We start from the raw sequence: 102,334 nt of genomic DNA, 5'->3' as shown, positions 1-102,334 counted from the left end.
ACAGATGCAGAAGATTTCTCTCAAAACAGTGGGGGTGAGGTTCTAAGCCTCACCTCTGTTGATCCCCAATTTCTCACCTAATGGCCCCCCTGTGACTGTGCCTGTCTTAGGTTGTTCCTCCCCTGAGGAATCTTACCCGTCTCTGGCTAACCAGTCATCTTCCAGAGCCATACAGGGAAATGTAAAGTTGGTAAGTGAGAGAAAAGCAATATTCTTTGAAAAGGTTAGCTTTTTACTTCTTTGCAGATTTATGCCCTGTGGCTTCTATGCCCAGCATTTGTCTTGAGGTATCTTTACCAGTTGGAAGAATTATGATACTTGGTAATTTTCGATATGAGGCACGAATTCTACTAAAGGGTTGTAATTAGGAAGGAAGCAAATATAAATGTTTTAAAAACACGTATCTATCAAGCTGCATGTTCAAATTACTCTCTAAGGCAGTGTCCTCTACATGAGGGCCCAGAATTGCATCTTCATTATCAACATATGCTCCCATGATCAATTACCTTGGCAGAACAAGAGAATCATAAAGAATAGCATACAAATCCTTAAATGCTTCCAGCAAGTAATGACACTTGTAATTTCCACTCACATTTCACAGGCCAGAGCAATCACATAGCATTTAAGGGGATGGAAAATGCAATCATACTGAATGCCTAAATAAGGAAAAACCCAAAAATGTTGGTGAGCAGCCTTAGGAACTACCACCTATGGTGTTTAAATTTTTATTGTGAGCTCAATCTTTTTGGAAACTGTTCTTCTGTGGGCACTCTGTGCCATACACTATTTGAGCAGTCCTTACAGAGAAGATTTGCCTTAATTTCTGCCTCATGCCCCAGTGATTTTACAAATATAACCAGTTTTTGTGTTAATTTTCCAGCTTAGGTTTCTTCTTCTCACAAATTATTGGCTCCATGCCCACTGGTTGCTCAAGTTTAGTTCCAGTATTTCACTGGATTTTTCACCTAGAAATTGTAGACCCATTACATGAAAGATGCAGCAATCTCAGAAACAGAATAGAGAGCCCAGAAGTAAACCAAGATCTATATGGTCAATTGATATATGACAAAAGAGGCAAGAATATACAGTGGTGAAAACACAGTCTCTTCAATAAATGGCATTGGGAAAACTTGACAGCTACATGCAAAAGAATGAAATTGGATCACTGTCTTGTGCCATATCCAAAAATAAACTCAAAGAATGGATTAAAGTCCTAAATATAAGACCTGAAACCATAAAACTTCTAGAAGAAAACATAGTAAACTCTTGAATATTGGCTTTAGTAAATTATTTCTAAATATGTCTCCCCAAGCAAGGGAAACAGAAGCAAAATAAAATAAGTGGGACTACATTAAGTTGGAAAGATTCTGCACAGCAAAAGTCCATCAGGAAAATGAAAGGGTAACTGAAAGAATGGGAGGAAATATTTGCAAGTAATTTATTTGATAAGGGACTAATATCCAAAATATATAAAGAACTCATACAATTCAACACCAAAAAAACAAATAATCTGATTAAAAAATGGGCAGAGGACCTCAATAGACCTTTCTCCAAAGAAGACATACAGATGGTCAGCAGATACATGAAAAGATACTCATTAATCAACAGGGAAATGCAAATCAAAACCACAATAAGACAGCACCTCACACCAGTCAGAATGGCACCTCACACCAGTCAAAAGACCAGAAATAACAAGTGTTGGCGAGGATGTGGAGAAAAGAGAACCCTCCCACACTCTTGGTGGGAAAGTCAATTGGTGAAACCACTATGGAAAGCCTTATGGAGGTTTCTCAAAAAACTAAAAATAGAAATACCATGTGACCCAGCAATTCCACTTCTGGGAATTTACCCAAGGAAAACAAAATCGCTAATCCAGAAAGACATACACACTCATATGTTTATGGCAGCATTATTTGCAACAACCAAAACATGGATATCTAAATGTCCATCAATAGATGAATGGACAATGAAGATGTGGCACATTTATACAGTGGACCATTATTCAGCCATAAAAAGAATTAAATCTTGCCATTAGCAACAACATGGATGAACTTAGAGGGTATTATGCTGAGTGAAATGTGAGATGGAGAAAGACAGGTACCATAGGATTTCACATATATGTGGAATCTAAAATACAAAACAAACCAACAAATAGAAACAGACTCATTAATACAGAGAACAGACTGGTGGTTGCCATAGGTGAGGAGGCTGGGGAATGTGTGAAATAAGTGAACAGGATGAAAAGGTACAAGCTTTCAATTATAAAATAAATTAATGACAGTAATGAAAATACAGCAAGGGAAAATGGTCAATAATATCGTAATATCTTTGTAAGTTGACAGATATTATAAGATATCTTGACAGATGGTAACTGCTTATCACGGTGGGCATTTAGTAATGCATGTAATTGTTGAATTACTATGTTGTACACCTAAAACATAATGTTTATATCAACTGTATTTTAATTAAAAAGATGCAGCAATCTCTGTTTCCGCTTTCCAACTTACCTAACACTGTACATATTCAAATCCCTGTTGTTAGCTTTAAAACTTACATCCTTTCTGATGTCTTCATAAACCACTGTACCATCACTTTGCACACTTAATGTGCTTTAAATGACTATCTTCTTCATTTATGTGACTTGGTATTTCCTGGCTATGTACTCAAAAACTTATTAAAATTCTGCAGTTTTATATGTTGTCTACCATGTTGCCAGAAGTGCAAGTACTAGGTATTTGTTTTTCAGTCTTCTCTACAACACTGTAATTATCATGAAGATAGGAACCGTGTCAACTTACAGACTTTACCCACCTCTTGTTTCTCAGGGCTCAATAAGTGCTTGACAAATGAGAAATAAGTATTAGCACTCTAGGATGGTGGATAGTATTTATGAAAGCAACCATCATTCTCTCTGTTCCTGTACATGTATGCCTCTCATTCCATTAGCAGATGCAGTCTGTTTTCCCTCCCTTGAATCTGGGCTGTGACTTGCCTTGTCCAGTAGAAATTGGTGGAAGTGATGGTCTGGGACTTACAAGCCTGTGCCTTAAGAGAACTGCATCTTCTATTATCTTCCTTGGAGCTCAGCCATTTGGATGCAAGAAAGTCCAGACTAAAGTACTAAGTGATTGAGACCACCTGGAGAGAAGCCCTGTAGAATGAGAGGTCACCATGGATGTTCAACCCCACAAGCTGTCACTTGCATGTGAATGCATGAGACATGAAACAAGACAGCGGAACTGCCCACCTGAACCCCAGCCAACCCATGACACTGTGAGAAATAAGAAACTGGCTGTTTAGGCCACTAAATTTTGGGATGGTTAATTACATGACAATAAATTGAGACACTTAGCTAACACAGCTGGAAATGCTACTGAAAGAGACAATAGAAAAAAAAATAGAAAAAAAAGACAATAGAGGAGAATTGGACGCTTACTTAAAAATGACAATTTGTGGGGGAAAAATTCTAGAAGCTAAATTACTGTCTTAAAGGTGACATGACTAAAAGAAAACAAAATTAATTAAACCAAGCAATTTTGAAAGTTTAAAAAACTGGTTCTAAAACTCAGATGCGTTGGCATTTGAAGGCTGACCTCTTCCTGGGTGAAAGGAGCAGTTTCATTTTGACTTTGCCAGCTGGTGTCTTTTAGAAGATTGGCTGAATTTGAAGTTACTTTTATCATTTGTGTACGGCCTCTGCATTTTGTACAGTGGAATTTATTAAGAAGTAGAATATAACCTATAGCTTTCTGGCTGAGAAACTCACCACAGGCTTTCTCTTCACATTCAAGTGAGTTCAGTTCTTTGGGGAAATCTGGCATTTTAAAATAGAACAAATGATGCCACTCCAGAACTGATGCCAAACAAAGGCTTCAGCAGTAGTCACCATAAAGATTGTAACTTTTCATGCTTTTGGCATTTCATAAATTCTGACTGCAAGTTTTAGAAAAAATGGAGCAAATTCTAAATTGTTAACCTGTTTTGTTACAAATTGTAAAATAACATAGTTCATATTATAGCACAATAATTTTTATTTTATGAGTGGCCAGGTTAGGGTAATAAAGCCATTCCATGCATTTCTACAGAACTGTCCAAAATATGAGTCAGGTTGTGTGGATTTGAACCTGGACCTGGGTTCATTCCAAATATGAAGAGTCTCAGTTTTATTTTTGATGATCACTGAATTTCTGCAAAGTTTCTATGAAACAAGGGCCTGAAGCTTTCTCTAGCCTTAACATTCTATATTTGATCTTGTAGAAATAAAGTACATTTATCACCAGTCATGTTGCTGATTGCTTAAGCATGAAATAAGAGGAAAGAGGAGAAAACAGGGCTGCTACTCACTGTTAAGTGCATGTTGATGATATCCCTACCTTTTGTGGGAACTTTGTGAGTAAAACTGTCTTTTAGTTTTAAAACAGCTCTTCCAACACGTTTCTTCAGACTTATTCTTTCATTAAATCATCACCTGGTTAATGGTATCCTATTGATGAAAGAAATCTATTGATACTTGATTTCCCTTTTATCTAGTAAAGGTCACATTAAGTAAACCGGGCAAATGAATTGAATGTGGTAATAAATGGCTTCATCTGCAATATGCTACAGAGAGGAAGAAATGAAACTGTAAATATAGATTTAAAATAAGTTTAAGATAAATGTAAAATATTGTAGTGTCTTTAGAAAACATTCCATAAATGAAATTCAAATGGCACTTGAGTGATAGGTTTCAAAGAATGGACGATTTTTCATTATCAGGAAATTTATACTGTTAGTGCAGTAGAACAGTGACAGTTTTCTGCTGGCTTGAATAATAGGTATGTAAGCTGTAGCTACATAATACTAAGTAACTTTCTCTTCACATTCAAGTGAGTTCAGTTCTTTGGGGAAATCTGGCATTTTAAAATAGAACAAATGATGCCACTCCAGAACTGATGCAAACAAAGGCTTCAGCAGTAGGCCTTTTCCCACAGTCCCACCATTGCTTTCTGAGCCAACTCTAGTCAGGCCTTCACACCCACATTCCACAGTCACTCTTATCAAGGTCACCAATAACTCTCTACAGTGCTAGACTTGTCAAATCTCAATCTTCATTTTACATAACCTCTCAGCAGCATGTGACTCCACCAGCCACCTGCTCCTTGAAGCCCTTTCTTCAATTGGCTTCCGTGCAGAATCTGCAGGTTTCCTTCCTATCCCACCAGTGGCTCTTTCTCTGACTTGATGTTGCCATTTCCCCAGGGCTCTGTCATCGGGCCTCTTTGCTTCTCTTGCTACATCAGTCCTTTGCTGATACAATTCCATCTCCAGGCTTAAAAACATCTCTATCCTGATGATCCCAAAATTTATGTCTAAGCATCTCCAAGAAACACCAGATTAGCGTATCCAACTGCCCACTCAACGACTCTACTTGACTAATAGGCATCTCAAACTGAGAAGCGCAAAACTCCTGATAATCCCCCCAGTCCACTATTATCCTAATCATCCCCATTTTATTAGCTGCAATCTTACCAGGCCTATTATTTGTCTATGAGTGATTTCCCAGGATTTGTATGTTATTTTTCACAAAGGAGAAATATTCTGATTCCTATTTTATTTTCAGGTCCTTTCAGATGGAAGTAGTAAAACAGATTTCCTTTTTAAATTCTCAGGGCATGGTTTTAGTTGGAGTTAACTCCTCATAGAGACAGCAAAGGTTTTCGGTAGATAATACTTTGGTGGTTGCCTTAAAAAATGAATTTGAATTTCAAAGATTTCTATTTCACTTACCTCCCCACCCTCTGTATGAGTACTTGAACTGAGTACTTAGTACTTCAGTATGATAATTGTGCAGTCACAGTCACTTTGGAAGCATCCCAGTTGGATGTGGCTGTTCATGTGACTGAAGTTACGTGAGGGGCATATCTACCCAACCACACGTTTTATCCACTACGTAAGGCATACTACAACAAGCTGGTGACCTCCGGCTGGGAGTTCTGGACTCAGCTGGGAAGATGGGCAGTGTTTCTCAATCATGACAAATGTTAATGCCATCTAAGAATATTGTTAAAAAGTGCAGAAATCCAGGCCAATTCCACAGACTCCAATTTGGTAGATGTAAGGTGAAGCCCCAGGGCTCATATTTTTGACAAATACCCAGATGAGTCTTACGTTTGGGAATGTCTGTAAAGCACTGGTCTGTGAAGTTGAGACTGGTTACTCTTGTAAGAATCCAACATTAATAATAAAAATAAACACAAAAGGTAAAAATATAAAATGAAATTATTGATATACAGTCTTCCCTGCTATCCACAAGTTCACTTTATGCCACTGCGCTTTTACAAAAGACCTAGGTTAGTACCTGTCTTTGCTAACTGAAAGAAATCTGAAGAGAATTTTTACTTTTATGAAATGGTAATTGCTTGTCAGTATCACACATTTTGGCTTACAAAACGTTTCACAGAAATGCTTTACTTCCAGATAGTGGGAGAAACCAGTGTTCAGAGATATTACCATTAAGGAGTCCTTCACTCAAACATAAAATATGTGAAAACACCTTTCACAGACGGAAGATATTCACAACACCAGAGACCATACGTAGCAGGAAAAGTCTGTTGGCAGACTGTGAGGCAGGACCCAGTCACTTCAGAAACCCATGGGCACTACCAAGGTTGAGCGTGGACATATTTTTGGTCCTGTAATTTTACTCTTGAATATGAGACCAAAACAAATGCTTGCACAGGTACATCAGAGGACACTATAGCACTGCACATTCCTAGCAGTGTTATTTGCTCTGGAAAAAATTCACAATGAATGGACCACAGCTACAACAGCTAGGTATGTTTATATGAATGTCAAAAACACTTTTGAGTGAAGAAGGTAAGTCACAGAAGAATATAAACAGCATGGTTCCATTTATATGAAGCTCAAAAATAGGCACACTAAGTAATATATTGCTTATGCACTCATACATATTGTGTACAGTCTAAAGAAAAACAAGAGAAATCTCAGGATAGTTGTAACCTCCGTGTGAGAGAAAAGGATGAAAATACAACTGGGGAGAGCATCGGGTACTTCTGGTGTGACCTGATTCCCATTTCCCCTCTAGTTCACAAACAAGGCAACGACTACACACTTCCTGAGGCCTTCTGGCCACTAAAAGCCAGAGCAGGGATTTGAGCCAGTCTGAGTCTGAAGCCCTCTGGGCTCCCATTCCTCATATGAAAATGCTTTAGTTATACTGTGCCTGGAACTCTTTCGAGCACTTGGCATGTATTAGGCATAACCATCGAATTTTAAACATGAGGGAATTGAGGCACGGGGAGTGTGTGTGGTTATACATGATCACGCAACTGGTAAGTGGAGAGGCTGCCTCCCCCGGGCTCTGCTATCTTCCAGTTCTAACCTCTTCAGTCCCTCTTGGTCCATTTCCTCATCCTCTTCTTTCCCTGTACAAGTGTTCTTGATCCCACGTAATCTCATCACCTCTTAGAGCACCAGACTACAAGTTCTTTCCCTCCCTTCCAGCTTTACTATAATTTCCCCACCACCATGTCCTCTATACACTGCTTCTGCTATGTCAACATAAAATTCAAAACATTCCCAAAAACAGGGGGTATGACCTCATGCAGACACCTCATACTACAGAGAAATACTGGATAACATAGAAAAACATTTAATGTGCACCCCGGATTAAAGAATGGTGCTGGAAATAAACAAGATCCTATTCTCCTTCCTCACTGTAGGTAGAGAACACCACACAGATTACTGTCTATTATCCAGGCAAAATAATAAAAAGACTGGCCCTAGAAAAATATTTCCCATCGGTGCTTAGGAGTGCCCACATATAACAGTCAGCCTTTGCCAATCCTCCTAAACTTTGTTAGTTTACAAGCTCCAAAGATATGTCAGTGAGGGCCCATTCAAGATAAGAGAATACACTCCAAGTAGCACAGAGAAAATTTAATACCAGGAGTTAACCTCAAATGCATTGAACAAGTTAAAAAAGCAAAGGACTGGTGAGAAAATCCCCGACTTACCAATCAGGAAGCCACTACCATCCCTAGGTTGAGAGGAATGACGGGAGGTGTTCCCCTGAGGTCAGGCATGAGCTTGGACCAGGCCAGGGGCCCAGACCAGAAGGGGTGTGCAGCCAGAGTATGCAGTGCTACCTGGGGCTGAGAGAAAAGAACTACTCAAGGTTCTTCCCTCCTCCTTCCAGGGCCTCCCAAGAGCTGAAGGCAATTTCTGAGTTGAGAGATCTAGTTCGCAGGGCTCAGCCTTTAGTACAGAGCGGCAGGAGAAAGAATGAGCCTAAGACCAAACAGGTAGATGACTCACCCAATGAACTCTCAATCATATTTTTGTTTCATTCTTAAATAGGAATAAAAACAACCCAGAAGGAAAGATAATACAAGAACAGGGTGGGGCTCAGGGCCTTCCACATTGATGAGCACATCAGTGTGGTAGAGAGGGGGCACACGCAGAGGGTATGGAAGCTCTTCACCTCCCCCCGACCTATACTGTGCTTCACACATCCCTTCCATTTGGCTGTTTCTCAGTTGTAGGTTTCCTCATAAAGCTGATTGTAAGTACAGCACATTCTTGAGTCATTCTGGTGAGTTACCGTATCATGGCGGGGGTTTCAAGGGAACCCCTGCATTCGTGGGCAGCTGGGCAGAAGCTGGGTTGCTGGGACCCCACTTGTAGTTGGCATCCAAAGTGAGAGGGCTTCAACCTGTGGGGTCTGATGCTAACTTCAGGCAATGTCTGAACTGAATTAAATAGGAATTAGAAACTTGGTGTGGAAAAATGACACCTATTTTTGTCAGAAGGAAAACAATGCAGACTCAAGTGAGTGCTCTTCAGCTGAAGGCCAGCTTGGCTGGGGTGAGGACATTTTCAGATAACCCAGAGTCCTGGCTGATAAGCCTGATCACGGAAAAGCAATGCTAAAAGACACCTTAGACATCACCTCCAATTTCTTCAGACTAAATGGGTGAAGTGCAATTTTAAATGTCTTGAAAGAGCTGCTACAGTGACTACTGCATTTTCTATTACCTACAGTGGTCATGATTCTTTCTGCCCCAGGACGAATAGGGAAGTGGCCAGTCATCACCGATAGGACTTCACACCCTCTTTGTACAGCATTACGAGGTTACATAATTTCTTCTCCTGAAAAAAGCGTATCTTAGTTACCTTCCTATCGCCAGCACCTGCCAAGTTCTTAGCACATGTGAGGGAATCAGTTCATTGAAGTAAACTACAATTTCCCCCAGAACTTTGGTACAGATGAGAAATTCTTTTAACACAACTGGGGGCAAGCTATAGGGACGAGAGAGTGCCGTATGCAGACAGTTAAGAATCCAGCCTGTACCCACTGGAGGAAGGCCAGCTGCATACAGCCTCAGTGAGAGGAAAGATGAGGGAAAAAACAACGTAGCATTAAAATACCTGTGTTCTGGGCATCGTGCCTGCTTCACCACACACACTTTCTGACCTTAGGCAATTCAGCACTGAAAGCTGGGCATTTTAGTATCTCTATTTTGAAAATAAGGTTCAACTGGTTGTTTATTGCGACAAGTAGTCTGACATTTTCACTTGGTTCTGTTGTTACCTTCCCCAAAATACATAGAAATAACACAATTTCTTGCATTTCTAAACAGCTTCAGCTCTCAAAGCCCTTTTGTATCTATGAAGGTAACATTCTTCTTACTATACAGAGGGCCAGGCCTTTTATTCCCAATTGCACTTCAGAGAGAATAATGCCTGAAGTTGAAGGAACTGGCTGGCTTTTCTGGTCCTCCAGCCTAGGTTGTTGTTTTTTAAAGGCCTCAGAAACGTTCTAGGAAAGGGAATGCTACCCTGGCCAGTTTCAGAAACGTCTTCTCCAAGTGCGAATGCTTTCTCCCAAAGCCAGCCAGTCCGGAGCCAGGAACTGCAGTGGCCCCAGCCTCATGTGGCCTTCAAGCAGGGCAGGGAGCCTTATAAATTGTACTGATGCTATGACTAAAAGTAATAACTCAAAAACCGAAATTACGTTCCCAAATGGGAGACACAAGGGGGAATCCTAAATTGCAGGAAGGAGATGGGAATTTTCTCTACAGGCCAATGTAAGGGAGAGGGAAGCATAGCCAAGTTAAAAGCCCAGAACTGTTACTGTCCCAAGTTGAAGTGCTGAGGGAACTTCAACAGTGCAGATCAAGACTGTGATGCAGGCAGGCATGTAAAGCGCACACACACACACACACACACACACAGGTTGAAGTGCTGAGGGAACTTCAACAGTGCAGATCAAGACTGTGATGCAGGCATGTAAAGCACACACACACATGCATTCTGGTATGAGAGAATGCCCACTTACAAATACGCTGTTTTCCAATAGTAGAGTCCTGCGACTGGAGAAGTTGAGGATTTGCTCTGTACACTCTACTAGGTAAGTGGTTGAAATTACATTCCACATTACAAAAATGAGAAATTACTAAACCAGCACGAACACAATAGTTTATTTCATTAACAGAGCAGCTACTACATGCAGACACTGCCCCAGGCAACTTGGGATTTAGCAGTGAATCAGACAGACACCTAGGTGTCTTAAAAGCTTATGAAAACAGGGCCATAAGCCAGGTTGACAAAAAAGGTAAGACTTATGAGGACTTCAAAAATCAGGAGTGAGAGATGCACACACACCTCTGAGTAGTTATGGAGTAAGAGGTTACAGGTAGAGTAAGACTAGGAAAATTATACAATTGTGTCCAAATAAATGTACCCAGACTTTTTGTAGCACATAAAGTCCTAACCAGTGTGTAACTTACTTTTAATCAGTTTTCTGATGTGCCTTACATGAGGCCTCTCACCCTCAGGTTAAATTAAATACCCTTCCTTCCAAGCAGAACCTTTCTAACAAATGGGAGAGCAATGAACACCCCAAGAGGCACAGCTTTGGGAGTAAAGCACTGGTTTCCAGCAGTAACAGAGCAACTGGATAGGAACCAGGCCTTATTCGCTATCCTGTCCCATCAAGGCTCTGCCATTCTGTGGAAACTGTCAGTGCGTCTCCCTCCTTGGACCTGTCTGTTGATTTTTTCTGTGGTGGAAGTAAATTTTAGTCTGGTGAAACTGGTGGCCGAGTCCTTGCTCATACAGTCTAGGGGTTCATGGAGATAGTAAAACTGCCAAAAGAAAGACATTAACATGCTTTGTTAAGCAACATAAAACTAAGAACTTTAAAATCTTGCCCCTGAAAGTGTGGTCCACATAGCAGCCATCAGCAAACAGATAGAAATGCAAATTCTCAGGCCCACCCACACCTGAATCAGAATCTCTGAGGGTAGGACACGAGGATCCATGTTTTAAACAAACTCCCTCAGATATACTTACAGTATATCTTATATACTTATACTTAGTGAAGCTTAAGTCCTGTTGGACAATACAAATATACTAGATCTTAGATATACCAGGAGTATGGTTAATAAGAAAAATCTACTGAATTTTTTCCTATTTAAGAACTCAGCTGTGGAGTGTGAAGTTATTCTGCCCTCTCACTAGTTCCTCAGCCATCATTTTACATGCTTATACACAAAGTATTTATGTAATAACTTACCTACCCATGTTTCTAAGAACTAGTTACTGAAAAATAAAAAATGAGCTGCCCAAATGTATGCTATAAATGGGATTCATAATTCTTACATTGAGAAAATATTAATATTCAGAACCATTTTATCCTACTATATATTTGCCAGAAGCTAGTCTACATTTTAAAATTTCTACTGTACTTAATATGAACATATTGCACGTGTACGTGTGTATATATATATATATAATTTATTCATATGCCTGTATACACACACTATGGCCTTCATAAAGAGCTAAATTATACATAAAACATGCCCCTTAAGATCAGAGATGGCCATGGCTATATTTTCTTTGAAGTCTCCAATTTCATTCAAGACTGAAATACTATCAGCATATCAAAAATAAGCAGAAAATCTGTTACAATCACGGAAAAGACCTTGCTTTCTGGACCAGAGATCCCCAAACTGAGGAATACTGCCCAACTACATCAGTGAGACACCTGCCTACCTTCACTAAGAATCAGAGGATACCTTCCAAGCATGTGCTGCTACCCAATTTTTAAAAAAGTATTAGAAATTGGCAAAGCTCAATAACTAAACACTAAATGAACAGATTAATAAATAATTTTAAGGAGAATATAAACTGTCACTATGACATTACTATTTTCTTAAAGGGGAAAGAAGATAAGGCCCCTTTTCATCTCACGTTCAATGATCAATGCTTTACAAAATTCAGAACCCCAATGTTTATGATATATTACTAATTAGCTTTAATGTTTTAACCATGATTCTCAGGAAGCTATTTCAAGTAGCACCTGAACTTCCATAGGAGCTGTGACAACTACCTGTTTGCATTTGAGTACTAAGCACAAAATTCCTTCCCCATCCTCCACTCTCTCTTTACCATCCTTATTTTCTCAGTTTCTTCCTTCATGACAGGTTTATCTAATAGAGAAATGCTCAGTAAGTGCAATATTTCACCATGCCCTTTAATTTCTCCTATAAACCAAACTAGGAGGGATAGAAGGAAGGGAGGAAAGGAGGGAAAATAACCCATTATTCCTATCATTAAAATGTGATAATTATATGTCATGGAAAAAAGAGAAGTTTATTTTCAAATTCTTTTAATTTAGAAATAGAAAATGTTTTGGAAGAAAAAAAAATGAAAGCAAAACACAAAATATATAGGCAAATTTTTACTCATGAGCTTCTCAAATCCTCACTTGTTCACCAATTCCCAAGATGAAAAACACTCTTCTTAAAAGGTACTCAGCCACCACTGTAAAAGAAAGAAAAATGCTCAATTTTCAGTATTTATAAGACTTTAATAATAATTATTATTTGAAATACATTATATGGTAATATTATGGAACCAAAACCAGTTACTTGAGAACCACACCTGTATTATCCCAAGACAGCATAAAAAAAAGAAACTGAACTTTAAAATCTTAGAACTGAAAAGGTCCTTAGAGATGATGTGGCTTCTGGAACAGGCTCAAAAACTCAGAATTCTCCTTTGGGAAGTATTTTTAACAGTCTAGCATATCTTTCTGAACAAGATGAAAAATATGAAATTACCTATCAGGATGGTTAGTTGGTGAAGTTTTCAATTTGATGTACAATCAGCCAGTTGAAAACAAAGCGTGCAGATGAGCTTTGCACCACTGTCTCACCATCTTCACTCAAAAAGCAGTTTTAATCACAATGAAAACAAAAACCATCTTTTCTAAAGAACTCCTGTGTTGCAAAAGCATCAACATTAAGACTGTACCCTGAATACATTTTAGTACTGTTTAGTGATGTTAAAGAACAAAAAATAGTTATATTACTAGATGAAAATACTCCTGAAATACTCTTGAATATATACTTTAATGCTAAGTATTTTAAGAGCTCACATTATTAAATTTTACTGCTATAACTTAAATACCCACAACTATATAACTTCCTTAAATTGTAAGACTGTGGATATTAATTTTGACAGCTATTAAGTATACAAGAGGAAAAAATTTCATCATAAGGTAAAAATAGAGTAATTCAGCCACTGAAAGGGAAGCTTGTGGTTATATTTTACTTGCTATCATCTCAAAACGATTTAAACAGTGCTTCATTCTCTTTCAAGCAATAAAAAAAGAATTCTTTCAGTTTGAGCTGTCATGGCATATCATGAAAAGATTACATTTTCTGATAGCTTTTCTCTTAAAGCGTTTTCTCAAAATGCTTTCTTTGGTCTTCATTTTAATGTAAAAACTACGTGAAGACAGGTTGCTAGAAGCAAAGTTTTATGAGGTCACAGCTGAATAACCTCTGACTGGTAATGGCAAAAGATATTTTGTGACTGCTGTGGAAAGCAGAGTTAGAAGAAAACAAATTATTTCAAAACCGTGTTATAAACAACTGGACTAATGGATCTCAATCCAAAAAAGTATGTGCTGAGACCACCTTGTCCTGAACAGCACTTCAGGGCACAACTTTGGTAACAAAGTAAGGGATATTCTAACACAAAGCTTGGATAAGTACCTATGTTGGACAAATTAGAAATGCTAAAGTCTTCCATAAGGGAATCTAACAAAAAAAATTTAACAAGGATAATGTTCCACTCTTGGACTAAACACAAACCACCTCAACTGTGTAAACCTAGGCTAAGGAAGACTGAGGCAGGTATTTGTGAGAAACTGAGCACTTCAGCCATCAGCAAGAGCACACCTGCAGCAGGCTTTCAATGATAAATACTGGGTTTGAAAGGGGCTAATGAAATACAAACTGGTGTGTGAAGTAAGGAATGTGAGTGTTCTCAAAATGAGCCAGAACAAGATAGAAGGCATATGCAAAAGACAGAAATATAGGCTCCCAAGCCAGTTGGCCTGTGTTTTATAAGCTGCTCTGTTTTCTAGCCAAGTAATCACTTCCTAGCTTAGTAAGTAATGCAACTTGAGTACTTACTCTCCATGCCTCAGTTTCTTCATGTATAAAATGGAAACAACAACAGGACTAACGTCACAGAACTGCTGTTAGGATTAAATCAGCTGCCTCACACAAGCAGGAACAGTCCCTGGCACACAGCAAGTGCTCAATAAATGCTGGCAATTACTATTACAATCATGACCATTAGAAACAGACAAAGAATCTGAAGCTATTTACTTTGTTCAACAAACATTTCTTCAGTTTTTTTTTTTAATATATATAAACAGGTTGGTCTCGGAACTCATAATCTATTGTGAAAAACAGACCATATTAATAACTCAAGGCAGACAGTAATGTCTGGAGGAGAGAGTAAGAACATAGTGCCAAGTGAAGACTGGGGGGGAAAATGTGAAAAGCACTTATATTCCAAAGTAACAACAGAACCTTGTATGTTGTTCCAAAGGGTAAAGGAACAATGAGGGGTATTTATACGAAACAAGAGAAGCACAGGTTTACATTGAAAAGGAGAGACTTCACAGATTATCCCACTTCTTCTGTCTGTAACCCAGAGATACCAAGTGTCAGGTTCCCTAATTCTACACAGGTTTCTCTCCATGATTCCATGATTCCAGAACTGGTATTTCTCAGTAGTATTATAACAAAGACTTCTGAACTGATGGACATTAGGGAGACTTGGTCCTTTCCTAAAATATCTATGATCGTAAAATATCCCCCTGTGGCACTTTTGCATAGTAAGTATGGACATCATCTGAAAATGCTCAAGTTGCTTGTTTAAAAGACAATCTCCACGAGCACCCATAAGAAAATACCTCGTATTTAAGGGACATAGTTTGCAAAATGTTCCTAAGTAACTGCTTCACCTTCCCAGCCCCAAAAATAAGCCTAGTGTCAATACTTTGAAATGGCAGAGAAGGCTCAGAGTGTAAATTCAAACATCACAGAGCAAGTTAAGTACCACACATTGTACCCAGTCTTCACACCAAATTTAACTGCCTAAAATTGACTACTCTAATTGCTCACTGTCTTAAGGTGTCTCAGTATCTTATAGTGAATCAAAAAAAAAAAAGCATTTGTAAAAGAATAAAGTAATACCAATGTGTCTCAATCTTTATTTCTCTTCTAATACACCTGAAAGGTTAATACCTTATCATGAATAAGAACTACAAGAGTACCGCCTCCCATGTAGTTCTCATCCAAGTTGGTTTTTAGGGTTTACATGATTTAAGTCATTAATCTTTACTATAACCCAATCAGTAACAATTATCCTTATTGAATAACCTGGGCACAGAGAAGGGTAAGCTGCCCAAGGCTCTGACACCATTTAAGTAACAACAAAGAGGATCTGAATCTAAGGGATCTGGTCCAAAGTTTGAACTTTTATCACTGCAGTAATTTTCAGATGGGGACCATTTGCTCTGTACCTTAAAAATCAGTAATAAACTGCATAAAGAGGATTTGAATTTGAACATTTGTTCCATCATGGGTCAGTCACTGAGTACTTTCTTTGTCATACAGTCAGTGTTTTTACTCTCTTCTTCACCTTTAAAATTTTTTATTAGAGAAAAGAGTGCCTATTTCAGACTTGCTAAAAAGTTTGTATAGATAAAATATCAGCTTAATTACCAGGTACTCAAATATCAGTAGATTGGCAGCACTAAAAAGTCAAGAGACAGTTGTGTATTAACACAACAGCAAGCTGTCAACTCAAATGGTTTCAGTTTTCAGCCCATCCCCAATACTTGTTCAGAAAGTTTACTTACACAATTATGTTATTAATAGGGATATGGATCAGTTTCACAAAAAAGCCAATGAATCCCATTATAGCAAATCCTATTGCTGTTGCCATGGCAATCTTCTGGAATTCTAGATTTAAAAATACAAAATTTATATTAATTTTTCACTGTCACTGCAAACGTAAAAGAAAACACTGGAACAACAAAAATAAACTTACTGGCATACACTTCTCCTGACAGTAAATATATCATTTCAAATAAAACATGACACTATTAATATAAGTTGACAGATTTTTAATTTTCATATTTTATTGAAATGTAGGGAAACACAGAAATCAAGTGCATAACCATTCCAGTCAATCCATCAAGCAACAAAACATTTTATCTTCTTAGCAAACCAGAATACCAAAAAGAAATAAAACAAGGATAGAAAAAATACAGTATTTGTTTTAAAATTTTATAACACTGCTAAAAATATGGACTATAACAGCACAGAACAAAACTTTTTATAAACTATAAGGTCCATTGTCCCTGGTATTATAATGAAGCCAAAAATAAGGCTTGAAAAATCAAATTGGATTAAGCACAATTTTACATAAAGGTTTCAGAACTGGTAATGTTTCCATTTAAAGTTATTTCCTCAAAGAAGCTCTTCCTGTTCTCTCAACAGGGTTAGTCCTCCAAATGTGCTATCAAACCTTCATCTATTTCTTTAGTACTTACCACAGCCTTAATTACAAATTATAATTCCCATTATTTGTTTATGACTGTCTTCCATAAGAGCAAAAATCGGATCAAAAACAGGTATGTTATATATTTTTATATGTTACACTATACACATGTCATCCTCTAATCCCTGTATACCATACTCTATCATATTATATACTTTTAGATATTTACTGTATACACAATATACTATATTATATTCTGTGCTATATTCCCAGCTGCTAACTCAGGCAAGAGTCAATAAATGAACAAAAGCACGCAAAATTTGGTGCACCTTTTATCACATGAATCACGATAAATAAGAAATTAAATTTTTTAGGTTAGCAACAAATATGTTGTTGATTTCATCTTAAGGTTTTGGCAAAAGGGGAGAAGAAGGGACACACTGCCAGAGCATGGGGGGTTCCAAACAAAAGATTTTCCAGAGTAGAATTATGGAAGATAGCAAAAACTCTATAGAGTGATGAGATATGACCAGGGCAAACATAACATGGAGAATAAGACTGTAATAAAGAATCTTACACTCTGAAAATCAATAAAACAAATATTTATGAAGTGTACAGAAAGTGTACAGAATGTAGGACAAAGTGACATTTAAAAATCAATAAAACAAAATTATTTTTATTGTTGAACAGGAAGTTATTAAACAGGAAGGTATTGATTAAATAAAAGGCTTAGAAAATGCAAAATTTTCATCTGTTTTCTCTTTTAATTTACCTTTTCTATCAGGTTTGGTACATCTTTTAACCAGCCGAATTGAGTCCTTCACAAACTGCCGACTTGGCTCAACGAACTGCATTACCTGATCCATGATGCCTATTTAAAAAAATAAGAAAAAGACATTTGCTGGTATTACCAAACATACAGTAAGAGCTTGCTCAGTTCTAGCAAAATGTAAATTAAACCAGCCATGAATTAATAGCTGATGTGGGTCAGTTCGATCTCACACACACACACAAAAAATTCAAACTCTGAGCCTAAACTGACGTTACTTTTTAAACTCCATCCAAGCACTGGAGCAAACACAGTAAGAAAAGCAGAGGTCTTACCCATGTTGTTAGCCCTGACAAAGGATGCATGCTTTCAGTGTAAAAGGGAAAGCGACTGACAACATACCTATTCGTTATTCACTCCTCAGTAACTCTCATTACTATTCCTACTAAGAAGCCAATGATGCTAGAATCCAACATTTTCTCTTTTATTTTAAACCCCCAGAAAACAGAGTCTAGTGCGGTGAACTATGGTGCTGCAAGAGACTAGAGGCTGAAGCAAATGTGGACTTCAATCTGATTGTTCTATACCACTGACCACAAAAGTTTTAGAAAGGAGCATACTTACACAGGACAGATCAAATTTTCAAAACTGCAGAGATTGACAAAACCAAGACCCAGATTCTGAGAAGTTATCAGCTCAATTCCAAGGTTTGGACACATCTTCTAAGGAAACATACATCTTTTATTGTACAAGTTATTACCTAACAGAAAAGTCATCCAAACTTAGCTTTGGGACCCACTGGTCTGAGGGCGACTGAGGCCTGTTTATTACTTGTATTTTACTACATCTATAGTTCCTTAAACAGTGGTCAGGCACATAAATACTTAATAAAATTTGCTGAATCAATGAATGAATACCATTGTTAAGAGCAGGTGGTGGTTCAAATTCCTAAGAAATGTAACCTCTCTAAGCCCCAGTTTCCACACCCAGGGTGGGCAGTCAGAATAATGTATATTAAACACTTAAAGTGCACTAAGAATTATATAAACATTCTGGGCCAGGTGTGTTGGGTCCCTCCAAACACATAGCAATGTCTGTTTCCTCAGTAGTTCACGTAACTCTTAATCGTCAAATCCAATGGGCTTAAATAAGCTTTATAAGAAGTGGTAATGTAAGATTTATATCCAAAACAAAAACAAAGCCACACACACACACACAATACACAAAACACTTCAGTGTCGGGGGACGGGATCCAATAACCCTCCGGACCTGCTGATCTGGAACACAGACCCGTGCTCTCGTGCCACACCACGGAGCGGCGGGTCGGGGGGGGGGCCTCGGCTCCGACTCTGCCAAGGCCGGGCTCTCACCGCCGCCCCAAGGCCTGCCTCCCGGTCAGCGCGACAGGCGCCCGGATGCCCCGGGAGAGCGCACACAGGGGCGGCCGCAGAGCCGAACCCCGCCCCGGGGCTGGACACGCCCGAGGGCCATGGGCTGTCGAACCTGTCCCGGGTCGTCGGAGGCCGCGGCCCCGCCGTCCGCTTCCACCGGGCGGAGCGGGCGGGTGCTGGCGGCCAGAGAGGCCTCAGCGCGCTCCCGGACCCGAGCGAGGCCGCCCCAGGGGGCCCGACGCCTGGCCGAGTCACACAGAGGATGCCCCCGTCCCAAGTCTCTCGGGAGACAGACGCTCACCTGCCCAGCGCCTCCTCAGACAACAGGGACACGTAGCACAGGCACGGACAAACCACAGCCACCGGAACTGGAAACCGAGTCTCTGCCCTTCAGCCCGACCTCTCCTACGCTCATTGGTCCTTGGCGCGGAGGTCTCAGGGCGCAGGCGCAGCTAAGCACAGTCTCGGCCCTGCCTTCCGGAAGAGGTGGGCTCCGCACCTGCGGTTTGGTGTCCCTTTAGTAAGGGACGCGCTCCGCTGTGTGTCCCCCAGGCTAAGCGCCCCTCTCCCGCCCTCGCCCTAGGCGCGTTCGCCGCAGGAAGCCCGGGGCCTTGCACGACGCCACTCTGCCAGAGCGCATAGGTGAAGCTCTAAATGAATTCCGTGCGATGGGGTGATTTTACATACAAGTTTCTGTTTCCTGCGGTTCATCTTGCTTCGTGCACCTCCCGACTGCCCATATTTTTTGTATTATGTAATTTGGGGGTCATAATGCATCTTATAAACAATGCAAGATTATTATGACCGACCTAACCCGACATAGGCTCCCCACCCGCAAAACTTGGCCTTTCTGCAGTGTCAGGCTTGGAAACACTGCGAAACAGGCCATCGTTTGGTGTACTTCAGATTTGGTTTGGGGCGGCGGTTAGGATGTATATGGGTTGTCTGTGTGTTTTGCTGAATTATAAATGCAGACATTTGGTATTAGCGGTGAACTTGTCAATCTTCGTTTTCATGTTTTTTAGAATGAATTATTCTTTTGACAGTTGTTCAGCACCTGCTATGTATAACACTTTACTAGGTGCTATGATATGAATAAGGCATAGCTCTTACCTTGGAGCTTTATGGTCTAGTGAGGGAACTAACAGTGCAGGGAGCGGTACAGACACGTAAACAAAGTAATTGTAAGTCAATATAAATGCTAGATAGTCAATAAAGGGAGTGTTGTGAAGAGAGAACAAACAAAGATTGTGGGATAAAGACAGGATTCCCTTATTGATCGCTATAGGACCCAAAGTAGATGACACATCCGCTGAAATCCTAGGCAGAGAAAGTATTCAATCACACCCCCGGTCTATCCACAATTAAAAGTTGCTCTTTGAACTAAGGCAAGGTATATATATGAATGTTGCCTTATGTATGGACCGTCTGCAGTACAGTCTGGAAAACATGTTAAAAACGTTGGTTCCTGACCTCCAGTCTACTGAATCAGAATATCTGGAGGTTTAGGGATTAGAAATCCACATTTTAAAAAAATTTACAAGACGTTTTAGGTACTTTACAGCACTGAGAGTTCTAACACCCCTCTGAACTCAATACTCTCAGCTTCTCTTAAGAATATTACCATTTTGTAACAAATTGTTGAACCTAGGCTACAAGTCAGGTGAATAAATATTTCCAGTAAAGAGTCAATAATAAATATTTTAGGGTTGGAGCCTTCAGGTCTCTGCGGTTGTAGCTCTGCTATTGTAGTGCAAAAGCAGCCATACAAACTATGTAAATAAATGGATGAGACTATTCCAATAAAACTTTATTTACAATAACAGAAGATCAGATTTGGCCCACATCAGATTTGGCCCATTTTACCAACTCATGATCCAGGCAGTGCTTGTATTATCATCACACGGGGATAAGATCAAACAGGTGCTTCTGATGTGAGAACAGTACACCAAGTGCCTGTGAAGTGGCCTTGATAAGCCTTGAAGTAGTCCTTCATCAAAATTCTAGATCTAATGGTCAGTTTAAGGGAAATACAGGGGCAGGACATATTAAACCCCACCACCAGTATGCAGTTGTCATTTATGATTTTACTTTACAAATAATATTTTCAGCAAATATAATACATGGTAATTGTTTTACAAATTTAGACAATGCAGATCAAAAAAAAGTTACAAAGTGACCCCATTCTTCAACCTAGTGAGGTGCTTATTAGTAAACCATCCCAGACAGTAAAATAATTAGATAATGATAGTAAAATGATTTGATAGATAGTAAAGTGCATCATTAACAGGTGAACTTCCTCCAGTTTTCTCTGTGCGTATACAAATACATATCTAGGTAAATACCTAGAAAAATAGATATAAAATAAAAATGTCATCATAATAAAATTGTAAAATATTATGTTTATATTACTTAAGTAATAGAAATTCAAAGAACTTCTAAATTTCTGAATACAAGATAAAAATTTCTTTGTCACATGTAATATTGTTCCTTAATTATAACTCTAAGTTTAAGAAAAACTGAAAAACATTAAGGTTGGAGTTAATAAGATTTTATTCTAAGTTATGTTTTAACTTTAGACAATAAAATCGGAGCCCTGCTATGATGAGAAAATTAACACACTTTTTCTCTACTTACTCCCATCCCCTCCAATTTCTGTGTTTTGCAATATTCCGTAAAAGAGGGATGGCTCTCTTGGTAAAATCCACTTTAATTCTTTTAAAACAACAAGGTAATAATTCTAAGGCTCACATGCTCCTATTTACTGTCATACTAGAAGTCCTTGCTGATGCCATAAAATAAGAAAAGGGTGGGGGGAAATCTTACAGATTGAGGAAAAAAAGAAAGAAAATTGTCTTTCTTCACTGATGACATGAATGACTGTGTAGAAAATCCAAAAGAACAAAAATATCTCCTGGAACTAGTAAGCAATTATAGCAAGATTGGAGGATATGGAATTAATATACAAAAGTCAATTCCTTTCCTAGATAACAGCAATGAATAATTGTAACTTGAAATAAAAAATGCAACACTATTTTGATTAGCACCAGAGAGAGAGGTGGGGAAGAAGAGAAGAAGGCAGACTTAGACATAAATATACCAAAATGTGTATATTAGGAAAGCTACAAATTTTTTTTTGGTATCATTAATCTACAATTACATGAAGGACATTATGCTTACTAGGCTCCCCCCTTCACCAAGTCCCCCCCACATACCCCTTCACAGTCACTGTCCATTGAAAGCTACAAATTTGATGAAAGAAAACAAGATCTAAATAAGTAGAGAGATAGTCCATGTTCATGGATAGGAAAAAGTACTGTCAGGATGCCACTTCTTTCCAACTTGGTAATAATCACAATTCCTATCAAAATCCCAGCAAATGATTTTGTATATCAATAAACTTTTCCAAAATTTGTGGAAAGACAAAAGACAAGCTAACACAATATGGAAGAACAAAGTTGGGGAACTGGCACTACTAGGCTCCAAGACTTACTGTAAACCTGAAGGACAATGTGGTATTGGTGAGAGAATAGACACATAGGCCAACTGAAAATAATGGAGAACCCAGATGTAGACCCACTCAAATATAGTCAGTTGATCTTTGACAGAGGAACAAAGGCAATTCAGTGGAGTGCAGATAGTCTTTTCAACAAACAGTACTGAACAACTGGACTTCTACATGCAAGAAAATCTAGACACAGACTGTACACTTTTCATAATAATTAACTCAAACTGGTTCATAGACAAATGTAAAATGCAAAACTATAAAACTTATGGAAGATAAGAGGAAAAAGGGTGACCTTGGATATGGTTATGAGTTTTTAGATATAACACCAAAAGCATGATCCATGGAAGAGAAAGGTAATAAGTATGACTTGATTAGAATAAAAACTGCTCTACAAAAGACACTGTTAAAAGAATGAAAAGACACGTGACAAACTGGGAGAAAATACTTGCAAAATGATCTACAAAAAAAACTTGTATCCAAAATATACAAAGAACTCATAAAACTGAGCTATAAAAAAAACCCTAAGAATAGGCAAAAGGTCTGAACAGATGCCTCACCAAAGAACATGTACAGCTGGCAGATAAACATGAAACAAGGCTCAAGATCACATGTCATCAACGAATTGCAGATTACCACTACACACCTATTAGAATGGCTAAAATCCAAAACACTGACACCACCGAGTGCCGACATGATGTGGGGCAACAGGAACTTTCATTCATTGCTAGTAGGAATGCAAACTGGTACAATCAGTTGGGAAGACAGTTTGGCAGCTTATTACAAACCTAACATTATCCTACTATACTATCCAGCAATCATGTCCCTTGACATTTACCCAAATAAGTTGAAGACATATCCACACAAAAACCTACCCACAGATGTTTATAGAAGTTTTATTTGTAACTGTCAACATGTAGAGGTAACCAAGATATCTTTCAGTGGATGAATGGATAAACTTGATACATCCATACAATAAAGTATTATATTTATGAATTAAAAAATGAGCTATCAAGGCATGAAAGACAAAGAAGAAAGGTAAATGCATATTGCTAAGTGAAAGAAGCCATATGAAAAGGCTGCATACTCTATGATTCCAACTCTGACATTCTAAAAGGGAAAACTGTAAAGGCTGAAAAGATCAGTCATTTGCTAGGAGCTTGGGAAGAGAGAGGACAAGAAGAGCAGGTGGAACCCAAGGAGGGATTTTTAGTGCAGTGAAACTAATCTGTATGGTACTACAGTAGCTGGTGGATACATGACAGTATACATTGGTCTAAACCACTGAACTGTACACCACCAAGAGTGAGCCCTAATGTATGTTATATACTTTAGTTAACGTATTAATATTGGTTTATCATTCATAACAAATGTACACTAGTACACGATGTTAATGATGGGGGAAATTGTGCAGAAAGAGTGGGGGAATTATGGTAGTTTTCTGTACTTTCTATTCAGTTTTTCTGTAAAACTAGAACTACTCTAAATAGTCCATTAGTAAAAATAAAAACTAAATTATAAGGCTCTAGGAGATGGAAAGTAACTAATGAAAGAGTCATTCTACCATTTTCTTTATGCTGTGTCTAAAGCAACCCTGAGACGTTGGGTCTCCTCCACTCTCTGCTACCCATAATGTCTGAGATTCTGAGAAGTCCGGCAGCTCTCCCAAGACAAAACCGACAGACATGAGTTTGGCCACAAACCTAGTCATAACCAGTTGATTTACCTACAGTAGGCAGAAGTTCTGACCCCTTCACTGCAGTCCCTGGGACTTGATGACACCCAATCTCATGCTTTGTTTACGCTGAGGCATGGAGAATGTTCTGGGCTGAATTGTGTCTCCCCAGCATTCACATGTTGAAGCCCTAACTCCCAGGACCTCAGAATGTGGTTGTATTTAGACATAGGGTTTTTAAAAAGGTAATTTAGTTAAAATGAGGTCATTAAAGTAGGCCCTATTCTAAAGTGACTGGTATTCTTATAAAAGGAAACTTGGACACACACAAGTACAAGAAGACTGCCATTTACAAGTAAAGGAAGAGCCTCGGAGGAAACCACCCTTGCTGATACCTCGCTCTCAGACTTCGGGGCTCCAGAACTGGAAGACAGTGGTTTTCTATGTAAGCCAACCAGTCTGTGGCGCTTTGTTATGACAGACCTAGCAAACTAATACAAATGTCAAGGTTTTATTGCCTTTTTTTCTTTTCTGTTTCCTCAAAGAAAGAAAAGTTCAACAAGTATAATTTTTGAATACACAGTAATCTCATAGGAATATAAAAATCATGAAATGCTGATTTCCACTTTTGCAATGTAGAATTAACTTTTTAGGGAGACATATATAGAACTTTGTGAAAGTTTATATTAGAAAAAGGGACCACAGTTTTTAAACTTGTAAAATTACTTCTTGATCAGTTAAATTTTACTGTCAAGTAGTTTTATTTTTTTTTAAGGTTCTTATGGACACTGTATTTCCTGAGTTCATGCATGCTTGAATATATTCTAGTGACTTGGTGGGTATAAAATTGGTTGTCATTTTCTTTTCTTTAAAATTTGGCTGAAATTAATTACTCCATTCTATTCTAGTACTAATTGTTACTAAGGAGAAATTTGACAGTAGCTTGAAAATTTTCTGTCGTATTTCATCCCCTCTATGTGATTAAAGAATTCTTTCTCTAACGCTGAAATTCAATAGCAAACTAGATCTGCCTCAGTGAAAGCTTTTCTTTGTCCTTTGTGTACTTTCTTAATAGTTTTACCTGCTTATTCCTCTATTCACTGTAAGTAACTCAAGCCTTCTTATACTTTAACACAGTTGCTAATTCTATTCTATTTCTTGGTGTTTCTAATTCATACTCATATTATTTTGGATCTTAATTTTTCTTCAGAGTACAGTGTTCTTTTTATGTCATTCTGTTTTTTTAAATTATTTCACTGATGAGAATCATTTTCTGTTCGTGTTCTTTTTAAGTTTCTTTTGTCACAGAAAATAATTGGAGAGAGTTTCCCTTCTGTTTCTTTGAGATTTGTATTCTTAGGTCCTTCATCTGTTTTCTGCATCCAGTTGTCATTGTTCTATGTATTATTTTTCAGGAGTATGTTTGTATAATTTAAATTTAAACAATCTCTTTAAAAAAGATTTATTATAAGAAGTGTAAAACAAAAGCAGAGAACAGTGTGATGTTGCTCCCTTTGTCTTGCACGTGGGCTTGGCTTTCCCTTCGCTCTCTTTAGAGCTGGCAAGTTCTCCTCAGGTTTCAGAGTCCTGTTTGTCTCCTTAGAGCTGTAGCTTCGAAGCTGTGTTGTGCTTCTGTTCCCTTCTCTGTAGCTTGAGGACACAGGGAAATGGCAGCCTAGCTCTGGCTGTGTTCCTTTGCTTAGGAATGTGGATTAATGTGGATTCTGTTTTCTCTTCTGAAATATGGCCCAATTCTCTATCTTATTATTCATTTGGTCCAAAGTTTCTGTGAGGGGAAAAGTTCTGGCCTCAGACTTTTCAGTTCCATGCAGGTTTTATATCTTTCCTGCCTCTGCTCAGCTATCTTGCTGTAGAGGCTTCTACTCTTGAAGATTTCTTTTTGAATTTTGCCTGAGGTTCCTGTCAATCCCTCAAGACTACTCTTATCCAAAGTACATATTTATGGAAATAAACAATATTTTATTTTTTCCCTTCTTTTCTTGTAATTCAGGGTTAAGCTTAGGGAGCTGTGCCAAGCCATGCCAGAATATTTTATTTTATCAACTACTTACTGGACTTTATGGCATGACATTGTACACTTTTCCTTATTTGGTTCTTGCTGTTGAAATTTTGCTGCTGCTAATAATTATTGTTCATTACATTAGATGCTGGAGAAGGTGAATTTTGGGCTTCTGTTTTACTTCACAGTCATTGCTATTTTAGTAAGAAGATGGGAGATTAAAACATCAGGCCCTGCTATCTTATAATCCTTTTTAACTGGGAGAACTTTTCTCGTTAACTGGAAGTACAGAGATCTCTACACTACAACAAGAAACTATTTGATGTGTCCTAATTTTATTTTCTCACTTTCCTTGAACTGCTCTTATTAGCACCTACCCTCTGCTAAGAGATGCAAGGGGTAATTTAATCCTCAAGAAGGTAACTGTTCTAGCCTACTGATATTACAGAAATTAACATGGGATAATGCTAAGAATAATGAAGGAAAAAACCAAACAGTAGTAAAAATAAATGAACTGACTGATACAGTAACATAAATAGATGTCAGATATGTTGAACAAAACACCTAGTTAATACTAGGTGACATAAATAAATGTCAGATATGTTGAACAAAACACCTAGTTAATACATACTATATAATTGCATTTCTATGAAATTTTAAGAAGTCAAAACTAATGTATGGTGAGAGAGCAGATCATTGGTCCCTTGGGCAAGGGCTGGGGTGGGGTTGTCTGTAAGTGCACAAACGTACATTCCGGGAGGTAATGGAAACGCTCTGCATGTTGATGGTGCTCGTGGCTGGGTCTGTACATGTGTCGAAACCCATTGAACTGACACACTTTAAAAGAATGCATTTTATTGAGTGTAAAATGTACCTCAATAGAGAGAACCAAGATGGTGGCATGAGCAGAGCAGCGGAAATCTCCTCCCAAAACCATATATATTTTTGAAAATACAACAAATACAACTATTCCTAAAAGAGAGACCAGAAGACACAGGACAACAGCCAGACCACATCCACACCTGTGAGAACCCAGCGCCTGGTGAAGGGGGTAAGATACAAGCCGCAGCCCAGCGGGACCCGAGCACCCCTCACCCCAGCTCCCAGCGGGAGGAGAGGAGTCGGAGCAGGAGGGAGAGGGAGCCCAGGACTGCTGAACACCCAGCCCTAGCCATCCGGAACAGAGCACAGACACAGTGCATGTGTGGGGTGCTGGATACTAGTGAAACAGGACAGTAAGACTTGTGAGCGGGTCCCTGAAGCCGGCACACCCGGGACAAAGAAAAGCGAGTGCTTTTTGAAAGTCTTAAAGGGACAGGGACTCCACAACTGGATGGAAGTGCCCTGGGACACTTAGCCCAGCAGCTGGGAATCCTGGGGAACCCTGGGTGCCCAAACCCCCACAGCGCAGCTTGGAGGCTCCTCACCATGATAAACAGCCTCCCGCCTGTTCCCCCTCCGACGTGGCTCCGCCATATTGGAGCAGCAGCCTGAGGCAGGCCACGCCCACAGCAAATGCAGAGCTAAATAAACTCCATAGCGGCCGGGCAAGATCAGAAGCCCCGTCTGCACGCAGCTGACCAGCACAAGCCACTAGAGGCCGCTGTTCTCCCAGGAGAGGAAGGCCATAAACTGGCAAGAAGGGACTTTCTCTTACCCAACACACGTGCCAGCTCCCCACAAATATATCCATCACCATGAAAAGGCAGAAGAAATTGATACAGACAAAGATCACAGAGGCAAACAAACCCTGAGAAGGAGATAGACTTAACCAGTCTTCCTAAAAAAGAATTAAAAATAAAGCTCATAACCATGCTGAAGGAGCTGCAGAGAAATATGCAAGAGCTAGTGGATGAAGTCCAGAGGGAGATTACAGACGTCCAGAGGGAGATTACAGAAATGAAACAATCTCTGGAAGGATTTATAAACAGAATGGATAAGATGCAAGAGGCCATTGATGGAACAGAAACCAGAGAACACGAATGCATAGAAACTGATGCAGAGAGAGATAAAAGGATCTCCAGGAATGAAACAATATTAAGAGAACTGTGTGACCAATCCAAAAGGAACAATATCCGCATAATAGGGGTACCAGAAGAAGAAGAGAGAGAAAAAGGAATAAAAAGAGTATTTGAAGAAATAATTGCTGAAAATTTCCCCAAACTGGGGGAGGAAATAATCGATCAGAGTATGGAAGTGTACAGAACTCCCAGCAGAAAGGACTCAAGGAGGACAACACCAAGACACATACTAATTAAAATGGCAAAGATCAAGGACAAGGACAGAGTTTTAAAGGCAGCTAGAGAGAGGAAAAAGGTCACCTACAAAGGAAAACCCATCAGGCTATCATCAGACTTCTCAACAGAAACCTTACAGGCCAGAAGAGAATGGCATGATATATTTAATGCAATGAAACAGAAGGGCCTTGAACGAAGAAGACTGTATCCAGCACAACTATCATTTAAATATGAAGGAGGGATTAAACAATTCCCAGACAAGCAAAAGTTGAGGGAATTTGCCTCCCACAAACCACCCCTACAGGTATTTTAGAGGGACTGCTCTAGATGGGAGCACTTCTAAGACTAAATAGATGTCACCAGAGAAAATAAAATCACAGCAAAGAAAGCAGACCAACCAAATACTAACTAAAGGCAAAAAATAAAATCAACAATCAGCAGTTAAAGGAAACACAAAAGAGCACAGAATAAAACAACCAACATATAAAGAACGGAGGAGGAGGAATAAGAAGGGAGAAAAATAAAGAATGACCAGACAATGTTTAAAATAGCTCAATAAGTGAGTTAAGTTAGACAGTAAGATACTAAAGAAGCTAACCTTGAACCTTTGGCAACCACGAATCTAAAGCCTGCAATGGCAATAAGTACATATCTTTCAATAATCACCCTAAATGTAAATGGACTGAATGCACCAATCAAAAGACACAGAATAAAAGAATGGATAAAAAAGCAAGACCCATCTCTATGCTGCTTACAAGAGACTCACCTCAAACCCAAAGACTATAGGAACAAAGAAAGACTGAAGGAACAAAACAGCAGCAGAATCATAGAACCTAAGAATGAACTAACAGTTACCAAAGGGAAAGGGACTGGGGAGAAAGGGAGGGAAGGGAGGGATAAGGGTGGGGAAAAAGAAAGGGGACATTACGATTAGCACGTATAATGTGGGGGGAGGCACGGGGAGGGCTGTGCAACACAGAGAAGACAAGTAGTGATTCTACAGCATCTTACTACGCTGATGGACAGTGACTGTAATGGGGTTTGTGGGGGGGATTTGGTGAAGGGGGGACCCTAGTAAACATAATATTCTTCATGTAATTGTAGATTAATGACAACAAAATTTAAAAAATGTACCTCGATATTGTTTTTCTTAAAAAAGTGCTCCTGTTCTCTTGTCGGAACCTCGAAACACGTTTTCAAATTTCTTTTTAATTAGAGAGCATTCTTTTTTAAACAAGAGTTTGCATATTTTTATCAGAAGTATCTAAGCAAGACACAAGATGGCGATGTTACTCCAAGAAAGCATATGTATTTGGCCTCCTCCCTCCAGGTCAAGTGTTTCACTTGACAGTCTTCCCACCCTTAAGGATAAGTTATTGTCCTCGGTACTTTCTTTTCTAGATGTTTTCAGGAGTCTTATAACTATTGTCTGCATTCAGCAGCTATGCCACAGATCTTTAAACATGTCGAGCTCTTTAAGAACTTTTCTTGTCTTTCTGTTGTTATTCAAAGTCAAAGTGGCAAACAGTTCACAATAAGTAAGATATGTTCTTGTTGGGGAGACACGTCTACTACAGTCAGTTACTCACCAAGTGAACTGTGTGAGCAGTTCTCCTTACCTGTCCGAAGGGCCTTCCGTTTCCCGACCAGCACTTTGGTCTGCACTTGAGGCGTGCGGCCGTCAGAGGGCAGTGCAGAAGCAGAAATGCTGACTGCTGAGGGAGCCGCCAGAGGAACTGCTTGGGGCTTGGTCTGCAAGCACTGTGTTCAGTTTAAGAAGCAGCCGCATCTTCTGTGAAAGGAGACTGTAACCAGAGGAATGAGCACCGAGAAACACTCTGTTCAAAGTAAAGGTGAAAAGGAAATGAATACGTTTCCAGAAACCATCTATTTGATTCAGGATTTTTTCTTTAAAACATTATTTCTCAAGTAATAAAATAGTTCCTGTCAACGAGCTCTCCTGCAGATAACTATAAACTCTGGACTCCATATATCAAACAAGTACATGAAGACACAGGGAAGAGAAGAAAGCAGGCAGATTCGGGAGGAGAGTCGCTGCTTAGGAGAAAGGCGGCAGGCGGTGAATCTCCCATTTCTTGGCTTTGCCCTGAGGGCAGGCCCCCGTCTGTGCCACATGGAGGGCGAAAGCTCAGATGGTAAACCTCTTTTTTGCCTGAAAGGAGATGACAGAAGTCAGGGCAGTTGTGTAACTGGAAAGTGAGGGAGAGGTGGTAAGGGAAAGGGAGGTGCGGAGTGCTCTGAGGTCCGCCTTCAGCTGGGCCCTGGACCCCGCCTCCCCGAGGTGGCCTCAGGCAGTGAGGCCCAGCACCGAATGTCCCCGAGACCCCCGCTGCATCAGGGAGCCTCCCAAGCTGCGGGAGGTGAGTGACCCGGGCTCGCCTGATCCTAATCCTTGAGCGTTGTGTATAAACCTCTCTGAGCTTTGGTTTGTTCTTGCAGATACTGAAGGAAACCACGCCTTTCTGACAGGGTTATTTTTGAGGATTCACAGAGATAATGTGTGTAAAGTGCCTGGCACCCAGGAGTTGAATAAGAGATGAGTTTGCTTCACTCTTCTCTTTTGCGGTTTGCATGGAATCTTTTGACTAATTCTCAATTTCTGAAGTAAATTGTGGTGGCAAACATCCAGGTCAGTTTGAGATTCTGGTACTGAAGACCTGAGTAGGTGTTCATCCTTCCTAGGAAGAGTAACCACTTCATAAAGTGGGAGCTTGCTTCCCACGAGCTTTGACTCTCTGTGCCCCTATTTTGAACCCAGGTTGGAAGAAGAATCTGCCACATTTGTCCAGTGAGGACTACATTCTACACTCCCTGAATAAAGCCCCAGATGGCTGCAGCCTGTAGCAAATGAGCCATTGACTTCCCAAGATCATTCAGAATCACTTGCCTTTCTCAAACATTGGCCTTTCTGACTTCCTATTTACACTGAGCCTTTCATCTTTTTAACCTTCATATCCTATTGCCTCCTACTTTTTCTCGGAGGTTACTTTTCCATGACTTTGAGTGATCATGTGCACCAGTTATGAAAGGACCACAGTCTCTCTCCTGGAATCACCAAAGATTCCTCTTCCCCTACCTCTCCCATCCAACCGGCATTTACCCACATGTCCTGTAGAGGAGCCGGTCTTTCCCCTCGCTCCCCCTGGGTCATAGTGGAAGCCTCCGGACTGCTTTCCCTGCTGCCATTCATGGCCACTGTGTTTCATGCTCCTCCAAAACCAAGAGCTAGACTTTTAAATACATTTATCATCTTATATCATTAACCCTTCACTCTTCTTCCAGAGCTTCTTATTGAAGCTAGAAGACTGAGCCTCCTTATGAGCCCCCGATCACTTCTCCAAAGTCACTCATACTTGTCCCCTCAACCATGGTGTCCCGGCTTGCTTTCTGTCCCATAGACATTTCAAACTCGCTCTTTCATCCAAGCCACTACACTTGCTGTTCCCTGTGCTTGAATGTTCTTTCCTTCTTTGTCTGCCTGCTTTCCTCATTCCTGCTTTCCTCCTATCTCCACAAAAGGCCTTTCTGGCTGCCTGACTAGCCCCTCTGTCCCATTGCACTGTTTTGTTTCCTTTGTAGCACTTCCCACTATCAGAAATGGTCTTTATCTATTTGGTGTGACATGCAGTTAAGATGGGAAGTTCACTGGAGACAACTTCTGGAGAAGTAGTAGAGCATATACAGTTCCCCAGACTCTTGTTACCAGCTAAGGCCGAGGCAGTAATCTGCAGGTCCCATGGCCAAAGTGCCAATAAAGGTCACTTCCCTGGGATGTTTGAGATATTTATGGTGTATATTTTGCGGAAGGGGACAGGGTCAAGAAATATCCCCAGGACTATATAAGTTCCCTGGTTGAGGAAGTGGCCTTGTTGGGAAGGAGGATTCTCTAGAGCATGGCAACTAGTAATTAGCCTGTCCTTCTGTTAGACAAACTTGCGTCTTCCCTCCCAAGCTCTCTGCTAAGCTACCAAAAGCAGGGAGGACATGAGTGTCCAGGGCCATGAGGTTTTGTCTCCTCACTAAAATGTAAGCACCATAGAGACAGGATGTCATCTGTCTTATTTGCTACCAGAATAGTACCTGGCACATAGAAATTTAATAAAAACATATTTGTTCAATGAATGAAAGAATAATAGCATGAGCAACAGTGAAGTAAATGACTAAAAAGAAACTGAAATTTACAAGGAAAGGTCATACTTACCAGAAACTGTGTCTTGGTAGTGGATGAGAGCCTCCTGGGGAGATGGGTGTCTAAATTTTTTGCGGCGCTGTAAAGGAGAGTAGGATCTACATACAGGTGAAGGTAGGCACTAATGTGACTCCAACTACTAGGGGCTCTTTGGTTGCTTTTAAACATACCATGCTAACTTTATGCTATCCGAGACTTCATCTGCAGGATTCTGCCCATCATGACATGCGCCAGTTCTTAAATCAGAGGAGCAATCTGGTGTTGCAACCAAAGTTTCATGATCAGTTTTGTGAGAGGAACGGAGCACAATTCTTTGGGAGGCATGTTCCAAATTCTCTTTTTCATTCCCAGACTGTTTTGTTCATCTCACACTGAGATTAAATGATCTGTCCTGGATTGCTTTTGGCAGCAAGAGTGATAATGAGGTCATTTCCACTATGATCAGTCTTTGGAATACTTCTCAATTATTAAGTGAAGGAAAAGTATATGGCGAGCTAAATCCCGAGGGGTCTGACTGCCACTACAATGTAAAATACTTATCAAGCACTCAGTGAAATCCATCTCCTGGGCAATTCTCATTGTAAGAAACTTCTTTGCAACTTAAGTCAGTGTTATAGTTACAAATATAAATCCTTGGGATAGATATTATTGATTTATTAAATTTTCATTGTTTTCATAATGTCAATTAAAAACTATAAAATAGGCAGCACAAATCTTTAGCAGCTCCACCATGACCCATTAGTGTAGCTATTTTTCTCTCCTCGTGATACCCGTTCTTAGAGCTGAGGGACTAACGAATGACACAAGATGGAGAAGCTACACTACGTAGTTCACTATGTTTTCCTGCAAATCAAGTAATCTGTTTTAATGATTCCAAAGCAGTTTTCTTAAAGTAATGATTAGCTTAAGACAATCTGAGACTTTCCGAGATCTTACACTTTTTCCTTACAATTCCCTCCCACATCATTGTCCTGCTCTCTCCCAGCTCCTCCTTGGGCTACTTAATGACTTTCTCCTTTTTTGCTCACCTCCTCACCGTTAGTTAAACTTGACAGCCAGTGCATTAGCCACTCACAATTTATGCTTATTTTTTTTACATCATGTAATCACATAGCTTCAACCTTCACTTAACTGTAGGCTTCAAGTCAAACTTTAGAATGACCTTTGTGGGCCATTACATTTCTATGTATAAAAGCAGGTGGGTCCTTTATCTGTCCTCCAAGTTGCTCACCCTCACCCATGGCTCCTCTGCCCCTGCCCCAAGCCCTTTGTCTTCTCTTGATGTCAGTGTTGTGATGAGCACCATCTACTTACCAATGTGAAGCTTCCACTTACCACCATGTTCCATGTCCAGTCACCAAGCCGAGTGATATTATTTTCTTAAAATCTTTCTAATCCATTACTTCTTATACGTCTTCATTCTAAAGCATAACTATAACTTCAGGTCTGATCTCTCCAAAACTCAGTAGTCACTCCACATGCACAATGCACAGAGCCGGACGGCAGCAGCCGGGGTCATGGCTCAGCCCCAAGGCTGTGCTGGACCTCGGGAATGAAAGGTGGCCTGTACACTACTGGTAGGGCTCTAAGTTGATTACACTGAAATTACAAAGGGTCCACTGGGATGAACTCAAATGATGCTAGGAAATGTTTCTTATAGATAAAGAATGTGTAAGAATTTGGGAATAAAAGCCACAGGGGCAAAAGATACAAACCTCATCCCCAGAAAAAGGGGAATGAGTGGGAAAACAAGGTCAGAGTGGCCTGGGTCAGATCTGAGCTCCACCGTTGTTTTGACCCTGGCAAGATATTTGGATGATTCCCGTTTCACTTTCCATCCCTGTAAAACGAAGATACTTTCTCATTCAAAGGGGCATTTTGATGGATAAGTAATATCATATATAAAGTTTCCATCCAGAAACTTGCACATGGTAGAGTCTCTTCAAATCATAACTGTTAAAACTTAGGAACATACTTATATATTTGAAAAGTAAAATACCAGTAATAGGTTTAAATAACGGTTTAAGGAAATAGTGATAGAAATGTCACATAGAAATAGACAGTATCTGCCAAGAAATAGGGCTGGTGGCCTTTCTTGAAGGAGCCCAGAGTGTCTGGAACGGGAAGTGTGCAGGCTGGTGACCCTCACCTTAGATGCAGGAGGACCACACACATACAGAATGTTGTCTGACTCCTCACCTTCTGGAAAAAGAGTTTGTCACTCAGAGCAAGAAAGGCTTGCAGATTTTTTGGTCTTTAAGTAAAATCAGTCTAAGACTCACCTCTCACCTCTGCCCAGTGGCCTCTAAGTTTGAAAGCATTTCCAGCCACTCTCAGTTATTTGAGAGAAGCATTGGGGAAAATACAGATGAATAAACCTTCACTCCAGGGCTGTTCCCAGACCACCACACTCACGTGGGTATGGGCTGGGTGAGGAGGGCGAAGATGATCAGGAACCCCCATTTGTGTCTCCTGCAGACAACGGGAGTACAGGAGGTTTTTAACTTGGTCTGGGATGTTAGAGATCATTTTGTCCAACACTTCATTTCCTGAAGTGGGAACCCAAGCTAAGGTGGCTGAACTGGGCAGAGTCACAGTTACTGAGCAGCAGAGACAAGCTTGGAGAACAGATCTCTCAGCATCTAGCCCAAAACTTTTTCCACCTCACCACAGCTGCTGCTTTACAGCATTGAGGTTTGAGAATTTTACCCATTCATATGCAAATGTTTTGTGTGCTCTTTAATAAGACATTTTTTTGTCTGCTTCTCTAATTGGGGTTTGCTGTTCTGAGCAAATGAGTGTAGATACGGAGGTGTTAGAATTGTCAACTTCTCCTAAAGAATCATTGTTTTTCCTTTGTTTCCATTGATGTGGAACACTTGTCCTTTTTTCCTTAACAGCCTGATTGGAGACACAGTACTTACAATGTTACTTATTCGTTCCAGTGGCTGATTCAAGTAGTGGGATGAGGTTAATGGAATCAGTGCAGCCCAGCCCCACTGCTACCCCTCTGTTGGAATGCATCCAGGGGACTGGCTGGGGGGAATTTGTTGCTACGAAACAGAGCTGTAGCTGGGCTTAGTGGGTGGTCTGGGTGGTCTCTGCATTCTGAGAAGGTTAAATGATACAGGCCATCCAGTATTACACCACTGGACTACTTTGTGACTGACATATATCTTAATAAATCTTTCACTCATCCATTCAATTATTTATTGAAATCTTACTACATTCCAGGTATTCTGCTAGGTTCTGGGGATATACTGTCCCAACTTCTTGAAGGACTGTCACCCAGCTACAGAGGATAAAGGAAGAATCAAAAAAGGCTGCAGCTGCCAAGGGGAAGAGCGGAGAGCAGAAGGAAGGGACCAAGGCTGGGCATCGGTGAGTGCCCGTGTGGTCGTTCAGGCAGAGGCACAGTGAGCTCTGTGTGGTAGGTGCACCATGGCGGGAGGACACACCACAGTGCCACCTGACCCTGAAACAGGGACCATGGTGTAGTCAGGGTGTGGTGAGGGCCTCTGGAAAAAGCAAGGCAGGATATTTGCAGTCAGAGCAATGTAACTACATGCAAGGAAACCCCCTACCAAAACTCTATGTTAAACATTCAGCTCTAGGGTCATTCTTCAGTGAGATCAGTTAATATTCCCCAGATAAAGAAGAGTAGCACATGTTTTTATTATGCTAATCATTTGTAATCATGTGTAGGATTCACTTTAGCATGCTAAAGGCCCAGGCCTATGTGCTATCTTTCCTCCTTCAGACCTGATGAGGTGATTTGCAATCTGGGCAGTTAACAATGGCAAGCAAGCCCAGCCATAAACCCATAAACAACATAATAAAGGGCAGGAAGGATTCCATCTTAAAAATAAGATTGCATTTTAATACCCAGGAAGTTAAGTAAGATTCTTAACTTACTCTCTTTAGCAAACAGATAACACCTCAGCCCACCTTGGGGGCTGGGCAGATGGCCTTGTTTGATCTGCTCCCAGACCAAGAAGCCGGTATCTCAGGGAGAAATCAGAGCAGGAAGTTCTTTGTGTTAAGTTAATTCTAAGTATTCAGGGACCACTTAACAAGTCCACACCCCTAAGCCCTTTATCCCATTCCCAACTGCCTATAAAACCCCTGGACAACGCACCACTATGGGCTCTCTTGTCCCCTCCTGGCACAAGCCAGGAGCTCTTTCCTCTTACTTTATCTCTAAATAAAATCCTTTCCCTTGCTTTCCTACCTTGAGTGTTTGCTAAGTTCATTCTTCGACTCCACAAACAAGAACCCCGGCATCAACCCCATCTTCCGAGGTGGAAGAGGTGATAATTTAGGCAGAGACCTGAAGAGTAAAGGGAGGCTGTGTAGGAATAGGTGAAGTGGTAGAGCAGGGGATCATGGCAGAGGGTACTACATGTGCAAAGCCACTAGACAACCTTGATACACAGGGAAGTGCAGGTCTGGGGCACAAAGGAACAAGAGCAGTACCAGTGAACGAGTAGAGGTGAGAGGAAGGAGTGTGAGTAGCTGGAAGGACCCTGAATACCATGCAAAGGCCCTTCCTGTCTTCGCCCCAGGAGTTTGCATTTGATCATTGCTCCTCTGGAAAAGCAATGTGCCAGTACTCGTTCTGTTAGCCTGGCCTCCGGGTCTTTGAGGATTGTGGTTTGGAAAAGATATATGGAGAATAGTGCAGGGGTGAGGTCAGAAGACAGGGTCTGTACCCAGCAACCAGAGGTCCTTGAATGGAGGGCATAATTTTCTTACTGAACCACACCCTGTATCTTAGAGCTAGTGCAAGATGGCAACAGAGGTAGGATTAGATTCTTCTAATAAAAATAGACTTCAAATAACAGTAAGTGAAACAAGTAGCCTGCATATAGTCTAGGGAGGGTGTGGTAACTGCACCATGTCCTCAGTGAAAGGGTATCTCGCCGCGACCCTCCTTACCCAGAACGACTCAGGTGACACAGGCCCTTGCAAGAGACTTTATCATCTGAAGGAGAGAGTGGCTGCCCCAGAGGGAGAGGGAGAGAGTGAGAAAGAGAGAGAGAGAGAGAGCAGCAGCGTGGTGCAGAGCTGTGCCTTTCATTGTGGGGGATCCGCTAGGCCTGTTGCCTTGGGGGAGGGTCGGGATGTTTAGAGATAAGGTGGGGCAAGTCCGGACAAGCCCCAGGCAAGCCCAGGCATGATTCTCACTGGCTTATGTTCTTGGGACCACGGGGTAAATGGAGGATAAATTACTATATTCTTATAGTCGGTGTCCCTCCTCCTTTGCTCCTGAAGCTTCATTCTCAGCATGTGGCTTCTATGTTAAGACTCCTGAAGCTCCAGCCATGACAACTCATTCTAGCACAAAGTGGAGTCGGACAGCCAGGAGCCCTTTCAGTAAAATTGGTGCTTGCACAGACGGGCCGAGCTGCCTCATTTGGGAGCACAGAGCTTCCGTGTGCTGCCGACTGTACCCCTCAGTCTTGCTCCACGGCGCCGCAGTTGATGGAAATGTGTGCCACCACTTTAATCAGTGACTGTGTGTGCCTAGCAATTGCCCGGTTATTTCCAGGGCTGGTGTTGTTTTGGTCTTTTAAGAAATTACTTGTTTTTAACTTATGCTATTTAAATAATTTCAGACTTTTAAAAAGTTGCAAAAATACTACAAAGAGCTCCCATACACCCTTCTCCCAGCTTCCAAAAATGTCTGTCCTACATAACCATAGTATAATGATCAAAACCAGGAACTTAGAAATTGAGAGAATACTATTAATACCTCTATTCACCTCAAATTTCAAAGTTCCCCTCATGCTCCTGTTCTTGGCTCAGTCCTGGACAACATTAAGTTGTCATGTTCTCTCAGTTTCCTCCAACATCACTGTGCTGCCTTCTAAATGCATCATTCCAAAAGACGTATGCTGTCTGTATGTTTCCCAGTCCTAGTGATTTGAACTCATCTTTTGGCTAAGGTAGTGTCTGCCAGGTTTCTCCACTATAGAACTACTATTTTTCTCTTTGCAACTATTAAGTAACTTGTGGGGAGATAAATTGGGCAAATATCCTGTCCGTCATACATCCTCCACTGATGTTAGCACTTACTGCTGACTTGTTTGCAACAGTTACTGCTATACTTGTCACATGGTGATTTTTGTTTTTATCTTTCCAAGTGCCGTCGCAGGTACCCAGTCTAAGGGTGGGTTGAGAATACCAGGGCGTCAGCTCTCCTCAAACTCCTAATCCATTAGTTGGTCCCTGATGCTTTCTCAAACCACTGATGGCTGCTGTATGGAAGCCACAGCCACAGCAAATCGCACCTGTTCCAGGTAGTCAGCCCCTGCTTATCCTTGATCTTCTGGGTTTCCATTTCGCTTTTGAATCTAGATTCCAGGCTTTTTTCTTGGACTAAATCTTCTGGGTCGGAGGTTCCAGGCTTTGCCTCTTTTTGGTTTGGTGCCCCATTGTCTCTCCTCTTTGGTTTACTAAACTTGACCTTCTTGATTCTCAGCTCTGCTCAGTCCTCTGAGTTTGCAGTGCATCACTGTCTTCAGCTGTATTCCCTCTTCTAGGTCCAGCTCTGCAAATCACCCCACATATGCTGAGGCATTCCCTAATATTTTCCCTCCAGAGGAGGAAGAGCCAATATTGAAAGATCATTTAACTACTTGGGAATATTGTGGACATAGACAAATTGTATAAGTGATCATTTTGTGATGAAAACACCATGCTGTAGTGCACAGAGTATCATAAGAAGCAGTAAGGAATTAAGGCAAATGCTAGTAGATGCATGTCCCATTAAGGAGTGTATCAAAATCTCCTTGGAGAACTAGGGATAATATTTTTTTGCTTCAAACAAATGCACGAGCCAAAAAAGGCTGAGAAGCAATGTCTTAGCACAAACTAAGCTATTTTCAAAATTTATATATGAGTATAAATGAAAAGCAGGATGGGAGTCAGGGAGCCAAGCTAGTCTCAGCAGCTACATAGAGGAAAAGCAGGGAAGTGATTTTTTAAATTGAGTCCTTACTATGCCCCAAGCACCATGCTGGGAGTTCACAAATACTAACTCATTATCTTCACAGCAGCCCTGGGAGGTAGGAGCAGTTGATGTCCTCCTGTTAGATCGTCCCTGCAGAGCGGTGAGGAAACCACAAGGCTCCGGGGCACTAAGTGGAGAATCAGTCCTCCACCCAGAACTTCCGCTCCAGAGCCCACATCCAGGCATTACCAACACGCCAGACCAGCTGTGAAATCAGGAGTTTTCTTTGTACTTGAGCTGCCCACCTCAGTTGTACTGTGTTGAGGAAGCTGGTTCGGTACTGTTGGACTAGACTTGGTGACGACCCCCTGCTGATAATCCAGGAGAGCCGTTGTTGTAAGGGGCCCACACTGAGGGCCTGAACACATACACCTGTCAGAGAGATGCTTCGCCACGCCAGCAATACCCCCATTACCACCACTGTGCCACCACGGGCAATCCAAGGCTTCCTGCCCAAGACAGGGACCCCCCCTGGCTTCCAGGGAAGGGACGGCGAGGATGCCATTTGCCCTCATGTTCATCTAATGAGAAAGTTCCCGTAGGCGTCTGGTCCCACACACACAGAGTCACTCAGAACATGCAGCACACAGAGTAACTTAAGAGCAGAGTGGGCGGGAATCACACCCAGCTAGAGAGCAGAGGAGACAAAAACGGCAGCAGCTTCCAAGGGGAAGGGAAAAGAGGGAGGGCCAAGACTGACAGCAGCGAGGACCAGTACTGAAGCACCTCCTGCTGGCTGGTCACGGGCCACGACTCCAGGCCCACCCCCCTCACCCTGCCCTGTCCCTCCGCCACCTCCTTCCCTCCTTCCAGCAACTAAAGGCCAATGTGTTTAGTTTTCATGATTAGTGTCAATGCCCTAGGCCATTGATTAATACTTTAAATATTAGCCCTTAAAAGAACTAATACTGAAAATGTGGCAGAAGCACAGACTTCCATCTTCCTGTCATTTACTCCAGAGAGGAATTTCCAGGAGGCGCTATCTCTATATGGAAATACAGGTCTAGCTGGCACCTTTTGTCATGTAACTCAGATACTGAAGCTTCTATGCTTACTCTCCTCCTTTGGCAGAAACACCCAGTAGCGAGAACTCTCAGCTCAGATTGTCCTCAGCTTTTCAGCAGGGCCTGCCCCACGGGAGGAGACCTCATCCTCTTCTCTAGAGTGGCGTCAGAGTATCCCACTATTCACCCACTGGAAGAGAAGGGAGGCACTCATAAATTCTTAGATCCTATGTGGCTCCTTTTCTGAAATTAATGGCTCGTGTAAAAGCACAGTTCAGCCATCAAACTAATTGAAACGGCATCTTGCAAAGACTTCAAGGGGTAGATTCAAAACCCAGGGCAGCGCCTCTCCCCAGTCCCTTCAGTCCCCAGCGCCCTCGCGCTGCAGCTGCTCTCCTGTGGCAACGCCTCCCTCAGGCCCCTGCCCCTTCCTCTTCCCAGTCTGCATCTGGGAGCCCGGTAGCGCCTCCTCGTCCTCCCCACTGTTCCTACCCCCTCAGGCCTAGTTTCTCTCTATTTCTCCCATTTTTGATGATCACCAGAAAGACGACCCTGAAATTGTGTGGTGGAGGAAGTACCTTAAAATGAAGAAGGCACACAGAAATCTTGCCCTGTCTGGTCTCAGAGAAAGTGATATACCAGTAGAGTAGGTTCTTAGGAGTCCATTTTGCTTTGAGAAGATTCAGGAAGTTTTTAAAAGCCAAAATTTAAAAAATACCAGTTCCTATGCATTTAAGAAGATTCAGGTTGCCTGTCCTAAATTATCATTGCCCAGAAAATGATGGTGGCATGAAGTTAGTAGGAGAGCACGCCGAAGGGAGGAGACACATCTGCTGGAAGGAGGAAGCGATCTCAGCAAGCCACTTCCTGCACGTAGCACAGAGAGACTGCAGAGCTGCTCGGGGAGCCAGGGGACGGGGAGGCGGTCTCTTGGGGGAGCTCTCGCAGTCCCTGCGCCCTCAGGCTGGATGACTTAACCATCCTGGTTCCAGCAAGACCTAGTCCTTCCTCCTGTGTCTTTCCTTCCCGTTCCTTCTGTTTGAATTTCCCATATCACAGTTTAATCTCTGAAATTTGAAAAGTAGTCGCCTATAATCCTAGCTCCCTAAAAGAATTGTGTTAACTTTTCAGTGTGCTATGTTAGTGTTTGTCCATAACCATATGAGTAATTGTAACCATGTCCTTCAAGTATTATCTCAGACATTTTTCACATCATTGTACTGTATTCCCAATTACATTTTAATATATTTGGAGATAATTTGAATATGGTTATAAATTTTTTTTCTAAAACATTGTCTAAATTTAACCCAATGTCATTCATTAAATTTTTGCTCTTTGCCATCATTGTCCAGCAATGTTTCAATAATCCCACACTAACCTAGGTCAGTTTCTGGGCTCCTATGCTTTTCCCCTCATATGTTTTCCTAATTTTTCATCCAAGATTTCTTTGCTTTAAACATGAAATTTTTTGGCATTTTTGGGTATAGATACTTTTCCTCTTGCTACAATTTTTCTCAAAATATTCTTCTGTTATATCCTGCAACCTTCACTTCCTGCCATATCAGCAGTTCCTTCTCTTGGTCACACCCAAAGCCGAGCCAGCGCTGTAATTATCCCACCTCTGAAATCACAATCTCATATCCCACTGAGCCTCCCATCCTTTCCTTTTCCCTTCTCTTCTATTCCAATGATTTTTGTATCATTGGGAGCATTTCCTAGTTTCTCAGCTCAGTCTTTATCAGCCTGAGCAAAATAATTGATCATTTCATAATAGTGCCATCAGCATTTCACTTTTCTCACTTTGTTATCTTTCCCCCAAAGCTGTGTTGCCATTTCCAGCCCTGAAGGAACCATCTCCGCATATTCTCTGTTTCTCTTCCTCAGCTGCCTAGTGCAGCTACAGAAAATGGAGTGGCTGCTGACTGACCTCACGATGAATCGCTGTTACTGAGCCTGTAGGATTTGTGTAAGGGTGGTGGAAGACGGAGTGGGCTGATGTACACATAGCCTTGACTGCAGAAAACACAGTGCGTTCTTAAGACTATAATTTTATTTAGTCACTGTTAAAAAATTCTAGAGCAGATTATTAGAGGCATGACCATCACCAGCTAGGAGACCACATAGGTACACTAGGGGCAAGGTCTATAAGAACAAATGTCCTGTTTGAAAGAAATATTAGTTAAAATAGGAAAATATAGAAGGGAGGAGGGAGAAAGAGAAGGACACAGAGGAGAGAGCTGAGGATTCGTATCTCCAAAAATGCCCATCTGCTGGTGTATTCACACATTTTCTTTCCCAAGCCTGTGAGTGGTTCACAGAAACAATGATGCCAGCTGGCAGCGGAGGGGCTAATGCCAGAGAGGCTAATCAGCTTCTCAGGAAGCCGGTGGTGCTAGAAGCAGGATCCCAGCTCAACTCTGAGGGTCTGTGTGCTGAAACCTGCTCTTTGTCTGCTCCAACTTACCCTTGTGATATTTTTGCAAGCATTTCGATATTACTCTAAATACTGGAAAATATTACTCTGGCTCTGTAAATCCGTGTCCTGAATGAATGCGTGCTTTTGCTTCCCTATTTCTGATCTGCAAATCCACGAATTTACCCGCCTACCTGCCTTTTCTATAGCCCGTGACTGTCACACAGCCACCTCAGACTCCACAGCCCTGCCCCCAATGGCTCCTCCTCCGCAGGGTGTGCTGTCTCAAGTGCCCCCTGCATCTACCTGATGGTGGGGTCAGATGCCAGGACATGGCCCTTCCCCACAACAGCCCCTGGCCCCCCTTCTCTGCCACTCTCCTGCCCTGAGCCACTTTGTGGCCCTTGTGCCTCACCACATCTCTTACCGCCTTACCACATCATTCTTCCATGTTCATCATTTGGAAGAACATGTCATCTCTGTTCTTCCAAATGATGAGAAGCCTATCTATTTTGGGAGGAGGAACGATGTAAAGTGCAGAATCCTCAGCCTGCACAGCCCAGTGGGCACTCTGCCCACCCCTGCCCTGTGACCCCACCTCCTGCCGCCGTGCCCTGGCTCCTCGCCACCACCCGTGCCCATCTCAGACTAGCCTCTGCGCACTGCCTCCACTCACCGGACTCCTTCCCTCAGATTCAGGCCTTTGAATAACTAATGACCTCTCATCCCATTCTGTTTGTCCCTGTAGTACTTAGTGATTCTGACCTGTTTTGGAAGTCATTTACAATGTCATTGCTGCCTGTTTCCCTGCACTAGATGAATAAAGAACATGCCCACCAGATTTCTGGATAGCAAGTATCCATGTACCTACAAGAGAATAGGGCTTATACAACCCAGAGAAGACAAGCAGTGATTCTACAGCATCTTACTACGCTGATGGACAGTGACTGTAATGGGGTATGTGGTGGGGGGAGACTAGTAAACATAATGTTGCTCAGGTAATTGCAGATTAATGATACCAAAAAAACACAAAAGAGAGAGAGAGAACAGGGCTTATGTTGGGTGATAGAATCAGGGTTGAACACTATCGGACTAATAAATAAACAGTGCAGTTTAATAGAGACTGAAAGTAAGCCTGCCTCTGGGTCCAAAAGAGAATAGAAAAACAGGATAATGGAATGAAAATATGGTAAAAAGGATTATGAAAAGTACTTTATGTTTGTTTGAAGTCTGAGGAGATTTTTGTTTGGTTTTTCTATTTTATTAACATCTAGGATTTGTGTGGTACATTTGTTACAATCAATGAATCAATATCGATACATTATTATTACCTGACATCCATAGTGTATTAGGGTTTACTCTTTGTGCTGTATGGTTCTGTGGGTTTTGACAAATACATGTCATGGATCCTCCATCACAGTCCATGCAGCATAGTCCCACTGCCCTAAAAGGCCCTGTGCATCACCTCTTCCGCCCTCTTCCCACCCCCCACCCCCACATGCTGGCAACTAGTGACCTTTTCGCTGTGTCTATAGTTTTGCCTTTTTCAGAAGGGCACATAGTTGGATTCATATAGAATAGAGTCATTTCAGATTAGCTGCTTTTTTCCATTGAGATATAATTGACATGTGACATGGTATTCGTGTTTGGTGCACAACATAATGATGTGTGTATACACTGGGAAATGATTGCCACAATAAGTTAGCATCCATCGTCACACATAGGTACACATTTTTTTCTTGTGGTGAGAACTTTTAAGATAACGCTTAGCAACTGTCAAACATACAATACAGTATTTTTAACCATAGTCACCATGCCAACACGACATCCCCAGGACTTCTAACTGGAAGTCTGTACCTTTTGATCTTCACCCATTTTGCCCACTCCTCATACCCTGCCTCTGGCACCCACTCAGATTGGCTTCTTTTCCTTAGCAGAATGCATTTAAGGTTTCTCCATGTCTCTGTGGCTTGATAGCTCTTTTTTATCATTGAATAATACTCCCTTGTGTGACAGTACCACAGTTTGTTTACCCACCACCACTGAAGGACAGTTTAGTTGTTTCCAGTTCTGGGCAGTTGTGAATAGGAAACACATGCGTATCAGCCACAGGACGCTGTTCATGCAGCACTGTGACTGCCGGCCCATTAGGGATGAGGAGGAGAAGCATCTGCACACTGTGGGTTCACTCTCCTCTGCAGACTTCAGACCAGCCCTTTGATACTTGTCACGGTTATTTATCAAGGAATAAATGGGTTAAATTCTGAGCCAGGTATTTCTTGATAAACTAGCACACCCAGGATAAAAGCAGCCAAGATGACTGAAGGACTCAGTCTTGAGGAAACACTCAAGGTACTGCATGTGTTCTGCCTGCTGAAGAGAGAGGGCTCAGAGGCTCCGACGGATGTCCTCACCAGGGTCAGCAGAGTCACCAGGAAGGGGGCGGTCCCAGCCTGCAGGGCCAGGAGGAACGGAACTAGGAGCAGAGGGTAGAAGTAGCCTTGGATGGATCCCAGGTTTCGAGAGCGTGCTCAGGATCCCCACCCTGCTTGTTGTCCTCCCATCAAGGAGCAGGTGACAGTGGCCACGTGACGGTCTGCTGTGTCAGGATTCCCCATTCCTGGGAGTCCCTAAGCGCAACCTACAGGAACTTTATTCCAAAACTTTCCAGTCAAGAAATATTCTGAGTAGAAACTTTCTGAAACAATCTTGAAATTGAGCCCAGGAACCCATGTATTCTATGTCTGAAATATCACAAGATACTTTTGAAGGTACCTGAAGCTGATTTTATTTTTTCAAGTTGGTTTTTAAAACCCTTAAGCGAGAACACCACCTGTATTGTGGGCTGCAGCCTCCCCTGTGAGAGGCAGATGCCCCTCTGGTGCCCCTGTGTATCGGGGAGGGTGCGCTGTGTCCTCCCGCCCCAGCTCCAGCTCCTCCTGTGACCTCCGGTGAAGTGGCCCCCAGGGCCCAGGGCCCTTCAGGGTGCCATGCAGACCCAGGCCCTTGCCTCCCTCCTGAGGCCCGAGGCCCCGTGGAGCCCAGCTGACCCACCCTGCAGTCCCTCCTGACCTCCTGAGTCACTTCTTCAGTTGACTCCCAGCCAGAGCCCAGTGCACAAAACTCCTGAGAAAGATTCCTGGTTCTTTTCTGAAACTAAGCTGCCCAGGGCCTCAACTGATGGCTGATCTTCCCTTCATTTTCTGAGACCCAAATCATCCAGTATTTCCCCTGACTGATACTCCTAAATTCATGCTCCATTATTTTTACAGAAACAGAAACTCAGGTAGAAAAACAGCTACAGGCTTATAGATGGACATTCCTGCTTGAAGATGCCAGCCCCCCACACCTTGATTTCTGATGCCCAGTGAGATCTCACGACATGGAAGCCCTGGATCAGGAGGGCGATGTCCCTGTGAAGAGCAGAGCCCCGCACACAGCACGGCTCTGTGAACCCGGCCGGGGCTCCTCGTGCAAGAGTCATAAAGGCAATTTTGACTCAAACCCGTATTTCTTTTGGCTTCAGGGGAGAACTATATAAACTTTAACTTGGCTATGCAGGTTAGGAAAGTACAGGTCACTGCAAGCCTCCATTTAAAGTCATTCTTTATGCTTGACACCCTCTCTGAGCATAGTACATAGAAACAAGCCGGGCGCATAATGCAATCAGTTTAATTAGTTTCTACATACTAACAAAATATCAAACATCGGCAGAGGCGCCATCTTCTGCTTCATATCCCGTTAATATGAATGCATTACAGTGTGGCCCTCTAGTCTCTTGGCAAAACACCATTACATTATTTCATGCTCTGAAATCCTTTATTTGTTCAGTCTGTTGTGCCAGAATAATCGAGAGAGAAAAACACTGTAAACACAAAGCTGAGCTGGTGTTAATACAGAGTTACTGGCCATTTTCATCCTGTACCACTTCTGTATTTTCTTGAAATTACCTGGAATGTTAGTTTAAAGAGCCTGAGGAAAAGTTACTATGTGAGGGACTTGAGGAGACAGAGGGAATTCCAGCATTTGCCTGGCAGGTGACAAGTCAATCAGGAATGGGGGTGTTGCATGTGGAAGGAGTGAGGGAAGATCAGGGAAATTGGAACCATTCAGTTTGATATGTATTATTTGGCCACAATTCCAGAACGATGACAAATGCTGGGATACAGAGGGGGAAGAGGCTGGGCCTGCCTGGGGAACGTACTGGTTTGTTCAGGAATCCCACCACAAGGTGGGTCAATGCCCAACACCTGAAGAGCAGAGACGTGCTGTTAGCAGAGATGGTGCTGGGGTTAATTTCATGGAGAGGTCACATTGGAGGATTCTGGGAGGTCCTTCCAAGCTCAGCAGATGGAAGGCTAAGAGGGCATCATGTTTGGGGAGCCATCAGATAGTTAGAACACAACAAAATTCCCTGAAGCAGCAGCTTTAGAGACCAATCCTCTCCCTTGAAAATGTGCGCATGCAAAGAACACTGCAGCTTGTGAACAGTTCCAGGGTTGCCAGATGTGTGGAAAGACCCTGTCCTGGGCACCTTGCTGTGCTCCAGGGCGCCAACCTGCGGCGGGGTCATGGCCCTCCAGGAGCCGGAGCTGGGCCCTGCAGACCTGTGCTGTGTGGGTGCTCACTCACCACCTGGAGAGGTGCTTGTCACCACTGAAAGCCTCATTGATGTAAGTCAACTGAAAAAGGAGTGAGGTCACTTTAATACCAGAGGAACCCCAGGAGATGAACTCCTGCGGCCACTTGCTCCCTGGGCAGACTGTTTTGTCCCGAACCACTGTACGGACAGACATCTTCAAAGACATCCTGAGCCAGGAAGCTCATACTCCAGTATTTTTCAAGGTAAATTTCATTAAATGAAAAAATGTCCTTTGTGTTTGAAGCCACTTGTTCTTCCTTAGCTCTCTGTGAACACCAAGAAACGCAGGTAAGGACTTCTCTGAAAAGCACATTGGTCCTTTCCTCAGTGGACTCTGATGTGGGCTTTGTGGATAAAGACTTGAGTAACAACAGCAATAACTTTATCAACACTGTCACATGGAAGAGTCACACCGCCATCAGCTGCGCACCCCTCAGGTCAGCATGGTGCCTCTGGCCTCCAGACCTTCCCTCCCTTCTCTGGGTTCAGTCGGGCCGCCTCTGCCGTGCACGGGTGCTGAGGCTTCCTGTGAGGTGCACTTCCTTGTGTGCTCCTCTGCTAGTGGTCCTGCTGGCTTGCTAGTGCTTTTATTATCATCTTCCACAGTCATGGGAACATCTTTTAAAGCAGTGGCAAACCTAATTCTAACCTCTTGTTAAAATACAAATGAGTTTGATTCAATAACCAACCCATCTGCAAATGTTTGTGGAGAGTCTACTATATGCAATATAGTTCTTGAAATAAAAAAATATTAAAAGTGTTAACTGTACCATGAAAATTCACTTAGCTCATGTTTGGTAACCTGAGTGTGCATGGTTAAACAATAATTCCCAGAGCTGTTTCTGTGTGGCTCTTTACTAGGGAGAGGAGGTGACCTAGCGGTGTGACCTGAGACCCACCAAGGCACTGAGAAGGCAGGACGCCTGTTTCCAGCTTTGTCTCCAAGCAGAGAATCACTGTCCACATCAGTATTGGACTGTGGGGACAAGCACTGCCTGATTATAACCTTTTGTCCCAGAATAACCACATGGCCCTTACTTGGGGCTGTACGCTAAGAATACAGTATGTTGATGGTCGGGGGCTGGCTAAAACCAAGGTCCGCTTAATCCATGGAAACATCTTGTTGAGGGGTAGACCCCTCAGACCAAGGTTTTATTACTTGGGAGTGTGTTGGTCCCTCCCTGCCTCTGACCTGCAGACAGAGGGGAGACACAATGAGGTATCGAAGACCTGAAAGGACCAGCCAGGAGCCTCGAGGCGTAACAGCGCAAGAGTAGTGCTGAGAGGGCACCCTTCATATTTATTTATTGAGCACATACATGTTAACAACAATAGAATTCTGTGGGGGACTTAATAGACAACCATTAACTAACTCTAAACTTAATCCTCTGCAGTCTCCCGTAACCTGGGGTGCAACGTCTTACCTGGTATTGAAACAATAGCAAGGGCAGTTAGTTCACAGAAACTGTTTTGGTCTTGTTTGTTCTGTTCTTGATCACATATCAGGAATTACAGGAAAAATAATCAAGTCCTATATGATTATACATTTGATTTCTATACTGGATTTATATATTAATCCCGCAGGGGTGGTTGCACCAGAAAGATCCTTCTAGCAGAGCATGCAGTCTGCCCCCTCACCCCATACAAGCAGTTCCTTCACTGTCCACAACAGCCATGCGCAACCTCGTCCAGCCAGCCGCTCCTGAACTGCCTGTACGTATAGGCCCAACAAACCCTCATCTCTCTCTATGGCATCGCTGGGTCTCTCCTTCCGTCTTTTGAGCACTTTCCCATAGCAACTCGCCAACCTGGGCATGTGATCACACATGGATTAAACAGCTTGACCCATCCCTTTGGTCACCAAAACTTCAGTGAGAAATCACACATCACTGGGAAGCTGGCGAAATGCTTCTTTAGTGGGATAATCAGAAGCCATTCAGGACATTTCTTACGTAGTTGGCAGAAATGCTTCGATAGGCCCATGGGGTGGGACATCCAAGGGACAAGTTCTGGTGACAACAGATCCCTAATGTGCCACTGGGGATGCAGGTTTGGCCCCAGGGGGTTCCACCTTCTCCATTCTTTCCCCAACAGCACTGAGGCTTGTTCTCCAGAAGGGCACTGAACAAAGGCGATAACCACTCCAGTGCACCAAATCCTCCTTTGCCCCCTGGGAGACAGAGCCAAGCACAAGTGTTTCACTGGCCGTGGCATCTGGACAAGGTGCCCCCAGAGTCCAGAAAGGACAGACCAAGGAAGCAGTGCCCCTTGTCGAGTTCTGTCTCAGCAAGGCTAGTTGAGCCTGAGTATAACACCTTACATTTACACATCTGGAAAAAGTCATTTGATTTGATAAAGGTAAAATTGAATTTTCCCACAGAAACAGCATTGTAATATTAAGATGTATATTTGACCAATAGCATTATACAAAATATTTTGAGTAGACATGCCAGTAATTACATTTGTTCACTCCTTATAATTTGCTCTAGGGTCTAGGTTGGGTCTGAAACACTTCATAAATAAGATTGTGTTACTAAGGAAATATGCCAAAACACTGTTTTGTATTTGTACTAGACACAGAAACTTTTTGTTTTCCAAAACAGTACAAGCCAGAATTGCATTCCAAAGACTCTCTTTTTCCATTTCCCATCAGCAATTAAAATAAAAAAACTACAGTTCTATTCCCCCTCTCCCAGCAGAGGCAGAGGTCTGCCTCTCGCTCTTACCATCTGATGTCCTGAGCACAGGGAAGTGAGGTTTACAGCAGTGCTGGAATGTGAAGGTTCTCCCCTTTCTGCTGACATCCCTGCCTCCACTCACTGCGTGAACGCCCTCCCCCCACCACAAACATCTGTTCTGAAGCTTTAGGAAGAATACCAGCGCCCCCATCCAGGGTCCCTGGAGGCACTCACAATGCAAATACGGGTTATTGCCTCTGTCTTTGCCCCTGAAAAGACTGATACCTTCCAAGGCAGTGACCACTGTCTGTGAATCTTCCTGACACCAGGTACCACGCTTAGCACAAGGCTCAAGTTCAGGAAACGTTTTCAAATTGAATGAATGAGTGGACAAGCCATTTGCAAAGATTGGGTCTGGGTAGTGAACCTTAGCAAGGTCTGTATGACCTTGCCAAGGGTGGCCAGAGACTTCTGGGAGTAGCCGACTGGAAGGTCACCAACAGAAGGCCTGCCAGCCCTGGGTGGACATCCTGGCATCAAGGCAGGAGAGGCGTCTGCACTTGATCCCAGTCAATACCAACCACTGAAATCCAGGTCAAGAGATAAGAAGGCCCTAGGCCAAAAGCTGCTGGAAGTTTCCTCAGATGACAAGAGAAGAATTAGGAGTCTACAAGTATTAGGGGCAGTGTTCCAGTGTTTTAGGCTTTTGCCCACGGTCCTGATGCCAGCAGGAGAAAGGCTGGTGTGTGGGTACCTGGGCCTGTGCAAAGTCAGAGACTCATGGAAGAGAGTTGAAGAACCCTTCACAAGCTCGGCAGGCCAGACACTCAGGACTTCAATGCATTTTGGCTTCTGATAATTCAGCTTTGTCCTCTCAAAAGTCCAAAATCACTTGAATAAACAATGGATTGTTTTTCACAAAAAACTACAACTCCAGTATTGAGTCACACATGTGGCCAGCATGGCCCTGGGTCAGGACTGCAAATTATAGAAAACTTTTTAGCCCCCTGCCTCCTCACTTCTGTACCCTTCTCCCATTTCCCATCACTCCCTACCTTTCAAGGACTCAGCCTCCCCTTAGCCAGGTCTGTCCTCGGTGTGCTACAGAAAAAGGTAGTTTCTCTGCCTCGTGTCTCTTGAGTCTCAAACAGTTGTTAAGGAAGAAAGAAAGTTCGTATTTCTAATTGATTGATTCACACTGAAGTTGGAATAACTCAGGTTTAAAGTTACTGTCAAGATTTTCATATTTAAAAAATATCTACCCTTTAGTGAATGCCTGAATTAGTGCAAGAATTTGAGGGGATATTTCCGGGAAGAACATCTTCCAGGCCATGCCTGTTTCTCACATGCAAGGGCAGAAGCCAGCACCTTAGGGTGGAGTCTGAAAAGTTGCTCATTTATGTCCAGGAATCTGGAATCTATGGAATCTAGGCTATTTCCTCAGTCACTCTTTGAACTCGGAACTTGATTTATTCCCTTCCCTTGTGACTGCTGTTCTGAGCTTTACTCAGACCTGGGTTTAAGGACTGAAAAACAGAAAGAATTGCTGACCTCAAAGTTTTCTTGAACTTCTAAGTCAAATAGATTGTTATTGTATTGTGTAACCACAGCCCACAAAATATTGAATGGCTTGAATTAAATTATAACAATATGGATAAATGGCTAGAAGATGTTTTACATTCTTACTTAGGTTTATCAAAGTAGGTTGAACACATTTGCCACTTATTCAGAACATTTTTGGTGGGCAAGACAGAGGAATTGTTACTTATATATCAGGCATGTTAGCGTTTTGGAGATAACCCCAGATAAAAGAAAAACAATCAGATAAAAGGATGAAATAGCTACTAGCATGTTTTTAGCTATGAATCAACTATGGAAAAAATTATATAATTTGGCAAAGTGGGAGTCAAAGAAGAAGCATGGATGGACATATTTCCAATAAACTCAGCCCATTAAAAAGTTTACAAATGGATGCAAGAGCCATCTGCATCGAATCTTTAACAGATCCTATCTTGCCTCAGTCTAATTTCACCTAATAAACACTGTTGAATAAGTAGATTTAAGTAATTGAAGATACGAGGTGTATCTTAACATTCAGTTTTTCTGTTTTTGCATCTTTTTAAACAGTTTTGTTTCTTCATGTTGTTTTCCATTATTCTGAGGGATATTTTTTATTTGAAACCCCATGATGACTTTCAAGGTACACCTTAATAGAGAAGCAACCGGCTGCTGTGTACCATACCTTGCTTGTTATGGAGCCCATCATCAGAACAGCTCTGACCAAGGTGATAACCACCTATCCCATTGTGGGGTGGGTGAGAGACTGGTCCCAAAGGCCACGGAGTGGTGTGGCACAGACACCTACACCGGCCAAATGGGGCACATAATTACAGCAGCACAGCACCGTGGCTACTAGCCCCTTAAGTGGAGAACGCCAACGCTTATTGGGGCCAGTGACCTATACCAGTGGAAAGCAGGAAGAACTTGCTTTTGAGCCATTGGTATGAGACTCCTTACCAGGAGGGAAAAGTCCCTATACCTGAAGATGGCTGGCTTTAAACTTTATTTCTCCCTTTGACTGATTTCGGTTTTCAGAGGTTGTGGGTAAAATGGTAGTATTTCCAGAATATCTCACCTGGCTTTAGTACATCTGCATATCAATAGGCGTTCGCAGGTGGAAAGAAGTATGGCTTTAGTGCATTTGCATCATTCCTCATGGGTGGAGAGAAGTTCATCTTCACATCAGTGGGTAATTTTCTGGGCATGAAGGGCTTATCTGTACCTGAGAGGTGAGGGGAGGGGAGGCCGGTTTTGGTGCTGCTGGAGCAGGAGAGAGAGATGGGCCAGACTCAGTTTGTCAGCAATAAACGGGTTTTAAACTTTATGTCTCCCTTTGACTCATTTCAGTTTTTAGAGGTATTTTGCCCTGGGAATTCCTCTTCCCAGACTTACAACTAGTCACTGTCTGACATCTTATTTTATTAGTTTGTTGTTTGTCATCTCTCACCCTTCGCAAAAACCCAAGAGGGCTGGAGTTACCTGTTTTGTGTACTGATATGGCCTCCTTTGCCTACAACAGCAACTGGTACAAAGAGGCACTCAAATAGTTGTTGAAATGCAAAATGTATATGGCAATGTTTCACTAAAGGATATGACCGAGAAAATCCTTTTCCCCTTTAAGACACTTTTTAAAACTATTCAATGAACATTATAAATTTATTGTGGTATCTTTTCTGCCTTGGCTAAATTTAATACTCAAATGAAGTAATTTCGTTATTCTTTGTTTAAGTATTGGCTAAATGCTAGTTAATGTTTCTATTGACAAAGATTTTCAAGGAATGAAGTAGCTGATTCTAGACAGAAAAGAAGTCCAACTGAAACAGGTAACATTGTGATCACTAAAACTTACTATTCCCTTTTCAAGAAGCTAAGAATTAAATTAGCTCAGTGGGTGTCAAAGCCTGTTCCCTATAAGATAAGCACCTTCAGCGAGACCCAGGGGCTGGTCAGGAATGCATATTCTTGGGCCCCACCTCCCAGCTGCTGAATCAGAAACTCTAATGGACCCAGTGATCTGTATTTTACTAAACCCTCCAGGTAATTTGGATGCACAGGAAGTTTGAGACCATCAACTTAGATAAACCACTAAGATTTTAATGAGAGAGACTACGTCAAAATCATTTTTCTTTGGTGTATTAGGATATATTTTTGTCTCAGTGTTAACAGTCTTTGGTGAGAGACCAGGGACAGACGCAGAAACTTTGCATAGCAAAACACTGCCTGACACACCCTCCCTGCACCTGTGAGTGGACTCTGCAATCCCAGGAATCAGGAGGAGCAAACCCATGCACGTTATTGCTATAATATCTGAATTTTAGAATAAAGATTATCTTAGGGACACAAATAAAATTTCACCATTCTCAGGAGTTACATTATCATGCAAAGGGTTGGTACCAATTCATTTTTTACAGCTGAGTATTCTACTGAGGAGGACAGATATTTGGAGTGTGAGGTACTCTGGAATAAAATGTAGTAAAAGATTATTTGGCTTCCTTACACACGCCTAATGGCTATTTCCAAGTTTAGGGAAACATTTCTTTCTTCCTGAGAAGATGCGTTCTTACCCATCTTACCATCTTTTTTACCAATTCAGAGTAGCTGCCAAAGCATCAGAGTGAATCCCTGGAGAACAGGCTGCTGTGCAGACAGGAGACACCTATAATTCTTGTTTATCAGAGTTCTTTTTCAGAGGAAGTCCCAGAATACATTAGCCTAAAGAGTATTCCTAAGGTCTTCCAAAGAGCAATTAATAAAATAAAATACATAAACAAAACAAAGCTGATAAAGGGATTCAGTTCCTCTTATAGTTCCCTTGGTTCATTTGTTTGCCTTTTCACAGCTATACTTATGTGTAAGTCTGGGGAGAGGAAATCCCAGGGCAAAACACGTCTAAAAACCAAAATGAGTCAAAGGGAGAAATAAAGTTTAAAATCCGTTTATTTCTTCCAAACTGAAGTCTGAGGCCTTCTCTCTTTCCTTCTCCAACAGAAGCAAAACCAGCACGAACCCTCACCTCTCAGGTACAGAAAAGCCCCACCCCTGAGGAATGATGCAAATGCACTAAAGCCATACTTCTCTCCACCCTTGAGAACCTGTTGATATCCAAGCAAGATATTCTGGAAATATTACAATTTTACCCACAGGCCACCCTTCCAGGAATCTCATCTTACAATTTATTCGTTCCCCCTCTTCTGCCCAAACTAATGACATACAATAGCAACAGCAATAATACCATGATAATCCTCAAGCCAGAGGATTCAGCCTGTGCAGATTAAGTAAATGTACTTTACAACACAATGTGTCACTAAGCACAAAATATGCTTCTACACTTGTTTACTCATTCCTAACAACCATGCTGGATTACTCACAAAACTTTTACCAAACATTAGACAGAGTTATGCCTCTCTTTAAGCATATTTTTCTTGGAAACAGCAAGACAATCATGATAATTCTCAAGCCAGAGCATTCAGCTAGGTTCAAAGTCCCACGCAGATTAAGTCCAAAGCTGGTCCATTCCAGCCATCATGGGGCAACTGCAGCCAAGGGGGCACATCCAGAACACAAGGACTGTAGAAGCAAATAACTGTGATTTTGAGGGACCATTTTGCTGTTATTCCAGGAATACACAGGAGGCCAGCTTCCAGGCCTTTTCCCCAAGATGCCAGAAGAGCCAGCCATCACCGGTCCATGTGTAAAAATGTCCAGGGCCATGTCCATTTTATTTCTAATTGCTGCACCCATTCTTGCAACACATTTTCAATAAAGCAGGTGCCTTGATCACTCTCAATCACTTGCAACCAGTCATATGCTGCAAAGAGATGCTCTAGGCCCCTCTTGGGGGTTTGCTGATCTGCACAATGTGCAGGGCACTCCTGGGCTTGGCTGACTTCTTCAAAGGTCAAAGGCAAGCCCCACTCACGGGCTATATCCCACATTGTCTTTTGCCCTGCGTGCAACAAACACTAATGTAGCCATTGGGCCACATCAGAGGCTGACTTTCCTTCTAGCCAGCGCACCTTGGCCAATGCATCTGCTTCATCATTCCCTGGGGATGCCAAAGGCAAAGGGCCAGTCACATGATATATGGTAGGTATCTGTACCACACCATTCCATGGCGTTTGGGTGCATTCTCTCATCCACCCTGCGATGGGATAGGTGGTTATTACTTTGGTCGGAGCTGTTCCGGCAATGGGCTCCATAGCCAGCAAGGCATGGTACACAGCAGCCAGTTGCTTCTCCATCAAGATGTACCAGACCTCCGCTCCTTTCAATAGTTGTGACCAGGCTCCAGCCAGCAGCAGGAACAGCAGCAGTGGCAGAAACATTAGCCTTAGGCTCAGGCCACAGGCTGGGGTCAGCACAGTCAGCAGAGGTGGGAGGGGCCTCCACAAGCACCAGAGTGTAAACACACATCCCTCGGCGCAAGCGCCACTTTTCCCCATAATTTCTAGGGGCGGCCCTCCCAAAGGTCGCCCCAATTATGACAGATTTCGAGTTCAGAGGAATCCTCTTGACTAATGTCAGATTTAAGTGCAGGGAGAGGAAATTCTGGGGCGAAATACCTCTAAAAACCAAAATGAGTCAAAGGGAGAAATAAAGTTTAAAACCCATTTATTGCTTACAAACTGCAGTCCAAGGCCTTCTCTCCAGCAGAAGCAAAACTGGCACTACCCCTCACCTCTCAGGTACAGATAGACCCTCCTTGCCCAGGTAATTACCCATTGGTATGGAGATGAACTTCTGTCCATCCCTGAGGATATGCAAATGCACTAAAGCCATACTTCTCTCCACCCTTGAGCACCTGTTGATATGCAGGTGTACTAAAGCCAGGCAGGATATTCTGGAAATATTACAATTTTACCCACATTATGCTATTAAATTTTATTGTTTATCATTGTTACTATAAATAATATCAGTTTGTTTATAATTTCTCATTATTTATTCCTCTTACCACACACACACATACACACAAACACAGATGTTGTGCCTTCTGTCAGAAATATGCAGAATAAATAATGCAAGATTCTTTCATTTAAAACAGGAAGCATTGTTTTGCTTCAAAGAGGTGGTTCCTACGCTCTGAGAACTTGAGTAACCTGTTTTCTTTCAAATAAAAAATCTGTGTGTGTAATTCAACTCTAGTGTTTTCCTCTTTCTCTATTACCATTAGATAGGGTTTTTTGCAGATTTTGGCTTTGTGGTTTTGTGGGAATAAGATTCTTAACCACACATTTAGAGACAATTTCCTGCACCACGTCATGACTCCATGCAGCCACACATATGAGTATCAGCTGGTAAGTCAGCCGTGCAAAACAGCAGTGCTTGTCATCTCCACTTCTCCCTGAGATCATTTCCTGCTCAGCACAACTCTTGAAATACTTGGAGCAAAACACTTCTGAGAATCCAACAAATTATGTGTTGATCTCATACATGGAGCATTAAGTTCGTGGTTTGCCAAGAATTCATTTCTAAGTATCAGTGATAGAACAGTTGCCAAAAACATTGCCATTTAATGTTTCAGTTAAGAAGTAATTTATTTTAAAAAAAGATTTCCAGATGTTCAAATTCACCTTCACTTTAAAAAGTCACATTTTTAAAAGTGAGTGACCTTGACTTACAGCTACCCTGTCAAGTTATATCCTCCCTATTGTTTAGTAAGTTGAAAGAAGGAGGCCTGTGATTTTTGCCTGGCTGTCCCTTAGCTCAGGAAACCCCCCCGTCGGTGCACTGGGAGCCCACATGAACAGGCGAGCAGAGGCTGTTTGGGGAAGCCTGTGCCACATCTGCTTCTAGTCTGTCGAGCCCAGGGAGGACTGCCATACTTCTGTTCGTGAGAACTTCAGATCCCACTGCCTCCCACCACCAAAGAAAGGACAAGGCGGAACTTCTGAGTGACCTCCATCATTCCTTACAATGCTCTGTGTAAACACGTTTCTGGGGACGCAGACTGGGGTCAGAGCAGTATACCTTTACCACACCGCACTGACTGAATGAGAACATGTATGCATTCCATGGATGGGAGCTTTAGGTCCTGGCTCTAACACACAAAGTGGCTGTTAGTGGTGTGTTTATCACTTGTCTACTTGTTCCACGTAAGCAAGGACAACCATTTTCAATGCCAAATGGGAAGATTGTATTTAGTTCATTTATGCTGAATACTGAGAAAGTTCTACCCTCCATCTAAATTAAAGTTTTATTAAGCTACTGCTTGGCAGCTGCTTTAAAATATTTTAACATTAGATATAGTCACCTAGAAAAAAATGGTGTATTTATAAAAATAAAACCTTGTGAAATGATCTTTCTCTGCAAATTAGCTAGCAATGGATATGCACTGGGTTAATTATAGTAAGTAGTATTCTGATTTATTGACATAAAGTGCACATTGCTTTTGGAGTTACTCCCCAATTAGTAGTCCTCCTCACAGTGCCGTGTAATGTCTACTGTGTAGATAACGAGTTCTCCCGGTAGACTTCTGTACTCAGTGTATGCCTGGGGGACTAGGAAGCTTCCCTTTCGATGCTTGTCTGAGCTAAGAACTCCTCTGGCAGTTTGCCATGATGATTAACATGCCCTTTAGACTAGCAGGACGTGGATTCAAACCAGTTCTATTTTTCACTAGCTATGGGCTCTCAGGCAGGTAGCTTCATGTCAACTCATTTGTAAAACAGATGCTCTGCCTTCTCAACATCTTTGTGAGCACCAAAAGTAGAGTGCTTAATGAGGTATTTGGCATGCAATTTTTGCTCAAAAGACAGTATTTAATTATTGTTAGTATTGCAATTATATCTATTACTGTTATCACCAAATATATGCCATCTTAATCATCTACTGTGGGATTGTAAGTAGGAATCCTTGAGTGAGAATGATTTACAAGGAAAGCAAAGCCATGTCCCTTTATTCTGTCATCTTCACTGTAATTATCATAAGACCACTTCTGTTTTGCTAATGGCACGGGTCTTCATCAGAGCCCTTCCTCCAGGGAGAAGGTTTTCCTTTTTCGCGGAGCAGACAGAAGTTAAGTGTCTTCAGCAGGCGGTCAAACAGCAGCTCCAAGTCAGACATGCCCTTCCTACAGCCTTGCTGTTTTAGTCCCTGCGTCTACAGTCCTAAACTTCACCGGTTCCAGGGCATGTGCAGACCACAGAACATTGGCTGGGAAGTGGGAAACGTCACTCCCAGAACTCTGCTGCCAGGGAAAGTGCACTGTGTTTATAGGAAGCAAAGCAGTGCTGAACGATGGCATATCCACTTTCAGCTCTGATGCCAAGCAGGGAGCAGCTCTTCGTGCCAAAAATGCTTAAGACATCCAACTCCCTGGTCATATCTTCCTTCGGCTTGGCCCAGGTGTGCTTGTCCTGTATTATCACGGAAGTTATATTCTCCTGCATCTTCTTGAGGACTCCAGGCAGGTATGCTCCAGAATTTTCTTTGTTTTCCGCAGAGGTAAGTTTTCCTGGATCAGATGACTTGTGACTCTTCCCTTTCCTCTGTTCTCCTGCTCCTTTTGGATGGGTCCAGACTGGCTTATCTGTGTCACTGATTTTGCGCTGAGGGTGATCCGTCAGGCAGAGTCCTGGCAGGGCGACCGCCTCTCATCATGTGCCAGATGATACCTCTTGTTCCCACGTGGAGGTAAGAGCACCCTTTCACTTGCAAAGTGATCCAGTTTAGAAAAAGCGACACGGTCCCCCTGTGTCCCAGCCCTGTGTCTCGGGCTGTGCATAAAGTCCTCAGTTGTACCACTGCTCATCAGAGCCTCTTTCCTTCTTAACCAGAGAAGACTGGGAAGAATAGGTCCCTTTGCAGCCCCCTGACTCTCTCTGTTTATCTTCTCGTTTCTTTCCCTGCCCGGAGTGTGCTGCCATTCAGTGGGATCTTTGCCAGTCCCCCTTTGCCGGGGTGCCTCTCCCTGCTGCTGCTGCCAGGAGTCTGTGGTGCCCTGCCGTGTTGGAGGGGAAAGCCTGCGCGGCCCAGCACACAGTGTTTGCTGTCCACAAGCGCACTTCCCAGCTACACATTCTCGGGCAGGACTCACACCCCCTCCACTCCCTGCCAGTCCGGCTTCTTGAATACTGGTGCTTCTTTGGCCTTAGGCAGATCTAAGCCAATGGGGGTGGCGTGAGTCAAAGAAGTCACAGAATGGCCAACCCTGAGCACTGCTCTTAGTACAGGGTGCCTGCTTCGTTTTACGTTCAGTGAAGCTGAAACATTTTGGCCTGAAAGACATAGTCACATTTTTCATCAGCTTTGCCACCCCCCACGTTATACTTGTTCCAAGAGTTCAGTGTGTAAGTCCAACATGTATTTTTTTATATATCCTCATTCATGATGCAGTTAGTAAGACTTCTGATTGGGGCTTAAGATAGCCTCCCTTTTCTAGGGATGTTGCTGATTTTTCTCTTGTGCCTGCTCATGGCCATTCATTCATCTTTCCATGAGACGCTAGTAGAGGATGAATCAAGCACCAGGATATTGGCTCCAAGTTCACCCCAAATTCCCAACTCAATTAATACTTGGTTGAGTAACATTCTCCAATATTTCATTAAGATTTTTTATTCTGTATTCAGATGCTAGGTGGTTCTATGATTTTTAATCAACGCTGTTTACATGGCATGTAATAGAAACTGACACTGGCTGGGGCAGAAGGGGAATTTATGTGAAAGATCCTGGATTATCTCACAGAACCAGAGAAGAGCTCTAGGACTGAGACTTGAGGAAAGGAAGCCTGGGAAGCCCTGAGGCCTTGGCAGCAGGGTTAAAGGCTCTCTCTCCAGAGCGCTTCCGGACAGGTGGCACAGGGTCAGCAGCATCCACTGTGTACAACAAGTCTCTAGACTCTCAGCCCCAAATTTACACATTCCTGGCACAAAATCTGACTGGCCCAGTCTGAGTCAAATATCTACTGACTGGCCTAGGGATAGGGTCACTTAACATGACAGGACAGTTGGCAGCAGCCACTGTGGGGGGACAGTTTTCAGAGGACAGCTGGCATTGGGCAGCCACCCTGAGTGGCGACTACTTCAGTTTTATGTGTGCCATCTCAGCTCCAGCTTGGGAACCAGAACTCTTTTTTAAATGTGGAACCCCCTCTAGCCTTTCCCTTGGCTGTCTCCCGCATCCACATATCCAGGCCACCTGTACTCTTTGCCCCAGGAAAGGCATGAGATAGCCAAAAAGAAAGATTATTTTAAGAGGAGAGTACTTAAGAGATGGAAAGGAAATTATTAACAGTGAGCCTTCTTTACCAGGATTATAAAAATGATTCCCTGGGCTGGAGACATATTTGGGCTGAAGGGTAACTATGAAAATGAAAATACGAATCGGTCTCAGAAAGAGCGACCTGGCACTTTGCTCCCCAGACCATGCCCCATGGGGGAGACAGAAAAACAGTCTGATCTGTGGGTCTCAGACCCTTGGGGTTTCCTGGAGAGATGGGGAGAACAGAATGACTCCCAAGCACACAGGAGCAGCATGGAGTGGCAGCGCCACGGAGCCCAGGGAGATCCTGAGGGTGGAGACGAGGGGCGGCCCCCTGTGGGAACTAACTGTCTGGATCCCTGGTCAGCTGGAGTGATGGACACGCCTGAAGACGCCTGGGATGAAGCCGAGGATGTGTGAGTGAATGAATGTCACTGAGGATTAGATGGTCACCCGTGACACTGTGGCACCTGGTAAACTCCCAGAATGGCCACACAAACCTGGATTAAAATTCTGCCAACCTGAATTGAAAAAGGAAAGCAAAAACAAAGAAATGTACACTTCCGGCAGGGTCCAGGTTATGAGCTGGGATTTATGTCTGTAACATTTTCTTGCTAAAACTGAAAACAAAACAAATGATCAAAAGAGAAATGGACTTGTAGATTCTTAGAAGAGAGTAATAGTTACCATGGGGGTTGCATGGGTGAAATAGGTGAAGGGGATAAAGAGTCACAATATCTCGATTATAGCATAAATTAATCACAGGGGTCAAAGTACAGCATAGAGGATATAGTCAGTAGTACTGTAACATCTTCCTATGTTGATAGTAACTGGTTGGGGTGAGCATTTAATAGTGTAGATAACTGTTGAATCACTGTGTTGTATACTTGAAACCAATATAATAGTGTATATCAACTATACTTCAATAAAAATAAATAACTCAAATAAAGGTTGGGAACAAGGGAATAATACTGAATTGCATGCGCTTGTAACTTTTTCTATACTGTGGGGACATTTATATGGAATTAGGTACATTTACTTCTTGAAAGTTGGAGAGCCTCTACCATCAATACTAACTGCATATATATATACAAATATAGCTTTTGTGGAAATGAACAAAATCTTGACAATAGTAGCCACATTTTATTTTAAAGGAATAGTACTATTTATTCCTTCTGCTTGTTGTGTCAGTATCGTAGAAGGACAGCTTTTCCCTTATAAAGAAGTGATGAATATAAATATATATATTCATTGTTGACCAAGGAAAAGGACAGGCTGCCCTCACAGGAGGAGTGTTTCAGCGGCTGCACCTATGGATGGGGGGGCATTCGAGTGTCCCCTGTGTGCATGTGGTACGGGAAAGGGGTGGACTGGGCTCCACTCCAAGAGAAAGAAAATACGTTGCTGACTGAAATGGCCTCACTACGAAGTGCTGTGGAAATGGTAAAGGATGTTGTGGTGGCCCGAGAGGAAGCAGCACGAGACGGAGCAGCGGCCCAAGAAGCAGCACCACAGGAAAGCCGGCAGCCAGGCACTGTGGGGCAGGCGAAGGATGTAGTGGAGCTGTCAGCCCCAGAAATGGAGGAGCGGAGGTTTACGAACAGGTGGGGAGTAGGCCCTGCCGGTGCCGGAGGCATCGGCACCTCCTCAGTTGGAACCCCACCTGGCTGAAAGCTGGTGAAAAACCAGAGGGACTCAGCAACCATGGGTTCTTCCAGGAGGGGTGCAACCCCCTCTTCAGGTTGTGGGGCTCTCTGTGTTCTGCTTCCATCCCCACACTCAAGCACAGAAGGAAATATGGTCTGCTTCTTAAAGGAAGAATATAAAGGGCCAGTGAAGGTCGCGAGGACCCAGATGTGAGTTGGTTTGAAAAGGCAGGAGCAGACAGAAGCTGAATGACTGGAGCTGTGGCAACAACTGAGACTGGAGCAGCGGTTCCAGCTGCTGAGAAGGAAGCAGAAGCCAGACAGATAAAGCAACAAGATCGGCCTGTGTGTCTGCAAGACTTTCTGCTGGAGAGACTGGAGAAGGTGGGTAGGCACACCCACGGTTCTTTTACAATTTTCCAGCTGCCTTGCACAGGGCCCACTGCAGAGTATTGAGGGCACAGAGACTGAGAGGTGAGAATCCTGGAGGTGTGGAGAGTGGATAAAGTGAAGGTTCCTGTAGACAGGATTCCCACATGGCCCTGGTTGGCTAGCTCACTGCACATGTGTGGGCAGTACATTGTTACTGACTGTATAGAAAGAGCTCCACCCAGTGCTCTGGGTGACATGGTGGCCGGGCTGCAAGGCTGCAGGAGAGCAGAGATGAGACTGGAGTGGTGGCAGCACCGAGGACAGAGACTGAGATGGCTGAGGGGACAGAGAGGCCCAGAGGCAGAGACTGGCTTGCTGCATGTAGCCTTGCTCTGAAGGGACAGGATTCTAGTGACTGACCTGCCACCATGGGAATAAAGTTGGGTATAAACCCTTTCACCCCAAGAACATTCCATTGTCATTTCTTTGGTCTCATTGAATCCATAGTGAACTTGTCCAGGGCTGAAACCCACTGGCAAGAGAGGCAGACATAGCTGAAGTCTGCAGAGCAAACCAGTGGACCTGTTTGGCCAGGGAACTCAGGGCACAGGTCAGCTTGAATCTAGACAACAAAGTCTTTTCAGCTGCAGAGCAGCTACTCCCACTGTGCCCAGGCAGGGAAGCATTCACAGCCTTGCTCACTGCTGAGTACGGCCTCCAGCCTGTCTAACCAGAGCACACACGAAGCTGTGTAGCCCAATAGTTCTGCTCACAGTGACCCCTGAACAGAGAGCACAGCCTGTGGCTTTCCCATCTGCAGAGCAAAACCAGTGGCTTCACCTGACCAGGGAATTAGGCGCACACTCTTACCTGCATCTGGGTGTGCAAACAATGAGCCATACTAGCCTTGGGTCCCATCCTGCTGCCCTGCCAGAGCAGGGAGGCTAATTCATAGTCTCTTTTCTACTGAATATGGTACCTAATCCTGACCATCTAGTAAGCCTGCGAGAGACTCCTGGCAACTGTAGAAGCTTAGGATGGTTCTCCAACAAGCCTCACTTGGGTAGAGAACCAAACCAGCAGTCCTATACACTAACAACACACTTTCTGAAAAAGAGAGAAAGAAATTGATCCCTTTACGATAGACTCAAAAACAGTAAAGTACTTAGGAATAAATTTAACTAAGGAAGTAAAAACTAAGACACAAGGAAATAAAAAAGACACAAATAAATGGAAAGGTATTTTGTGTTCATGGACTGGAGAAATTAACATTGTTAAAATGTGGATACTACCAAAAGCCATCTATAGAGTCAACACAACCCCTTTAAAGATTCCAGTGGTATTTGGAAGTAGAGAAAACACCCCTAAAATGTATATGGAACCACATTCACACAAAAATAAACCCCCACACATACAAATAACCAACAAAATCAGGAGGCATCACACTCCCTGACTTAAAACTATACTATAAAGATACAGTCACCAAGACAGTATGGCACTGGCATAAAAACAGAAAAATATACCAGTGAAACAAAATTAAGAACTCAGAGACAAACCCAAGCATACATGGTCAGCAAATATTTGACAAGGGAGCCAGGAACACTCGATGGCAAAAAGACAGTCTCTTCAAGAAATGGTGCTGGGATAATTGTATATTCACATGTAAAAGAATGAAACTGGACTCCTGTTTGGCACCCTCACAAACATTAGCTCAAAATGGATTAAAGACTTACCTGTAAGACCTGAAACCATGGAACTCCTAGGAAAGAACCTATAAATAAAGTTCCTTGACATGGGTCTTGTTAAGGATTTTTTGGATATGACACATAAAGCACAAGCAACAATATTAAAATAAACCAAGTGAAACAACATCCAACTAAGGGGCAAAAGAGACCATCAGCAAAGCGGAAAGACAGTCTGTGGGGTGGGAAGAAATACTTGCAGCCATATATCTGATCAGGGATTAATATAGAAAACATATAAGGAACTCACATAAGTCAATAGCAAAGAAAACAAACAGTTCAATTAAAAAATGGGCAAAGGCCCTGACAGACAATTTTCCCAAGAAGATACATGTAAGGCCAAGAGGTACATGAAAGATACTCAACATCACTAGTCCTTAAGGAAATGCAAATTAAAACCACAGTGAGATATCACCTCACACCTGTTAGAATAGCTATCATCAAAAAAGATGAGCGATAACAAATGCTCGTGTGGAAGTGGAGGAAAGGGAACCCTTGTGCACTATTGGTGGAAATGCAAATTATAGGTACAGCCACCAGGAAAAACAGTATGGTGAATTTTAAAATATCTGAAATAGAACTACTATATGATCCAGCAATTCCACTTCTGGGAACATATCCAATAAAAATACAAATTCTAAAAGACATATGCACCTCCATGCTCATTGCAGCATTATTTATAGTAGTCAAGATACGGAAACAACCTCAGTGTCCATCAATGGCTGAATGGATAAAGATGTGGTGGTATAATAAACAATGGAATATTATTCATCCATAAAGATTTAGGAAATCCCTACCATTTGCAACAATATGGATGGCCCCTGAAGGCATTATGCTAAGTGAAATAAGTCAAACACAGAAAGAGAAATACACTATGATCTCATGCATGGAATCTGAAACAAAACAAAACAAAACAAAATTCATAGAAAAAGAGATCAGACTTGTGGTTACCAGAGGTGGAGGACAGGGAAGGAGGGGAGAAAGGTGATCAAAAGGTAAAAACTTCTAGTTATAAGATAAACAAGTGCTAGGGACATAATGTCCTAGGGACATAAAGTGCTAGGACACAACATGATGACTGTTACACACTGCTGTACGATATTAGGAAAGTTATTAGTTAATCCTAAGAGTTCTCATAATAAGAAGAGTTTTTTTTCTTCTTTCTTTTCTTTTAATTGTATCTATATGAATGATGGATGTTAGCTGCACATACTGTGGTAATCATTTCACCATATATGTAAAGCAAACCGTCATGATGTATGCTTTAAACTTGTGCAGTGATGCATGTCGATCATTTCTCGGTAAACCTGGGGAGGGGAGTAATTCCCCGCCTAAGCCCCTTAGAGCCCTCACTTCCATGCATCTTCTGGCTGTCTCGCTCTCTTGTTCTCAAGTAAACAGTTCGATTACAGCTTGATGTTTCTTAATAGAATAATCAAAGTCTCTTATAGAATCATAGACTATTATAGTTACCTAGAATGTCGTGGTCTTTAGTGTTGAGAACATTTTTAGTTTTGTAAGGATCTGTTATCTGCTGTCTGATATCCATATAATATTCAGAATATACCAGAATGAGTATGAGACACTGTATGACTATCTCAGCAAGTAAAATCAAATTGGTGTTTGTAGAATGAATGCAACAGGAGTACCTGAAATCCCAGTTTCCTGGCAAATGTGTACTGAACGGAATCTTGATATAATACTTTTATTAACAAGGACATGGTGGGCATTGCATATGTATTTTTAAATCGCTTCAAACTGTAGCAGTTCCATTCCATTTCTCCTACAATTACTCTCTTCTGAGTCACCTATTTCCCCTCTCTCTTTACTAGTTTATTCCCAACCTACAAACACGAACTGGTATCCCCAATCCTAAAATGAACAAGCAAAACACAAATGAATAAAAAAGAAGTTAACCTCCTCGATCCCGCATCAGCTCTTCTCCATTTTCATGCCGTCTTTCAGAGCAACGGCCTTGCTGGTGTTGCCGAGAACTGACGTCTCCCCTTCTCCCTCTCGTGTTTCCTCTGCAAGCGTCTCCAGCCAGGCTTCGGGCCCCAGCTTCCCGTCACGGCAGCGCGCGGGCAGGCCACCGATGGGCTCCGTTCTGTCGTGTCCGGCGGTCCCTTTGGCTTCCAGGCTCACTTGCTGTCTCAGCAGCGACAGGTAAAGACGAGCACCGCCTCCTTCCCCGAACTGCTCTCCGGGGATCTCCGTCCCACCGGCTCCCGGCTTCCTTCTGTGCGGCTGCTCCTTCTGGGATCGCCTCCCCTTGGCTGACAGCACCAGAGAATGCCAGACGTAAGACGGAGTCGTTTTCTTCTTTACGGAAGCCCTTTCAAGACTTTTTCCTGTCCTGAGGATTAAAATCCATCGATAGGCTTTCTAAATCTGGCTTATTTCACTAAGTGAATAAAATGTTTTTGAAGTTCATCCGTGGGATTACAAGTACTCACATTTTTTCCATTTTTATTTCTGGCTAGTATTACATTGTTTGACTATACTACAATTTATTTAATCACCTAGTGGTGGACATTTGGGTTACATTCGGTCTGGGGCTGTTAAAAAGAAAACTGTATAAACATTAAAGTTAATGCTTTATGTAGACTTAGTTTTCATTTTGGAGATGGGAGTAAATGCTTTGTCAAGGAATTGCTGGGTCTTTCACTAAGTGTATGTTGAACTGTTTAAGAACCTGAGAAGCTGCCTTCCTAAGTAACTGTGGCATTTTCTGTCCCCACCAGCCAGTGTGACATTCCACTTGCTCCACATCCTACCAATTGTTGTCAGTCAAAAAAAATTTTAGCCATTCCAGTAGGTAAAGAGTAATTATAGTTTGCATTTGTCTGATGAGTAATCATGGTAAGCATCTGTTCGTGTACTAATATATTATCAGTTAAGTGTTTTGCCCATTTTTATTAGGTCATTTGTTTTCTCATTATTGAGTTGGAAGCATTCTTTGTATATTCTAGGTACACATCCTTTGTCAGATATGTGTGTTCAGAACATTTTTCCCAGTTTACACCTGGCTGTGTCCTTCTACCTAACGCCACTGGCCCTTTGAAAATAGCTAACTGTGCAGGATCCTGTTTCTATCTGGATTCAAGTGTCCATGCAGTCCCTCCATTCCCACAGGCCTGTGTGTGGTACGAATGAGACTCCTCAGCTCTGGGACACTGCACAAACACACTTCTCTCAGACACACACTTCAGTAGACACTTCCTTTGAAAATAATCCTCCCTGAGCCATATACCTCCTTCACGGTCATTCCTTCTCTGTTCCTCTGTCTCTTTGTCTCACTCTGTCTGAGATGGGATCTCTGTGAATCATTATTTTTTAAAACTCTCCAGGTGATTCTAACACAGCTAGCTCTTGCCAGCTGACACTTTTAATCCTCTTTTCTAGGGTCACTCAGAGCAGTCTCCACGGCTGTTTCCCCTCCTCTCACACCACACCGTAGACTACACGTTTCTCTTTAGCTCAGAAATGAAAGTCAGTATGGGCATGATGGGACACAGTTTCAAAATTAAAGAAAAGCACAATCTACACAGTTGATGATAAAACTCTGAAAATGTTTGTGTAGGGTTCTTTCAGTCTTCATCCTTGAAAAACAAATAGCAGTCTATTATTCAAAGACAGAATTCAGTCTTAAAATCTGGCAAGAAATTCAAAAGTTAATAACATGCAGTTATAGTCTAAATAATTCACAGTGATTCTGAAGCAAAATGAATTGATTTTTACCCCTGCCCTCCAGTTCAGAAGTGTTATAAAGGATTCCATTATGGTGCAAAATGCTCCTTTAAACTCTAAAATAAATTCCTTATAGAAATGAGCTTGTTCTGAAGTAGCAAATCCCATGCTCTGCACACACCATTGCCCCCATAAAGCAGGAGTCAACAGAGCATTTCTCTTAAAGGAAAACTGAATGCCAAGTGGTAGCATGGCTAAGCGGTAGGCCTTCTCAGTTCACAGCTACACGACCACAATGTGACCACAACAGGCCTCCCTGGTCAGAGCTTTCTTATCCCACCCTTGCTTATGTCCTAACCACATAGATTGTTCCAGGAAACCTCATACCCCTTTAGGTGATTTCAGTCTCTATCACATCCTGAACTCCCTCTGATGCAAAGTGAACCTCCTAAAGCTCAGCTCCGCTCACGTCCCTCTCACAGTTTAAGGCTCTCAACCTGCTTTACCAATGTCATCTATTCACTACCCTCCAAATGCATGTTTCAAATTCCAATTTCAGGACCTTTGTCTTCAAGTATTTCTGCTTGTTCATTAGCTTTTCTAAAATTTCTATAAAGCAGAGACTCTGGAACAGTCCTCGGTTTGGGAGGGCTCATGGCTGCTATCAGGAGACTTTTATTGAAGCTACACTTGAAAGACAGCACATCAATGTGATTCAGATTGTAGCTCCATTACCTGGGGCTTAGGGGTAGGTAACACATGGATATTATCATTGTGGAGTTTGGAGATGCTAAATTCCCATATCTACTGTCCCATGCTGTGGCTACTGACTTTTTATCTCCTAAAATGAATTCTTTTGAGAGACAGAGTGCCCATGAGGCAGCAGGGACTGTGGGTTGGCTGCTTCTCACAGTATTAAAAATGTCTACAGAAGAGAAGGACACACTTCTGAAAAAGATCCAAGAAATGGTGGCACAAGAACATGAGCTGCAAACTTATGTGGATTCCCTGAAGAAGGAAATGGCATCGATGTGAGAGGAGGTAGCACGAGAATGGCAGCAGCGAGGTGCCATTGAAGAAGTAAAAGATTCCTTACAGAACTAGACGGCAGTGCTGCCAGGTGCTCTGAAGGAAGAAGAGGTCATCAAGTAAAAAAATGACTCCTGAGGGAGGTACAGGGGGAGGTGACACGAGAACATCAGCTGTGAAGCATTGAGGTGAAGGTAAGAGACCTTCTGAAGACTGAGGTAGCATTGCTGCGAGGCACAGTAGAAAAGGTAAAGGTTGTAGCAGAGGAGGCACTCGGGGGAGGGGAGAGAAAGGTGACATCAGTCCCAGAAATGGAGGAGGTGGGGAAGGATGAAGGGGTGGTGCCAGGGGCACTGGCCCCTCCTGTATTGAAAGCATGCCCAGTGGTTGTAAAGAAAATAAAGACCCAGCAGCCGAGGGTTCCCCAAGGAGAGGTGCAGCTCCCTCCCCAGGCTGTGGAGCACTCTATTGTCCGCCCCTAAACTCAGGCTGAGCCGGTGGATTTGGGCTTCTGGTTTAGGCAGAAGCCCTCGGAATCAATATCAGCTTGGCTCCTGCGTCTATGGGACTTAGAGGTGGATGGAATTGTTCTGTCGGGATCAGAGATGGGAAAGCTGGCTTCGCTGATGGTTCAGCCTGCCTTGAGGCAGTGGTTACAAAGACCCCAGAAAATCACTGCCTCCTCGATTGGCTTTTAGCTGCACTTCATGCTGTGTGGCCCAATCAGGATGATATACCCTTCTGTCCTGCTAGATGACAGACATATGCTGAGCTCCAACAGGTGTTATGAGAGCTACGCATAAGAAATGGCATTTATAGTCCATAGAATCATGGCCCAGATAAAGAGCCTTTCGCTACTGGGATGAGAAATACTGTGCTTCAAAAAGCTCCCATATCCCTCTTTGGGTCTCTAGTGGCCATTTTTGCCCCTCACTTAGGGCAGCCCATAAGTGAGGTGACATGTACAGTAGCAGACTTAGGAGAGGCTGAAGCAATGAGAGCAAGGAAAGAAATAAGGTCTGCTACTCACAAGAAGGGCCCCGTGAAGGTTACAAGGATCAAGATGTGGGTTGATTTAATACGGGCAGGAGGAGACAGAAGGAAATTAGAAGGGAAGTCAGATAGGCTCTTACCGGGCTATGGCAACAACTGAAACCTGAGCGGCAGTTACAGCCATTAAGACCAAAGAGGCAGAGGTCAGAGACAGAGCCACAAGTCCGGCCCATGTGTTTGCAAAAGTTCCTGCTGTAGAACGAGCCAACCTCACTTGAGCCCTCACAGGAAGGTGATTGGGGAACATGGTTTGACTGAGGGGAAGGTCGAGGTACCTGAGGGACAGGGGGGGACCGGAGGTCACATGTTGAAACAGCTATCCATTTGTCCCCAGTGAACATAAAACATGTCCTGTCTCTGCTGGACACAGGGCTGAATGTTCACTGATCCATGGTAACCCTGAGCAGTTCCCCAGGACCCCCACTATCACAGATGGATACGGGGGTTAGGCTATCAGAGTGAAGCAAGCCAAAATCCCTTTGGGAATAGGGCACCTACCCCCAAAAGAGTATACTGAGTATATATGTCCTATCCCTGGGTATATTTTGGGGATTGATATCCTGCAGGGTCTATGGTTGCAGAACACTGCAGGTGAGTTCAGACTGAGAATACGTGTGGTGAAGGCAGTTCTGAGGGGACATGCTAGGCACCCGGCCATAGCTTTGCCTGTGCCTCAGTGGGTGACTAATACCAGACAATACAAACTGCCTGGAGGGCATAAAGAGATTGGAGAAACTCTCCAGGAGCTGGAAAAAGTGGGTATTATAAAGCTGATGCATAGTCCTTCCAATTCCCCAGTGTGGCCAGTGAAAAAGCCAGATGGCCCCTGGTGTATGACTGTGGATTGCAGAGAACTGAATAAAGTCATACCCCCTATGCATGCTGCTCTTCCCTCTATTGCTGGCCTGATGGATACCCTCAGCCATGAACCAGGAACATACCATTTTGTGGGACATCTTGCTAATCCCTTCTTTTCCATTGACATTGAACAGGAAAGTCAGGAACACTTTGCCTTCATGTGGGAAGGACGGCAATGGACTTTCACCATCCTTCCACAGGGATACCTTCACAGTCCCACCATCTGTCATGGACTTGTAGCCCAGGACTTGGCTACATGGGAGAAAATGCCAACAGTGTGGCTGTACCTTTATACTGAGGATGTCATGCTCACATCCAATTCTCTTTAAGATCTAGAAGGTGAAGCACCTGGACTGCTGCAACTTCTACAGGAGAAAGGATGGGCTGTGAACAGTACCAAGGTTCAGGGACCTGTTTTGTCTGTCAAATTCTTGGGGGTCGTCTGGTCAGGTAAGACCAAAGTTATACTAGAAGCAGGTATAGACAAAGTCCATGACTTTCCTACCCCCACAACTGTAGCATTGCTACAGGAGTTTCTGGGTCTTCTAGGCTACTGGAGAGTGTTTATCCCTCACTTGGCACGAATTCTGAAGCCCTTATACCGGTTGGTACAAAAGGGCATCAGGTGGGACTGGGATGAGACATGTGCATCTGCCTTTACTACAGCAAAATGGGCAGTCAAGGCCATGCAGATGATTGAGTGTGATAGACCCATCAAGCCCTGTGAGCTGGATGTTTATGTGACAAGACAGTTATGGCTGGGGTCTCTGGCAGCGGCTTGAATGAACTCGCCAACGCGTTCGATTCTGCTCACAACTCTGGAAAGGGGCAGAGGTACAATACACTTTGATATACAACTGGCTGCCATGTATCACACCTTGTTGGTTACAGAACGTATCACTGGAATGGCCCTGATAAGGGCAATAATCACCTATCCCATCTTGCGGTGGGTATGAGACTGAACCCAAAAGCCAGAGTGGTGTGGCACAAACGCCCACACTGGCCAAGTGGGATGCTTACCTACCATAGCATAGTGCCCTCTCTAGAAGTCCAGTGCTTACTGGGGCCAGTGACATATAGTAGTGAAAAGCCAGAAGAACATGCTTTTGAAGCATTAGTAGCAGAGAGTCCCTATCGGGAGGGAAGAGCCCTATACCCAAAGATGCATGGTGCACAGATGGCTCCAGCGTGGGCAGCCCCCAAAATGGAGGGCCATAGCTTTCCATCCTAAGACTGAGACAACATAGATGGAAGACGGTGAGGGGAAGAGCAGCCAATGGGCAGTTGTGGGCCGTGTGGTTTGTGATCAGCCAGGAGCCCTCCCCTATAGTTGTGTGCACTGACAGCTGGACTGTCTATTGGGGTCTGACCCTGTGGCTATCAACCTGGTACCATGCCAACTGGCTGGTTGGTCCCCGACCCCTTTGGGGGCAAGGATTGTGGCAAGACTTATGGGCTTGTGGTCAGACTAAAACAATGACAATATACCATGTGACAGGCCATTTGCCACTGGCATCCCCAGGAAATGATGGAGCAGATAAATTGGCCCAGATATATTGGTTAAAAGGAAAGCCTGCCTCTGATATAGCCCAATGGTTACATCAGCATTTGTTGCATGCGGGACAAAAGACAATGTGGGCTTGTAGCCCGTTGGTGGGGCTTGCCTTTGACCTTTGAAGAAGGTAGTAGAACCCGGCAGTAGTGTGCCATATGCTCTAAAATGGACTTACACTGAGTTCCTCAGCAACATGGGACAGGAGCTAAGGGGCCTATACCCCTCATCAGGTGACAGATATACTATATTAGGGCTACCTGTGTCAGAAGGATATCATGCCATGACTTGTGTGGACACAGCTACTGGACTTCTGGTTGCTTTTCCTACCCATTGTGCAGACAGGCAGATGACTAAAGGAGGCCAGGAGCGTCTCTTTGCTGCCTATGGCTGACCACAGGTAACTAAGAGTGATCAGGGCACCCATTTCACTAGACATACACTGCAAGAATGGGTGCGACAGCTGGGAATCAAATGGAAATTTCATGTGCCATACAATTCTACTGCAGCAGGCATGATAGAGAGGCACAATAGCTTGTTAAAATCCGGACTAAAGTCAAATACCAATAGTCTGCGGGGATGGTCAGTCCGCTTATGGACCGTGCTACGGCGTTTGAACGAGAGACCCCGAAAGGGAGCCCTGAGCCCCGTAGACATATTAACACATATGGCTGCCTCCCCTGTACAACTGCAAGTACAAACCAAGAAGAATCACTGAAGCTGAGGTTCAGTCACCAGAATAACATCTTGCTGCCAGCACCAACTGCACTGAACCCTGGAGACTCCATTGAGTGGACATGGCCTTGGACCTTTTGACACATGGACCAACAATAGCTGACTCTCCTGGCACCTTGGGGACAAGGTCTGGAAGCTGGCCTCCTGTGTATTCCTGGAGTAACAGCAGAGTGGCTGCCAAAGGTCTTAGAAGTATATCCTGAATGGCCAGAAGGTAGGAGCATCTTACCGGGAGATTTGTTTTATTATTATGGCCAGTGCATGCACCTCCAGTAGCACTATATATAGACCCTCCAGTAACCCCCATGGGGAAAGGAGTAAAAGTATGGTATACTGTACCTGGAAGGGACCCCCTTCCTGTGACAGTCCTATCACAGAACCACTCTATTGCATGCATCCTACCTGATGGACAAGATCTGCCTATGCTGGTGTCATTAAAACATGAGTCTTATTGCCCTTAAGGTCTTTGTGGATTGGGAACCTCCTCTGGCTTGAGGATTATTATAATTTTTGTTACCTGTATAAAAATCTTGTTGTATCTTAATTTTTGTTATAATCTCTGAGTTGTTATCCTCTGTTGCTGTTGTGGAACCCTGTTACAGTGCTCCAGTTTTGTCACACAGGGACCATTGCAGAAGATAGAAAGCTGCAGATTGTAAGGTGAGAATCTTGGAGGGATAGAGTGTGGGGAACTTGGGGTTCCTATGGCCAGGATCCTCACTGTACTTAAACTACTTGATGACGTAACTGGCCTGTTGCTAGGCTACCACTTCCACACCCATAGGCAATAAGCTATTATTGCGCTGTATAGAGAGCTTGGCCCAGTGCTCCGGACAGAGGTAGAGACACCAGTGCTCGACCTACTGCCAGGAGAACAAGCCGGGTAATAAACCCCAAAGAAGCATTCTACTGTCATTTCTTTGGTCACACTGAGTCCATAGTGAACTTGCCAGGGGCTGAAACCCATTGGCAATACAACTTGTGTGGTTGTTGAAGTGAAAACTACCCTAAGCTTTGATATGGAATGGGTTCTTGTGTTTGAAAGAAGACAATCCACTAAAGTATAAAAAACAAAAACCCCAAAGGATAGACTCTTCAGTAAATGGTATGGGGAAACTGGAGAGCCACTCGTAAAAGAATGAAACTAGACCCCTCTGTTATGCCATTCACAAAAATCAACTCAAAATTGATTAAAGAACAGCTAAAACCATAAATCTCCTAGAAGAAACAGAAAGTAAGCTTCTTGACATTGGTTTTAGCAATGGTTTTTGGGATTTAACATCAGAAACAAAAGCAATGAAAGCAAAAATAAACACAAGGGACTACATCAAACTAAAAAGCTTCTGTGCAGTGAAGGAAACCATCACTACAATGAAAAGGCAGCCTATGAAATGGAAGGACATACATGCAAACCACACATCCAAGAAGGGGTTAATACCCAAAATATACAAGGAACTCATACAACTCAATAGCAAAAAAAACAAACAACACAGTTAAAAAAATGATCAAAGGACTTGAACAGGTCAAAGAAGAAGACATACAAATGGCCAATAACATGGAAAGATGCTCAACATCACTAATCATCAGGGAAATGCAAATCAAAACCAGAAGGAGGTATCACCTCACACCAGTGAGAATGGTTATTACCAAAAAGACAAAAAGTAAGTGTTGCTGAGGGTTTGGAGAAAAGGGAACACTTGTATACTGTTGGTGGGAATGTAAATTGGTGCAGCCACTATGGAAAGGAGTGTAGAGGGTCCTCAAAAGATTGAAAATGGAATGAGTATATGACCCAGCAATCCCACTTCTGGATATTTATCTGAAGGAAATGAGCTCACTATCTTGAACAGATACATGTATGTTCATGTTCACTACAGCATTACTCACAATAGCCAAGACATGGAAAAAACCTACGTGACCGCTGACAGATGAATGCATAAAGAAGAGGTGGTACATATACCCACTGAAATACATTCACCTTAAAAAAGAAGAAAATCCTGCCACCTGGAACAATGTGAATGAAACTGAAAGGCATTATGCTATGTGAAACAAGCCAGACAGAGAAAGACAAATAATGCATGGTATCACCTATACGGCAATTAAAAAAGAAGTCAACCTCATAGAAACAGATTCTAGAAGGGTGGTTGCCAAGGGAAATAGGGAGAAACTGGTAAAAGGATACAAACTTTCAGTTACAGATGGGCCCTGACTTAGGATGCTTGACTTACAATCTTGCAATGTTATGTTGGTGTGAAAGCATTCAGCAGAAACCTTACTTCGAATTTCAAATTTTGATCTTTTCCTAGACTAACAATACGTGACGCTGGGCAATGGCAATGAGTCACAGCTCCCAGTCAGTCATGCGGTCATGAGGTAAACAACCAATACACTGACATTTGTGCGGTGCCCATGTAACCATGTCAGCACAATATTCAATAAATTACATGAAATATACAATATTTTATTATAAAGAAGGCTTTGTATTGGATGACTATGCCCAACTGTAGACTCATATACATGTTTTAAGCACATTCAAGTAGGGTACACAAGCTATGATGTCAACAGGTTATGTCCATAAAATGCATTTTGACATATTTTCAACTTATGATGGGTTTACCAAGACAAAACGAATGCTATTGTAACTTGAGGAAAATATATCTAAGATGAATAAGTTCTGAAGATCTAATTATAACATAGTGGCTATAGTTGGATAATATCCCACTATATAATTGAAATCTTCTAAGGGAGTAGATGTGGGGAAGTTCATATGGCCAGAATCCTTACCTGACCCTAAACTCCTTGATGATGTAACTGGCTTGTTGCTAGGTTGCTGCTTGAACACTCTAGGCAATGAGCTATTACTGACTGAGTCACTACAGAAGGAAATCTGCCCAGTGCTCTGGGTGGAGGCGGTGATGGAGGCAGATTACAGACGTGCAGACTGTGGATGCTGGTGTGATTCTAGCACTCAACCTACCGCCTGAGAACAAACCAGGCATAAGCCCTTTTACCTCAAAATTGTTCTGTTGTCGTTTCTCTATCTCACCAAATCCATAGTGAACTTGCCTGGGGCTGAAACCTTCAGGAAGACAGGAGAACTTAGGTGTACCCAACTAAATAAATAAATTAATTAGTGAGGTGGTGGACGTATTAACTAACTTGGTGGTGGGGAGCCTCCCACAATATGTATGGTACATCAAATTATCATGTTGTATATGTTAAGTACTTTCCAATTTCATTTGTCAATTATACCTCATTATAGCTGAAAAAAGAATTCAAAACTCCAGAAATGTGAAATGTCAATATGTTGATAAAAGTTAAGTTAAAAAATATTTAATAATTGGGATAGTATAAAATTATTACAAAGATGATGTATATATGTTAGTAACATGTTTTATTCCCTATTCAAAGGGGAACACATTTAATGTCAATGTTTTAAATAATTTTAACATTTATGAGAAAGGATGATTATTAAATACCATTTAAAATACAAACATATTTTTGGCTAAAAATAAAGAAATCCTCTATCATTTAAAATAACATATGAAAGCTATACTTAAGAATGGTTAATAAAAGTCAGCTAGAGAGAAAAAGGTCACCTATAAAGGAAAAACCATCAGGCTAACATCAGACTTCTCAACAGAAACCCTACAGGCCAGAAGAGAATGGCATGATATATTTAATGCAATGAAACAGAAGGGCGTTGAACCAAGGATACTGTATCCAGCACGACTATCATTCAGATATGAAGGTGGATTAAACAATTCCCAGACAAACAAAAGCTGAGGGAATTTGCTTCCCACAAACCACCTCTACAGGGCATCTTACAGCGACTGCTCTAGATGGGAGCACTCCTAGAAAGAGCACAGCACAAAACACCCAACATATGAAGAATGGAGGAGGAGGAATAAGAAGGGAGAGAAGAAAAGAATCTCCAGACAGTGTATATAACAGCTCAATAAGCGAGCTAAGTTAGGCAGAAAGATACTAAAGAGGCTAACCTTGAACCTTTGGTAACCACGAATTTAAAGCCTGCAATGGCAATAAGTACATATCTTTCAATAGTCACCCTAAATGTTAATGGACTGCATGCACCAATCAAAAGACACAGAGTAATAGAATGGATAAGAAAGCAAGACCCATCTATATGCTGCTTACAAGAAACTCACCTCAAACCCAAAGACATGTACAGACTAAAAGTCAAGGGATGGAAAAACATATTTCAGGCAAACAACAGTGAGAAGAAAGCAGGGGTTGCAGTACTAATATCAGACAAAATAGACTTCAAAACAAAGAAAGTAACAAGAGATAAAGAAGGACACTACATAATGATAAAGGGCTCAGTCAAACAAGAGGATATAACCATTCTAAATATATATGCTCCCAACACAGGAGCACCAGCATATATGAAACAAATACTAACAGAACTAAAGGGGGATATAGACTGCAATGCATTCATTCTAGGAGACTTCAACACACCACTCACCCCAAAGGATAGATCCACTGGGCAGAAAATAAGTAAGGACACGGAAGCACTGAACAACACAGTAGAGCAGATGGACCTAATAGACATCTATAGAACTCTACATCCAAAAGCAACAGGATATACATTCTTCTCAAGTGCACATGGAACATTCTCCAGAATAGACCAAATACTAGGCCACAAAAAGAGCCTCAGAAAATTCCAAAAGATTGAAATCCTACCAACCAACTTTTCAGACCACAAAGGCATAAAACTAGAAATAAACTGTACAAAGAAAGCAAAGAGGCTCACAAACACATGGAGGCTTAACAACACGCTCCTAAATAATCAATGGATCAATGACCAAATCAAAATGGAGATCCAGCAATATATGGAAACAAATGACAACAACAACACTAAGCCCCAACTTCTGTGGGACACAGCAAAAGCAGTCTTAAGAGGAAAGTATATAGCAATCCAAGCATATTTATAAAAGGAAGAGCAATCCCAAATGAATGGTCTAATGTCACAATTATCGAAATTGGAAAAAGAAGAACAGATGAGGCCTAAGGTCAGCAGAAGGAGGGACATAATAAAGATCAGAGAAGAAATAAATAAAATTGAGAAGAATAAAACAATAGCAAAAATCAATGAAACCAAGAGCTGGTTCTTCGAGAAAATAAACAAAATTGATAAGCTTCTAGCCAGACTTACTAAGAAGAAAAGAGAGTCAACACAAATCAACAGTATCAGAAACGAGAAAGGAAAAATCACGACGGACCCCACGGAAATGCAAAGAATTATTGGAGAATACTATGAAAACCTATATGCTAACAAGCTGGGAAACCTAGGAGAAATGGACAACTTCCTAGAAAAATATAACCTTCCAAGATTGACACAGGAAGAAACAGAAAATCTAAACAGACCAATTACCAGCAACGAAATTGAAGCGGTAATCAAAAACCTACCAAAGAACAAAACCCCCGGGCCAGATGGATTTACCTTGGAATTTTATCAGACATACAGGGAAGACATAATACCCATTCTCCTTAAAGTTTTCCAAAAAATAGAGGAGGAGGGGATATTCCCAAACTCATTCTATGAAGCTAACATCACCCTAATACCAAAACCAGGCAAAGACACCACCAAAAAAGAAAACTACAGACCAATATCCCTGATGAACGTAGATGCAAAAATACTCAACAAAATATTCGCAAGCTGAATTCAAAAATACATCAAAAGGATCATACACCATGACCAAGTGGGATTCATCCCAGGGATGCAAGGATGGTACAACATTCGAAAGTCCATCAACATCATCCACCACATCAACAAAAAGAAAGACAAAAACCACATGATCATCTCCATAGATGCTGAAAAAGCATTTGACAGAGTTCAACATCCATTCATGATAAAAACTCTCAGCAAAATGGGAATAGAGGGCAAGTACCTCAACATAATAGAGGCTATCTATGATAAACCGACAGCCAACATTATATTGAACAGCGAGAAGCTGAAAGCATTTCCTCTGAGATCGGGAACTAGACAGGGATGCCCACTCTCCCCACTGTTATTTAACATAGTACTGGAGGACCTAGCCATGGCAATCAGACAAAACAAAAAAATACAAGGAATCCAGATTGGTAAAGAAGAAGTTAAACTGTCACTATTTGCAGATGACATGATACTGTACATAAAAAACCCTAAAGACTCCACCCCAAAACTACTAGAACTGATATCGGAATACAGCAAAGTTGCAGGATACAAAATCAACACACAGAAATCTGTGGCTTTCCTATAAACTAACAATGAACCAACAGAAAGAGAAATCAGGAAAACAACTCCATTCACAATTGCATAAAAAAAAAATACCTAGGAATAAACCTAACCAAAGAAGTGAAAGACTTATACTCTGAAAACTACAAGTCACTCTTAAGAGAAATTAAAGGGGACACTAACAGATGGAAACTCATCCCATGCTCGTGGCTAGGAAGAATTAATATCGTCAAAATGGCCATCCTGCCCAAAGCAATATACAGATTTGATGCAATGTCTATGAAACTACCAGCAACATTCTTCAATGAACTGAAGCAAATAATTCAAAAATTCATATGGAAGCACCAAAGACCCCGAATAGCCAAAGCAATCCTGAGAAAGAAGAATAAAGTAGGGGGGATCTCACTCCCCAACTTCAAGCTCTACTATAAAGCCATAGTAATCAAGACAATGTGTTACTGGCACAAGAACAGAGCCACAGACCAATGGAACAGACTAGAGAATCCAGACATTAACCCAGACATATATGGTCAATTAATATTTGATAAAGGAGCCATGGACATACAATGGCGAAATGACAGTCTCTTCAACAGATGGTGCTGGCAAAACTGCACAGCTACATGTAGGAGAATGAAACTGGACCAATGTCTAACCCCATATACAAAAGTAAACTCAAAATGGATCAAAGACCTGAATGTAAGTCATGAAACCATTAAACTCTTGGAAGAAAACATAGGCAAAAACCTATTAGACATAAACATGAGTGACCTCTTCTTGAACATATTTCCTGGGCAAGGAAAACAACTGCAAAAATGAACAAGTGGGGCTATATTAAACTGAAAAGCTTCTGTACAGCAAAAGACACCATCAAAAGGAACCCTACCGTAGGGGACAATATATTTGAAAATGACAGCTCCAATAAAGGCTAGATGTCCAGAATATATAAAGAGGTCACATGCCTCAACAAACAAAAACAAATAACCAAATTAAAAAATGAGCAGAGGAACTGAACAGACAGTTCTCCAAAAAAGAAATACAGATGGCCAACAGACACATGAAAATATGCTCCACATCGCTAATTATCAGAGAAATGCAAATTAAAACTACAATGAGGTATCACCTCACACCAGTAAGGATGGCTGCCATCCAAAAGACAAACAACAACAAATGTTGGCGAGGCTGTGGAGAAAGGGGAACCCTCCTACACTGCTGGTGGGAATGTAAACTTGTTCAACCATTGTGGAAAGCAGTATGGAGGTACATCATAATGCTCAAAACAGACTTACCATTTGACCCAGGAATTGCACTCCTAGGAATTTACCCTAAGAATGCAGCAATCAAGTTTGAGAAAGACCAATGCACCCCTATGTTTATCACAGCACTATTTACAATAGCCAAGAACTGGAAGCAACCTAAATGTCCATTGATAGATGAACGGATAAAGAAGATGTGGTACATATACACAATGGAATACTACTCAGCCATAAGAAAAGGGCAAATCCAGTCATTTGCAGCAACATGGATGGAGCTGGAGGGTATTATGCTCAGTGAAACAAGCCAAGCGGGGAAAGAGAAATACCAAATGATTTCACTCATCTGTGGAATATAAGAACAAAGGAAAAACTGAAGGAACAAAACAGCAGCAGAATCACAGAACTCAAGAATGGACTAACAGGTACCAAAGGGAAAGGGACTGGGGAGGATGGGTTGGTAGGGAGGGATAAGGGGTGCGGAAAAAGAAGGGGGGTATTAAAATTAGCATGCATGGGTGCTGGGAGAAAGGGGAGGGCTGTACAACACAGAGAAGACAAGTAGTGATTCTACAACATTTTGCTATGCTGATGGACAGTGACTGTAAAGGGGTTTATAGGGGGGACCTGGTATAGGGGAGAGCCTAGTAAACATAATATTCATCATGTAAGTGTAGATTAATGATATTAAAAAAAAATAGGCAGTTCCTGTGTGGTGACCTCCAACGAGTTCTACACAAGGGTATAAAGGGCATATAAAAGTGTAGGCAAAGGGTCTGTTTGTGTTTATACAGAGGATCAAAGCCCAATTTGGCTACCCCGAAAATGAACTAAGATACGATATGAAAAAGAACTTCCAACATCTGCACTCTCTGGAAGACTCATGCCAGAAGATGATCATCAAAAAACCCCAACAAAGATCCACGCACTGCTACAGCTGTAGATGCACTCATCCCACCAGCTCCTGGACTTGCCATGGGAATGAAGAAGGAGATATCTAAGCTGGCCTGTGCATACAGTAAAACAACAAATTTGACTGGATCTATACTGTTGGAACACAACCAAGAATTAGGAGAAGTGCAATTTGTAGCACTCCAAAATCTTACAACTACAGACTATTTACTGTTAAAAGAACATATGGGATGTGAGCAGTTCCCAGGGATGGGTTGTTTTAATTTGTCTGATTTCTCTCAGACTGTTCAAGTTCAGTTGGACAATATCCACCATATCATAGATAAGTTTTCACAAATGCCCAAGGTGCCTAACTGGTTTTCTTGGTTTCACTGGAGATGGCTGGTAATTACAGGTATGCTTTGGTTACATAACTATACTCCTATTATGTTAATGTGTGTGCACAATTTAAGTAGTAGCTTAAAACCTATACATGCTGAAGTTACTGTACAAGAAGATATGTCAAAGAAATAATCAATCTTCCCATGTTTTCTGTTGCCTGCTACTCCTATAGCTTTTCTTCTTCCTAATTACAACCCTTAAATAGAATTCATGCCTCATATCAAATTTACCCAGTATCATAATTCTTCCAAGTGGTAAAGATACCTCAAGATAAACGCTGGGCATAGAAGCTACAGGGCATAAATATGCAAAGAAATAAAAAGCTAACCATTTCAAACAATAAGGCTTCTCTCTCACTTACCAACTTTACATCTCCCTGTATGGCCCCGGAAGATGACTGGTTAGCCAGAGACGGGTAAGACAGGCACAGTCTTGGACTAACAGTCCATGGCACAGTCGCAGGGGGGCCATCAGGTGAGAAATTGGGGATCAATAGAGGTGAGGCTTAGAACCTCACCCCCCCTGTTCTGAGAGAAATCTTCTGCATACGTGGATGTTTTATTGCCCTCGTCTAGCTTGGATTAACACATAGTCTACAGGCACACACCTGATCATCTACATTTGTTCTCTTACAACACTAAACTATGTTTTCTACCTTTTATCTTGTATCTACCTACCACTTCAGCATTTTATTAAAAATAATAATAATAATAATAAAGAGAGAAATGTGGTATCCACATATAAATCAAGTATAAAAATCAAATGAGTATTCATATTTGAACTGACTGTTTATAGTTCATAATGCATGAGCAAAACCGAAAGTTTCTGTGATGACTGCCCTTGTACTGTTCACCATGTAACTTATTCACTATGTAAGAATTTGTTCTCCATGTAAGAACTTGTTCGTTATGCTTCAGAAGATTGGAGACTGACAAAAATTAGGCTTGGGGTGGATTAATGATTGTGCATTGAGCACTGACTCCCCTATACAGAATTTTATTGTTGTTAACAACCATTTGATCAATAAATATGAGAGATGCCCTCACAAAAAGAACAAAAAAACAAACAAACAAACAAAAAAAAAAGTACACACGTCCAATTGTAAAATAAATAAGTAACTGGGATGTAATGTATAGCATAAGGAATATAGTCAAAATATTATAACAACATGGTATGGTGATAGCTGGTACCTAGATTTATCATGTATATAAATGTTTAATCACTGTGTTGTACACCTGAAACTAATGTAATACTGTGTGTCAACTACCCTTCAATAAAAAATAATTATCTAAAAATAAAAATATTTTCTCAGGCTCACCTTCTGTTCTTGAAATGGGGCCAGAATTAGGGACAGGGGTAGGAAGAGGTGCAGATATTATCACACTGTCCCCCCCTTTTACCCTAAGAAAAAGAATGGTTAATAGACAAACTGATATCTATGAGGTTCCATTCTAAAGATTTACGAAGGATCATGGTGTGTGTACAATGTATCTGTACTTTATTGAGCTCCCTCTATGTGTTAGATGCTTCGCCTTCTTAATTTCAATTCTGCAAACTGTATCCACATTTTATAAATGAGACTGAGAGACCATGTTCTCAAGGTCAGAGTTACCTTTCCCATTTCAATAGCAGAAAAATACACATCTAGTAACCTAAATTAAAGAGTAGCACATGCTCCCCGACTTCAAGTTCTACTACAAAGCCACAGTAATCAAGGCAATTTGGTACTGCAAGAACACACCATAGTCCAATGGAACAGACTAGGGAGCCCAGATATAAACCCAAGAATATATGCTCAATTAATATATGATTAAGAAGCCATGGGCACAGAATGGGGAAATGACAGCCTCTTCAACAACTGGTATTGGCAAAACTGGACAGCTACATGCAAGAGAACTGGATTCTTGTCTATCCCCATACACAAAAGTAGACTCAAAATGGATCAAAGACCTGAATCTAAGTCATGAACCGTAAAACTCTTAGAAGAAAACATACGCAAAAATCTCTTGAATATAAACATGAGCAACTTTTTCCTGAACGCATCTCCTTGGGCAAGGGAAACAAAATAAAAAATGAACAAATGGGACTACATTATGCTAAAAGTCTTCTGTATAGCAAAACACACCATCAGCAGAACAAAAAGGCATCCTATCGAAAATGAACAAATGGGACTGCATTATGCTAAAAAGCTTCTATACAGAAAAAGACACCATCAGCAGAACAAAAAGGCATCCTATAGTATGGGAGAATATATTTGTAAACAACATATCTGAAAAGGGTTTAACATCCAAAATATATAAAGAACTCACATACCTCAACACCCAAAAAGCAAATAACCCTATTAAAAAATGGGTGGAGGATATGAACAGACATTTCTCCAAAGAAAAACTTCAGATGGCCAACAGGCACATGAAAAGATGCTCCACATCCCTAATTATCAGGGAAATGCAAATTAAAACCACAATGAGACATCACCTTGCACGAGTTAGGATGGCCAACATAGAAAAGAATAGGAACAACAAATGCTGGCAAGGATACGGAGAAAGGGGACCCTCCTACACTGCTGGTGGGAATGTAAACGAGTTCAACCATTGGGGAAAGCAGTATGGAGGTTCCTCAAAAAGCTCAAAATAGAATATCGTTTGATCCAGGAATTCCATTCTTAGGAATTTACCCTAAGAATGTAGGATCCCAGTTTCAAAAAGACAGATGCACCCCTATGATTATCGCAGAACTATTTACAATAGCCAAGATATGGAAGCAACCTAAGTGTTCTTCAGTAGATGAATGGATAAAGAAGATGTGGCACATATACACAATGGAATATTATTCAGCCATAAGAAGAAAACAAATCCTACCATTTGCAACAACATGGATGGAGCTAGAGGGTATTATGCTCAGTGAAATAAGCCAGGCAGAGAAAGACAAGGACCAAATGATTTCACACATCTCTGGAGTATAAGAACAACAAAGCAAAAACTGAAGGAACAAAACAGCAGCAGACTCCCAGAACCCAAGAAAGGACTAACAGTTACCAAAGGCTAAGGGAGTGGGGAGGGTGGGTGGAAAGGGAGGTTGAAGGGAAATAAGGGGCATTATGATTGGCACACATTACGTGGGGTGGGGGGCACAGGGAAGGCAGTATAGCACAGAGAAGACAAGTAGTGACTCTATAGCATCTTACTACACTGGTGGACATGTGTAATGGGGTATGTGGTGGGGACTGGATATTGTGGGACTCTAGTAACCACAATATTGCTCATGTGATTTTATATTAATGATACCAAAATAAAAACAAAATTTAAAAACAAATAGAGTAGCACATGAATTCTGTCCTGAAAGGCCTTTAGCTGGATGGATAGATGTGCTCAAGTAAATGGAAAAATCCATCTCCAAAGTTATATACAATCAGAAATGATTATCAAACCTGGCATTGCTGATATAGATAAGTGCAGAGAAAACTTTACTCCCATCTTCACCCATATTTTAGCTGATATAGTTAGCTCCTCTACTTAACAACATTCTAAATGGCATAGAAAACCATCTCTGCCAGCCTTGGGCATAACTAGCCAGGATACACAGCGCATTCTTGGTTTGCTGATGAACTTAGGAAGCCAAAAAGAGTGATACCAGCCTCACCTGGAACTTGCCTCTTACACTGCATTTGTGATTTTTTTTCTTGCATTTTGCAGATTTCCTAAAACTCTATTATCAGCAACATGAGGGGAAACATCTGTCTCAACTCATCCAGGTTCCAAGTCCTAATCTGATTCTTCCATTCAGGATGATTTTGTTGGTTTAGTTAGAATTATAAAGTGGAGAAAGGAGAAATACCAAACAATCAACCACTGGCCAGGATAGTGAAGGAAGATCCAGCTTGGGATGGTCACACCAAGAATCTGGCAAAATCAGATACAACTGTGAACATCTGTGCGACCCTCTTAGACATAGCAGCCTTCTTACACTGCTAAGCTGGAAAGTAAGCCCAGCAGATCTCTAATTACCTTTGTATTATATTCTAACAGTAGTGAACTTTTCAGATTTCCTCCTCTGGGTAATGTTTATTATATACATTCACATATTACCACATTACAGTCTTCAAAATTTATATTGTATTGTCATAAGATATTCTTAATTCTTTCATTTCTATCTCATTTCTTATTCTTATTAATTTCTAAAAACATTTTCCTCTCGTCATATTTTTTTTGCGAAGCAAATCAGAGTTTTATTTACTTCCTAGATGTTTTCAGAGATCCAAATTTTGGTTATAATTACCCTTCTATTAATTGTATTTTCAACTGTTACATGTATCCTCCTGTTACGACATTTTATGATAATTTATTTGTTGGAATTTCTGCTTTGGCATTTAGCCAGACTTCTATTTGTATCAAGATAAATGATGGACTTTTATAAATACCCTATGGACATAAATAATGTATATTCTCTTTTAAAGAGTACTATCTGCTACATCTTCATCAATTGGGACTTGCTGATTAAATGATTTGAATCCTTACCACGTATGCTTATTTTTTTCCTACTTAAGATATTTCTGAAAAAATGTATATTAACATTTCATGTTACAATTTTTGTCTCCAGACCTATTTGCACTTAAGTATTTGTGTATTTGCTAATTTGCTCCATTGTAAAGTTCATGATGTTTTGATGGATCTTCTCTGTTAATTATGCATCTTGTTATTATATGTCTCAGTTCTTCAGGCCAATCTATGAAATATTAACATTGTACACTCTACTTTCTTTTCATTTTCTGTTAAATAGTATGTGTTTATCTTTGTCCAATTTCAATGTTACTTTGTCTATTTAATGTGTGATTCTTATAAAGAGCATCTTACTCCACTATGCTTTTTTTATTTCCCTAAACAGGGCTGAATTATTTCTCTTTCAGTAAGGTAATTTAGGACGCAGTGGCCTTCTCAGGACCTCATATGGCAAGTATGCAAAGACTCCTCCTGGCAATGGCCTCCAAGCATTCAAAGTATCTGAGATCACTGGATAACAGCTTCCTTTTTGGTTGAGGGTCCGAAGCTCGTGCTGTGCCTCCGGAGGGAGCGAAGCCACAGCTCTCTCCACAGGATAGCTGTGGGGACGCACCCAGCACAGGGTCTGCAGGGCTTTGTGGCTCAGGAAGGAGATCCAGGCTTAGGACAGACACAAGAAACCTCAGATTATGTGTGATGATCAAAGCCATGCGAATAGAGGAAACAATCAAGGTGTGCTATGCGGAGTGCACAGGAAGACAACTCAAGATGGAAGTTTGTTGGACATCAACATTTCTGGACAGCTCAAAGAAGGGGAGTCTGAGAAAGGTGCCCAACGAGGTGACCTAGAGCTCACAGTGGCACCAATGGGATGTGGAATCAGAAGGAAGAGAGGATTACTAGAAGATAATGTTCAGAGCTATCAAATACTACCTAGAAGGCATAAAACAGCTTAAAATTATCTACTGGATTAAGCATCAGGGAGCAGGTTAATCACCCTGGGTAGAGCAGTTTCTGTGAAAAAGGAACAGAGAACAGATGGAAGTGCCCCAAGGTATGGGTGAAAGTGAAGAATTGAGGTAACACTGCTCACCTCTGCCAGTGTGGGACCTGATCTGAACTTGTGGGGCATGAAGTCAGCACTCCTCAGCTCAAGAAAATAAAAAGGCAACCTACTGATTGGAAGAAAAAATGTGCCAATCATGTATCTCATAAGAGGTAATTATCCAAAATACATAAATAACTCACACAACTCAATAACTAAAACCTGCCAAACAATCCAATTACAAAATAGGCAGATCTGACAGACATTTTTTCAAAGAAGACATACAGATGGCCAGCAGATACATGAAAAGGTGCTCAACAGCAGTAATCATCAGGGGACTGTATCTCAAAACCATAAGGAGGTATCACCTCATACCTCACACCTGTTACAATGGTTATTATCAAAAAGACAAGAAATAACAAGTCTTGTGCACTGCTGGTGGGTGTGTAAATTGTACAGGCATATGGAAAACAGAATGGAGGTTCCTTCAAAAATTAAAAATAGCATTATTATATGATCCAGCAGTTCCACTTCTTGGTATTTATCGAAAAAAATCATTAACACTAGTTTGGAAAGATATTTGTATTCCCATGTTCAATGCAGTATTATTTACAATAACTAAGACAGGGAAACAACCTAACTGTCCATCTACGGATAAACAGATATAGAAGATGTGGTTCATAATACAATGGAATACTATTCAGACATAAAAAGAATGAAATCTTGCCATTTGTGACTACACGGATGAACACTGAGGGCATTATGCTGAGTGAAATGTCAGAGGAAGACAGATACTGCATATATCACTTATATGTGGAATCTACGAAACAAAACAAAACAAATTCACAGATACAGATTGATGGATACCTGTGAAGTTGTTTTGTTTTCACAAGGTGAAATGCATCAGGGGGGTGAAAAAGTACAAACTTTCAATTATAAAATAAATAAGTTATGGGGATATAATGTACAGAATGGTGACTGAGTTAATAATACTGTATTATATATTTCATATTTCAAAGTTGCTAAGAAAATAAGTATTAAAAGTTTCATATACTAAAAATGATTTTATAACTGTGTAGAGGGATGGGTGTTTAGACTTAATGTAGTTATCATTCCCTAGTATATCGAAATATCAAATCATTGAGTTGTACCCCTGAAACTAATATAGTGTTATATATCAGTTATACCTCAATTTGAAAAATTAGATAAAGAAACCTCCCCTTAGGTCACCTTAGGGAGGCCAGCACACTTTCATGAGTTTTACCTGGGGAGTCCTATCAGGGTAAAGGGAGGAGAAAAATGCCATCCTGTTCCCAGCAGGAAGAAGTAAAAAGCTACTCTTTTGAAATGAGCCTAGACCACTCTGTTCTTAAGAACATCCTGACCTGGAGGGAAATTTGTTTATTAAAGCCTAAACCACAGAGGGGAAGGGAAATACTGAATAACTTACCCTCATAGTCTTTCTATCTCCTTGAAGGGAGAGGAAGGAAGTTGCAAAGCACTCGTGAAGGTCACAGCCCAGGAAAAGAGGTTCGCTAAGAGACCATGACGTGATGTAGGAGTAAGGAGTGCTTCATGTATTCCTGCACCTTCCCAGCATGTCAACAGGACACTTGTAGAATAACAGGGGATTACAGACAGAAGAACTGCAAGCCTCAGATGCTTCTTGAGGAGTCTCCGGGATACCCAAGTGCGAGACGGAGAGAAACTAAAATGACAGTAGGTGCAATTTTAGCCTGTGATACCACCAGGAGGTCGACTTTGTCTCGCAGTCTGGCAGTTTTCGGCAGAGAAGCAGCAAAGATTTGGCAGAGCTGTCCTGTCCACATTTGTGAGGGCATCTGGGCGTTGTCTGGTTTGGCATCCCGGTTTCCAAGCTGCGCCTCAATATACTGCCTCGCGCACAGCTGGGGACCCCAGGCTGAGGCCCAAGGCTGGGGCTCCGCGCCGCCTGAACGAGCGCTAGGGCGCTAGGGCGCTAGTAGCCGCCGCCGCCGCCGCCTCGCCTACTAGGGCCCCGGCGTTTCTACGGCAACGGGACGCGCATCCGGGCCACTGAAGCGGGAGCCAAAGGGAGCGCACGAGGGCGCCCACAGGCAAAGCCGCGAGGGGAGTGAGGGCCCCGCACCCGCCGCTCCTGACGGCCGCCCAGTTCGTCCCCGCGCCAGCCCCGGCGTTTCTACGGCAACGGGACGCGCATCCGCGCCGTCGAAGCGGGAGCCGGCGGGAGTGCGCGAGGGCGCCCGTAGGGCAAAGCCGCGAAGGGAGCGAGGGCCCCGCCGCCGCGCTCACTGCGCGTTCCTGCTGCCCGCTGTATCTATGCCTTATTTTTTTAAACACAACTCTTAGGCTGAGAGTGTGACCACAAAGCGCATTGTTTAAAAACAAGAAAGCCCCAAATGAAGTCTTTTGCCACCCACATCACAACAGCAAAGCAAGACAATTACTTACAACGTATTTCACTGATTCACAATCTGAAATTTCCTGACCAGTGCTAATGAGGTGACCTGCATGATAAAACCCGGTCATTCCTTTTCCACCAAAAACAGGTCCTCGCCTGCAACAAACCGCTCCTTTCTTTTGTTAATACCTTTACATCCCATCGTCCTTCCTATAAACACCTTCCATTTTGTACAACTCCTCAGATCTCCCCTCTACTAGCAAGATGGGCTGCTGCTCAATTCATCAATCACTTAATAAAGCCATTTAAATCTTCAGATTTACTTGGTTGAATTATTTTTTAGCCTTATGTTATTCATATTCTCTTTTGCAATTATCATAGTCTTCCATACTTTGTTGATAGGTTGATTTTGATCATGGAATCTCCAATGAATCTACAGCATGTTTGTTTGTTTGTTTGTTTGCTTTTTAACCACAGGTGCAGGTGGCATGATTCAGTTTTTATGAATACAAATTGTGTGAATACACCTAAGCTTCCAAAAAATCCAGGTTCTAAGAATTAAGAAGATAATTATCTTCTTTCCATTAACTGTTTGGAATCATGTCATTTTTAAATAACATACCATCAATCCTAAAATACACTTCTGAAAAGGGATGCAACTTACAATAGATATCATTTCAAATTCATAAAAATGTGGTAGTTCTCCTCAAATTTTGTACATAAAGGGTACATTATTTCTTACTCTCCAGTTTTACTTACCTTTATTTTTAATTATAAAAAGAAATATAACACATCTCTCATCATATCACCAACAAAACCTAATTCCTCTTATTCATATTGACAATGATTATTTTGGACAGATAGCTTGCTAGGCTGGCTGTCAGCTGTCAGCATTAATTCCTTGGAAGTTCCAAGTATAAACCATACTTGTTTCTAATAACTGTCTCCTTCATTTTTCTTTTTTCTTTTTTTTTCAGTGTGTGATACTTAATTTTCCTGCATACTTCAATGTCTCAAGAAGGTTTTAATTCCTTTCATACTGCATTGATATTTTGGTTAACTTTATAGTTGTAAAATGATTTATACACTGTCTTGTAACATCCTGATGAAATGATAAAACGTCAGATCATCCTTTAAAGAAAAATTGATTTTGATTGACATCTGGGTTTTCAACAGCAACACTGCAGATCAGAAGACAAGACAATAACATGTTTAAAAAATTGAAAGGAAAGAAGTTTTAAGCCTTTACATTCAGCCAAGGTCTTTTAAACATGAGGACACAGAAAAACATGTTATCAGAAAATAAGACCTCAAAAGTATTATCTCACAGAAATCAGTTTGAACATTTTCTTAGAGGAAATATTCCAGTAAGATAAAAAATAAACCTAAAAATATGCCATTAGGTTTGTGAAAATAAGGATTGATGTTAGTGATGTTTGTTGTATAATTTAAAAAATACATGAAAATGTAGCATATCCAAAATAGTTCACAAGTACAGCTTAACAAAATATCCCCTTGAAATAAGGGCCATGATGATGGATAGAGCAAAATCAGAGGAGGTGAGAGGAGGTGAGAGGAGGTAAGAATACTTTCTTGGTTTGCTGGGATGATGCTAAAATTGACACATGTAAGAAACTGTGGAGGAAATTCACATAATAATGATATAAAACCATTACAATACTAAAAGTTTCCAATTCAAACAGAAAAATAGTTGATCTGTAAAAGGGAACATGCAAAAGGTACAGGAAAAAAAGAATAAAGTTTGGAAAATAAAGCATCAAATAAGGTGATAGAAATAAATCATAATAGAACAAGTAAAAGGGAAAGATAGCTGGGCAAGATTTTTAAGTGGTATAAAAAAATCAGATAAAATATATTGAAAATAGAGTTAAGGAAAAAATAAAGAGGTCAAATATACATACAAAAAAGACCTAAGTCCAAATTTTGACAAAAGGTTAAATTCAAGATGAGAACGCCATAAAGGAGGAAATAAATGATCTATAGGCCACAGAAGAAACGGTAGGTGCAGAATGTCCTAATGACTGTGTACATTCATGACAATAAAACCAAATAAACTTGAATGCCATTCCCACCAGAGCTGTAGAAAAACATTATGACCACCGAGCTGGGGATACACATTAAGTCCACATGGAGCATCAAGACACATTCACCATGTGAATCCCTCAGTGACTCCTGACTTACTGCCGCAGAGGGGATGGAGGATGGTATCATAAGGGAACACACAGATGACTCGAAGCTCCCTCTCTCTGTGGTTCAGGTTGGCCTTGAGGCTCCAGTGGTATGGAGGGGAGGGGAAGGAAGCAAGGCTCACCCAGAAAAAAATATGCACACTAGGGATATCTGATGAGGCTGCTCAAGACCTGACTCAGCCCCAGGGTTTGACTCCTAGTCTCATCCTCTGCCCTGCAGACCTTAAGGGTCTGTACTTACTCATTACCCTTAGCTCACCCTCACTCATTCCTGGCTTCTGGGTGTAGCACATGTGCGTGTCTGAAGGTTTGTGTCCTCCCAGGATTCCCAGGTTGAAATTCTAACTCCTCAAGATGTTGAGATGTGGGGCCACAGGCAGGTGATTCTCAGCCCTTATTCAGGGGATGAGTGCCTCATAAAAGAGGCTCCAGGAGGTCCCTAACCCCCTCCCACTGGGAACACAGTGAGGGGCCTTTGGCTGTGAACCAGGAAGAGGGCCGTCACTAGAGATGGCCATACTGGAGCCTTGATCTTGGACTTCCTGACTCAAAGCTGTGAAAAGTACGTGTCTGTTGTTTTTAATCGATCCAGTCTGTGGCGTGTTAGACAACATGCTTCAAACTTACACGGAAAGTGAGGACTATCTTTTGGCAGAATAAGAATAATAAGACCCATCAAGACAACATAGGAAAAAACATTTCTAAGTAGATAATTATGGATTCTTGGATTTGAAAATACCGGATTGGTTTGTGAAAAGACAAGTTTGTGTGTGTGAGTGTGTGTGTGTGTGTTTACAGCAAGTCTAAGAGTACACAATTTAAAGCTTTATTAACTCCATAATTTTAAATGCTACAAACTTACAAAAATATCATTTCAAGAATTAACTACTTATAATTCTTTCATACATAGATTTATGAATTTTGAATAATTATTTTAATTTTTTGTGTCAGTCCATGTGACTGAAAATGGGACAAAGCACTGTTCATAATTCAAAATCTAAACAAGTGTAAAATGAATTTAAGTTCCGTGCCTTGGTTTGGAGACAAACATTATGGGGGGAAGGTGGACAGAGGAAATCCTGAGTAAAATCCTTGGGAAATAGCTAAAATTCCAGGGTCAACTTTAGAATTTCAAGGTTTATGAAATTGGTGGGCCTCTAGTCAAGATCTCTAACAGACGTGAACCAGATGTCTGGATGAATGGAAAAACCAGCTCCCTGACAAGGTGAATAGGGTTGGAAAGAAGGACCCAGAAGGCCCATTAGGGTGCAGAGCCCTGTGGGACCGCATGGCGGGGGAGGGGCTGTGTTCCCGCCCGCTCCTCCCCTGTCCCCTCCCCCGCCCGCAGGAGCCCTTTGTGACCAGGCCACCCTCTGTGATGCGGGCCTGCTGTGCTGTGCCCAAGCACAGGCCCAGAGGTCAGTTGCCTGAGGGTAGCAGTGCGGATCAGACTATGGAGTATCCTCTCCTATCTCTGAAAAGCATTCTAGATACCTGGCTGAGCTTCAGCTCCACTTCCTGGGGGTCTGCCATCGTCACTGGCATCCTGTGTGGACTGGGGCTCTTCCTCCTGTCACTCCACTTCCACCCAAGTGATCTATACTCACCACCACCTAGAAACATCAGAAAGGTAAGGAGTCTTTGGCCCAGGCCTGACAGAATGTGAGCCTCTCTCTTCTTTGATTACTGCTGCTTTTTGGAGTCGGCTGTAGAGACTCCTGGGATGGGAAAGAATAGAACATTTATTCTCAGGAGAGAATACAAGATCCTCCTTCTAGGCATAAGCCAGGCCAGGCACAAGTTCTGGCAGGAGGATCTTTCTGAAGATCCCAGACAGGAGCCAGGTGGGCTAAAGGGCTCCAGGCTGAAATCCCAAACCTAGATGCCAGCGGCTGTGTACGGGATCCTAAGAAGTTGATGCCTGCGGGAGAACAGGCCCCTGAGCACTGATCCCTGGGCTGCCTTCCTGGGGCAGGGGTCTGGGGCGGGGCTTCGTCCAGGCCGACGTGAGGGCAGTGCTGAGCCCACAGCACCTCTGAGCAGGGGCTGCAGTGGGGCACAGGCCTCGGGAGGCAGCGTGCAGCCTGACGGAGCTCAGAGGGGCCTATGGGTCTGAGCACGTGTGTGTTTCCTGGGCAGAGAAATATACTGATGCAAGTAATCCAAGGCAGGTCTCACATAGAAAATCCTTTTTTACGTTCTCAAGGAAGGAAAACTGAAAATATTTTATCTACTTTAAAAGAGTACAAGAAAGGAAATCCCAAGACCCATTAGTTATATGTAGACAGTAATGCTCATGGACTCTGAGATCTGCAGCTCATCTAGTTGAGTGGGACTTGGCCCCACCCCGTCGTGATTTTGGGTTTTTGGTCCCTCAGCGTCACCTGCAGCCGAGGGAGAAGAACAGGAGGTGGAAGAGAGGGGCAGCTCTGAGAGGTGAGCGCCTGCCTGCTGGCCCTCTGCCCACTGCAGGCAGCCTCCCTCGCTCCCATCCGAGGGCCCAGGTCCACGACACCCCTGAGGGTGCCTATGGCAGGGCCTGTCCATCAGGAAACGGAGCCCGTGGGGAGGCTGCTGGGCAGGAGATCTGAGCCTGGAAGCTCCCCAGATTCTGGGCTGGAACAAAGCTGGGAGGGGCCAGAAGTGGGTGTCACCCAGCACGGACGGGGTGGGCTGGAGTGGCCCAAGAGTGCCCGGATTGGGACGGGGGACTCCAGGTCCACGTGTGGACGATGTGTTAAACTTCCCTCAGGAGCCTGTCGAAGTGGCCCTTGCCCTGTCCCCCACAAAGGATGGTCATGAGGGTGGCTGTGAGGGCCGCAGAGGGTAATGGATGTGGAAGCCCCTTCCAAATGAGAAAGCGTTCCCCGTCATGAGTCTTGCTATTGCCATCAGGGGTCCTGTGGCCTTGGGCACCGAGGCTTGAGCTCCAGACTCTAAGCTCCCCAAAGTCTCCCCTAAAGTGGCATGGCACTCAGGCTCCTGTTAGACCCCTAGGTCCCGGCTTTCACTACCATGATCCTGTCTTCCACTTCCCAGCTTGCAGAGGTCGCCTGCAAGAACAGGAGGTGGCAAGCAGCCTGCTATCACACGTAGAATGGTAATGAAGCTCACCCTTCTCTCTCGGGTTCTTCCTCCCAGACCCTGTAATGGGACTCCAGGGCTGCCGCAGCCTGGGGCTGACCTGGGAGGGGCAGCCATGGGGACAGGGGTAGGTACAGTCCTGGGGGGTAGGACAGCAGGAGCACCATGAAGTCAGTGTGGGGGCTGCGGAGGGCCATGGGCCCCAGATGCACACCCCTGCCTGGCCTCCTTGGCGCTCTTAGCCCCGGCTGCTCCTGGCTGCAGCTTGGGCCTTCTGTCTTCTTCAGCCACCTGAGCAAGACCCCTGACAGGAGCGGCGATCATCGGTCACGTCAGGACCCCCCTGGTGAGGTATGCAAAGCACAGACTACTGGAGCCCATTTGCCATGCAGGGAGCTTGTAGGCAGTGTTCCTCCCACCATGAACCCTTCAGCCTGCAGACCCCCCTGCTGAAGCAACCTCTGCCCCTGGCCTCCACTGCTTCACCAGGCCCACCAGGCTCCACATGTTCTGTTCATCCACACCCCTCCCTCAGTGCCTCTCCACCATCAGAGCTCTTCCTTCCCCTGGACAGCCTTTCACCCCAGCCCCTTGCTTCTTCCCCTGCACCCTCATGTCCCTCTGATTTGGAATCTCACCCTCCATCTCTGACAGCCTCCTCTGCCCCACCCAACAACCAGACACCTCCCTGATGCTTCCTCAGTGGGACCCGATGGCACACCCACTGGGCGCTGTCCCACAGAGCCCGTCCCCACACACCCCTGGAGCAGCTTCTCCTGCCACAGCCACCTTGGACCTTCATCACCCCATTTTGGCCCTGTCCTGGTGGCAGGTGGCTGCCAAAGCCTGAAGCCCCTCCACCTCCTCACAGGGTGGGTCCCAGACAGTGGCCTCATTCTGGGGAGACCCAGGCATACAGGTAGTGGCTGGTACCCCCTCTTTGCTAAGATGTGATGACCAGAATCTCCTGGAAATAGAAATTACAAAGAGAGTCAAGATCAAGATCTGCAAGGAGAAAGAAAAAGACATGTCACATCCAAAACAAATGGGCTCAGCCTACAACCTGAATTCTTTGGGGAGCACATTGAAACCACTGGGTGCTGAGCATGACACCACAGCCCCCAGCTCTCCTGAAGCACAAAAGGCCAATCAGAACAGCTGCCTGGTCCTCAGTAGCTCTCAGGTCCCAAAGTCGTGGAGGGCCACCTACAGCACACATCTAACCAGGTTTTCTGGGGTCTCCCTTCCCTATATAGTGAATGCCTTGGGGCCACTGCCTGGACCTCTGAGAGCCCTTCAGCATTACAGTCTCCATCTTTTTTATTCAATGTAATCTCAAAACGTTACCCAGTTCAAATGCAGGCTAAAATTTCTCCACCGTCTTTCCAGTCCCAGCCTCTGTCCCAACTGGAGTTCCAGTCTCAACACTTGATTCCAAGCTAACCTCAATTTGAGCCACCAGTTCTGGTTCATGTCCATATCCCAGCCTATCTCCAATTCCCTCTCCCAAACATACCACCTTGTCCACACCACATTAGGGCCTGTCGAGTAACTTGTTCTACTTTGCAGAATAAGCCACAATCTCTCATCCGGACTGAGATTCGACACCCAGAATGGCCCACATTGCAGAAGCAACTAGAAAGACAGCGGGCTCTATCCTCTGGAGTCAAAAGGCCTCAGGAAGTCTGCAGTGTCCCTATTTCCACCCATCCTGAGGACAGCAGGGTGGCTGCTATGCTTCCTGAGAATTTTCCCATCAGTTCTGAGATGCGGAAGGTACTGGAGCAGCACCTCCAAGAGCGGTTCATTCACCCCCTGTGGGAGCTGCCTGGCAAGATCCGGAAGACTCTGGAACGAGTGCGGCTCCAGGGTGAGTTACCAGCCAAAAGTCAGACACAGAAGCCTCACCGACCCTCACGGACCATCAGGTTCCCCCATGAAAGCAGGCCAGATGCCCAGAAGGTGGAACTGTTCTGCAGCCAACACCTGGGCAGGGGCCCAAGGGGCTTCATGGGGCGTGTCCCAGAAGATCTCTCCAGGGGCTCAGGAAGCCCCCTAATGAGGTTGCAAGCGGTGAGCTCAGAGGAGTCAGAAAGAAACTTGAGGCTGCCGCGTCACAATTTACTAGGGGAATTAGATAAGAGTGTAGAAAACATCCCAAAAAGACACCCAAGAAGGACACCGAGGAAGACCGGTGAAGGTCTGAGCTCGGTGAGTGAGCACACATCCCGGCTTGCTGACAGCTTTGCATTTCCGAAGTTGGACACCCACCCAGAAACCGGGAATCGAGGAGACTTAAAGGGCTGGAAACCCCGTGTGAACACCTGCCACGGGACCCCCTTCCTTGAGCTGGACACGCGAGAGATGCTGGAAGCACATACTACAAGGTTCTGGGCGAAGCACAGGTGGCGGGCACTCTTTAAGGTCCTGAAGGCCGTAAATATCTTCAACCTCAAAAAGGCTCTACCCCTGCCCATTCTGCACTTGACCTCACCACCCCCAGTCACCTGTGTGTCTGGCATCCCTGCGATAGTCAAGTTTCCTGACTATGTAGGAAAACCCCTTCAGGCCTTTCCCGGAGAGACGGTGGAAACAGAGGAGTCACCTTCCACTGTGGGGAGGCCTCCCCTCGCTCCCCCACTTGTGTGTGCGGACAAGGTCTGGGGAGGAAGCCCATTCAGTGATGACCACAGGCGGCCCAAATCCTGTCCGACTGGGCAGGAGGGCAGGCAGCCTATTCATCACCCCACGCTCAACACCACTGGCAGAACCTGGCAGAATGGGACTGGGGAGCAGGACCAGAGGGGCGCCCCGGAGCTGGGTCCCTGTTCAGCAAAGGCCAGGGATGAGCTGAGAAAGGACGGTGGGGGCCGGGCCTCACAGGACCCCTGCAGGAAGGTGACAGCGCTGGAGGTGTGCTCAACATCACGGTCTTTGAGGGCCACAAAGGCTTCGGAGGCCACGGGATTCCCAGCTCTCCAGCCACCGTCTACAGTCAGCTTGCAAACAAAACCGCAGACCTTAAACGTGCAAACAAGTATTTCAGAAGCTCCAGGGACCAGACAAAGTCCCCCACTCCATAGAAAGTCTGTTACCCTGCGCCCAGGACAACCATTTCCCAACACAGAGGCTGTGAGTGAGCTGAAGCCCAAGGTGAAGGTACAGTCGGGGAACCATCCCCCAGACTGTCCCGCACACACGCGGATCATCAGAGGCCACGTGGCTTCTCGGGCGCCCCCGTGCCATCCCCAGAGAGGGCCTACAGGAAAGCACGGAGAGGGGTCTAGAGCACTGGGCCCACGTCAGGCTGTGACTACGGGCCAGCCTGCCCAGGACTGGGGAGCAGTACACTCTGCTGGGAAGAGATGCCCCCAGTGCCCATCAGGGGAGGAACGGAGGCCCCCAGAAAGCTCCTTCGGAGGAAGGTTGAGGCTCTTCTTCCATAAGAAGTTTCACCATAAAAACAATGAACATCAGGATACTCTGCCCAAATCTAAACTCTCATCAGCCACCGCCCGGAGCCAGGGATCACTCCCAAGATCAATTTTGAAGAACGCGGATCCTGAGGCTAAGGCGCTGATGAGAGCTGTAGGACAGACTTTAGAGGAGAAAAGGGCAGTTCTCCGGGGACTTCACTCCACAAAGTTAAGTAAACATCAACAGGAATGTCAAGCCCCAGTACGTGGGTGTTACCACTCCCATGGGCAATTCCAAGCCCCAGTATGTGGGTGTTGTCACTGCCATGGGCAATTCCAAGCCCGAATCTGTGGGTTTTGCTACTCCTGTGGGCAATTTCAAGCCCCAGTCTGTGCGTGTTGCCACTCCCATGGGCAATTCTAAGCCCCAGTACGTGGGTGTTGCCACTACCATGGGCAATGCCAAGCTCCAGTACATAGGTATTACTACTTCCATGGATAGCCTGGCCACCGAGAGCCACGAAAATGAGTCATACACCCTGTGGTCACCAAGCCACAAAGTAAGACCAGACTTGTTCTGTTAAGGGAAGTCAATTCAAACACCAAGAGTCCTTGAAAAGAGTCAGATTCAACAAGCAGCTGGACCTGAGGAGCTCTGCATCCTTGTCCCACAAGAAGACTCTGCCTTCTCCAGTCAGTCACTGCCAGGGTGGATCGGCTGTGCCACACATCCCAGGCTAACAGCCACACTGCCTGCGGCACTGTCCTCTTCCCAGAGGTGTCTAGTCTGGGCAACCACAAGGTGCTCTAACCTTTCCTCATTCATGTCTCCCAGAAAAAATGCAAACCTTTATCTCATTAGCACATCCAACATATTTAAGCTCCCCAATAAACATGTTTTTTTCCCTCATAAAAGGATAGTGTATTGGCTCCTGTGCTCATGAGGTGCTTTGGCTTCCAGAAGGGAGGGCAGGGAGGGAGGGGTGTGTGGTTCTGCAGGAACCCCAAGTTTCTTCCTTGCCCATGTTTTCATACCACTGTTATTACACAAACAACAAGTAACTGAAAATGAGGAAACTACCCTATGAAGGTCTCATTCTCTGCAGGGTCTATTTCACTGTGTTTCTTCTGCTTCCATGCCACTTTGAACTCCAGGCGGCTGTGGAGAGCAGGTGTGCGGAGGTATTACAGAGCTGGGCATCCCTCTCAGGCTCCGGGAAGTATTAGAGCCACAAGAGTGCACGTCTGGAAGGGGGTGCTGGGTCCTGAGGTCAGAAGTAGGAGAAATCTGGCACCTGGATCTCTTGGATGGAACAGATGACACCAGCCCCCTGGAGCCCCTTTTCTCTCTGATGAAGCCTGGATTGGGAGGGGCCCTGTGAACCCGACTTGGCATAGCCTTAAAGAAATGGACGTGCACCCTACCCCACCTCTCTTTCCCACACTTTGGAGCAGCCACAGCAAGGATGGCACCGTCAGCTGGTGCACGTTGGGGGCTGGGGCATCAGGAAGGCTGCAGGGCCCTGGTCACCCCTGTACCAAATGAACAAACGGCCATGCTCAGGGGTCACCCACCTTCCCTTGTTAGTCCTAGAGAAGGAGTTCTGGAATGAATTAAAGAGGGCCTTGAGTGTGGTGTGGGGTAAAATTGCAGTATTTCAAGAATCTCTCCCCTGGCCTTAGTCTCTTTACATACACCGCTGCAGCTTCTCCAGACTCTGGGGGAAGGCATGGAGAGAGGCTGTTCTCTCCTCCTGTTGTGTAATTGGTCTGGCACCTGTCAGTTGCTTGGGATCTGTCCTCAGAGTTTCTCCTGAAAGGGGAGGGTAGGGAGGAGAGCCCACCGAGGAGGAGAGTGAGAGCGGCAGCCCGAGGGGACAAATGAAACCGGCCTCACTGTGAGCGATAAACGGGTTTCTCCAGTTGACGCTGAGATTCTAGCCTTTCATTCACACTGGTTTATTCAACCCGGTTCAAGAACACTGTCCCCCCACAGCTTCACCATGTAGTGATTATCTGACAGCTGTACACTGTGAATCTCTGGGAGTGAAGATTTGAAAAGGTGGGATTCGAGGAAGGAGGTGCCCATGAATGTGCAGAGAACAAGGAGCCCCCTGGGGTCCTACCACCATCTGCAGAAGGAAAAGTTAAGAGCTCAGTGGCTCATCCCGGCCCCATCCTGGGGTCTCCACCCTGCTCCAGCTCTGAGATCACAGGCCTACCTAAGCCACCATTAGCTCACAGGCAGAGGACCAAACTTCCAGGAGGAAAGCAAATCAGAGCAATTTCATCCCTTCACAAAGTATTCCAAGCCTGCCCATCAATTCTTGAATTCTCTTGATTCTAGAAAAGATGAGTTACACATAGTTGGGGGCACTTCACATGGATCCAGGAGGGAGATGTAGCACAGATGGTGATGCTGATAGAGCAGCAACAGGAAGGGGAAGCACCTTTGCCCTCTCAGCTCAGGCTTCCACACCATGCGGTACAGCCAGAAGTGGAGAGGCGGGATGCACACAGGGACTGCACAGACCACTCAGAGACAGTTCTCCACAGAGACCTCTCACACAGACACCTTCCACAGAGGCCATGTGTCTCCCAGAGACCTTAAACCTCACACAGGGCCCTCACGGTGCATCACAGATCCTTAGACAGAAACCTCATGCAGATTTCCCACAGAGATCTGTCAGCAAACCTCTCAAACCTTCTCAGAAGGGCTTCAGTAACACCTCATCCAGAGAGCTCCCCCAGATACCTCACATGGCTTCACAGAAACCTCATCCAGGGGTGGAATACAGAGATGCACTATCGCACAGAAACTCAGAACACAATGTGCATGGAGACTTGCGTCCATTATTTGGAATCCACTGCCAAGACCTGCTTCATAAATGGGAACCTCCCCAGCAAACTGCAGATCCCTGAGATGCTCCGTCGTCAGCACGGCACTCAGCATGGCTCTCTGCTTGGGAGAAATGGCTGGGAATTTCTGTTCTTCTGTAATGTCATTGCATCTGAACAAAACTGCAGATTCC

General features: G+C 43.0%; 1 protein-coding gene and 2 long non-coding RNA genes across 3 annotated transcripts; all 3 read right to left on the bottom strand.

The window, feature by feature from the left end:
- Positions 1-12,732: 12,732 nt before the first annotated feature.
- Positions 12,733-18,366, bottom strand: LOC130678849 (protein transport protein Sec61 subunit gamma). The gene is made up of 4 exons (XM_057505314.1): positions 18,269-18,366; positions 17,648-17,746; positions 16,232-16,334; positions 12,733-12,828 (listed from the first exon to the last, which is right to left on the bottom strand). The coding sequence occupies exons 2-4, from the start codon at positions 17,739-17,741 to the stop codon at positions 12,819-12,821; spliced, it is 207 nt and encodes a 68-aa protein (XP_057361297.1). The 5' UTR covers positions 17,742-17,746; positions 18,269-18,366; the 3' UTR covers positions 12,733-12,818.
- An 8,499-nt stretch (positions 18,367-26,865) lies between these two features.
- Positions 26,866-34,282, bottom strand: LOC118924987 (uncharacterized). The gene is made up of 5 exons (XR_008998753.1): positions 32,853-34,282; positions 32,695-32,761; positions 30,092-30,224; positions 29,607-29,736; positions 26,866-27,109 (listed from the first exon to the last, which is right to left on the bottom strand). It is a non-coding gene; the product is annotated as an uncharacterized LOC118924987 (long non-coding RNA).
- Positions 34,283-34,290: 8 nt separating this feature from the next.
- On the bottom strand, positions 34,291-66,989 carry LOC130684455 (uncharacterized). Its single transcript, XR_008998754.1, has 3 exons — positions 66,870-66,989; positions 40,753-40,891; positions 34,291-34,522 (listed from the first exon to the last, which is right to left on the bottom strand). It is a non-coding gene; the product is annotated as an uncharacterized LOC130684455 (long non-coding RNA).
- Between the last annotated feature and the right edge of the window lie 35,345 nt (positions 66,990-102,334).

This window comes from Manis pentadactyla, chromosome 7, assembly GCF_030020395.1.
Source record: "Manis pentadactyla isolate mManPen7 chromosome 7, mManPen7.hap1, whole genome shotgun sequence".
In the NCBI taxonomy this organism is placed as follows: domain Eukaryota; kingdom Metazoa; phylum Chordata; class Mammalia; order Pholidota; family Manidae; genus Manis; species Manis pentadactyla.
The sequence above is the reverse complement of the archived record's forward strand: the minus strand, read 5'-3'. Positions and strand labels throughout refer to the sequence as shown.

Excerpts from the sequence above, each read along its gene's own strand:
- LOC130678849 (XM_057505314.1), bottom strand. The coding sequence starts at position 17,741 with ATGGATCAGGTAATGCAGTTCGTTGAGCCAAGTCGGCAGTTTGTGAAG. Across the intron at positions 16,335-17,647 it reads TACCAAACCTGATAGAAAAG|AATTCCAGAAGATTGCCATG; the intron begins GTAAATTAAAAG and ends TTTTAAATCTAG.